This window comes from Camelus dromedarius, chromosome 9, assembly GCF_036321535.1.
Source record: "Camelus dromedarius isolate mCamDro1 chromosome 9, mCamDro1.pat, whole genome shotgun sequence".
In the NCBI taxonomy this organism is placed as follows: domain Eukaryota; kingdom Metazoa; phylum Chordata; class Mammalia; order Artiodactyla; family Camelidae; genus Camelus; species Camelus dromedarius.
Window position 1 is genome coordinate 22,555,322 of NC_087444.1, and position 121,896 is coordinate 22,677,217.

General features: G+C 42.8%; 1 protein-coding gene across 3 annotated transcripts; it reads right to left on the reverse strand.

Moving 5' to 3' along the window:
• Window positions 1-19,218: 19,218 nt before the first annotated feature.
• Window positions 19,219-121,356, reverse strand: TBX15 (T-box transcription factor 15). 3 transcript variants are annotated; one of them, XM_010980681.3, is made up of 8 exons: window positions 120,690-121,356; window positions 60,919-61,132; window positions 56,482-56,583; window positions 54,582-54,753; window positions 53,216-53,383; window positions 42,724-42,788; window positions 29,273-29,370; window positions 19,219-20,090 (listed from the first exon to the last, which is right to left on the reverse strand). In XM_010980681.3, the coding sequence occupies exons 1-8, from the start codon at window positions 120,892-120,894 to the stop codon at window positions 19,306-19,308; spliced, it is 1,809 nt and encodes a 602-aa protein (XP_010978983.1). In that variant the 5' UTR covers window positions 120,895-121,356; the 3' UTR covers window positions 19,219-19,305. The 3 variants fall into 3 exon arrangements, with proteins under 3 accessions (XP_010978983.1, XP_010978985.1, XP_064344953.1); XM_010980683.3 differs by lacking the exon at window positions 120,690-121,356 and adding an exon at window positions 72,788-73,005; XM_064488883.1 differs by lacking the exon at window positions 120,690-121,356 and adding an exon at window positions 72,680-72,733.
• Window positions 121,357-121,896: the final 540 nt, after the last annotated feature.

The following is a 121,896-nucleotide window of genomic DNA, read 5'->3' on the forward strand; positions in this document are numbered from 1 at the left end:
TCCCTTCACGCCCATCTCTCTCCTGACCCACATCGGTGTGTAACATAAACAAGAATGAAATTTTATGAATTAAGCCATTGAGATTTTAGAGTTGTTTTAGCCATTAGCCTAACACTGCTATACATATCAGACTAATTCATTTACGTACAAACACAGTGCCAGGTGCTCAAGATGCATTAGCTACTATTACCACTAACCACATCTTTATTGCTACTACTACTGCAGACATGGTCTGAATGGAATCTAATCAACGTATCACTCCACTTGGTCTGGTCACTTCAGCCTGAAATTGAGTCTGTCTAAGGAGTCACAGCATACTCTGACTTACATTGAAATTTCAGTCAACGACTCTGAGAACAAAGATACAGATCTTTTTTCACATGTACTTCTTTCAACACAGTTCTCTCCCTTTCTGTACTTTCAAGAACTGCAAATTTTCAAGTTTTAAAGTAAAAATAAATATGCACCTCTGATAGTCTTGCTGATTGTCATTATTGGTCCATTTTTGAAGATAAGCAATATATTATTGAATCTTGATTATTTCACTCAATGTATTATTTCCCTCTTTCAGTTTTTATGTGAGCTATGAGTTTTTCTGACATGTAATCTATTTTCATCCAAACTGATGACAAAGATGTCAATGAGGATAAGGCCAAGTAGAGAACCCTGGGGCATGGCCCTAAGGCTCCTTCTAGATAATTCACAAGAGTGTCTTCTCACCCACAGTACTTGAGTTTTATAGGCTTGGACTGAATTATCATTCAAGTCCACCATCTTGTCCACAAAATATCTTGAAATTCTTGTCAAACGTCACATCCATAGTGTGATTAGCTAATCCACAGCATTCACCTAATCAATTAATTTGGTGACTTGAGACAAAAGTTAGAAGAGGATTTGCTTAGAATAACTTTTTTCTTAACAATCTTGGGTGGACTTCTAGTAATCCTTGCTGTCTTTTCTAAGGACCCTCAAACCAACCGCTGATTAATATATTCTGGAATTTTGCCTGCGTTTGACACCAAATCTATAGTATTTAAACTCTCTTCCAACCCCTCTGTCAAAATAATGACATTTGCCCGTCTCCAGTTTTTCGAGGACCTCTCTCAGTATTTGTGATTTCTTAACCATTACCAAGAACAGCTTCCTCATCTTGTCTGTAAATTATTCTGCTATCTGGGGGATGATTCATCTTGATCTAAAGAAGTGAACTTTCTGGCGTCTGAAATCCCACTCCCCGAGTCACAGAAAGCACTTGCAGCTACCAAATACTGTCACCATGACTACAAATAATCCCAGTGATAGGTCAGGAAACTTTATCCCACTTATGGAGTCCCTCCAGGCTGAGAAACCTGCGTGCCCACTCAGCTCTGTGCTCAGAGCCTGCTGTGTGCCAGGCATTTCACACACATGCCTCACATAATCCCCACCATGAAAACTGAGGTTCAGAGAAGAAGGCTGACCAAGGTTACACAACCAGAGTCAGGCTGAGTCAGGAGGCAAACCCAGGTCTGTCCCAACTCCAAAAGCTCCGTTCGGCCCGCCCAGCCATGCCTGCCTTCTCACTAGGATGCTAATTCTCTCCTCCCACCTATCTTGGCCTTCAAGCCCCTTTTCATTATGCCTGTTCTGCGCTGTACAGTTAAGACACTTCTCCTTGGTGAAGAAAATGAGAACTTGTCAGAAATTGAGGAGTTCTGCTCCCCCTCACGTCTGCCATGCCTTCTACGCATTCTCCAAATGATCGTGTGTGTTCTAGCGAAGAAAGCTTTATCATTTTTTTTTCACGAGCTGCTGCTTCTTCTGCATGTTGATGCAAACCCAACCTCACCCCCATCTTTCACCTAAAATCCCTTTGATCAGGTTGGTGAGATGTGGTTCCGCCTTCTGCTCTTTATCAGCAAGTTAATATTTCTCGTATCCGCCCTGTTCTTTGAATCCCACACTCCCCTGCCTTTCTTCCTGTGTAGTCCTGATCTTTCACTGGAAGATTCATCTCAGCTTCTTCCCACCCTCCTTCAGGTCCACTCTACACCCTCATGGACTTACAAGCGAAGACATAGCTGTCAACTAATTATCCTTTGGCATCAGCTGATGGGCACTCCAAGTCTCCCTTTACCTGGAGGCGTTTTCATCTTTGGAAGGGACTGATGAAGCAAGGTGTAGTGATTCCAGGCACAGCTTCTGGAGAGACACTGCCTGTGTCCAAACACTGACTTTACCAGCTAGTACCTCCGTGACCCTGGCGATTTACTTAACTTTTCTGAGCCTCAGTTTATTGATCTGGGGGATGGAGACAATAATTCTGCTAGAATAGGCTATTACTGATCAAGGGAATCTTAATGTTGGCATTTTTTGCCCTCTCGGTAAATGAAACAACTATTTGAGAGCTGGGAGCCCTGAAGTTTGCCACTAAATTCATACTGTGTGAGTGGTTAGTTCTTCTGCTTAGCACTAAGTAGCAACAGAATTTCTGAGTTGTAAATGTCATCACATCCAAGCCAGAGGCCCAAATTCATAGACTCCAAAGCCAGTGAGACAGAACCAGATGTGGATTCTGTCAAACTGAAGAGCTCACAACCCTTCCACAGAAGGCAGCCTTATTTGGTACCCATGAGAAACTGTGTCCTCAATGGTACCAAATCTTTGCTTTTTTCTGAAGAGATAACAGAAGTACAGATTTTTACATGAAATATCCCAATTTTTAAACATCGGCAAATTATTTTTTTTACATATTTAGAATTTTACATGTTTACTGACAACAGGCCACCAGTTTGCAACCTCTGGCCTAGAGCCTGAAGTGCGAAGCCCCACTCCCCTAGTTACAGAAGGCACTTGCAGCTATCACATGCTGTAACCATGGCTACAGATAATCCCAGAGATACGTCAGGAAACCTTATCTTATTTGTGGAGCACCTCCAGACTGGGAAACCTGCGTGTCCACTTAGCTATGTGCTGGAGTCACCCTTTTTTTGCCACAGATATTAATTTACCACAAGACTGCTCTTGTCGGATCCCTCAGAATCTCCAGGTCAAATTCCTGGCCCATCCCAAGATTCCAGGCACTCACCGGTGATCTTATTTATGGTGTCAATTACTAATGGCACTGAGATTAAGAACCTGGTGAAACAGAAGCCAGGCAAGCTGCTGCTAAAATTGTCTATGTATGGTTAGAGGCAGGGAGCACCCACCCCAGTCCCGCGCATCTGTGGAAGAGGGGGCGGCTATTGGAGCCAGCACCTCATGTGTTCATGGTCAGGTCTGCCGCAGCCCATGAGATGACCCATTTGGGGAAACCAGGGCTGGTGGCAGCTGTTGAGTAAGCTTTGCTCATTTGAGGATTAGGCGAGAGCTGGAGAAGCCTTGATAAGTCACTAAGAGCCAAGTCTATCTTTGGAATCTACAGCACATTTTCCAGCAGAATCAACCTATAATGGCTAGAGTCAAAGATTCTCTTAAGATTTAATGCATGTAAGTGACCAAAATATATTTTTTTTTTCATTTTATCAAAGCCTTGTTTGAATTTGCAAGATGAATAAAAAAATAAAATAGAAGCAACCTAAATGTTTATCTGCAAAGAACTGGATAAAAATTATAGTACATCATATTATGAAGTATTATAGAGCCAACTATGGAATTAATGAAATTAATTTTTAAAAGCTATCCATAAAATAGTACATGTGATACTATCACTTTGGGGTTAAAAACAAAGAAAAGAAAGGCAGGATATAAAAAACCTATGAGAATATGTGTAAGTGTGAGTAGATATGTGAGTATGTGGGCTGAATAGACTTAGGGGAAGAATCTGGAAAGACAAATGCTAAAGAACTGACAATAGTATGCCCGGGGGGGAAAATCATTTTTACTGAGTATGTGCTGGCATTTCATTTTGTTAAAACAAGCAAGAGTAATTTTGTAAATTAAAAAAGTGAACAGGTACAGAAAATCTGTAATCCTTATCAGATCAAGTCAACTCATAATTCATTTAGCACCTGTTGTGATTGCAGTCTGTGCTACGTACCACCAAGAATTTAAAGAAAAACTATCCTTGAGTATTACAATCCACAAGGGGAACAGACACACACACACACACACACACTAAATACTCAAACCCTAGCAATTGAGTTCTTCTCCTTTCATAAGTAAAAGAAAGTTATCATTATTTCTATTTTATAGATGAAGGAAACTGAGGTTCAGAGAAGCTGAAGGTAAAGGAACTTGGGTTCTGGTTCTAAATCCAGGCATCTTCACTATCAAATGCTTAAAGGTAAACACCTTTGGGGTTTTATATTTCTTGGAGGGTTGTGAAGAAGAAGGGACATTTCAACAAAAACTCACTCAAAAACATTTAGAAGGGTTTGGGCAGAGATAAGATAGCCAAGTTTTCCTTTCTACACAAGTGAGATTTTTCAGCTTACTCTTGCTCTTTCTTTTTACTTATTTCTTTAAGCAGACTCTATTCCAAAGACTGACCCCAAAAATCATGGATGAGATCCAGCTGTCTTTCATGGAGCCTCAAAGATGACAGACACCTCAGAAATCACCTCATGGGACGTCTCTATTTTAAAGTCAGGAAAACGAGGCCCAAAAAGGCCAGAAGACTGCAGTACAGCTGACTAGAGGCAGGGCTGGAACAGGAACCCTCTACCATTTTACCATTTCAGCCCAATGTCGCACTCATTCTCGTGAATGACCCGGCTAGTGAGACACCAAAGCAGCACTCCTAGGTACCCAGTGTACCGGGAGGGTACTCCTCCCAGTTGCAACCTTATGAGGGCAAGATTCTCACTGCTTCAAAGTTCCCCAGATCAGCTTTAATGGAGCCGACAGCCATGCCATTCTAATCACGTCTTTTTCGAAACAGTTGTCACTAACATGTTATTTTCTATCAGGAAGACCAGTGGACAAACACCAGCACAACTAGCATTTATCAACTGTCTATTACACAACCCTCACTGAGAGTAAGGCTTTGGATTATGTTATCTTTCAATAATCTAGGTGGTGGGCTATCATCTCCATTTTGCAGAACTAAAGGGTCAAATCCAGGCCTTTTTAAAATATGTCCAAGCTGTGTTCCCTGTGTGCTGCCTTCCCTGGTGTAGCAGGAAAAGCACTGGATATGGCCCAGAGACTAGCTTCTCCAGAAGCAAAACATGCTAATAAAAATCTCTGCTTCCCAGGGAGAGTCAATTGAAATCAAATAAGAGTACATTTCGTTCTGTCATCTCCTGACCTATAAAAGTGAGTTAGAAGACCCAGTCTCCTGGAGGGTTGCTTCCTCCGTGCTCTACAAGAAATCTCTGCTCATTTCTCATTGTTCCAGATTTCTGGATCGTGTCTTCAGGCCGGCTCCCGGCTCTCCTGTAATCACAGGGGCACTCCGCTCTGTGCTTAGACGGCCTGTGAAATCTGTACTCCCTTGGACTAGATAATGGGTCTCAGGCTTAAAAATCCAATAAATCTCGTCCTGTGAGTTTCCTGAAGTGGGCATTTGGGGGAGCCAAAAAGAAATGCTTTTCACTTAAGTCTAAGGGTTACTCCAGAATGTCTCCTAGTTCAGATCAGGTCTACTGCTTCATGCAGTGCGAGAAAAAAGATGGCTTTTGTGGGGAACAACGTGTCCCGCGGGAGCTCGTGCTCCTCTACTACCACTCTTTACAAAGAAGCATTTTCCCTGAGATAATGAGCTGGAATGAATTTACCTCCTCCTACTGGTTCTTCTTTCACTGTGTCTCTGAACAGAAAGGACTATGTCATTCAAAGTATAAAATGCACCTAAAACAATATTCTTCAGTAAAGCCCAATAGAATTAAGGTGCGACATCCCCAAGAACGGCCAAGTCACAAAAGAGCTAGTCATGCTAAAGGCCAAGTTAAATAACTCATAATTTGGGATTGCTGGGTCTTGCTAGCACTCTGGAGTGTGGGCTTATGAAATGCCTGAACTGAACAGGCAAGACGGCCCCTGTGGAATCCTGCTTGCCTTGGCCCTGGCGTGGGTAACTCTTCTACGATTTGGCTTTCTCTGCACAACTCACACCTCCCCACAAGTGACCTTTTCACTCATTGCTTGGCTTTTCTGTGGTGGGTTAAGTGTCTGCACACATTTGCGTCATCGGGTTCCCGGTGTGAAGATGACATGGCCATACATGGTCTCGCTCTCCAGATATAGGCAAGAGGGGCTGAAGTTCTGCTCGGGTTCCTGCAATCCTTTCTGGGATAAATGTGGATGAAAAGGATCTGACATGATGATGTATGCCTTCCGTGTCTCCATGACGATGCCTCCTGTAGCTCCTGCGCCGGCTGGCACTTTTTTATTTTTTGTATCAAACTGAGCTTCCATATGTCTAATGGTACCTGCTTCCTTGGGCTCTAAATCTTATACCAAGTCTTGTTCTTTCCTAATATTCCAGATTCATATCTGCTGATCTGAAATTTCCCAGAATTCCACAAGCATACTGAATCGGGGAGCAGTGGACTGCTGCATTTCCTTAGAGCATCATTACAGCCACCCTGATTTCAATCACTGGTCCTCAGCTTATCCTACGTCTGTGTGAAGCATTCTTGCTTTTAACCATCTAGCATCGCCCCCAGGAGGTCTTCCCTGACCTCTGGACTGAGCCAAATACTTCTCTTCTCTGCTCCTGGAGAATCCGTGTTTGTCTCTACTGTGGCATTTCTGCAACACGCCACACTAATTATTTCTGTTTCTGCTCCTTCTCCACACGTGGCTGTGAACTCCTAAGTTGTATGGACTATATCACTGACATCCAGGACTATGTCCTGCACAGGACAGATTTTCAGTACATGTTGATGAGCCATTGTTGAAGGTTTAGTTGAATGAGTTTGGGTAAATAGTATCCCCAGGCCTGTGAACCAATACTATTTCAGAAACTCTTTTTTTGGCCAGTATTACTTTGTCATGAAGTATTAAGTTTGGTTTGTGCTGACACTCCAATAGAAGGACCCACATCCAACTAAAATTGTTACCACAGAAAGACTCATTAGTTTTAACACTCAAAGGGTAAAACTTTACTTAGCAGGTCTTGTGGAGGCCATGTTGAGGGTGAAGACTGACTTCCCCCATGCTTTCACCCAGTAAGAGATGAGGAATTTAGCAGCCACTTTGGGTCAGCCTTTAGTTTGGTCTATCCTCAATATCCTTTGGCACTCTCTTCCTTAAATCCTCCCAAAATGCTTTGCTGGGCTTCGTACATATTATCAACTCCAACTATCTGATATGACCTATGGACCCCTCACCCTCGGGATCAGCTTTCCAGCCATACCTCCACCGCACAAGTGTGTCCAACATCTTCCTGACTGAGACACAGGCTGGGAGCCCCAGAGATAATCCTTCCCAATCTCAATGCCTTCAGTTTGTTTGAGGATCACTCTGTTCAGCTCCAGAATAGAGAATGTCCTCAAGTGATTAAACCCTGGTGGTTTGAGTTTAAAAAATAAAGTCTTTCCAACTCTGGATCCTCTGGCTTTTGCCCTCATTATTTTTACTAGGGCTTCAATCTTCTCTCATTCTGAATAGTTAAGGAAGCCATTCCCAGGCCATGTTTCAGAAGAATGAACCCATGTGAGGGCGAGGCTTGGAGAGCTTTATGGAAAAGATGTATGTAAGCCCATATTGCAAAGAAATGAAACCAGCACTTAGGAAAAAGGCTCTATTGATGATGCATGAAACCCACCCCAGACCAACAGACTCTGCAAATGGGAAATGGAACCTGTGGCAGTTTGCCTGCATGTTTCTGGGAACCATTTCTGGATGAAGGGATTGCTGAACTAGTCCTCCTTGGAAAAGAAGACGGATGGGTGAGGGGACCAGCATGGCTGTTGGCCTGTCATCCTGGGTGCCTCACTCTGTGAGATTCCTCTCTGGGGATCTTCATCAGCAATGCTGAGATCAAAAGTCTGGGTGTTGTCACAGGGTTAGACAAAGCCTGGTTCCAGAAACCCAAGTTGGAAGCCATGGAGAAAGATTTTACTGGGTCTTTGGTGACTGCACAGAACGTGACATGACAAGACTTTCTGTGCTCCTACTTAGGGCCAGAAGTGTCACCCGAAGGCCTGCAAAACTACAGGCTGCTTAGAATGAGGTCTTGATACCCTAGAGATGGCCTCTATATCCCCGTATCTGTGTCTGTTTGGTATCCATCCAGCCTGTGAACAGTGATGTTATCAGCTAGGAATGCCTGGGTGCACTCACCAGGGACCCCCTATGTGACAAGCCCCCCCCCCATAGACTTCTCCCCAGCCAGAACCTATGTTGTGGCCGGATCAGCCTTTGTGGTTCTTATTATGATTGCAAGACGCACCTCAGCAACAGGCATCAGGGAACTTTGAAAAAAAAAAAAAGCAAGGTTTTCCCCACAGGTCCTGAAACATACACAGCATACCCAGGGCCACACAGCCAGGTCCTGGATAGAAAGAGAGAGTACGGACCTGGGGTTCTGCTTTTGCTGACGTTGGAAGTGGGGTGCCTGGTGTTTCACAGATTCACTAGTTACTGGTGAATTTAAAACATTAAGAGTAGGAATTAAGGTGCTGGAAGGGAGAAGCAGCATCACTCAAGCCCTCAGTTCTGGAGGTTACTGAGGCCTTTCTAAAAGGGGAACTTCATGGGTGGGGTGGCCTTTTTCTAGTTGCCTAGGTGGCAGCAGTTTATTGGAGATGGAGGTCTTTGAAGTGGATGACTTGGCAATCAAAAGCTTTAACATCAGGCACTTATATTACAATCAAAAAAGCTAATCCTTATGTACTTACATTACAACGTCATACATGGCATCTTGCTGGATAAAACCAAGTAAGAGGCTATTCCTAGATACTTCATGCTCTTGGATTGGAAGAATTAACATTGTTAAAACTGGCCATACTACCCAAGGCAATCTACAGATTTAATGCACTCCTTTATCAAATTACCCATGACATTTTTCACAAAACTAGAACAAACAATCCTAAAATTTACATGGAACCATAAAAGGCCCAGAATTGCCAAAGCAATCCTCAGGAAAAAGAACAAAGCTGGTGGCATAACCCTCCATACAGAGTGACAGTAATCACAACAGCCTGGTACTGGCACAAAAACAGACACATGGATCAATGGAACAGAACAGAGTGCCCAGAAATAAATCCACACAAATACAGTCAATTCATCTTTGACAAAGGAGGCAAGAATATGTAATGGAGAAAAGACAGTCTCTTCAACCAGTGGTGCTGGGAAAATTAGCCGCACGTAAATCAATGAAGTTAGGACACTCCCTCACACCATACACAAAAGTAAACTCAAAATGGCTTAAAGACTTAAATATAAGACATGACACCATTAAACTCCTAGAAAAGAATATAGGCAAAATATTCTCTGACATAAATCTTAGCAATGTTTTTTTAGGTCAGTCTCCCTAAGCAAAAGAAATACAGCAAAAATAAACAAACAGGACCTAATCTAACCTATAACCTTTTGCACAGGAAAGGAAACCATAAAGTAAAGAGACATCCTACAGAATGGGGGAAAATATTTGCTAATGATGTTTATAATAAGATAAGAGCTTAATTTCCAGAATACATAAAAAGGTCATACAACTTAAAAAAAAAAAAACCAACCCAATCCAAAAATAGGCAAAAGAATTAAATAGACACTACTCCAATAAAGACATACACATGGCCAATAGGCACATGAAAAAAATGCTCAATATCTTTAATTATCAGAGAAATGCAAATCAAAACTACAACAAGGTATCACCTCACACCAGTCACAATGGCCCTCATTCAAAAGTCCACACAAACAATAAATAATGGAGAGGATGTGTAGAAAAGGGAATCCTCCTACACTGTTGGTGGGAATGTAGTCTGGTGCAGCCATTATGGAAAATAGTATGAAGATCCCCTGAAAAACTAAAAATAGACTTACCATATGATCCAGCAATCCCACTCCTGGGCATATATCCAGAGGGAACTCTAATTCAAAAAGATACATGCACCCCAGTGTTCATAGAAGCACTATTTACAATAGCCAAGACATGGAAACAACCCAAGTGTCCATCGACAGATGACTGGATAAAGAAGTTGTGATGTATTTACACAATGGAATACTACTCAGCCATAAAAAAAGAATAAAATAATGCCATTTTCAGCAACATGAATGGATCTGGATATTGTCAATCTAAGTGAAGTAAACCAGAAAGAGAAAAAAAAAACCATATAATATCACTCATATATGGAATCTAAAGCAAGAAAAAAAAAAGACACAAATGAGCTTATCTACAAAACAGAAACAGACTCACAGATGTAGAAAACAAACTTATGGTTATGCAGGGAAAGAGGGTGGGAAGGGATAAACTGGGAGTTCAAGATTTGCAAATACTAACTAGTATATATAAAATAGATAAACAAGTTTCTTTTGCATTGCACAAGGAACTATATTCGGTATCTTATAGTAACCTATGACAAAAATTATGAAAACGAATATATGTATGTATATGCATGACTGAAACATGCTGTATACCAGAAACTGATACACTGTAAACTGACTACTTTTCAATAAAAAATAAATTAATACAAAAAGACAAGACACATGCAACCCAATATTCATAGCAGCACTATTCACAATAACCAAGACATGGAAACAACCTAAATGTCCACCAACAGATGACAAGATAAAGAAGTTGTGGTATATATACACAATGGAATACTACTCAGCCATAAAAAAGAATGAACAATGCCATTTGCAGCAACATGGATGGACCTAGATATTATCATAGCAAGTGAAGTAAGGCAGAAAAGGACAAATATACGAAATCACTTACACGTGGAATCTAAAAAAAAATAGTAGTAATACAAATGAACTTATTCACAAAATAGAAACAGATTCACAGACACAGAAAACAAACTTAACAGTTACCAAAGGGGAAAAGGGTGGAGAGATAAATTACAAGTTTGAGATTAGCAGATACAAACTACTCTATAAAAAACTGAAAACAACAAGGTCCTATTGTATAGCATAGGGAATTATATTCAATAACTTGTAATAAACCATAATGGAAAATAATCTGAAAAAGAATATACGAATATATACACATAAATATAACTAAATCACTTTGCTGTATACCAGAAATTGACTACAACGTTGTAAACTAATTTCAACTTAAAAGCTTCCAGCAAAAAAAAAAAAAAAATATATATATATATATATATATAAAACAGAATCACTTTGCTGTACACAACAAACACAGAAACTAACACAACATTGTAAATCAACTATACTTGTGTAAATTTACACAACATTGTAAATCAACTATACTTCAATTTTAAAAAATTAAAATTAAAAAGAAAAAAAAGAGGCTATTCCTTCTATACAATAAGCTTTCTGGGGCACAGAAGATGACTTATGTAGAGCATTCTTAGCATTTTGCCCAAGTAAATATGAAAAAAAACAAACAAAAAACCTGCTTTAATTAATAGCTTATATTAATTAAAAGTGTAGGCTCTGAATGAGACTGCTTGAGTGTGACCTTGGGCAAGATTTTTAGCCTCTCTGTAATTTTTCTCTTAGCTATTATATGGGCATAATAATAGTATCCATCTCAAAAGACTGTTGTTGAGGATTAAGTAAGATGATATATGTAAAGCACTTGGCTGGCATGTAATAAGCACTTGATAAAATTGTCCTTGTTTTAGAGTTATTACCACTTGAGAAAAGCTCACTCTGCATTTTAGAAATTCTCAAGATGTTTTAGGAGAATGGGAAGGAACTCCTACTGAAAGATATATCTTACTGATGAGCTGACCTTTAGTGGGGTAAAGTTAACTGCTTTGGGTTGTTTTTCTAAACATTCAGGAAGCTGGGACCAGAAGTTAGCCTCACCCTTGCCTGCTGGGTTTATAGGAAAAGCAGATCTCAGAAAACAAGTCTAGATCAGCTCGGGGACCTGCAGAGACTCCCTAGTTCATACCTAGCAAATCTGTTTCCTTTTCTTCCTAGATACTCAACTAGAGTATATTTTCCAGCTTCTCCTACAGTTAGGTGTGGCCATTATAGTTCTAACCAAAAAGTGGGGAGGAAGTCATATAACCAACTCCAAGCCTGGCTTATAAATATCTCCCAAGTTCCAGTCTCCATTACTCCTTCATCTGCTACCTGGATGGAGAGGTACCAAGCCATAAGTTGAAGACAGCAGAGTCTGGAAGGAGCCTGGTTCTCAGAATCACTGCTTCAAGAGCCACATAACCAGGAAGCCCATGTCAGATTGTGAGTTGAGTGAGGAATAAACATCAATGTGTTAATATTTGGGGGTTTATCTGTTACATAACCCAGAGACAGCTTAGGAGGGACTTTACCTGCCCATGGGTAGAAGCAGCATGTGCAGTGTGCCAATAAGCGGAGAACGCCAAGACTCCTCTTCACGGAATCCAGGAACTTCTCCTAGAATGAGAGCTGCAGGAGGTGGACTTGGCCATTCTTTAGCAGCCCCTTTTGTCTGTTTTGGCTTCATTGAGTAAAAGTACTAACAAGGATTCAAAAATCTCTTTGGTTTTCTGTGACTCTGCGGGGCCTGCAAGAAAGTTTCATAAAAGTAAAAAGTATGAGTAGGAAGCATCTGAAGCAGGAAATGCTGTTAGGTTGACCCATAAAAGATAAATGCCATGAGCAGTTACAGGGGCGGAAAATTTTCTCTTCTTACCTCTGAGGTTCTTTGACTGATTCAATAATTAAATTGACATAAGACAGATTAACAGAAGAGAAACAAATTTAACTCCATATATGCAGAAGCCCCCCAAAATATGAGACTAACGAGCAAGTGAGTCAGTTGAGGCTTATATGCCTTCCTGAGCTAGGAGGAAGCCTGTACTAGGAGCCTGGGGTTTCCAAGGGGACACGGCTAATTTACCGAAAGTAAGAACAGCTGATGTTTGGTAGTTAGAAGTTTGACCTGCCATGCAGAGAAGTCTTTCAGATTAAAACAAACAAACAAACAAAAGCGTCTCTGGTAATAGATTTTTTTCTACTACAGGCCCCCTATCTAGATTCATTTAGGTAATTGAAGGAAAGGTAAAAGTTTTTCCAAAATCTGCTGAGTCTCAATCACCTTCAGCTGCAAATCATCCCCATGCCAAAGTGGCATATTTGGGGTGGCATATTCTGCTCCCCTTCACAGTAAAATGAGCTAAGAAGGAAAACACGATGAATGTTTTCTCAGCTTTAAGCAGCAAGTTTCACCTTTCACCATCCCACCCGGCACTGGGTGGGGAAAGCAAAGGGCTCTGTGCGGAGCACAGATACAAGGATCCCGGCAGCTGAACCTACCCTGGGGCCCTGGCTGGGGGAGAGGGGTGGGGTGGGAGTGTTGGGGGGATGTCGCCTGACTCCTCCATCACCTCCTAGTCCCCACTGGTCCTTCCCAGGGTGAAGGCTCCCACTGAAACACTGGAGGGAATCCCAAATTGCCCAAGGGACAGCGTGTTGGGCTACACCCCGCAGGCCTACAAGCCCTGTGCTTGCCCAGCTTCAAGACCGAATTCAAGACCGAAGAAAGAGCCCAGAGACAACAATGCTTAAATGGATGGTGGAGCTTACATTTCTGAAGGTTCTGGAGCAACTCCCCAACATGTGCAGCGGACGGCGGGTAGAACACGGCCGCAACGGGCAGAAAATGGCGGCCGCCTTCGCTTCCGGGTGGGAGGGGGAGGTTACGCGTTACGCGGGAAATTGACTTCAAGTGGGCTCATCAGTTACCAGGGAAACCAGCAGAGGGGCACGCCCCTCACCGCCCCTTTGCGTAGAATTCGGATGGAAAGTTAAAACAATTGCTAGCAGCTGGGGCCTGGGGCAAGTATGTAATAAAGTCGGTCATGTGAGTGGGGTGTCAGTGAAGCAGGCACAGGTCGAGCTGGGGTGTGCAGAGAGCAAGAGAACAGCCACTTTGGGTGGCCTGACCATACACAGAGCTAGGACATCTTAAGAAAAGGGAGTCCATCAGGGATTAGCAGATACAAACTACTATATATAAAATAGACGAACAACAAGGTCCTACTGTGTAGCACAGGGAACTATATTTAATTATATTTATATTTATATTTAATACCTTGTAATAGCCTATAATAAAAAAAACTCTGAAAAGAAATATATGTATGTACAGCTGAATCACTATGTTGTACACCAGAAATCAACACAACATTGTAAACCAACTGCTTCAATTTTAAAAAAAAGAAAAGAAAAGAAAAGAAAGAAAAGGAACTCCAGAGTCATGGGACAAGGAGCAGCAGGGAGAACATACTTGAGATTTTCGAGATTTGCCATAAGTGTGAACATCCTCGCCCCCAATCCCACCACCATCACACATTGTCTCATATGGGGAATACTTGTCTCGACTGTGTTGCTTCCCACCCTCACATTGGCGGGACACTCTCCCTTCTCTGCAGTTTCCATGAATTCTCCATGAGCACTTCTCTTTATTATTGACCCAATAAATCTCATTTTTGGAAAAACACAGTAGTGGCAAAGCCTAGGTTGGAGCCCTGTCTTTGCTGCATGCAAGCTCTTGATTTTTGTGAACATTACTAAACCTCCTTGAATTTCAGTTTCCTCATCTATAAAATAGAGATTGAAACACAAATCCTATAGGGTGGTTGCAAGGATCATAGGATAGCCTTGCATAATGTGTAACATGTAATAAACACTCAGTAAAAATTTGCTTCATTCTAAAATTCTGCCCTTTATTGTCTTTACCACCAATTTAATGCTTCTATTGCTCACTGTTGCATATGCATATATCTTGACTCCTCAGCCAGGCTGAAGTCTTCTTGAAGGTAGAAGTTTTTGGTGTTTCTGTGTTACATAGAATAGTTCTGAGAAAATTGTAGAATGCAAAGGCATATTTAGTATTTTTCTCATTAGTTATTGTTCATTATTAATCTGATTAATTGGTTGTTTGATCATTCATTTTAACTTTTTAATAAAGTCAGATGGAAGGGATGACTCTCATCCTCTGCCAAGGAAGTCATGAAAATAGGATTTTATTGGGACCATGTAAAAGATACATTCAGATTCAAAGAGTGTCTAAATGGTCCCAGTCCCAGAAGGCCAGCGGCATTTACTTGCTGATATTTCAGTAAGTAAATATCAGTGCTACAAAGCCCTTGGGAAGACAAACTGATGCGAAGCTAGTATTACCCTAAAAGGTAGAGGCCCCGGTTCTTATCATACCTGAAAGCCAAGTTTGCAGTTGGAAGACGGTGTGTTGTGTAGCGAAAGACTTTAAAGATTTATTTGAAAGGAAAGGAAAAGTACACCCCCAAGACTGGGAAGAGGGCTGATCCAAGGTAGGGAAAAGTGGCAGTTTTTGTCTCCTCTTTCTCTTATACCCTTGCTTAGAGGTGGTGTTTTGATTGACTGACGGCTCTTGCCCCTGGAATGCTTAGTCATGTTTGGGCCCTCTGCGCATGTCCTTGCCCATGGTGTAAACAGAAAAACACGTGGAGGTAGGGGAGGCTAATCGCAATGTTAATTATAATGCAATGAACATTGGACATGTCTGGTTAAGTCCTTTCTGCTACCGCACAGTCGTGGCTGTCGGGTTATAACCAGCTGTTTTTTTGTTTTTTGGGGTTTTTTTGCTGGCACTCATTTAGAAGAATTCAAGTCCCTTTATGCTGGAGGCAGGCATAATACCACCTTGTGGACCATCCTCCCTCTCCTCCACCTATCTGCCTGGTGCCCCCACTTATCTACCTACCTAACACTAGCAGAGCACATCTTCCAGTGAGGATACGGATGCCCTTGGCATAAAATGGAGGAAGCAGGTTCTAAGATAAATGTCTACATTTGTACTTACTCAAATGTCATCTGCTTAGAGTAGCCTTTAGAAAGCATGGTCTAAATGAGCCGTTATCCTCATTCCCCAATCACTCTTTCTATCATCTTGTTATTTTTCATTTCCTCAAAATGATTTTTTGCAATCTGAAATCATAGTATTCATTTGTTTGGTAGTATATTCCACATCACTCTCACATCTGACCACGAGCTCCTGGAAGGCAGGGTCAAGTTTAATTGTTCATGTCTATGTCCTCACATCGAGTGGGGACAGTGCTTGATGTAGAATAGGCATTAAATATGTATTTATGTTTCAATAAAAATATTAAAACATACATATTTACTGGACTGAATGAATGAAGCTGGTCCCAGGCATGGCCCTTTTTGGAAATCAGAACTCCAGTTGACAATCATAAGCAGAAAAGCCTTGTGAAAATGTATCTTTGTGGCTGGGTTTCCTTGGGAGGACAACTCTCCTTTGGTTTGTTGAATATAAATTGGTACAGCAGAGTCTCTCTGAAATCCTAAGCACTAAGCAATAAGTCAAATATTTGTCATCAGCCAAACAGCTCTGTGCTTCCATCTCAGCCCTCAACACTCCCACTAATGATAAAATATTTCATAGAAGAGTATATTAGTCTATAAACTGCAGGAAGCTTCTCTATATCTCTGGTTTTATTAAATTGCTAGGTTTGAATTGAGATGTTACTAATTTTCCTCCAAAACTTATATACTGTATTGACTTTTTAAATGTTATTTCATTCTTAACCCATCATTCCTTACTTCTATAAAAATTTTGAACATCCTTCAAATCTCGTTTAAATTCTACCTCCCCAGTGAAAACCATCCCGACTTCGCCTTCTTATACTGAGCATCTTCTCTGAATTTTCAGAGCCTCTTGTATCTATTTGCTTCACATGTGCATGACTGCCTGAAAAGTGAACCTTTTCAAGGACAAGGCTATGACGTATATTTTTAAAACTCTCTATTATGTGTAATGGATGCTGCCAAGCTAGTATCTAAAGTAAATTTGCATTAGTCTGTCACAGAACATGATGTGAAGAACAATAAATCTTTGGTAATTTGTGTCCCATTAATTTGGAGCAAATTCACCCAAGTAACCATTTTGCAGTATCCTTGAAAAATGAGTTTGACCAACAAATTCAACAATAAGAATGAAAATGCATTGAGATTCTTATTGGGGTGTTGAGGATCAAAGAGGAATAAGATAGGCTTTCCTCAAAAGCATGAGCAAGGGTGGAGCATCTTAACTCACAGAAGAATACTCTTTTTATAGCCCTTTGTATGCAGTCATTGTGCCAATTAAAATGCATTTTCACTATTTCATGAAAGATAATTGGGTAGAGTATATTCTTGACAATTCTTTATCCAGTTTATGTTTTCAAATGATAATAAAAATGACACCTGTCACGGTATTGTGGGAGGATTTGATAAGATACTCATGTACAACACACAGTATAACACCTGGCACTTGGATTGCTACTGGACTCAGTTTTCTGCAGCTAATACGCAAGTGGGCATCCCACTGGAGTCAGCCCTGGTTTCAAGTCCTCGTTCCCTCTCTGACAGGCGGTGTGATCCCGGATATCCAGTCTCTCAGCAGCGTAGTTACTCATCATAAAATGAGGATGATAGTATAGACTTCACATGGTCTGAATAAAGATCCTGTTATGTAGTACAGATGAGAGTGCTGTGCTCACTGTAAAGCACGAAGCAAATGCACAGGCTGCTATCTGCGTATTCCACATGAACAGATACACAGAAGACAATTGCAAAGATTTTATTTAGCGGCTTTCTGTGCTTGGCACTTAGAAACAGAGTTCCGTGCATAAGGGCAAACTTTTATACACCTTTTCTTCATACATATTTTACATACCCTTTTGATTGCCCCCCTTTTTTTTTAATATTCATAATATTGGATTCCCCACTAGGCACATAAATACATTTATCTACAACACCTCAAAACCAAAAATCTTCATAATATCTGTATTATTTTACTGGGTATTTGCATTTCCACACCACTGAAAAACTTTCGCTTGCACCAAACTTCACTTGTTTTCTTATCATTAAAGGGTTTGAAGGGGAAGGGAAAATGAAGGAAAAAAACCCCAAAACGTCAAAATGCAATGAACTATTTGATAAAAATGGAGCCCTAAGGGCAGCTGGAAGGCTGTAGAAGGCCCGTCTGCAATTCCCTGGAACAGGGGCAATTCCTCCTGCCACAGTGGCAATGCGGCCCGAGACCCAGGTCAGGCATCTGGAGCTGGCATCAGGAAGGCCAGGGCTCCGTGTGTCACCTCTGTTCCTGGGATCCTCGGTCGGGATTACAGAAGTCTTCCTTCCTCATACTCCTTCTATGTCCTTCCCCTGCCAGACTGCTGGCTCTGGCGTTGGCACTTCCCACGTGGCGCTCCTCTCTCCTGGGTCACGATGGTCAGCACTGTGGGATGGAGATGCCTTCCTTGCCCCGGTCCTACTCACCAGTGCCCTGACCGTGCACAGTGTCCCAGAGAGGTTGACACCCCAAAACTCCAAGACTCTTTCCATAACCTGTAGGGGGGGCAGGGGAGGAGGGGAAAACCCCCAAAACACATCCTTGGTGAATTCAAACTCTCATCACTGCTCACACTTCCTCGTTCAGCCTTGCTCTCCACCTCTCTCTCGCTCTCTATTCCTTCTCCTTCTCATTCTCTCTCTTTCTCTCTCTCTCGCTCTCACGCAGCTGCTCTTAATCCCTCTTTTCACGGGCACCACTGGGATGACAGCGCACCAAATGAAGAGAGCCAAAGTTCAAAAGCAATCTTCTTCGGGAAGCCAAGTCCAGGCGTAGTACTGATGTCTTTCCACCCTCATTGATGGGAAGGGGTTCCAGGGGTTCATTCCAGGAATAGTGGAAGCTGCAGGGGAGAAATGCTGGCAGCTACTGCTGGCCCAGTTCATAGAGTGTTGTACACAGACAAATGCTTGGTGAAAGCACCCATTCCGGGCTTCCCTCCGCAGAGTTCACCCAGTTCCGCGTCAGTGTGCACATGTGTTTGTGTGTGGATGAGTTTGTGTATGGATATAGATGTACGTGTGTATGCATGTAGGTATAGGTAGGTCTGTATTTGTGTGCGGGTAACTTCTCGTGGCTGCTACATGCTAGCATCTCCCTTAACATTATTACAAAATGAGTATTCAGTTTCTTCAAAGGCCACTCTGGAGTAGGCGATGCTTTATAAAACTAACGTTTGGGAAGGCAGGGAATGGCCACTGAGTTGGAGACGATTCCACCGCAAGTAGCCTTCAGCGGCTTAAATGTCTCTTGTTGTTCTTGGGATGTGCTTTCCTCCTCCAGAAAAAAAAATTATATATATATATATATTAATAATAATACACAGTTCCTGTTTTTCAAAGGCTCCCAAAGAGGAGGATCTGCCCATGGAGACTCTGGGGCCTTGGCTGCGGTTGGCTCCGTGCTGCTTGGACTGGCCACTAAACCATGTGAACGGACATCTGAGAGGAGGAGCCGGGGACCGCCCCGTACTGCCGGCCGTCACAGGTGTTAGTCGCCTGCTGATTACCGGGCGAAGGGCTAATCATGTGCATGCTGTGCTCCATCCCCGTGGGCAGGTACTGCCTCTCTCCGAAGGCCCCGTTGGAAGGAGAAGAACAGAGTAAAGTGCTTTGAGAGGCACTCAGTTTTTCTGGGCTTGCGGCTAGCCTAGGGGAAGTGGGGAAATTGTATCCATACAGATTGTAAGGGTTGTGGAGAGAGAAGGCATTGTAGGAGCTCTGCTGCATGTGGCTGCCCCCAAACATGTGTGGTGAGGACGAGCTGGAGGCGGCGTTGCCCGCCTGCATGACGTACTGAAACTGGGAGGTGGGGAAGGACCCCAGCTGGCCACCGTAGGCTTCCATCTTGCCGTTGCTAGGCAACGAGGGAGGAGTTGGTATTCCTGAGATCAGGGATGGAGTCCGCTGAGGCATGAAGGTTTCGGAGGGCTGAGTGGCCGAAGCAGTGCCACTCTGAAGCCTGTTGTAGCCACTGTCACTCAGCCCCGGGTAGCTCTGCAAGGCAGCCATGTTGCTCCGGGCACATGGTGGGTAATCGGAGAGGTTTAGATTGCACAGCTGGCTCTCTCGACAGCCCACGTTGAAAGTGTTGGGGGCCAGGTGAAATGTTGGAGGAGAACAGGATGGAGATAAAAGATGAGAAGAAGCTGAAGGCGATGGTGTCCCAGTGCTGGAGGTGGTTGGGGAAGTGCCTGTGCTGCCCCCTGCAAGAGAAAACATAAATACCACTGATGCAGAGGCCTTTTCAGATGAGTCATCTTGGCCAGATGCAAGCCGTGAACGAGGTCCTTCCAATATCCAAGATAAGCTGATTTTTACAAAACCAATGCTTTCCCTTAACTCAGCAGACTTAGGCTAAGAGATTCCACCTGTGCACACATACATAGGTGTGTGCATGCACGCACAAGCACACACACACATACACTCACTCACTCCAAAAGAGAGGACAAAGAGGGTGACCAAAAAAGAAAACTAAACTTTTTTGCTTCTCTGTGGAAGAGCTTTAGTAAGTCTTATTTTTCAAAAAAAATAAAATCTTCCAGTAGTCACTTTGCCATTTCTTGCCATCACATTCACTTTCCAGTAAGACCTCTGGTATTCAGCATTAAAACCCACTCACTCAGCTTTTCCCATTCTCAGTGGAAATGCATTAAAGATGGATTTTAACTTGAGATGGTTGCTTGCTTCACCATATTTAATCTTCCATCCAAAAATACAGCATGCCAAATTTCAGGACCTTAATCTCAGAGGAAATGGGGCCCTGGAGCAGGGTGCCATGCCAAGGTTGAGGCCTGGGAGGGCTGAGCAGAGAGGCCCAGGTAGTAGCAACTAGGATATGGGGTTGAAGTTGTATCATATGAAAGACATGAGCACAATTGAAAGAGCTGGGTCAGCACAAAGCAAGGCTAACTTGAAACTGACTCACTGAGATCCAGAGGCTCTGCTAATCTCCCTAATTATAATAACCTGCCCTGGCCCAGAGATTGAAACATAGATAGTAAGTACAGTCTTTGCATCTGGGATATTCATGAGGACAAACAGGTCATCAAGGCAAGAGAACTGCATTCCACTCACAGCTCTGCCACACTAACCTTCCTTGTGACCTTGGGCACATCACATCCCCTCTCTGGGTTTCAGTTTATCAGGAAGATGAGAAATTGAGTTAGGTCAGTGATTCCAAAGCTAGGAGAGGCTTCGAGCTTTAAAAACTACTGAAATTGCAGGATCCCACCTCAGACCAATGACATGAGAATTTCTGAGCAACACGGAAGCTCCATATCCGTGTTGTTTTCAAAACTCCCCAAATGATTCTAATGTGCAAACCAGGATTGAGAACCAAACATACAATCCAAATTCCTTATTCTGAGGTACCCAGAGTAGTGATTCTTAAACTTTAAGGTGCATGAGAATCACCTGCAGGGCTTGTTAAAGCATAGATCGCTGATTCCACACCAGAGTTTCTAATTCTGTAGGTTTGGAGCAGGGCCTGAGAATTTGCATTTTCAATAAGTTCTCAGGTGATACTGGTCCAGGGGCCACTATTTAGTTAGAGGACCTCCTTCATCTCCTAAAATCCCTGAATTTGTATTTGAGAGGGTCACTCTTAGAACGTGCAGATATCAGAACTGGGTTGGTGGCTGATGCACCAACAGAAAGGGCCAGTTCAACCCACCCTACTTCAAATGTGTTCTCGGGTAATTTAATAAAGAAGTTCTTGAAGGGAAGGCTGAGGGAGAACACACCTCTTGTTTCTGTCTCACTGAGTGGCCCAGCTCAGGGATTCATTTTCAGCAAGCATGTGGTTCCTCTTTGAGGCGTCCTACACGTTTTCGCCCTCTTCTACCCTAAATGCCATGTGTCAGTGTAATAAGTGCCATGGCACAAATGGAGAAACTTGACTCCAGCTGTAAAGAGATTTGTGTTTTATGGGATGTGTATCTGGTCCCCTCTCTTTGAAAGTCCATCCTTGCTCTCCCAGGTCTGGTGTTTATGTGGTCTTCAAGGAGGCCCCCTGTTCAGCACACTGTTCCATCCTGTTACAGGTACGCTCCATCAGGCACTGGCCCAAGCCCTACAGCAGGAAGTGCACGATGGAGCAGATGACTTTTTACAACTCTAAATGGTTTTCTCGGATGGGCCAAGATGGAACGAATGGTACTGATTTAAGGCCTCAATTGGTTTCACTAGAAAAAAAAAAATAAGAAGGGAACTATTAACAAGTTACAGGGATTTCTGCTGAGCAGATGAGAGGCACATGGTAAAAAGTTTGTAGTCAGCTTGCTTTGGCTTTTATATGACACTCACTGGAAATGAGACTTGGTGGCCTGCTGAGCTTCAGGGGGCGGGAGCCCCTATCCAAACCAGTGTTTTGAGGGGGAGAGCAAGCTTGTCCAAGAGAAGGTCACGTTGCTTGCGTTTGCTTTGAAGAAATGCTCGCATGCACTTAAAGTACTCTCTACAGGTAATAGCCATTTTTCAAAGTCCACCCAGAGAGAGAAGACTATGGCGTTCATTTTGCCGAGATGCAGACGGAGATAACTGAGAAGTCTTTATTCTCTTGTGATCTAACAGCTGGTCAGCTGCTTTCCAAGGTTGGAAGAGCCAGCCCAGCGCTAAATAAGCCTAAGGAGGCAGGCTGCCTTCATGGTACATTTCCACACTTGGCTGCCTAGAGGCCTCTTGCCGCAGAAGCACTCGGGCGAGCAGGAGGCCAGGCCACACTGATGCAAAAGGGTCAGAGCTGCTCTCAGAGGAAGGCATGTCTCCCTTTCCTGTGTGGCCTCTTCTTCCTTTGCCTTTATCCCCTCTGTACCCACCAGGTCCAGAATGCTCTAAGAGTCCTGATTTAAAGTTTACTTAATGGGTAAGCATGGACTGTAGGGTCAGACACACCCCGTTCCAACCCCAGCTGTCTTACTGATTATGGGACCTTAGCAAGTTAGCTTTGTCCATATAAATAGAATCTTGACGATCTACCTTGTAAGCAGGTTTTGAGAAATGGAGGAAATAATATACGTTACCAAGTGCAGATAGGAATAAAAATCTGTTTTTCTCCTCTCTCCAATGAGGGAAGAAGGAGTGAAGGAAGGAGGAAGGACTCTTAGAGCATTTGGGGTCTAATGGGGATGGCTGTCAGGTGCTGGCCTCTGTCTATGCAGCTGAGCATCTTGGCCTCTCCACACTCTGGCGAGCGTTATGTCACAGCCAACTGCCCGGATGTAACAGGCTAGAGGCACTGCCACGGCTGTGAATGATGGAGCACTGGCCACCCCTCAGGCCCATATTCCCTAAGGCTAAACCAATTCTGCTTTCTTCCTGAACTATCTGTCCCTTTCCGCTCACTCTCCACCATGTCTCCATCTCTTCTCAGATCAGATCAAGCAAAGCAGAACTGAACACAAATAGGCTGGCTGGTGTCTTTCCCATTATCCTCAGAGGTCTTAACCCACATCTGGGAGGTGATTAAAATGTAATGCTCTAAGTAGCTGAAAACTCTCCAGCATTTCAGGACGAATCCCCCACCGCCCCACTTCCCTGCATCGTATTTTGCCCGTGGACTAAAGTGAAGAGTTCCTCATTATAATTCATATTCAACACTAACTGCTCCAATATTCAAGGCTCACAGCCAAACGAACCAAAAAGAATACATTTTTAGCAGTGATTCCGTACGAGGACAATAATCTAGAATACACTGGTGTACCATGAAGACAAGTTAAATGTGACCGTGAAAATCCTGAATACCAAACCTGCTGACTTTTGCATCTTTAAATTGATCACTTCCAGACTGTAATATGGAGGCTTTCACATACAGCTTCCTTTTGGGTTTGTTTTCTTGTGCTTTCCCCTCCCCCAATTTTCAATTTTTCCCCAAAATTGAAAACCAGTAAAACAAAATCCCATCTGGGCTAGTCGAGAATAAATTTCCATGTAATTACTTGGTTCCACGAGCCAGACTCTTCTCTCATATAACTGAATGGCATCTGGCCCTGAGGAGTGCTGATTCACTGCGTGTCCTTGAGTAGCCTTCTTGGAGGCTTTCGAACAGGTAAGAGGTAAGATGTCAGCAGCCTACGGACGGATCCCAGGGAATAAACCCAGAGGCCATAAAGTTTAATGATCACAGCCCTTTTCCTCCCAACTAAGAAATTACCCTTAATTGAAATGAGTACCCTTCTCAAGATGCAAATATGAAACATTGTAGTGCTAATGGGAATTGGGTGGTTTCAATCTTAGACTCCTAGGGCATCCTTCTTCATTAAGTTTAAAGATATGCATAGATCCAAACCTCTTCCCTTTAAAATAGCTTTTAACATAGTCACCCAATTCTCATGTTTCACATGGGCCTCTGTGTTTTAAGTCTCTCTGCTTCTGAAATGGCCCTGTTTTACACCTACCACAGGCCCCAGGTGGAATCCCCCATTTTTTTCATTTTCCATTAACTTGCTTGTTCTCTCTGCTACTTGTTTTACTGCCTTCCTTGCTGTGGTCCCTATCTGTTGTTATTGTCATTTAGAACTAACCTGCTTCTCTCCTGGCAACAGTACCTTTTTTCCCACTGAGAAACACCCCCTCTCCCACACTCACCCCTTCATCCGCACCTCCAGAGCAGGGACACGACTCATGCATGGAGCATCATATTCCCCACCCGTCCCCGCCATGGTAATTATTTCAGGGATGGCCTAATTAGAGTCAACGAGACTCAGTGAGATTTTGCTAGAACTCTTTAGAGGGAGGCATATGACCTTCCCCATCCCATTTAAACCTGAAAAAGATGTAGGTCCAGGGATGCTGGCAGCTGTGTTACATCCGTGGGGAGCCTGAGAAGGAATTCAGGTGAGAGATGATAACAGTTTGGAGTAGGGTGGTAGCAAGGGAGACTGGAGATGTGGCCAGAGCCAAGAGCTCGATAATGGTTGGATATGGTAGGTAAGGAGGGAGGGAAACATCTAGGATGATTAATGGAGAGTGGTGTCCTTCCCCCAGGAGAGGGCGCCAAGTCTGTGAGGTGAATCATGGACTCAGTTTTGGATGCATCGCACATAAGGGACTTCAAGACAAAATAGAATATGTAACCAATAACCATTTGTTTGAGTGGATTAAATTGAGATGCTCTCCAGTCCTTGTAGAACTCCTTGTGGGCATTACTCCTTATCTCAGGGATAAATGAGATCAGCATAAGATGACTCTCTTTGAAACATTATAATGATCCCACATTAGTTCAAAGACTGCGGTCCACTGAAAGAGCCTCATTTCCCAATCTTTTTACTGGTATAAATTTGCTCAGTATTTGATCCTTTTTACTGACCAACTTCTAATCAACACAAATCAAACAGATGAAAACCCCAACAGCAACAGAGACCTTCATAATCCTAACTTAACTGCCTGACAAACCTCAAAAGACACGACGGTGTTGAAATCTGTCTAGTGATGTCGACTACCAGTTGAGAAGGGAGGGCTTCTGTAAATGGCAGGTCTCCTTGCATCCACAGAGGGAGATGTATTAACAGCTCTGGTATCATGGGTCCAGGGTGGATCCTTTTTTGTATGACAGTTGTCAGATCACTTGGAGACGCCACTCACAAAAGCTCTCTCGGGTTTGGCCATACAAGTAGTTCCATTGTATGTATCATCAGAACAACAGGTCTAAACTTGGTCATAACTGACCTGGACTATTCTTTTTACTTCTGCATCGGTATCACCTCACTCGACTTCCCCAAGCATCACTTACTTGGTTAATTCATTTTGTCCCTGCCACAAGCAGTGTTCAGGCAGAAGCAATTCCTGAAATATGATTCCTGTCTCCAGACTCTCCAAAAGTATTAACTCCCTTTTTGATTCTAAAGGAAGACGTCTGAAAATAAAACCATACACTTGACTTCACAGAAATGAAATATAGACCTACTACTTAGATTGAATGCTCAAACTGTTGACAATAAACCATCAGTTGGAAGTGTAAACTAACTTTTTTGGAGTGTTAATGAATAAGAATGAAGAAGGTCTAGTGGGAAGGAAAGTGCCTGGGAAGGCAGAAGATCTGCTTTGGAGTTCTCAGCTCAGTTCTGCCACCACTTAACTGCAGATATGTTGCCAGGCTGCTCTGGTCCTCAGTTGATTTTTGTGCTAAAGGCAGAGGAAAATGAATTCCATGCATTCTTCTCCACAAGTGAAACAACTCTATAGGGCATCCATTCAACGTGGTTTTGAAAATAAAAGGACTTGGATTTTTGTAAAACTGTAACTAATTCACCTAAGCACTTTCCTTGAAATTTTATTAACAGATGGATGTTAATGAAACCCCCAACAATTTAATGGGTCTTAATGGAGCTTCATGGAATCATATACTGAGCAAATGAAAGAGAAATTAAAATGACAGCAAGGGCAAGATGGAAAAAGTACCCTTAACTTCATCCAAGCAGAATGGTTGCTCCAGTCTCCAGTGGCAGCAACAGTGCAAACTGTCCCAGGGCCGCGTATCTGACATCCAGATATTCATGTGTTGGAAGCAATGAGGTAATACGGACACCCAGGTGGGTCAGTCACTATCTGGATCTTCGGTTTGGTGCTAACACTGCCAACACGCTCCTCACCAGAAGGGAGTTACTACAAAATCAGTCTGCCACTGAAGTTTCCACTAGAAGCTCACCACTCTTTACTTCTTCTAAGATACAAAACTTCAGCACAGACAGCCATGTCTCATCTTCACTTGATGACTGATACTGTTCAGAGTTACTGGAAGTCTTGGTTTTTAAAGGAAGAAGGAACGGGTGTTGTTACTTTTACATCCTTTGTTAACATCAAGAAACCAAGCCACATATTTTTTAATAATGAGACTCTGGATCAAGTTCATTGTATAGTTCAAAAATGTATTCCAGTTAAATTGTTTAATAGAGTCTTGGCTTTTCCTCTAGCCCCATCCCACCACCATACGTGTCCAATAATTCCAGGCTCATTTCCCTCCATCAGTGCAAAAAAAAAAAGGAGGGGGGACTCAATGAATATGAGCCATTTTGTTTTAAAATTCAGTTTCTCTTAAACCATTGTTTCCCAAGTGTCAGTAAGTCATCTTAATATTGATATATCTTCAATAGAAGCCCCGTGAAACCTGCTATGCCGCACGCCTAAGCAATGCAGGTTCCCTTGCCTGCACCTGCCCGGTGGATCCACGTGCTGGTGAAGCACAGATTACCATCCCCAGTCATCACCCACACCTATAGCCACACACATGTTGGGTGGTTGCGCTCCAAGATTTAATCAGACATCGACCCTGTCCAGCTGAGCCACGGTGCCACCAAGGGACCTCATTCACTGTTCATTAGGTATTTCCTGGGTGCCAGGCCCTGTGATAGATTTGGGGACACAGCAATGAACACAGTGTCACCACCAATACCTGCTCTTGGGGACTGGCAGTATTCCTGCCAACCTTCTCATACCAGGCTCCGTGATAGAAACTCCTGCTTGGCTAGAAACTGAAAAGTTAATGAGTAAAGCAAAGGCAGAGAAGCAAGAAGCCACCTGAGAAATAAATAGGATCAAGTGTCTTTATGTGAGACATTTTCATTTATAAAGCATGTTTATATAAATGGCCTCACAAAAAAAAAAAAAATTATCCCTCTTTGAGGGTGAGGAAATGGACTCAGAGTAGCAGTAATTTGCCCAAGTTATATGAGAGTTAGTGGCCATCAAAGACAAAGGCCCGGATTTCCCAACTTCCATAGACCTCTGCCTCTTAAGGGCCACAAAGGCATCAGAGCAGCAGTAACACCCTGAATATACACTGACCCTGCTTCAGTCACAGCATTATGAGGAGCAAGTCACCTCCTACCAAGGGCATCCGTTTCTCCTCCACTTATTAAAAAAAAAAAAAGGGTTGGAAATTCTGAATCACTTGTCTCACCAGATCCCTGTGAAGTTAAATCACGCTTTGAATAATTAATCAGCAGAACGGCAGTATTTCCTGTCCCTGGTGCATTTTTTTCTTAGGTTTCGATATATAGGGACATAAGGGTATGAAGGCAACGATGATGATGGTGATGATGGTGGTGACAATGATGACAATGACACCCAGCACACACTGAGTTCTTACTGTGTTTTTAAATGCATTATCTCATTTAATCCTCACAAGAATTCTATTACATTCTCCCATCATGCAGATGAGAAAACTCAATGTCAGAAAGGATGAGGGGCTTGGCCAAGGTCACCAAGCTAGGAAAGAACAATGATACGAGCCTAACCCAAGCTGTCTGACTCCAGCTTTAAAAGATTATGCTTTTAATCACTATTTCCAGCTTAAAACCAGAGAAAGTTCAGTAATTTAGGTTACAAAACCTAACAGTGTGCAAACTGCTAGAGCCTCGCTGAGAACGGAATGTGTTATCAAGTCCAAGAATGGGCTCCTATATCACAGAGCCTCCAATTCAAAAAGTAGGACTCTATTAATGGCAACCATTTGGCAGAACAGAATAAGCTCAGTCAGTAAGTTTGACCACTGTCATTGTGGGGCCAGAGGAGGCTGGAGAGGTACTCACACAGCGTCTGACATTTGGGGAAGTTTTCACGTGGGTACCCAGGTGACTGGGTGCTGCGCCTGGGAAAGCCAGTGGCTGGACTGAGAAAAGGAGCTGAAAGCAGCCCAGAAGCCAGCTGTACACATGGCCACAGACTTCCCAACCTGAGCTCCAAGAGAAGGGAGGTTAGAGAGTGTATGAAAAGCATGGAGCAGTGGGAGGAAGAAGTCCACCTGGCACTTCAACTTGACATGGGTGTGTCTCCACATAAGCAAAAGAGGAGACAGCTTGTGGCAGCCCCCTCCTCACTGTCAGACCTGAACAACGTATTGTCATTGTCTGGAGCTAAGTTGTTTCTCATCTACAAAATTAGAAGAGGAAAGGGTCAGGGTGGGTATAGCTCAGTGGTAGAATGCATGGTAAACATGCACAGGGTCCTAGGTTCAATCCCCAGTACCTCCACTTAAAAAAATAAAAATAAACAAACATAAAAATACCCCAAAACATAAAAAAAAAAACTAGAATAAGAAAACTGATAAGGCTGCCATGAGTAATGAAATTGTGATGAAGATCTGTTCAAATTCCAAGGGTTATGTGAATGCTTAGCAACAGAAATAATAATTTCACCACCATTGCAATCAACCTTGCTGTTGGGAAGGGAGAGAGAGTTTGGGTGTGCCAGGTGAAATGCTGCCTCTGGAACCGGCTGATTCGCACGAGTGATGACGCTCTGGTTATTTTCAGAGCTACCCGGTACTCTTCCTTCCAGTAGAGTCGGTGTAACCCGTGGCGTGGCTGGGGACCAGATGCGCTACACGCAGTCCGGCTCCCGCTCCCTCCCCAGCGCAGCCGCGAGGCAGAGGCTTGCCCCAGGCCTTTACCTTGTTGCTTTTGCATGGTGGTGAAATCTTCAAAGGTGAGCGTGCGCACAGGGGGTCTCCAGAACGCATACGTCTCCATGATGGCTTCCAGTCCAGTTCTACAGAGAGAAAAGCCAGCAGAGGAAGTTGTAAATAACTGCAAGAAATGCACTGATTTTAAAAAAAAAATCCAAAGGTGGTTGGTGTGACCAGGTGTAGGCGCTGAGAGAGATGAGCACTAGGGTAGATCAGTCTGGAAGAGCACAAGGTACAGAAGAGGCTGGATTTAAAAAAAAAAAAGAAGAAGAGGCTGGATTGCAGGAGAAAGAAGAAATTAACCCAGTTTAGAAGATGTGTAACTAGGTCATAAGTCTGTTGCACTCTGACCTTTCTTCAAAGCTTTGGTCTGCATGAAAAAAAACATGTTGAGTGTTAAAGGTCAAGGTCACTGCTATCACGAATAGAGTTGAGCAGAGAGTAGTGTTATTTATCTAGTACAGGATGGTGTCCTCGTCATTACCTCAGCACATTGACACAGCCTGTCCCACAGTCAACTCCACCACCACGGTTGTGGAGTCAATGAAACTGTCATATTGCTGTGACTTTAAAAGCTTCTTAAATCAACAGATAGAGGCTGGGCAATAGAAATCAAAGGAGAGGTAAGCAGTCAAACACACTTGAGTTTCTGTTGCAGTAAGAAATACCTACCTGAAGGCACAAAGAGGGTTTGGTCCCAGAAATTTTACTTCAAACAAAAAGACCAATACATTTCTGCAAATATTTACCTATATTTTGTATAATAATCAAGCTGGTCTTTGAGAGTCATAGACTTGGGACTTCAGGAAACAGCCAACATTTTACAAATACATTAGTTTAAGACCTCTGTTTTGTTGATACTGGAAATTTCATTACTTGAACTATGTGCACAGTGTCTAATTTACCCTTCAGTAAATCCCCTCTATCATATATAGATGAGGTGTTGATGGGCATTCTTCCAACACAATTATCCAGGTTATCCAGATCACCTTAGACATATTCTTGCTGATATTCCATATCCTCAAAACAGAATATTGGTTTGTGCCTTGTTTAAAGCTTTGAAGGCACCTTCTGATTCTTGATTTTTCTTTAAAATTAACTGCTTCACTTCTGGCTAAGTGGAGGGAGGGCAAGTTCAGGGACTACGAGAAGGGAGGGGAAAGAGGTTAGAGAAGAGTAGGTGGCGTAAGTCCTTTCACTGCAAAGTCACTGGAAGGTAACATGGTGTCCCTTCCTGGAAATGAGAGACTTTTCCTCTTAGGATGAAATTTAGCTGCCTGTCCTTTTCCCTACGTAATACGTTTCTAGTCTTCTCTTCAGCTGGCATACCAAGAATAAAGTGAGAAGCTTTAAGTGAAAACAAATAACCTTTCCTTATAAATGACTATAAGATCCCCCGAGGTTCTCCTCTGATGAGCTGATGATACTCCGATTGGCTCTTTGTGTTGGAAAATTTCCTCTCTGAATGGGCCTTACTTGCACAGTTAACTTTCTAAAGTCTTCCCTGGCATCTTGGAGGCTTTAAATACACCAATGTTGGCAAATCAAACTCTGTATTTTTAGAAGAGGTTGAGAGCAGAGGGTGTTGCATGGTGTTTATTAGCTGTTAATCTGTTAAAAGTAGGAATAGAAGACATCTCCAGATAGTCACCCTACATTAATGCTGAATACAGTACATGAAACTATTTGTGGAGAGAAAGAGTCCAGGCAATTAGAGAGTTCAGAATAATAAGGGGATAGGCAGATAAAGCCACGCTGAGCCTTGATGAACATAAAAAATAGACAGGCCAGGCTTAGATCTGACTGCCTGGCTTTGGAATGTTGTGGGCTCACCAGAACATCTTTAGGATTCCCTTTAATGGCACAGGAGGCTCACTGCAAATGGCAAGGCCTTTATTGTTCCACCTCCTAGTCTGCTCTTCTCAGGAACATGTACCAAGGATGGGGACAAAAATATTAGCTCAGGTACAAATGAATATTATCCATTTCATAATAGAGCAATAGAAGATTGAGGTGGCAATAATGCACTGACATACTGCGAGGGTTATATTTATTCAAGGAATAGAAAATGAACTCTGACTTCATTTTCATAAAAGGCAAAAAGACTATGGCAAAGGTATTAATAATTTCACTTAAGTGGTCAACTCTATGCAGGATAGCGATAATTTATCCACTTATCCAATGGAAAGACTGAGTTACAGAATCAGAGGTTTAAAAATTGGGAAGGTTCTTGGGTGTCACCTACTTCTACTTCCTTTGATACCACCTTGGATGGTTATCCAGCCTCTGTTTGAGTATTTCCCAAGGAAGATATTTCATCTTTAGACAGATCTGTTAGAAAGTTCTTTCTGACCTTGGGCTGACATCTCTGCTGTAACTTACACCCTCTGGCTCCATCACCAATGGGCAAACGGTGAGAGTGTCAGACATTTTCCACATCCTCATCAGGAAGATCTCTGTGAGCTGTTAAGAATGTACTGTAGGACATACCACATACGGACACGCCCACGGTTCATCAAGTCCAGGGGTCTGTCACAAGGGTCTTTTTGGTGGTGAAGCTGGTGGTGGAGGTTATGACTACTGAAAACTAATGGCTAAGACCATACATTCCTAACCACATTACTAATCTGCTGTTGATCCATTTTTCATAGATTCAACCTAGACTTTAATGAGTCTATTTATATATTCAGAGTGTATCTCTTTTTAGAGAAATTCACCCTATTTGTTTACTATATGCCACATCTTACTTATCCTCAAACTCCATTAAGCATCACTGTTATTCAAAAGGGCTAGTTCCACTTTCCAGGACTTGGGAAGGGACGTGGCAAGGTAAGTATTAGCTAATTCACTCTCCACCTCCAGCATGTCTACCATGGACCCAAATTTTTCTACATCCCAGTACTTAGCACAATGCCTATAACATGGCAAGACTTCAATTGATATGGACTAAATTAATAGCTAAAGGAATAAATTTTTACCCTGTGTTTTATTACGGAGTCATTATTTCCTGAAATGTAACCAGCATTCACTTCTCTAAGCCTAAACCTTAGGAAAACAACTTGACATCAAATCAAGACTCTGAAGACAGAGAGAATCCTCAAGTATTGGGAACTTGGGAATTGCTTCTATGTATAGCTGTTTGTGCATTTCTTGATTCAGGTCTCAGAAAGGTTTCAGTTTTCCTTTGGTTTCTTCTATTCTGGTCATGGAATTTCTGACCTTCAACAGAGTCTGAGTCCCTGAGCAGAGGCCCGTCATTTCTACCCTCAGCTTCTCTTACAAGAATCCTGGCCAACTTTCCATTAACATCTTCAGCCACTTGGATATCTATTCAAAATTTATACTGAGCAATACATTGTTTACTGATTCATCATCATTATATCCCAGTTTTATAAAACTTTATCTCAAGGTTCTTAAAAGTGAATTCATTGTCTAACAGATTAAAAAAAAAAAGCAGTCTTAGGTAACCACATGTCATTAACATGTTCCACATGGTGGGCCTCTCTGGGTCTGCTGAACACCAGAGACCTGATGTCATCTCTGAAGTTTCCAATCAGAGATGATCAAATTGGCAAGTGTCCCCCTCTTGCTTACTTTGTGACAACAGAGACCCTTTCCAAACCCGCTTTGTTCAGTACTTTGGCTGTAATCACCTCTCTGATTTCCAGGCCTCTTCTCTTTAGACTTTTCAGTCTGCTTACTGGCCAAACCAACAGAATGTGCTGAAGAGGAGGGAGGCAAGGAAGGAGAGGAAATAAGCCAAAGAGCTCTTTTTGCAAACTGATGCTGCCTTGAGATCAACCAATTTGGAAAAATAGCCAGAGTGAAAAGAAATATTCTTCCAACCTTCTTATTTAAAAAAAAAAAAAAGGTGGGACCATTCCTTTGAAGTTCAGCAACTATTTGATAATTACAACAATTACAACTACATTCATGAATCCGTTAGGTAACACACCAATGCACAGTTTCTGCCTTTTATTTGTCTTGAGCATTGATTTTTATGTTTCTTTCATTTGTTTTCTTTGTAGTTCCGACACCTGACCCTTCCCCATACTCTTTGCTGGTGATACTGGTAACAAAGGGAACCTATGCTAGCGACTGGGGAGGCCACTGGGCATCTCTCAATAGAAGACAGTCAAGGGCTAAGGGAAATGCTTCTGAGATAGAATCTTGAAATCATAAAGGAATTACCCAACCAGGAAAACAATTTACGTGCTAGGTTCAGGAGATGTAAAGGCAAAAAAAATACAGGATCTTTACCCTTTAGGAGAGTCCTGCTCAACAAAAGGAGAACAATATGTAACTGACTAATTTCTGAACTGTGTGATAAATGCTACACTGGAGATGTGCAAACAATGCCAAGGAGCACTGAGCGAGACATGAATACACCTGGAAGACGCACGGAGGATTCCATCAAAGGCCAGTTATTTAAGTGTAATGTTACAGGGGACTCAGTAGCTTTCCACACAGACAAGGGGCAGAAGGAGCTTTCTTAGTAGAGTTAACAGCATATGCAAAGACTTGGGAATATGGAAGAGAAGATGTGTTTTGAGAACTGGAAACAGTTCAGGGTGACTAGAGCTCCGGGTGCAAGATGAGGGGCAGAGGGTGAATACCATGGAGTATCCTGTGGGTGATACTGTGCCTCTGAACTCCTCTTCTTTCTCTTCCTGTTCCAGCATTTAAAAGGACACAAAACCTGGATGTACTGTTCTTTCAAATCTAATCCCCATAGGCCAACTTTCTAATCCTTTTTCTTAGACTGTCCTTGGTCTACTGAGGTGAGGTCAAACCTTCTACCCATCCTTCTCCTTCACTGGATCTGGAATCGGCTACTACCTTCAGATTCCTCAGGTATTTGTTGTCTAGGGATAGCCTTAAAGACCTCCCAAAGAAGGTCTTGCAAATTGGAAAAAAAAAAATCTATCATTCAAGATTTGGCTTTAGGTAGTACAATAATTACATCTACATGATGAATTGTCTGTCATTGATGTGCTTTACAATGGTTTAGAGGAACAGGTGTCCAATGGACAGATAACTGGAGCTGAGTTCAAATTGTTCCTCACCCAGTGATTCCCAACTTGGGAACCCTGTCCGCACTTGGAGTTTGAGTAGGTAGCAATGGTGGTCCCTAAGGAGTTTTCACTGCCTCAAGAAGGACAATAAAAATCCTTGATAACATGCAGCAGACTGATTAAAATACTAAGTTTCTTTGTATTTGACTGGCGTGGTCTAAGTTTAACTTAGTAATACAAAATCACCCGAGGGGCAGACTAGCAGAGTGGTTAAGAACACTCGCTCTGGGGCCAGACCGCCTGGGTTCCAGCTGCAACCTTGCTGCTCATTGGTGCCACCTTGCCAAGTTCTCCCACCATTTCATGCCTAGGTCCCCCTGTCTGAAAACAGAGAAAATGATATTACCCCCTCCTAATTGTTACTTAGATTGATTAAACACAAAACATTTCAAAATGAGAGAGAAAATACAATGACAGTGTGAGGACCACTGGTCTAGCTCAAGTAAAAGAAATCCACCCCCCTATCTGCTCAGGTTGGGATCTGTAATCCAAGAGAAAACATTCTTACTTCACTGGAATTTCAAAGCTCTGTCATCCCTCTGGCTCTGAATTGAATGTGGAAGGACCTGTACGTTACCTAATTCCATTTCTCATTCTCTCCTCCAAGAACCAAAAACGTGTCCCTCAAGCCTCTGTAGGCCTCATTATCTTGCAGATATTTCAGACTCCAACATGTTAGCCATTAAACAGACGTCACTCTGTTAGATGACACCATCTCTGGGCAAGAGCCATAGATAATAAAACAACTGCCAACTTTCTCTGGCAAACCCACATGGCCAAGAGGACAATGGTGGAAAAGATTCATGACAGAGGAGGGAGAACAAATAATAAGGCAGAGAAAAAAATGTTAAATACTGGCTGAAAGACCGTAAGCCAGGGGACGTGAAAAACAGCTCTGGCCTGGATGAATAGGTGGATTCTGGCAGGATGCTGCTGCTCCAGTCCAGCGCGGGGCCAGCTACCCCGAACTGTAGATGCAGCAATGCCTGCAAAGGAGTCCAGCGCTGATGACTTCCACAGAGCTGCTAAATGGCACCCATGCCAGGGACAACGAAAGAGTATGCAAAATCTACAGGGGCTGGTGAGACTTCCGGGAAAGAGCAGGAGGAGACTGGCTGGAGAAATACAGCCAATGGCTCTAGGGAGAATGAATGAAAATACACACATTGAAAGTGAGGGAGACACTTGGGAAATCATGCTGGTTGGAAGAAGGCGAGTAGTCAGCTCACTGGCTCTAAGCGTGCCTTCAGGAGCCACAGGGACCAGGAGGTGGACGAGGGCAAGGTTGTCTGCCAACTGACAAGCTATGCCCATCAGAGGAGAGTGACAGCATTCTCTGGATGCTGTCATCGGCTGGATTTGCAAATTCTGAAAGCTAGTATCTCGCAGTACTCGGTTTTACCATCAGTAAAATGGGAAGCACTGCACCAAAATCAATCAACTCAGAGGTAACAACAGAAAATGTGGATCACAGATACTATACAAAGTGATTATTGCTATTATTTGTATACTTACGATTCAAATGCCTTGAAATAAATATAAGAGGTTGAACTATATGAAATTGCGATAGCCTACCATTTTGACCTACAACTAAGGTAATTTTGCATGTTCAGCTTAATAGCTAGATAAGGGGGTAGACAAGATTTGAGATAATTGGTTATACTGGAGAACTCTACTAACAGATTTTAACTGCGATCCACCCTGACCCTTGACTCCCAAAGAAAAGTTGTTTCTTCCAGATGTAAGCAAAGAGGAGCTGGCCCTGGGGCTAATCTCTTTCCCTTCGCCCTCCTTTGTGCTTCTTTAACTTTCAGCACCCTCAGCTCCTCATCTCACAGTCCTCGTTCTGGCTGCACACTTGTCTTCACTGGGTGTTGTTAGGAGGGGTGGGAACCTAACGGGGTTCCCTTCTGTGCCAAGGAGGTGATTCTGCACTTTATGAACATGGCCTTGGGACAGGAGCTGCTTAAGAGGGGGAGCTGCAAAACAATTCTTTATTCTCAAATGTTTTCCCCACCACCAGTAGAGATTCCTTCCTTTGGGTTAAGTATTAGCTTCGCTAAGCATCCTCTTCCAGCAAGTAAATACATCCATTTCCATAACACAGTGAATGGGATGTATTGGCTCCATTTTTAGATCACCATCCCCCGAAACATGTAAAGGGACACCAGGCACCAAGAAGGACTGCCAGTAGCCACATTCCCAGCAAACAGCAGTGCTTGCTGGAAAACACTCTGAAAATGAGCTCAGACTTTGAGTGCCTCCCACACCTCATCCTGCAGCCCTCTTGCTTTTTGCAGTGAGGGGCAACCTATTAAAACTACTTATCCATATAAACCAACCTCCCCATAATACACGGCCTGCCACTGGCCCTTTGTGACAGTCTCTGTCTTGTGGAATTTAGAGTGTTCTGGGCCAAGCCTCCAAGAGCGAACTCCATAGAGACAATGACACCCTCCCCGAAAGCTGCAGCAACACCCTGGACTACAGAAGGGTTATTCCAACAGGAACCTATCATGGGACCAACAGCAGTGGCTCCTGGGGTGCCATGCCAGCAAGGAACATCTGGAGGGAACCGTGTCACCTGGGACAGTCCCCCTTGCAGTTGGCTAAGATGCACTGGAAGCTGGGAGTACAGGTAAAGCCCAAGGTCAAAGACAGGAAGCAGGTTGCTGACAGAGGAGAACCCGGAGTCACACACACCACGGCACTTCTAAAACAAGTTCATAGAACCTTCACTTTACAGACACATCATAATTTTAATCCTCTCCTCTTTATGTATGTGTTTGCTTTGGAAGGGGTCCCTGGGAATTATACAAAATTTCCCAAGCATACTTGGGCTTTCTGTAAAATCTTGGCTGCCACTCCTAACAGGGACAAGGTTTTCACTTGAGATGTGGGCTGAGAGACCCACAGAGTCCTCTTACCTTCTGTGCCTCTGCCTCTTCCCTTTAAAGCACAAGATCCCTGCAGGGGTGGTGCTCCCTCTAGCCCAGCACAGGGGGCTCTCCAGGCATGCGGACAGACAGACCTCCAGTGCCTGCTTCTCGACCATGAGACTCAGTGCAAAGACTCCTGCTTCTCTTTCACTTCATGCCCTTTGTCTTCTCTTTGGAAGAGCTGCCCACTGGGGTGGCCCCCCCAAAGATGCCATTTTACCTCTCAGTTTGCTACTAAGTGACCTTTCCCAACTAAACCTCCCTCTGCTCGGGCTCAGCCTCTGGGACTCCTTTCCTAAGGCTCACAGACTCTGGAACCTGCAGGGTGTCCTCCTTTCCCCAGGTTCAGGCAGCACAGACATGCCCCACTATGCAGAGCCAGCTCAGATGGCCCAAAGGGTGTGTGTGTCTAATCTACTATTAAGATATTCACTGTCTTACAGCCGCAGTCCATCTCAGATCTGAATCAAAATTGCCCCTAGTCTTTCAAATGAAGACTGTTCATAGATTCATTCTTTCTTCCCTTCTTAGTTGGTGTCCCAAACTAGCTCCCCACTATCACTCTCCCTGACTCACCCTAGGTTGGGGTCAGGCTTTCTCACTCCAGAGTTCCTGGTTTTTAATTTCTCTGCCACTCATCAACTTTGTTTAATGTTTTGTAACTAAATGAACAATTATTATTTTACTCTATATATCTGGCATTACCAGAAAAAAAAAATCTAAGAATAGGAACCTGAAAAAGGTACAGTCCTAGTCTTCAAGGAGCTTCATTCTAGCAGGGGGAAGACAGCGCCCAGGAACACAGACCACAAGACAGAAAAATAATCTCAAGCTGAGGGAATTTATTTTCCCCTGGGAATAAGAAGGTATTACTGTCTCCTCCTGATAAGAGGAATCTCCCAGAGGCAATGCTGGATATTGTGCCCTGGGGCTAGGTCTGATTAAAGCTAAATACATATATTGACCCTTCCACTCAAAGCCATATTTGGGCCACATAATTTGTAAGAAATCTAGAAGGAAGAAATAAACCAATTAGAAATAAACAAGTTCCCTCCTATTGCAGACACAATGCCTGGAAGCAAAATCTGCCAGAGTTTCCACTCCAAAAGGACCAGATGTCTACTCTTCTCCATAATGTGGACACACACACACACACACACACACACACACACACACACTTTGGTGGAGACTTCTAATCAGGGACATAATGAATGGGAATGAAAAGTAGCAGCTCCATAAGTAAAGGTTGAAGCTCACACTGAATCTTGTGAATGACACTCTTCCTGAAGAAGCAGGAGGAATTAGAATGGACCGTGATGATGGTGAAACCATGGGCTAACTCTGTGAACTCACCAGGACTCCTGCTGGGATTCTGGAAGGCCCAATGAATATCGCGCCTTGTCCTCATTTGAGCTCAGAATAAATTCCGAGACAGACCTAGGAGCCTGATGCAATGGAAACCAAAACCCCAGTTTTGCTACTGATGAAGGTGCCTGGAGACTACGGCGTAGGTGTGAAGGCTGAAACAGTGAGCTAGAGCTCCCCTGAAATAAGACGACTTCCTTCTGGGAAGGGAGTTCTGGGAACTGCAGGCAAAGGGGAAGAGCAAGAGCCCAGGTGGTCCAGTCTCTGCAGGCAAGCGGGTCCCGAAGACTTCCTTTCCCAGACTCAGCAATCATATCCATCATTCTGGTTCCCACTGAGGGGAAGGAGAAAGGCACGGGGCTGGAAGCCAGGAATACTGCTCACAGATAACTCTTTTCATTCAAATGAAGAGTGGGAAATAAGCATCCTCACCACAGCTCCCTCAAGTTCTCCTGGACACTCAGAGGACACTGCTGTCAGCCCAGCCACCCTCTGATGGCACCGCAGTGAGAGGCTCATGGGCCCAGAGAGTCTCCCGAAAGGCATTCAAGGAGCATACACTGGGTGGCTGTGTCCTCCCCATCTTTCCTCTCACACTCCCTTCCTGAGCCTCCGGATCACACTGGGATGGATTGAGATTGACAAACGTGAACGTGTTTTGGTTTGAGGTTTGGCAAATTCCAAAACTCCAAAGTATTCCACAGATGTTTTGTGTGCTACAAAACCAAAAAACATTGGCCAAGCACTTTCCCCCCTAATTTTAAGCCCATGTGTTTTTTTTAAAGGAAATGTAATCTGTATGGTTTGGGTACATTTATATGCAACTCATCAAACCGTACTCGACTGTAGGAGTCATTTGATGTCTAAAACGCAATGGGAAAATCATAGATTTATAAGAACTCTCAGCATAAGAAGGGCAATAGAGGAGGTGCTGGTTGGAAGGTGAGGCACTAGCTGGACTCTGGGGTTGGCACAGACCACCAGTTCCCGAAGATTTATAAATAATCCTCTATGTTCTCATCCATCAATCTTTCCCATCTGCAAAATGGCATTAATAATTCTTGCTCTCATCCCTCAGGCAGCTAGTGAGAATTCAGCTGTGATTATCAGGTAGTGTTGAGCTTTTTAAAGAGGAAATAAATACAAGGTCTTCTGTACTTGCCTCCAACAAGTTGATTTGAATCTCGCCTCCCAGAACGCTGGAGGATGAACGTGGCTTCTACATTTCACAACTCATCCTTGCCCTGTCGTGACCCAGGTGACTTCAGTCTCATCAGGTCACAGTTTCACTGACTAGGGAGGTTCAGCCTGACTTCCTGTCCTCTACAGGGGAACCCCTCCTTTACAGGGATATAGAAAGTACATGACAAAGTCATGAGGAAGAGTCTACAAAGACAGGCAGGGGATATAAGTTGATTGATTTGGAGAAGAGAAAGTTCTGGGTACTTTGGAAGCAGTATCTTTAAGTAGATGAAGGGTTTTTAAGAGGAATAGTTCTCTTTTCCATTTCTGCTGAAGATGAATGAAGCCAAGTTTAAACTGTTAGCCTGGTAAAGCACAAAGTGCACAAACTTTGAAGTCAGGTGAACTTTGGTTTTAATCCCTTCTCCGGCTTTACAGTGTGTACTTAAGCTCTCTGAGCCTGTTTCCTCATTTGTAAAATCGAGGTTGCTTAAAAGATTAGAAAGAATGTAAGTAAAGCATTCAATCACAGATAACTTCTATAATTACCGGTATTACTTAAAATAGCCTGCAGGTTTTACTAGGATATAATGGAGAATTTCCATGCTGTCAGAAATAAACAAATAGATAAATAATTAAAGTACTGAATTGGGCAAATGAGGACCCACAGTTCTGCTTTCCTGGAGTCCTTATGAAGAAGAACAGCCCTCCAGGCAGGACAGACAAGTAACTGTCCTGAGCAGTAAGACATTCACCAGCTCTAAGGCAGACACAGGCCACGGTCAAATGATGTGTCCAGGTTCCTTCTAGCCCAGTGAGGAGACAGGAGAACCTCAGGACTTGAATTGAGCTGCCATCACAACTTTCTAACCAGAGACAAAAGCTTCAAGACACATGGTTTTAGTCTCAGGATTAAAGTGTGGCTCCAATTCCCAGGTGGTCAATACAGCCTCCCTATTCCAATTTTCTGTCCTAAGTCATGCCTCTGAAAAGCTGTAGACCTCTCCTTGGAAAAAAAAAAAAAAAAAAAAGCTGCTCACCCACACCCACACACCATTTTCCTTTCAGTATCTGGAATCTCCTGAAATCCACCCATGGACTCCAAGCTAAAGATCTGAAACACCCTCGAGGCTTCTTTATGGAAGGCGAGCTTCTATTCTGAGTTCCTTCTCTCTAACAAGGTCCTCAGTAAGCCCCGGAGGCAGAGCCCTGGAAAGGAGGCAGCAGGAAACAGCTAGAGGCATGTCCTGTGACCTGGACAGGGAATAGCAACTGATTGGGAGGAAGAAATAATCATTCTTCGTTGGCTAAATTTTGAAAACAAAGGCCTTTTATTTTAAACAAAGAACCATTAACAGGAGAGCAACGGGCGAGGAGTCCACACACCTGCGTTCTAGGGTTCCAGTGTGGCTCTACCGCTAACGAGTTGCTTGACCTAGAACACGTCATTCAACGTTGTCATCTTCCAATTAGCAGTTTAAGTGAACTTTTCTCAATGGATGTGGCCTTAAAAAGTTCTGAGGTAAATAAAATGTTAAATTTTGTATTGTAAATGTATTTTATATATATGATAAAAATATCTAAATGTATTTTAAATATATGGTAAAAATTTCATGGACAGTGCTTTCATAAATTGTTTTATAAAGAAAAAATCACTACATACAGCTGATTTTTAGCAAAAATCTAGGTTCTAATATGATGTGCTACATAGTTCACGAAGTGATCCTAAATGTAATACTAGACAATTTATCTGAAAACTCTGGCAGAGAAAATGGCAAAGATAACCCCTGACAAACTGTCATTCAGAAGTAAAAAAAAAAAGCCCCTAAATTAGGAAAATGTCTGAACATTAAAGTAAATAATAATTAATGCAAAGTCTATGTACTTATAGGAGACGGGTCATATTTGTTATCTCAGTATGGTTTTATAAAATGAAACTTTCTCATTGAAAAACCTTAGCTATATCTGCTTTCCCTAGCCATTTTAAGCTCTCCTAACTCTCTGTGAATAATAGATTTTAATTTTATATAGGAAGGATGAGATAGGAAGGATTTAGAGAGAAGGAGAATTAACCAGAAAAACACCACAATCTCTAAGCCCATTTGCGATAAGAGCAAACAGCCCTACAAACATCGGCCACTCCTAAGAGCTCCACTAAGTAACAAGCTAATCGTAATGATGATGTTGGGTCGTCAAGAAAGGTGGTGTTGAATAACTCTCTTTACTAAAGCAGGGACCATCTAATATAGTTCAGAAATATTTGAGGAAAAACAATGCTCAATTTTTAAACAAAGTTTTAGCTCTTAAAAGTAATAATTTTCTGAAAAAAGTATTTGTCCACAATTCCTTGTTTTCTGATGATGAAAGATAAGTGAGATATCACTATAGGTGCTGCAGCCACCTCTAATCACACCGGAATAAGCTGCAATCTTTTTTTTTTTTTTTTTACAATTTGATGAATTCTGATTGATGTACACACCAATGAAACCACCACCACAATCAAGATAGCTAACATTTCCATCATTCCTCAAGAGGTGCTAATTTCGAACTCTCAGTTTATCCCTTCCCACCTCCTTTGCCCCCTGGTGACCAGAAGTTTAATGATAATAAATCACTGTAAAATTTGCTTTAAGAGACTAAATTACCAAGTATGAGGCAGGGAGAAAAACACCACGAGGGATGTGATCTGGTGATTAGCACTGCATTAACAAAGAATTTGGATAATTCAGCCTTTGGGGGACTCCCAAGTCAGCACAGTGGCATAACACACAAGTGTTCCCCAAAAAGCAGAAGCCAGAAGCCACCAGTGGGCAGTGGGGGGAATAATGTCACATGGAAAAGGAATGTCAGTGAGTCTCCTTCCCAATTTTCTTACCTGTTTCTTCCAGAATCTCTGAATCCTTTAGCAAAAGGGTTTCGGTCAATTTTTAATCTGGTGATCTGGAAACAGACAAAAAAGTATGAATTGTATTGATGTTAACTGACTTTTTTGTTGTTGTTGTTGTTGTTGTTCCTAGAAAGTTAACAAGAATCACAACCTCTATTGTTTTAATTTAGTTTCCTTTTAGTTTGAGATTTAGATTGAAGTTGACCTAGAACTTGGGCCTGACATACAGATGTCTGACCCATCTGAGCCGCTTCTCCCTAAAAATCAGGGTTTTCCCAGTATGTGACTCTGTAAACTCTCTTCTGCTCACCTGCATTGTCCCCAAATGGTGATAAGTCACTTGCCCAGACAAACGAAGGTATCAAAATGGAAAACTGGGCAGTGGTCAGGTACTTGGTACATGACACACAGGAGGCAGCTGACAAGTGCTTGTTGAATGAGTGAGGAAATGAATAAGTGAGCAAGTGAGTGAATAATGAATGAATGGATTTAATCAATCCAATCAGGTGGAATCAGACGACAACCTGCCTCAGCTTGAAAGAACCAAATAGTTGACGACATTTCCCATTTCAGTTAAGTTGTGCCTCTTTTTGCCACTAGAGATCATTCATTTGATGACCCAAAGTGGTCTTGGAAAAGACACAAAAAAGTAGCTTGACCTCTGTCAAGGCTGCACTCAAAGAAAAATCTCCAAATTTGGGACGGGATGGGGAAAGACGAAGCGCATCTCACCCAGTCTTCAAGTCTCACAAGCAGATCAGAAGAAACAAAGAAGCAGCTTTGTAAGACTGAGCAAACCTGATGCACACAATTGTGTGACCCAGGTTGGGTGGGTCCTTGGGAGCCACGTGGGTCAACCTCCACTCAGTGCATGAGTCCCTGTTGGTTGCATCGTGAGTCCCCTCACACTCGGCAATGGTATATACTACCCTCATGCCTCCAGACTAGAACAAGCCGGACCGACAAATTCCACCGGCGGTCTGGTGTTTCCGCCTTCAGCCTTTGTCATGGGAGGTATTTTGAGACCTTGTGTCTGAACCAAATGTTAAGGACTCACTATGCTCAAGCAGTTGAGACTTAGGGGTGGAGGCTAGGGAGCGCAGAAAAGAAGGGAAGTCACTCTCAAGGGAAGGTCATTCAAAAAATAAAGGGGTCTCATTTTTTAAGACCATCTTCCCATTTCTGACATGGCAGAACTTAATCACTGGGGTGACTAAAGTTGCTTCCTACGTGGCAAATCCTTCCAAGGCCCTCTTCAGTCTCCCCTTGTCAGACTGGAACTTCCCAAAGCCACAGTCTAAAGGTCTTTAAAATGCAATGTGCAACTCTGACAAACAGACTCTGACTTGAAAGTACCAAAGGATTTTTTTTCCCCTCCCTAAACATTCCTTGCCTCTAGAGTGCCACACTAATAATGTAGCACTAATAGCAAAGCAAAAGCCATTTTACGTCTGTTTTATAGACCAGAGCAGGAGCCTGAAGCTTTGGCTTTCCAAAGTCTAGTGTCTGCCCTGTGAATACTGTATTGAGTTTAAGACTGTCACTGCTTTTCTGTTTTTGACTTAAAATCAGTTTTCTTCCTCCATAATCCACGGCAATAAACCACACACCGTATTTTCTTTTCAAGTTGGGGTTATAATATTTTATTTTCTCTTTCAAGTTGGCTTATCCTGTCCAACTCATTTATGACAGGGGTTTCTGATAGACGGTTGTACTGCCATGTTTTGGGGGCACAGACCCCTGTAAATATAATGACACTTTATTTCACGGGTCTGGGAGAAATGGTTGAAAAGCTGTTTCCCACAGCTCCCTGTGTGTCAGGCCCAGGGGTCTGCATGGGGATTTAATAGACAAATGCCACAAATATTAGGAAACACAACACCTCCCTACTTGTTTCAAAGCATTTAACGTGGGGTTTAGGGAGCTTTATGGAGAGCCTGATTGTGCTCCTCATGATTTATTCATGATCAAGTGCCAACCATGTGCAAAGCAGTGTGACAGGTAGCAGGTGACAGAGTGGTGTACAGTCAGTGTAGAGCTGTGAATCGTCTGTCCCCACTCCCCCTACCCAAGAAGCTTACAACCTAGGAGAAAAAAGCAGACATATACGTTAATCACTGCGATGTAAAGCAGAAAGCGATAAGGTTTGAAATAAAGGCAAAGTTCCCCGAGAGCTTAGAGGAGGCAGTGATGGTTCTGAGCTGACGGGCTCCGAGGTATCACCTTAGAGGGAGCAAGTGAGCCGAGCCCTGAAGGATGCTCAGGAGTTTAATGAAAAATGCAAAATGGGGAGAAAGGAACAAGGGACGCGTTTCACAAGAAAGGTCCCATGTTGAGTCGTAGAATGGAAGCGGGAGAGAATGAAGCCTTTTCAAGATACACTGAGGAGTCCAAGTTGACCAGAGCACAGGGTACACAGGAAGAGAAGCAGTGACAGGAAAAGCTGAGAGGCTAGCCTGGGGCCCCGTCAGGGACAGTCTTGACTACCCCGCAGGCATCCAGGTAGAGGAGAGCACCTTTAGCCATACAACTGCAGGTAGGATCCCAGTTACTGACTGTGCTGATAGCTTCAGCTCTTTCTCCAAATACCAAGGTAACGACGACAGTATTTTGGAGGAATAAATCAGTGTGTTCACAACCTCAGTAATCCTTAGTCTCTAGTAGTCCCTTGGCTCCTGATCAAGTGCCACCTGGTAGACCCAGATCTCATCCTCTACAGTACAGAAAGGGATGCCAAGGACAGCCTGCTATCCTAAGGATGTGGCATAAGGTGAATTCTCATCAGGTAGAAAAAAGAAGTGAAAATCCTCCCCTTCCACTCCAGTGGAGCATGAGAAAAGAGGAGACAGACAAAAGAGAAGCAAGCAGTTAGACTTCCATGCACCTTAGCACCCCGACTCAAACCAAAATCCCGGGGTGGGGGTGGGGAGGCTCAGAGGAACACCGGCAGGGTGACCTCCATGCACACACGGGGCTAGCTGCATCGGTATAAATGCCGCAGGAAGAGGACTGAATTAGGATCCCCAAGCCTTCCATGGCCCTTCCATGGGTCAGGGACTCAGAGGTCCTCACGTACCATGACAGAGAAGGCTGGGTGACCCCCAACAGAGGTGCCGCAGCCTAGGCAGGAACCAACCAGAGGACCTGGATGAGACCTGAGGTGAGGCTGCGTCAGCCCGGGAGGCCCAGGAGGCCCAACCGAGGCAAGGACAGAAAAGCCCAAGTTCAGCAGTCTTCTGTCAGTAGCACATATCGACACAAGGGACCCAAGGAGCAGACCAGACCTGACCCCCCCCCCTCCACAACACACAGCAGAGGACAGCGGGGCCAAAGGACAGCACAGGGACCCACAGCAACCAGTGAGGATGCAGGAACCCCTCTGCCTCTGCCCCTGCTCATGCACCAGACATCTGGAGGCCATCTGGAGTAGCAGGCGGGGCTTATTTGAATAGTCAGTTTTCAACCCTACCCTACAATTGTTTTTATCGAGACCCCCATATGGTTGTTGATCTCCACCTCCCCATGTTAGACAAGGTCACTGTCATCTTTTGACTAAACCACTCTAAACCTTCCAACTGATCTCCCATCTTCCACTCTTGTCCCTGTCCAATCTCTTCTCCACCCAGCAACCAAAGTGATCTCTGTGAACATGGAGATCATGTCATTCTCTTCCGTGCCTACCACTATGCTCAGCACGCGATCCAAACTCCTTGCCTGGCCTTGTAGGGCCACCATGCTCTGACTCCAGCCGACCTCTCCCTCCCCACCCGCACTCCTCTGACTCTGGTCCACAGGCTCCAGGCCAACTGAACTGCTCTTAGTGCTGCCATGTGCCAAGCTCTTTTCCTGCTGTGTCCCCTCACTCTCCCTCCCAGACCAAAATGATCTTTCTCTGCTCTTCAGAGAGCTGACTCCTCGTTCTAAGTCTTGGTCTAAATGTTATCTCCTGAGAGAGGTCTTCCTTGGTCATCCCTCCAAAATAGGACATTTCTGCCACTCTCTGTAACTACACCTTCTTTAATTCCAACTTTAATCTTAACCCAGTTGGTAATTATACATTTATTTTGCTGTTTACATATTTACTATCCGTCTCTCCCCCCTAGACTGCAAGTAGGAACCTTGTCTATTTTACATACCATTTTATTAAGCAGAACCTAGTATGACACACTATTTATGCTCTGTGAATATTCGTTCAATGAATGCATGAATGAATGAATGAGGATGTGGGAACCAGGAATCACCAGTCCCAGCACCATAACAAGCCTTAGAGAATACAGACCAAACAATTCCTTCAGTCCTATTTGCTTTCACTGTAGGCATTACAGACAAAAGTCTGAAACGTCCTTCCAGTCAGAACAAGGTCTATTAGTAACTTCCTGTGCAGCTAAAGCTATTTTACAGCAGCCATGTTCAAACCTGGTCCAATGTAGAGGCGACATGGAAAATGCAGAGGTTGTGGAGGCATTTTTCTTCACTGATTTTATTTCCATACCCTTATCCTGATTTGTGTCATCTGAGTTATTGAAGACTGTGGCACGTAAGGGGGTGGTTACTGGCTTGCCACGATTAATTTTAATCATTTCCCCTCACTATTTGGCTGAGTAACATGGAGGCACTTAATAAATGAGGTCTACCTTACAATGCACAGTGCAGACATCAACAGCACAACCTACAAAGAAAATGAAACTTGAATATCCAGAGTACAATTTCATAGGACCTAGGCCCCATGAGATTTCCCTTATTAGCATTCTATTCATTATCCTTTTTTTTTTTTTTTACCATATTGCTTTAAAAGTATTCCATCAGGATAAAAAAAAAATTTAAGCCCACATGAAAAAAAAAATTCAGCACTGATTTAATTGGAACAAAACTGGCTGAATAGTTCAAGATACAATGAGTGGCTCAGAAATCCTATTGGATTTACTTACACAAACCTGCCTGTGGTTTCAGACTTCCTATCTAGTTCATGCAGCCAATTCTCATCAAGAAATAAGACTGTGTTACCTAAGGAGAGCGGGGCCGTGTCATTTTGAAAATCTAGTTTCCTTTTTGTGGAAAAAAAAAAAATCAAGGTTCAACAGTCTTTTTCCCTTAGAAAGGACAAGGACTCTGCAATGGAAATTTCCTGCTAATTCCATGAGGACATGTTGGCGTCAGCTTCTTCCAAGAAAAAGCAGAAAGTGTAGTAGGATCACCTTTATTCCCGCTTCTACCACCTTCTTCTCCGTGAAGAGAGTCCGAGCATGGCGTACTTTCCTCTCTGCCACAGGCCTGCCAAGTTGGCACCCCGAGAGCAAATAATAGTAAGAATAACTTCAGTATGCTAGCAGCCCTGGGGGCCTCTGGGTCAGCAAGGGTGAGAAGGAGGACTGGGAAAGGGGGAAAGCAAAGCACAAACTATTGCATGAAAATAGAAACCTCTTTCTTCACACTTCACTATTGCTTATAGCCAAAGAAGCAGAACCACAAATACATAAGGAAACTGGTAGTAGAGGTACGCTGGCTAATTATTCTTTCAGTCATTTTCCAAGTATATAGTCAGTACCAGACACGATGGCATAGACACAGGTATCTTAGAATGATGGAGATGGAGGTGTTCTTCCTCCTAATTAGTGGCTTCTGGGCTTCAAAATGTCATCGGGCAATTCTAACCCCCTCCCCTTCCGACATTTGAGGGATCGACACTGATCTTCCAATGTTTTATTCTACCAAATAAAGAGAATTAATAGCTGTCTACTATTTCCTGCCATCATTATTTCGTAAAATAAATGACATTTTAGTAACAAAAAAAAAAGTCAAGGGGACAAAACAAAATAATACACAGTCTCTTAAAATGAATGTTCACATGTATAAAAGTTCCTACGCTGTCTTTATTTTGCTCATCTTTCAGTGGACCATAAAAAACTTCTCCATAGACTGGCGACTGAGAAGCACTGATTCAGACAAACCATCAGTTTGCAAACGAGAAAACTGAGGTGGAGTGATTTGTCAAAGGAAGTACAGTCTGTCAGCACAATGTTGGGTCTAGAGTCAAGTCTCTTAACTCCTGACCTGGTGTTTTCCACCATATCACATTGGTTTTTGTACAGCTTTTGTGCTCAAAAAGATCAAAATGTTGAGAGGAAGATTAGAAACACACACACACACAGGTGCGAATGTGACAAGGGTCACGAGAGAGAGAGAGAGAGAGTGGGGGAAAGTTCATTTGCAGCTGAAAAAAATATAAGGTAAGTTGTAAGGGATAGCATTTGCACGCAACTTGAAGAATAGAAGGAATCTAGACAGTAAAATGCAGGGAAAGGGCATTCCTGGTAAACAACACCACAAGCAAAGGCAAGACAACTACCAAGTACAGACAACAGGAAGACTAACTAGATTGCTGAGCTCTTGAGGTTAATGGAAAAAGAGCCTAATTTAAATGGTGTTGATAATTAGCCATGAGGCCCTTAATTGAAACACTTGGGATCCTGGACTTTACTCCCTAGGCACTGAGGAGTCAAGACAATGTTTTCACAGAGAAATAAGGCCGTCAGAGCTGTTCTTTAGTTAGGTCCATCTGGCAATGAATATACGTGATGGGCCATGGGACATTAACCTGTGGTCCAGGTGACTCAGCTGGAAGCTCTCGTAACAGCCCAAGGCGGAAGGCGGGCAGGTCCAGAACAAGGGCGGGAGCCATGAGGTTAGAAAGAAGAAAATATTCCATCAGTAGAAGCAACAACCCGGTGGCAGATTGGATGTGGGGAGAGGCAGGTGTCCAGCCTGGGTGACAAGATGGAAACCAACAGCAAACAGAGGCTTTAACCATGGAGAGGACTGGAAAGAGTCACAAATGAATAGTAGAGTTTGGAATATTTTGTTTACCAGCAACAAAACACCATGTTCCCACCTCTCATGTGTGGACTTGCTAAAACTATGTTGGTCTAAAATATTGTGGGGGTTAAACAAAGTTTACAGACATGAATACTCTAATAATTTTTCAACACTTGAAAATCATGAGTCAATTGCCTATTTGATAACAATAAACTGCTCCTTACTACTCTCATGTAAAAGCATGCAGAGAAAAGGGATGGAGAAATTATAAATTTAAAGCTAGCAGAGACCTTAGGAAGCAGATGCCAACAGCAAATTTTCTTGAAGAAGAAATTGAGGTCCAGAGAGACAAAATAATTTGCTCAAAGTGACATAGCTAGCTGGTGGAGAATTTAGGACTAAAACCCAAATGTCCAGCCGTTGCTGTCTGTGGACCAGGACACTGCCTTTCTTTTGGAAGGCCGGGTAACAGTTCATTTCAATTTCACTCCATCTATTGTCTTGCCTGCATTGTGTTCCTCCAAACAAGTTCCTGGAAATGATGAGGATTTCTCACTGACTCTTTCCTCTTTCCTTTCTCCTAGTCCTCCTAACCCTTCCCTTAAAAAAAAAATGTATGAAGTAAACAACTTTGCCATAAAATATTATTTGTTCTTAATCTAGAAGTTTAAGGGAAGGAAAAAGGCAGTAATCGCTGAATACAGCTCGCAAAAGAGAACAGCCGATACTACTTGGCATCTTCATGACAAGCCTGAGAATCACTGTTAGGTAACAGCTCGGACTTACAGAACACAGGCCTCCAGATTCCTGGGGGAAAGACCTGGGGTTAGTTTGCTTTATTAGAAGGCACTGGGTTCTATTAAATCATATCTACACAGCCAAAGGGAATGTTAAACAATCATGCTTATTGATTTATCCAGGGACTGGAGGCTTGTTAAACAGGCAAAAGCTGTTATCTTGATTTTAAAATGGGCAGAGTTGAGTATGACTCATCTATTTTGAATGTCAGCACATCATGAATTCACCAACATGACATGAGAACAGAGAGATGAAAGTAGTTACCTGTTGAATATAATACCTTTGTGACCCAAAGTAACTCTTCCAATTCCCAGCAACTCACATGCTCCTTAATAAGCAACTTATTCTTTAAAAGTGCCTCCACTCCCCACTGTCCTTCAGGCCTGTGCCTACACAGCCATTTAGGAATGTAGGCTGACTACCTAACTGGATGCCAGGTTTGTGTCAGTGACTTAATGCAAGTTTCCCTTATCTAGTCCAGTCCTGTGAGGCCAGGATGTTTTCAGATCAGGAAACACAAGCTGAAAGGAGTTAAGAAACTTGCTCAAGTACACTGTAAAGCACAGGGAAATATATACAAGATCTTGTGGTAGCTCAAAGCGAGAAAGAAAGTGACAATGAATATATGTATGTTCATGTATAACTGAAAAATTGTGCTCTACACTGGAAATTGAAACAACATTGTAAACTGACTATAATTCAATAAAAAAAAGTTATAATAAAAAAAAGGAAACTTGCTCAAGGTCACCCAATTCATCAGTAAAAAGGTTGGAAATCAAACCAGATATGTTTACTACCAAATCCCACGACCTTAGTCATGGTGCCCCACCCCACTGAACCACCACTGCCCCCACTCAGGTCCAGATGCAGACAGAATATTTATATAAGAAGAATCTCCTCAGATGCAGGAACACTGTCTATGGGGTAAAGCAGAGGAAGTGAAAGGGATTTCTGGTACCCATGTTTGGTCTTCTTTCATTGCCACAGTGAGTTGCAGCCTTCACGTTCCAGCTTGGGCTACAAAATTGACCCTCTTGGCTTCTAGAACTGATGATCTCAGCGAGGCAGTAGAATGGCCACACATCAGTGTTCCCGTTTCTAATGTGGTATTTACAGCCACATCTCTCTGCCTTCATGAGAAAGTTACGATTAAAATGGTGGCTGGGGTAGTCTTGGAAAATGTCCAAGCAATTATTCAAAGAACTTAGACTCACACCCTCCTTCTTCTGTAAAACAGTTAATCCCAAGATTCCAGTTACTCCAAAGGCCATGTCTATACTACTGTTCCATCTTGTATCAGAGCTTGAAAAATCTCAATCATTAAAGTTTTATGTAAGGACCCTCCATGACCTCTGCAATTTTACTCTCTGAGGAGCTTGAGAGCACTTAGTAATTTTTAAATAGTGCTCATAGCAAACTAAAGGTCTTCTACTTTAGATCAAATGTGGCATCTAAAAGAAAAATCTGAAGTTGGGAACACTTTTACAGCTGCTGAGAAAGCCCCACAATGATACAGTACTTAACGTTGATCAAACTAAGGGTTGTTGTAGATCAAATTTCTCTGAAGGTAGAAAGCATCCAAGGAATTTTATCCAGATGGTGCTATGAAAGATTGACTCTTTCTATATGAACTAAAGATTATATAACTCACCCTCACCTGCCTGGCACACTGTAAGCACCCGATAAATATTTAATAAATGAATATTTTTCCTCTATTGTTTTCTTTGTCAGAGCACTAAGCATAGTACCTAATACAAAAGGCATTGAGTACTATAAGTTCCTTTTTGCTCCAAGCAGGCCCAAAATAAAATTATGTAGACTTTCAAGCAAAATAAACAAGCAAAAACGCTGTTTCTGAAAGGGATTCACTGCAGGATCCTATTAATTAGACAATTTACTGAAAAAGGAAATACAATCTAACTTATAAAAGTGAGACTCACATGCCACTTTTAGAGAGCTGCATAAAGTGAGATGACTTGTAAATCCATCTAGTCACTCTTCTCACAAAAGAGGAACATTGTTTAAAATACCCATAGTAATTCCAGACTGGCCTCTCTCTTCTCCTCCCCTCCCCACGTACCTCCTCCATTTGTCTGGCTAATTCCTTTGTGTGTCCAATGTCAGAAAAAGCATCACTTCCTCCAGGAAAACTTCTCTCACTCCCCAAAGCAAAGGAAACACCCTGTCCACATCTCCATCATAAAGTTATTCCATTGTATTATCATTATGTATTTCTGTGTCTCTCACTCAACTAAAACTCTTCTTTGCTTAGGGAGAAATCAGTCTCAATCTGCTCAGTTTCTCTACTAAGCTTAGAATATTGTAAGTTCTCAATAAGTGTTTATAGAGCCAGTGAATATATTACTGACATCAAAACACACGCATCTTAGGGTGTGGCTGGTGAACCTCTGCAGGCAAATTTAGTCTGAAAGTGTAAATGGAAGCAGTGGGTCTGATGTAGAATTTTAGAGGCTTGATGGCTTTGATGTAGTCTGATGGGGGGGATACACGGAGAAGATAAGAGGGAAGGAATGAATCAAACCTCAGGAATTTCAAGTGATGAGGAACATTTGCCAGGATGCAGCAGAGATCACGAACACGGGTACAAGTATAGAGAGACATGAATATGACTTAGGACGTTTGGTCCTCTTGGTCAGAGATCTTGTCTGTGATCTAAATCGAGCCTATGACAGCTGCTATTAGGCATTACCGCCTTGTCATCACCCATGCCGCGTGTGCGCTGCCGGCCCGGTGTCTCTCGTTCCAGCATGTCAGTGCCACGTAGGAGGACTCAGCACTGCTTACAAAAGCATGAATAAGCTCCCTCAGAAGCAGCTGCTGCAGGAGACTCTCAGAGGCAGCCTCTCACCTGCTGGTTCTGATAGGCCGTGACTGTGGTGAACACGGTCTCAGGAAAGTTGAATGTTTTCACTCCATCCCCAACCGGGACAGGTTTGGTGGGCGAAAGGTCGCTGCTGAAATCCTTGCGAATCACGTGAACTCGAGGCTGGTATTTGTGCATAGAGTGGAGAATGATCTGAAAGGAGAAGGGGAAACATTATTCCAGGGTTGCCTCTATGGCCCCTATATCTTTTCAAGCTCCCATACCAATAAAATTATGGGATAAAAGCATTATAGGAGGAGCACAGATTGGGGGTTGGACGTGTAGGAAACTGGAAATCAGTGAGCGTGCCCGTGGCTGGAAGGACTAAGTGACTGGAGAGCATCACATCACATGGGACCACATGGCAGAGCGGCCCAAGCGCAGGTAGTGGATGTGATATGTTTGCTTTAATTGGATAAATACTGAATGAATTGTTTCTGGTACCAGTAGACGACACTCGAACCAAGATGTCTCAGAACCTCCTGCTTCAAATTTTCTGTCTTTAAATGGACTCCTGTGTCTTTAAATTCTACAAGCTATTATTTGCACTTTATTCTTGAATTTATGGGCATTCTCTTATGTCATGTGAGAGTGAATGGTATATGTGCATTCTCCCGTCCTCAGAAAATAGTCATTTCCTTAAAGATGGGAGCCATAGTTTTAGCTTCTTCAATCTTCCCTGAGTATCCAGGACAGATCCTGGCATTCAGTGAGAATTCAGTACACATTTCACTGCCAAATACAAATTAGTCACATCAGGTGCTCCAATTATCCGCAAGCCTTAAGACCCTATTCTTCTCTTATAAATCCATCAATTTCTTTTTTTTTTTATTTGACTGCTTTTTATTTTTTATTGGAGTGTAGTCGATTTGCAATGTTAGTTTCAGGTGTACAGCAAAGCAATTCAGTTACACATATACACACAGATTTTTTTTTTCAGATTGTTTACCATTGTAAATTCATACATTTCTTGACAGCCAGCGCTGTCCCTACAACAGTCTCCCTGAGTTTATTGCCCTGTGAGTTATTCTACTAAACGTGATTTCTTTCACCATTTTCAAATGTGTCCTATGTTTCTGTCTCTGGATTCTCCTGACTTGACTGTGAGTCCCTGGAGCACAAGAACTCTGATAAACACAACCTGATGCATAGCAGACGTCTGCTAAATGTGAGATTTACAATACATGTAATTTTACAGGACGAAAGAAAACCTTTTATGCTCACTTACTTAAAATGATGCAAAGTGGCACAGAGATCCTTATTTTACCTGTTTGAAAAAGCCTGGGGCTAGTCAGCTCTAGAGCAAAAAGGGGAAGAGGGAGGAAGAGGAAGATAGGTTTATTTGACTCACATGTCCTTGATCATCCAATTCATTGTTGGTCAGCTTGAGTTTGTCGAAACTGACCACCTGTCTCATCCAAGTATCTCCAGAAGCTAGAGAGTCAGGGTGTATATAAACTCTTGGGGGCACAGGGGAATCAGCGTTGCCAGCCACCATCCACTTGGAGCTATGATACACGTATCTGAGACAGAGAGAGGAGAATTCAGACATAGATGCAGGGAGCAAATAGAGGCCCAGGAAACAAGTAGGGACAGAAAGGAGGAGACACAAAGAGATGACAAGAATGGAGTAGTTCGGATTAAACAGAGAATACAAAGGATAAAAAGAGAAGGGTGGATAAGCAGGGAAAATGAAATAGAGATGGGAATGGAGAACACGATGGGTGGGGGAGGGCAGAGAAGTGTTGTGGTTAATGATCAAAGCTGCAGCTCTCACAAGGAAAACATTCTCACAGTCCTTTTTCTTTCTTCTTCCTCTCCTTGCCTTGCACCCCTGTGTGCATACAGGCATCCTGAAACCACGTGTTTAGCTATGGAAAAGGTATTTTACTGCAACCTTTCACCTTTCAAATGCAAACCATATAATCTGTTGGCCACTTGTTCAGGATTTAGTCCCTTATTAAAAACATCTTCCATATTGTCCTATAAAGCACAGCCATGTGCAGAAACCCTCTAAGCCTCTTACTTGTTAACCGTTTCCTGGCTAACAAGCTGAATTCTGCAGCATTTCTATGAAAACGGAGGTCTCTGCCTTAGTGTAACCATTCCCAGAAACATCATCAAGTCTTCCCAGTTAGAGTTTTCTTTGATGAACCTAGTTTTGAACATCATCATCAACATCATCATCTTTCACATCATTTTCCCACAAAGCCACTGGAAATGAGATGCTGTTGGTAGCAAAGGAGGTCAATTTTCCAGACTCTGCTGATTGCCCTGTGGTTCTGAAGAGTATTCTCTATGGATCTGACACTTCCTTGTTACTCATACTCTGTTCTAGTGGACCACATGGGTCCCGGCCCCTGGCAAACAGAGGCACACAGTCCAAACCACAACTCCTAAGATCTTCTAAAGCAGATTTGAAGCATCTCTCCTCCTACATCTTGCATCAGGACCACTTCTCTCTTAGCCAGCTCTCCCCACAACATACTAGTCTTGGTCTCCTCCGTTCATACCCCGCCTCCAAATTCATGGGTTTAGGGCCAAGTTCTGAAATAGTTCAAAAATGAGCCCTGAATCACTGATTTGATTGAAAGCTCAAGAGACCAATGAAGCCACAACTTGTTTCAGACAAAGAACTCTGGGTAAGCCATCCAAGAGACATGGAGATTATGTTGGCGTCTAATGGCTTTGAGGGAAAGTTGTTTAAGCAAACTTGTTCACAACCCATATTAATGACGAATAATTCTCCATAACTTGACGTTCTTCTTGAGGTCTTACCCAGTTCTCCTCTTCTTCCCCTCCACCATCCACAGGGCAACCCATCAGATATATGATTGAATATACTGTACTAATCCACTTCTCCTTCCACTTTCCAAAATAAATCATCTCAACTCACTTAGTATTTCACAAATCAAATCATGCAATATGTTAATCACTTTCAGTGTTAACTGAATTAGTTTTAGACAAGATCTATCTGATTTTTGCTACCCTGGCAGACACTATACAGTCCTACTCTTTCAAGAGATATGAGGAGGATTCCAGACCAAATCATTAGTGAGTCCTGGCTTCCTACCTCTAGTGACTGCTTTCTGACTGTTGTTCTGCCACAGGCCATTGGCATATCCCTCATCCTTGTTCCCTGTACAGTACATTGCACAGTGTGCTATTCAAATGGTTCATCTACTGAGTTTACAGAACCTTCCTAGGATGCTGGTGATGCCCACAATTCCACTTCCCAGAGTCACCATTACCTGTATCTTTTATTGTCCACAGGTACGATGTCCATTGCTATGTAGTACTGCTGGTGTGGATCCAGGCCAGTGATTTTCACTCTCATGGCAGGAAACATCCTCCTACGAAAAATAAGGAACAAGGTAGGAAGCTCAGCAATCAGAGGGAGAGAAGCAGCAAAAGCTTGAAGAGTCTCTTCTTATTACTGACGCTAAGTGCAGCAAAGTCCAATGTCCTCTAATTCTCAAAGTTGACTAGGTTTTTTTCACTTTGGAAATTATCCCTGTCAACTATGTTGAGAATTTATATTGCTAAAATAGCACCTCTTCTTAACTTAAATTGGACCTTTTGATTATTTATACCCTCAAAGACCTCATACCATACCTTGCTTTATATTATTAGTTAATTTTTAATATGAGCTAGATAGACAGATAAAATGTGTATATATACATTTCCTATTAGACTACAACATTGGTAAATATACTTATACTTTTATACTTAATAGATTTGAGTAACTTATAGTCTTTTTATTCCCCAAGTAGCTTATCACAGTTGATTGTAGTGATCATGAAATATTTTTGATTGAGTCTACTTGAAAATGACCACTCTAAAAACAACATCCCAAGAAAAGAAGGGGGAAAAAAAAAAAGGAAGGTGCTACCAGTTCCCAAACAAAGGACCACCAAAGCTTTTTTTTCATGCATAAAACTGTAGAAAAATTTCTGCAAGTTCTCAGGCTGTCAACGTGTGTGTCAGAGGAAGGACCCTGTGGAATAGGGAGCAAATACCAAATGAAGTGGCCTCTGGGCAATACCTTGTTTCTACTACAATGGCTTGTTAAACTTGCCAAAGCAAGCAAGGTCAGGATATGGCACTTTACAACTACTCTCATAATTGAAGAGGAGGAGAGTGAGCAGCCTAAAAGAGGTATTGAGTTTCAAGGAGACTAAAATAAAATTCACCATTCTTCTTTAACCAGAAGAAAAAAGAAAAACATCAAGCTCTTTTGCATGTCATTCATTTAGGAGCCAGACATAAAAAAGTGCTTGGTTCAAAAATTTGGATTGCCCTGAATGTGCTCTAGGGTGCTTGTACACAAAATGCTGCATTAAGCTTAACCATCTGGGGCCAGTTAGTCGAGCTGGGCAGAGCACGGTGCTAATGAGGTCAAGGTCACAGGCTTGATCCACATATGGCCTAATTGGCTTTGCTCCATTTCACAGCCATAGACCATTCTCTGACCTCAGACAGCCATCTTGCAAATGTGCACTGGTTGTTTACATGAGGGGTTTTCTGTGCTAGTCACACACTCCACTGCTTATCAAAAACAACTCAAAAAGCAACTGTCCTCTGGTAGTAGGTTGGTGACATCATAACCATATTTGGGGGAAAGCATAAGAGGGACCATAGACCTTTAATAGGGATGATGACTAATTCTTAAATATTTGCAAAAAATAATATATTACCAATTCTTCTTTCCCACTTTGTAACTTTTCAGAAGCTTCTATTGGTATATCATTTTAGATTTCCTTCCTCTACCCTCACAAGTTTAATTAGAAAGTCTTATATTTTAGTCTTACGGTGGGCTAATGAAACTTGATGGTGGACTGTTCATAATGACTAAAGCTAATGTTCACTATAAGTGAGGCACTTTAATGCACATTTTCTCATTCCAAAAATTTGGGAACCTTGGTCTATATATGTAAATATAGATCATTAGTTCCCTTCTTAATAATTAGTGACTTCTGATTGCCCTGTATATTTATGTTTGGAGAGCATTTTGCCAGGGGTGGAGAGAAAGTCCTCTCCCTTGCTAGTCAAGATAAGAAAATATGGTTCCTCTAGAGAGGCTGCGTTACACTGAAAGAGGTGAATTTATTTTCTTGATGACTTCAAGAAAAGAGGTTAGATGTTTTTAAATTCAATACCTGTTTTGTCTGGAACTTTTATAACCTTGATTAGAGAAGCTACCTGTCTCTCTCCAGTACTCAAGTTCTAAAATGAATGAGCTATGTGGCTCAGGAAAAGTCATTTAACCTCCTTGTATACAAAACAAACCAAAGAAATGAAATAATCCTTAAGAGGACCTCCTGCTTTAAAATTCTACGACGATATTTGAATTCTCTTCTTAAAATCTTACCAAAGCTGCTTTTTTCTTTTTGTCAGTATTTTAGCACAGAATATCAAGCAACATAATAACACCCTAGAGAAAAATCAATCTTTCATATTCACAAAATGAAATGTATTTGGCTTTAATTTTATGCCTAAATTTAGACTAATTCTTTTGTCTTCCAAACCCATTAATCTCTATAAGCACCTCTGTCCATGGTGCTGATCATGCATGTTATGTTGGTACATTCGAAGACTGAAGGCTATGTAAACTATAGCAGTTCTGCATCAACAGGATTACAGTTTGGAATGTGAGAAGAAGTAGATGGTGGCTAGGATCTTCTGAGAGGGAAAATGAACAGAGAATCACATGTGACTAATGCAACTAAGAAAATGTAAACTGGAATTAAAATTGAAAAGGACACTACACAGGAAGAAAAATGAAGTAAAAGGGAAGGCGTCAACTTGGGGAATGGGGAGGGGATGAAGAAAATACATAGAAGAGAAAGTTTTCTTTGCATGGTTCTGAGTTGTTCCGAAATTACTTGAGCAGAGTTTCAGGTAGCCAACAGCTGAAGCAACCTGACACAGAAACAATGAGTGTAGCTTCTAAACCTAAAAAAAGAGATATGATTAAAGAACAAACTGTATGTCTGTGCTGGAAATATCTGGATATATTCAGGTACCAAAGTGAATTTGTGAAGGCAGAGATATGGAAAAGAAATTACTGCAGAGGAAATCATGAAATGAGACCACAGGAGAGCTGTCCAGAAGGTGCTCAGATAAACTGAATTCTCTGAAGTGCAGGGAACGAGGGAATGATATCAAGAACAAAAGTGACCCAAATACATAGACCCAATAGTAGTAAGTTAAAACCCAAAATAGAAATGGTAAAATCTTACAGACAAAAAAAAAAAAACTTGCAGACAAAAAAAAAAAATAATAATAATGAATTGTTGTTTCCCCCTAAGCCACAGTATCTCAAAATGTAGAATGGGAGTAAACTGAAACTCACGCAGCAAAAAAGAGATGGTTTTTGAAAGTAATTCTGAAAAGTAATTTTGAAAGTAATTCTCCTTCAAAGTTGTTCATCCTAGGAAGCCTTTTAATGGCTTTATTCTCTACTAAAACTTAGAGAAGGAAGAGGGTTACAGAAGAGGATAAAAATGAACAAGACTTCAGGTTCATTTTAAGCTCATCTTTTTGTGATACATTATTGTATTGGGAGGTTTCTCTATATGCATTCAGGTGAACTGGACCCAATCAAAATATGCTTTTACTTTAAATGTCCATGTTCATGAGGACAGTTCAAGATCAATGAGGTGAGTCTTTTTGGTCTCCATGATGTGAGTCTATGAGGAGTGGCTTTGTAAATACGAAAGCAGTATAATTGTTTCAATTTCGATTAACTATTTGTATATACTCAAAAACTGACTCCAAGTTTATTTTTATTTAAATCATTTTCATTTTAAACCCAAGGGGCAAAAACTATAATCATTTCTTAACAGTGCAGAGTTATAAATAGTTAAGACAATGGTTTTGGAGCCAGATAGATATGTGTAGAATTCTGGAGCTACTCTTTACTACCTGTGTGGCCTTAGTCAAGTTAATTACCCTCTTCCAGCTTTTGCATCCTCATCTCTACATGGGATTATCCTATCCTATCTCTTACAACCCCAGGGAAATTTAAATAATATATGTTGAATAGCTAGCACAAAACAGAAAACCATGTAAAATTGAAAGATACCAATAAAGGAGTAGCTTAATTCACAGTGTTTATTTCAAGAGAAGCCATGTTTTAAAAACCTTTATCATCCTATATAAATTATTTTGCATGAGTTTCCACCAGGTCCCATTAAAGTCATAATTTCAAGCCAACAATAAACCACAATGGATCAATAAGCAGGGCTTCAAAAATGCACCAAGCCCAATTTTTACCAAAAACAAAATTCTTACAAAAATGCCCAGCTGCTTTAAATGCCTTAGACAATGCATGCTTTTTCTCTTAAAAACATTGGCTGGTGAAGTAACACTTGCTTTGGAAATCTATTGTTTGGCTGTTATGTACCATGGATCTCCGATATTAGCTGAACTACATTTGCAGGCAGAAAATGTTTGTGAGGGTAGAGGTGATTTAGGTTTGAGTGGTCCTTGGAGGAAAATAGCAAAATCACAGTAAACACAAGAAAAATCACTTTATCAAGACATCCATATGCTGAAAAGTGAGTGCAGGTTGCCTGAGCTTCACCCATGCTACCGACCACAAAGACGTGAAAAGGAAACTGTAACACCTCCTACGTCCATTCTCTGTTCTTTGAATCTGCCCATTCAAAGGAACTTGTCCTTACCTGCCTGCTTTGGTGATGATCATCTCGGTTCCAATGTCATGGAACCTCTTCCAGAGGTCAGCACACTGCAGCTCCACCTGAATCTCCTCCATGGAAGACATGGCAGCAGGCACGGGGCCTGCAGCACCAGAGCCCAGGTCAGTGTGAGTGTCAAAGGAGCAGGAAGTCCGCTCGGTGAGCACCTCAGAGTCTGAACCAGTGCTCTGCTCAGAATCTGCAAAATAAACAATCAAGCCTTAAGTAAGAAACTGAGCTGCACCCCACAACACACCCTTGGCCCTAAAGGATGGAGGCAGAGTTGGGGGCACGATGGAGTGGGGAGAGGGGTGAACAAAAGGAGACTTCAAGCTGGGAAGCTCCAAAGCACAGCACTCAGGGTATTTTATTATTTTTTTTTTTTATGGTTTGTTTTTGTGATTTACGACCTTCTTTCAGGTTTCGTGTTTCCAACATGACATCTGGCATTTTAGTAAGTTTTAGCAACAGCTGAAGAAAATTGGTCCACAATAGGCAATATAAAGAGAACTAACGTCACCATGTTGAAGGGAAGGAAGCCAAATCGGGGCAACAAAAACAAATGCCAAATTTAAAAATAATAATAATAATCACAGACTACAGCTGAAAACCTAGATTCAACTATTTCACTTGAGGGGCCAAGATTCAATGTGAACAGCAGTGTGTTCTTTAATTCCATACCACTCAGCATCACTACCCACCAGTCAGTTATCTTTAAACACAGCAAGTTTTCCTCCGTTTATAGATCCTGGTCATCAAAAGGAATGAAAAATTGTTTGGAATCTTTAGAAACATTTTGTTATACATTTGGGGAAATGTTTTTTCCTAGGTCCAATCAGGCCATTTTCGATGGGAAAAAAAAAAAGCCAGTTGTGAGGCAAGAATGTAAGCATATGGAAAAAGTTACCCCAGAAGGCGGTAGACACAAAGGGAATAAATGAGTTTAAGAGACACCTTGATTGGTTTCTGAAGTATGGGCAGAGGGGAGGGCTGATCCAAACAGGAAGGTAGGATTGAGAGCAACCAAATAAAAAGCTGGCATGCTGGGCCAGACGGTCCTCTCCTCCTGTGTCCTCTGTTCTCATGAAGAAGGGGCAAGGGGGAGGGCGGTGCAGACCGATGCAGAGGCTGGAGTCAGATTTACTACAGAATTTTCTATACTTCACATTTTTTACTTTTGGAGGCCCTATGCCAAGAATTACATCTCTTAATATTTTCCAAGCTTGGATTAGCTATATAATTTTCTGATGTCACATGATACTGCAAGCCAGGCCTAAGAACCCATTTCTCTAATCCACCCTTAACATCTAGGATTCTGATTGCGTCCCGCAGAAATAAATGCATATATGAATAACAGATAAAAACAGCAATATCCTACTCTGACAACTGACTTTTCAGTGCTGTCAAAGGTCAGGGCCTCTTGGGCACCTGTCCTTGACACTAGCAGGATGGAAGAGGGCGGGGACAGAATGCCAGACAATCTTGCTGCCATCCTCACTACCTGGAGCTGGTTTCTAGGTCTGTGAACACCCCATCCCATGACACCTTTAATTGTCTTTTCTTCTAGCCTTGATGTGTTCCTCTCTCAAACCCAGGCAGCATTTCTGGCAAGAATCCCCCACAGCTTTGCAGAAGCCCACCGGAAGCCAAGTGCTGTTTCTCCCCATTGTCCCCGGTTCCGCACCCTTCACTGCTAAAGACATTCAGTGGGCCACAAAACTGAACCAATCTCCTAAATAACAGGGAAGTTTCACCCCAAATCTTTAGTTAATCACAATAACTAGTCTGGTCACCATCTTCACCACCCCCCAAAATTGTGTAACTAGGTTTTACGTGTCAAAGCATATAATGTTATACCTTGGATTGAACAGGAGCTAATGTTGGTTTCCTTCAAGCACAGAAATGTGGTGCTACTTATCTGAGATGAGAGCTGATGTTGAGTGACAAGTCTCCATCCTAGCCTCATTCCAAATGCCTTTCAGTAGCAAAGCCATTATGTCATCACACACTCGGCCAGACAGTAATTTCGATCCCTTATGAGACGTGTATTCCCAAATCCCATTTTGTTTCTGTGATATGCCAAGAGCTCCTCACTTATCATTAATATTGTGAGTTTTTCAAAAACTCCTCAAAGCAAGATTTTTGAAAAATAGTCTTATCCTACATTTGGGAGCAAAGTGTTAATGAAATCTCCTTACCATAGGGTGCTATGGTTATGAAAAAGCTGGAAACAGACGTCCTAAGTAGGGGCCAGAGAAAATTTTGGACATGTGATTTCTCCAATGTGTGTTTGGGAAGGGGGAAAGGAAGGGCAAGATATTCCTGCACGAAGTGACAAGTTTTTAAACGTAGCCAAACTGAGGCTGGGATTGTAATAGGGACTATGGCTAGAGATTAAGGAAATAAGACTCTACTCTTAAATCACTATGTCATCTGGAATAAAGTGGGTACCCAAAATGTAACATTAAATGGATTCATGAATGACCTTGGACAAGTCACTTAGCCACAATGGACCTATTTCTTCATAGCACAATTAGAAGGACTGAACTGAAAACTTTTCCAGTCTCTTCCACCTCTAATGGCTTGAAAAATATAAGAATCCTTTCCAATGCAACTTTCAGTGATAACCCAGGCAACTCCAATTAGAAGCATCAAATTTAAAACTCTTTGGGTGAGAGAAGTTAAATGAGGAAAAATACTGGGGGCCCAACTTCACATAATCATAGGAGTTAAAGAATTGAGTGGATATTCTGTTTATGGTTTCCATCAAATCCATCAATAAGCACCTATTGGCATGTGGCCCTATATGAGGTACCATGTGGATAATTTGAAACAGAATCCAGACCTTGAGAAATTTCCCAGTTAGTGTTGATTAATTATGTGTTTATTGAGTGCTTACTATGTGCCTGGCACTGTGCTAGATTCTGGAAAATACTAACGCACACAATGGGGCTCCTTTTAAAGGTATTTAATAGTACAAGTGGAAACTGGGAGCATTCATAAATAATCAGAGACCAAGACAAATACTACCACACAGTTTTCCACACCATTACATGTTTTCCTGTATGTCTCAGAGGAACCCAGAAAAGGGAGTGATCTGAGAGGGCTGGAACATTCCTGGGGAACCCATGGTAACTATAAAAGAAATAGACAAGATGTGGTGGCCTAGGCAGTGTTTTCCCATGAAGAGGATATTCACAGACAGTTATTTGTTTCCCTGGAAATAGTCTACTCCTAAACGTTCAGTCCCTCACAAAATAGAGCCCAAGTGATTTTCGTGTACAAAACGCAGGCACCAGCCCATGTTTTCAACAACATGAATACACCATGTAATTTTCCATTCTTGGTTGTTTCTTAGCCAACATAGGTTAGAAATTAAATTAATATTATGTTTTATATAGTGTTTTTTTAAGGACTACTTGTGACATAAGCTACCCTACAAAACCCTTAAAATAGTAATCTCAGAGTCAAGATCAACAGCCTCGGTAAAAATAAAGTTTAATCCTTTGTAAAATATATTTCTAAATCATAGCTATATAAATATTTAGGCTAACCAGATCAATTATTTTAGCTATTAATCAGAACAGATAATCAAGTTACCCAAGTCATGAATGGAAGAAATGCATAGTTGGTTATTTCAATCAAATCAGGTCATCCATTCAGAAATGCAATCAGTCCTTTGAAGATTAGAAAACACCTCTGTGTTTTCAAGGTTCTTTTTATCCTTGGCAATTTGTGACTTCCTCCCTTCAAAATATAACCATTAGGAACTCATTTGAATGACCTGGAAAGACTTCTTGGATATCATACATCTCCTGTGAATAGTATGTTAATAAGAGAAGTTTTAGTATATCAGGGAAGGAAACAATAAAGTTACATGTAATAAGGAAGTTAAAGAAGAAAAATTTGGGAAACTGTACTAAGCCAGTTACAAGACTGGAGAACATCACATGACTCAAGGTCAAGCCAACACATCTATTACTATCCAGAAAAATCTCTAAAAAAAGACAATCTAACCATCAGTTCATAGTTTCACTCATTTTCTATCTCTGCCCTATTTCATATTGATAAAATAGATACTGTAATGCTAAGTTCCCAAAGTTGAGTTTAGCTTAGGGAGAATTCCAATTCTCAATTCATGCAAAATAGTAGCAATAATAAAATAGTTTCTTAATTTGTATTTTACATATTATCTAATATATCCTTCCATTTGATGAGGTAGATATGGCATATATTTTTATGTCCGTTTCTTGAGACTAAGAAAAAATGAAAACAATGAGGCCTAAAAGTTAGGTATTCTGCCTCCTGATTCACTGACCAGGTCTCCCCAAGACTACACTAGGTTCATCCAGGTCTCCCCAAGACGGTACTAGGTTCATCCCTGGCCAAAGCAGTCAGCAGTTCTGTGACTCCTCAACTACTTCAGCCATCCTTACTCCTGAAATGACTTAACATGTTTGATCTTGGTCAAGTCGCTTAACTATTCCGGCCCCCATTTTCGTTAACCTTTATAGCACAGCCCATGCACATTTAATTAGGGGTGCTGTAAAGTCCCTTTTCAGTTTAATGTTTAATGAATGTATTAGTCGCACAGCTTAAAGACCACCAAGTCTAACAGCAGCAACCCCACCATGACAAGTTGCTTTGGTTAACATGTAAAGAAAATGTCTGAGTTATGTGTACTTTGACTTTATTTCAAAATTAGACATTACTAAAATAGATTTCACAATCTGCCAGGTGATCTTCATTTCCACTTAACCAATGATTTTGAGGAATCATTCGTTACTACAGTTAACAAAGCATATTTACTCCCAGGGTTCTGCTATGCACCAAGAGTGGGGTCCTGGGAGGTCGTCACCCCATTTTATGGAGCCTCAGTTTCCTTATCTTCACTATTTACTTATTTTTATGTGTTATTATTTCCTTAGCTTTACTATTGGAGTGACGGGAAGATATCTTCCTGCTCAAAATTTATATTTATATCTTTACGATAAAAACAGAATCTAATGACACTACTGATAACAATTTTAGTGACTTTGGACAGTGAGATGAATATAAGCTCACAAGAACCATCCCATTCATGATCAGCATCTATTGAGCACTTACGATACATCCGGCACTCTGCTAAGACTTTACATACACAACGTTATTTAATAGAACAAATCTAAGAGTTATTATTATTATCTCCATTTCAAATATTATTGGCAGCCAAATCCAAATTACATCAGTTCTGCCTCCTAAGGATTGCAGGCACATGAAACTATATTTAGTTCCATTTTTATTCCACTGAACATTTCTACTTTGTGTAGATCAGGTTGTATATTAATGTACCAAGACAGATAAAACAGGCTCTTGTTCTGAAGAAGTTCACCATCTGGTAAGAAGGACACAGAAACTGTTAAAGAAGACAGACTGTGATAGTTGCTCTGACAGATGCAGGAGCAAAGCACTAACAGGAGCTTTGGGAAGCCAACAAGTCAATGACAAGAGGGTGACGGAGACTTCATGAGGTGACATTTGAGAGTGGACTTGAAATTTATATGAGCTTTATATGACTTCAATATAAGCAGGCAAAGAAATTATGGGGATGGAATTTCAGGTAGTGGGAATCATGTAAGCAAGGACTTGTCACTTTTTACAGAATCACAAGCAAACTGATAAGGCAAGAGCTTAAAATATATAAGGGAAGAGAGGAGGGGAGATAAGAGATGAGTTGGAAAATCAGGTCCAACTCAACTAAACAACTACTGGTTTAACATTAGGATGTGCCAGCCACTCTTCTAGATTCTTGAGACGTCATCGGGGAAAAAACAAAAATCCCTGGCCACATGAAGTTTGTATTTTATTTTATCTTTTAACACCTTTATTATGGTATGATTCCTGTAGAGTAAACGACACGTATTTTGGAGTTTGTATTTTAGGAGGAATGTGTTTGTCATAATATGGAGTTTAGACTTTCTTTATACCAAAGTTTTTTTTTTAAATGAAGGTGATGATAGTTCCGTCTTCCCGTCTAGGCTATGAATCCCATCAACTGAGTCTAATGCTATGCCACATCTCCTTAATAAATGATGGTTTGGTGTGGAAGATGAGGGGTAGGGGTAGAAGATTCCTGCAGAGTCAGATAAGAGATGTAGAATTTCCTGAGATTAGATGCACAGTGCCACTTCCATAAGACTGAACCTCAGCTGTCATATTTTACCCCAAGGAAGAAAACAGTTTGATACAATTATAGGAGAAAAACCCAACTCGGATGATAATCAAACAATCACTTTTGGTTCTGTTTTTATTTCTGCCAGTGACTGGGAGGCGACTACACTGAGCAGTATTTCCTACTGGATAGTGGTAGAGCAGCCACTCCTTGGTCCCCTGCCTCAGTCCCAAAGTCTAAAATCAAGACTCGCACAGTCATCCCAGGGCTCCCATTCACATCATGGCAGACATCAGAAGCTTACAGCCCAGGCAGCACTTTCTGTACCAGGCTCAAGTAAATTCCTGTTTCCCAAGGACCTCTGCAGTGGACATTGATTCTGAGATGTCGGCTTTTATCAGGTAGCTTAGAAAATCTGGTAATGGAAATTTTCATAGAGTAATTCTAAATATGGCAGAAGCAAGAACATTTGGCATTGACCTGAGTACGGACTGAGCCCAAATTTGATACCCAGGCCAGAGCTTCAAGGGAATGAACTATAACTCAAGTTGGATTAAACTAAAATTATGATGAGACCAAACACTCAAATGAGCCTGTTAGATGACTTTAGCAATGGAATGAAGTCTCTGAGCTTTCCATGCCCTCCAAGTTCTATTTGGGAAAAAGGGGTCGGTAACCTGAAGCCTGCAATTCCCATGCCAATAATCCAATTAAGGAGGCTAAAAGCACATCTCCCTCAGCTGCCTAAAACATTCTCCACCTGACAATCAGCACCTCTCTCAATGACACACAGGCCAGAGGCAAGGACCCAATGTCATCCCTGAGATCTCAGCCTTTTAAAGAGACTTCGCAAAGAAGTGGTGGCAGTCATCTCTGTATCTATTTCTTGTTGATCAAAGACTCAATGTCATTAAAGGTTCAGCCTCCAGCATGCTTTGAACATGGAAACAAACAAGGGATGAGAAATAATAGGCATTACACTAGATAGTTTATATACATTTTTATATAAGCCTCATGCAATTTGCACAGAAAAACCATATGAAACAGGCATTATTGCTGCCATTTTATAAAGGAAGAAACTGAAGCTGGGCGAGATTAAGAAGTTTTTTTCACAGTATGTAACTAGGAGGTGTCAGGGTGGGATGTGAGTTAATCTGACACTAGCAGGTGATGCTCTTTCCACTATAAACTGTTGCCCAGTTTTCATAACTAGACCCGCAGGGTTGTGTGCGTACCACTGTGAACTCAGAAACAGAGCTAAAGTTCAGGCTGCCCGGTCAGAGACAGCTCTATGGAAACTGAAACATTCTCAGTCCTTTTGGGAGAAGAGAAAATGCAAACCAAGGTCAGATGGGAATTTTCCTTTCTTAGGAGAGGTGGCTTTACGTTCAGGAATATTTTAGGCCTCTTCACCAACTTAATATTATGCCACAAGTTCTTACCAGCGTAAAAGGCCCTCTTTTGTTGTATTTCACTTCCTGTTCCCAGTCACCACCAGGAGTAAAACATCCAAATGTGACAGACAGATGACTTAATTTCACTGTCAGTGTCAAATCACTCTTCTGCTTTAGCCCAGAATATCAGCAAAATAACATTAGAAGGTACTTGGAAGATGTTTGGACTTTGAGAAATGTATAATGACAGCATTGAAAGACAAGAAAAGGCAGCTGAGGTAGTTCCTACTTGCGCATAATCTGGCTTATTTAGGCTTAATTTAAGTCAGAGTTTACGGCACAAAAGTTTTTGATGGTGTTAAATGTATATCTATACTTGAGGAGAAATCATCTGATAATTATATAGGGAAGGCACTTTATAAACAGTAAACTATTAAATTAACATATAAGATTATGTGTCAATGATCGAGTTAATCAGGAAGACAAAGAAAAAGTAAGAATAAATATGGGTCTTGGATTTTCTAAAACAGTCCTAATTTCACATATTTTATTCCATTCTCTTAAAATTAAAAGTCTTGAGACCAACTTTTGGTTCAGAAAATATTCTTGATGAAAAACACAGAAAATGGAGAAATGGAATAATCAAAAATTGGTCACAAGCCACATGGCAATATTCAAATCTAAATACCCTTTGGACCAGAGGTCCTCCAAAATTTGACCCTGATTAACTGAGTGGTCTTCAAGATTCACTGGTCAATTTGAGGCCAGCAGCTGTCAACATAGGGCCCTCCCTGAGGCTCTTGGCATTTTCTTCTGGGTGAATGGACACAGCTTATCTCTAAGCCAGTGCTTGTTTGCTCTTTGCAAACACAATTACTTTCAACCTCCCACAACCACCTTGGCCACTACCACAACACCATCAGACATCTGCAATAGTGGTCTTTTAACTTCCATGATGTGAAAAGGAGGCCTTCCCCCAAAGGTCCTCGAAGAACTTGCCTTATACCTTGTTAGGACATTTTCAGTGAGCACCAATAAATCAATCAATCCATGCGAATATGCAAACAGAGAAGAATGAAGCAGCCAACGTCCAAGCCACAAGTGTAATTTAACTATGACTTCTGGGGATGGTGCCCTTGGAAGTGGCAATATCAAACATGTAAGTAGGCTAGACAGTCAGATATAGCCAGGAACATGCAAGACCCTTCAAACGATACTCAGGAGACTACCAGCTACACTGAGTTTAGAATCCACCCAACCTATCAAGCCAAACATAAAGATCCATCCTGTTGAATGAACAGAAGAGCTATGTGGCTGGCAACTATATGACCACCTCTCCAGTAACGTTCTGAATTCATCCACTCAGTAAATCCTTTATTTAGTCAACAAATACTTGTTGATCATCTAGCCTGGGACTGGCAATATGTTAGGTATTGTGATAGTCATAAAATTAAATAAGATGTGTTCCTATGTCCTCAGAAACTTACAAAATCACTTAGGAGACAGGATAGGATACTCAGTAATCTAACAAAAGTAGAATAGTCAAGATCCAGCATGGCAAACAGCATGCTAAGGGGCTGCTATTCAAATGACTGAGTTTGAAAGTTCATCTCTTCTTTTTCCAACTGTCTAATCTTGAACAAGTCTCAACCTCTTTAAGTCCTAGTTTTGTCATTTGCAAAATGAGAATGTCATTAGTACATACTTGGTGAAATTTTTTATGAATGACTAACAAAGTGTGTATCTGTGTGTTTATGTAAATACTTTATCAACAGTAAAAGGAAGACACAAATGCTAATTTTCATGTATTACCTAAGAGGAATATCAACAAAATGCTGTGGGAGTTTCAGGTGAGAAGAACCTCTTCCAGCCCAGGGGTCTTTTCTGGGCCTAATGAAGAGATGTCTGCAAATGAAAAGAAGGAGATGGGGAAAGGAAGAGAAGGATCTCCCAGGAAAAGGGAATTTTAGGCAGAGGCACAGCCATCAAGTCTGAGAGACAGGTTAAGAGAATAGCAAGTAATTGAGACTGTATCTGTGATATTCCTCTTGTATCCTCAGCACCTGGGACAGTGTCTGGCATCTATTATGCACTCAACAAAATGCTGTTTTTGTTGCATCTCAAATGCTTTTCTTCTTCTGATCTTCTTCTTCAGGAGACCAACGTATCCCTAGTAATGAGGTATCTTAATTGAATGCCATGTTCCCAATGAAATCCCAACAGGATCACCTCCACACATAATCTTAAACTATTGGAAGTCCACTAGCTTTTCTTCCACGACTGTGAGTTGTGTTACAACTGATTGGCAAGGTCTGCCCTGGAATCTTTCAGGGACATCAAGTGAATTCAGTGAATGCAATCACTTCCATGAATAGCAGTCACAGCCAATCATCTAGAAAATTCTTCTCAGATACTAACTTTCTTCCACATGAGCCCAAGAAGAAAAGGTGCCTGGGATTATGAGGATAAAATGAGGAAAGGAGCAAGCCCTTCTACCATTACAGGAACTGATGATGATGATGATGATGATGATGATGATGATGATGATGATGATGATGGTGGTGGTGGTGATGATGATGGTGATGATAGTGATGATGGTGATGATGGTGATGATGTGTGTGTGTTTGGGGAGGGGGGCAGATGCAGAGCTGACCTCTCCTTCAGAAACAGAATGGCTCCTGCACATACAGCTGCTGCAGCCTCCAGACTCCTACACACTCTCTAGACCCCCAACACAGCTAGCGTCCCTGCTGCCTGCAGTGAAGTAGGGTTTCCAGAGAAGCTTCCAAGAAAGGGCAAGAGGATGGTCCTTTAGAATCATGCAGAGCCAGCTGTATGACTTTGGGCAAGTGATTTCACCTGCCTAAGCCAATTTCCTCATCTAAAACAGATATGCCAAAGGTGCTCAGTAAAGCCCCTGGCACAGAGTAGGAGTATACTAAACATAAGTTCCTTCCATAATTTGGAAAGGGAGGTGGTCATGGTTGGAGCTTTTCCCAATCACTTCCCTGTCCATACCTGAGAGAGAGAAAGAAGGTTTGTTTTTTTTCAAAAGGAGAAAGGCAAATCCTAACGAAAAAAATTTTTAATGGAGGATGGGAAAAGATCACATAGAGAAGATAATTTGGGGTTAGGAGCAAAAGCTCTCAGAGTTGAATGTGTTAGAAGGAGAAATGATGGAAAGGCAGAAGGAGGGAAAGCAGAGAAATAGTGAAAATGCTAGCAAAGAAAGCCTGTTTTTGTCAAGGTCTACTTAAGTGATGCTCTCCAAGTTCACAGTGGCTTCTGCATTAGTTAAGAAGGAAAATGACTAGAATCTGCAATCAGAGAAAACGCGGCAGACCAATGAGAAAAGATGTATGTCGTATCTTCAGTAAGGAGATGGGACCAGGGAGGCAAATTCTAGCCTGGAACAGAGAAGCAGAGAGATCAACTTTGGCTGAAGAAGCAGCCCAAGGACACTGCTCCAAGAGGGAGGAAGGACAGAAAAGATCTGGGAGGCTGCAGCGTCCCCTGACACCAAATGGACAGCCTTGTCAAGAACACTCACCCTCTGACTGAGGCTAAGAAAAATACACACTAGGAGGCAGAAAAGATCTAGTGCCTAGGGGGGTCTCCCACACAGCATGAAGGTGGGACCTGAGGGTTGTGCATTAGAACCTATCTGACAGGCCAGATAACTGAGATTTAGTCAAGGGAGTGTGTCCAGGGCCACTCACCCAGAAGCATCGGAGAGAAGGAAAGGACCCGAGTCTCTCTTACCCCAAAGCTTCGACTAGTCCATCATTCCACACCTCCATCAGAAACCCTAAAATCAAACACTTTAACAACAGAAACAATTCCACTTAAGGGGCAAGGGGTAAATATTAAGAGTGAAACAAACACCGTGGGTTAACTGTGTTCATAGCAATGTCTTTATATTATCAACTCACCAACCCCTGCTTGAGTTGCTTGCAAAACTTAGAATCCCACTCTCACATCCCAAGTCCCCAGACTCCTCCAGGAAAAGCCCACCTCCCAAATCTCTCCTGCCTTCTTTTTTTTCCTCTAAAGCCCTCCACAGAGGCGACTGAGTTGTCAAAGGAATCTGATCTGGTGGATTTTTGGTGATAGCCAAGAAGAGCAAGGGAAAGTGTAGCCTAATACCGTCTTCTATGTAAAGGCTGATTCGGGAACCCCAAAGTCAACATGTTATTCCTACCTCCATTCTTGATTCCTTGAGTCGTCATGACAACATCACTTCATTCAATTCATCCCTCAACCAACACCTTGACTATCGCATGCCTCTGTTTTCCCCAGGCCTACCTACCTTGATGGGTCAGAATGACCTTTGAAGAAACAGTGTCCTCCAAGTGTGTGAGCAATTCAGAAAGTGACAGCTTCTAAAATAGATGGTGCGTTGTTGGGTGTCTGTCGCCTTCTGAAGGAGTGGTGGTGTCGCCGAGGCAGCAGGATTTCCTGGCCAAAGTTGCTCCTACCCTCCTCCCCATAAGGCTCTGCACTGCCTCTCCCTGTCCCAGCACAGGAAGACTTGGAGCCCAGGGGCCGTGGCATTTAAGCACTGTCAGAGTTCCCACTTCAATCCCCACAGCGGTGCCAGTTCGGCATCTGTCATGATGACCCAGCCTGAACTGTATTTAGAAGCTTTGGACACGGCACCATGTCCTGACCCATCTCAGAGTGACAGGAGATTTCCTGAGCACCTGGGCTTGTGATTAAAGTGCTCCTCCTCCCAGGGAATGGGGGTCACTGTGACTTTCCTAATGGTCCGTTTCCTTCTCATGAGGGTACCCATCTGTTGGAGACCTCTCTTAGAGAGTCGATTGCCATCAATACTGTTATAGAATGCTAGTTTTTAATCCATACTGTTTGTAAAGCTTACAAGACATGACACAGGAAAAAAGAGAAATTAATCAGAAAATGGGCTTGGAGCTGTCTTTGTAGACTACTCTTACAAAGGTAAATTTCCCTGGAATTACATTCTGGGAGTGCTCAGAATCTACCAGATATTGCCAGTGAATAGAGAGAGCCTGCCTATGGTTCGGCTTCTCGGGACAGTGCATAATAATTCACTTCATCTTCTTGGTAGGCTCTATGCTTGTCCAGAAAGTAGCCTACTGAAGTTCAAAAAATTTGTGTAAGTGATTCCTGGTTAGTGGTTAAAAAAAAACTAGTTTATTTACACTTTAATATAATCTCCACCAGGCAGGCAGACTGATAAATCATATAACATTAATCGAGTGGGCGGTCAGTTTTGAAGGTTATGGCACACAGAGTGGGTCTAGGTCCTCAACCCTGCTAGAACATGGGAGAAAGAAAAGCTTTTTCCTAGTTGACCCTCAACTCTCTGCCCCAGTGTCCCTGACCAGAGTCCCGTGGAGATACTCTGTCATTTAAAAGGCATCAGTGTTTGGCCTCTCCCCATTTCTGGGCAAGGACCCAAAACTCAGAGAATGTGGTTTTAGGATCATGGCATCTAATCCATTCAAGGATTATTTTTCCCCCCTACTGCTCAGATGGGTGTGTTAATCATCACCTCCCTTTGTTCTGTAATAAATTCAGCCCTGGCTAATTCCAAGTCTCTATGCATCACTGCAGTTTAAAGATGGCGTTTTGACAGGTCAGATATTTAGAATCAATAGACCACCAACCAGTCAAAAATCTTAAGTAGTTTTAGGAACATGTGGAAGTCATTTTTTCCAAGAATTCACAAGTCTGGAGGATGAGATCTCATTGATGGCGTATGGGCTGTTGTATATATTAAAGCATTGCTTTGTAAACCTGATTCTACATGTAATCAAAATTGATTTACAGTGAAGGCAGACTTTCCTTATTATTCCCAATATTACACATGATCAGATATAAACTACAATGGAATGCACACTCCAAAGCATCTTTAAAAGAACGAATAAAAGCCTAAGTTAAATTATAAATGAATGTGCAATGACTACATATGCAAAACACAAATGTCACAGGCTAGGGAATTTCATAGAAGTCAGAATATTTTATGTGACCCTGGCTATACGTACATTTTAATTACAATCATCTCAATTGCATGCAGTGAATCTTTTTGCAAAGGAAAATTTATTCCATTAAATGTTAATTTCTAACTTTTCAAATGAAGAGGATTAACCTAAAATCAATGGATGGGCTTTGGGGGTTTATAAGTGATCTAAAGTTGTAAGTTATATTTGTAGGAGCTTGCATCTTTCTGGGAAGAGGATGTACAGTATTCGTGGAATTCTCAAAGGAGTCTATGACTTTAAAAGGACAAGGACCACGGGTTTGATAGAATTTCTTCAAGTGGCAAAACTGTCCATTTTCCGAGCTCTCTTCTGCTATAAAATAAAGCACTTTACCTGAGCTGCGTATTTCCAATGGGAGAAATATTCAAAAGAATACGAAGCAGAACATGAGCAGTGCATCCTAATAAAAATATATTGTCTCCCTTATGAAGCCAAAGTGGTTGTGTTTTCTATGAGCGTTAAATGGTCATATGGGACCACCCCCACTGTCTTTGTATGGTTCCTTATTTCCCATTTCTCTTTATTTTAACCACCTATACATGCATGTTTGATTTTTTTTCTTTTTACCGTAATCCATATCAAATCACTTTGGGAAGTAGGGAGATTATAAATGATCTTTATGTGAATAATGAGGCTTTTCCTCTGGCTGTGCTGTTTGTACTCTTTCACACCCTCTCACCTTCCCTCCCCTTGCTTCTCAGAAAAGCCTCAGTGGTGCATGAACCTGGGCTCAAAAGGCTGTTTCTCCTCGTGTGTGCCAAAACCAAGCAGGCTTGCTCTCATGGGACACACAGTCCTGTCCCTGCACCAGGGATGTGCTCTCAGTCCCTGGTCCCCACACCTCAGAAGAAATCCTCCTCCTACTCCCCGTCGCCCACCCTGGCCCTGTGTCCTCTAGGGCAGCGCCTGTGTCTGGCGCTGGAGCCAAGAGGCAGCTCCTCAGGGAAAGCTGGACACGGGGAGTCGGTGACGCTGCCCACGGCAGGACTGCCAAGGCTTTCCTAAAGGCCACTGCAACCGAGCCTGCCCGCGAGAACATTTTGGTGAGCTCAGTTTGTTTGCTACCGAGAACCTCCCTGCCCTCGCGGTCTATTTTTACCACATTGTGACGCTGAAGACTCTGCTGTCATTAAAGCGAATGATAAATAGAGTAAGCTCGCCATGATCTATCATCCTATGGTGAAAGGAACCCTGGATTTGGAATTAGGAGGCAGGAGTTTGAGCCCTGGTTCTGACTTTGATGTGACCTCGAGGAAGCCATTTAACCCTGCTGTGGAAAGTTGATAAGGAATCCTACTGCTTACCCAACTCAGGGAGTCTCAGCAGGGTAAGAGAATGCAGATGAAAGCACAGTGTCAACTATAACGTGACTTGGAAGTGTCAGTGATCAGCGCTACATTTAATCATTTAATTAATCATTTAAATCACTCAGCACTGTGCGAAATCTGCACTTATTTTTAGAGCCCATTAACGGTAGGAAACTGAGAGTCAGAAGCAAAGTGGTGACGTAAGAAGACCTGCTTGCAGGGAGCCTTGATCCTCTCCTTTCACTCATCTACACCTTCCCCGTGTTGCATACCCTTAATTTTCTCTTACTGAGCAATTACTACCTCGTCTTCGAAGTGGAAATGATGATCCCGGGTTCCTGTGAGGCAAAGATCTAGACACGATGACCTTCCTGGCATCTTGCTCCATGACCCATGATTCCACTAGATGTGACCAAAGTCACAGGGTACCTTGTGATGGAGTGGGAACTAGCACCCAGGTCTGCTGACTAATAAACCCCATCACATCCCTGCTGCCATGACCTCTGAATCACAGCACCTGCCATCTCCCCAGTGACCACCCTGTGGTAGGACAAGATCCTGAATTATCAATGAGTCACAATACAAGTCGGGTCCCTCCCATGCTAAGTACATTTTACTATATTCTGATTCTCTGTTAACCAAAGTATGTAGCATCTTTTCACTGATCAAGCGAAACAGCACAGTCCAGAGGCTGCCCAAAGGCGGGCAGAGTCCTTTAAATAATCATATTGTAGTTGATTCAGGAGATCTGATTTATCACAACCCCTTCATATGGAGGTCACTGGGCTGTAGGACCATTATCACAGCCAAGCTGCTTTAATCATTACCAGAGACAGGAGATTTTGTTCAATCCAATGGCAAAATGTTTTGTGCAAAGGCCCATGAACTTCCCAGACCTGCAGCAGAGCTGGCTTTCTGCTCCCTTCATATGAATAAAGGCCAGTCCCAGTGAAACCTCAGGTTTTCGGTAGTCACTCAGCTTCTCCAGGGTCCAACATTCCTGTATCTTTTTTTCCTCACTTCTTTGCCCTCACAGAGTCACTGTTGTGGCAGGACTCAACAACGGCAAGGAAATCCATAATGAAGGATGCTTCCTTGATTCTCATTTCTTTAAAGGACCTTCTGAAGCATGCTGCCTGTCGTTCAGAAGAACTGCCATCCCTTCCCTCCTGAAAGACCCTACCATGGTTTGGGTTGGGATTACACCCATCTGGATTCCATTCTCATGAATCTGTTTATTCCTGCAGGTTGATGTTCTGCTAACTCAGTCTTTCAAAGAATGAATGTGACACGTTTCTTGTCAGCTCCTAAACTAAACTACCTGTGACAGACTTTCCTCTTTTCATTATTTACAATTTAATGATGAGCCAGTGTGGTCTATGATAAAATACCTCCTCACAGGCAAAGAGGACAAATGAAATTTGACAAATGTGGCAACTCCGATCATTTGATGGAGGCAGTTGAGATCACAGAATTGAGAAGTATGAGCCCCAATCCAAGCTTGGAGAGTAGAGTGCCAGATCGATTAGTGATGTCTGCCATGGGCACAGGAGTAGCAGGTAGCAGCCTACATGTTACATATTCTTTCCGAAGTTTCTCCTGAAATGGTGCTGTGCTTGAATTGCAATCTGCCCCTCTTTCCTGCTTTGAGGGAATAAAGGCTATTGTATCACTGTTCATACTTTGTGTCATTCTTTCCAAGTAGCCTAGGTTTTCCAGACGCAGCAGCTAGGCCACTAATCTATCTCCTCTAGCAATACAGTCATCACGTTAGCAAACTTCCTCTGCTCTGACACAGTTGTGGTTTTAATGGAGAACTAATGTCTTCATCAGAATCTGTGCTATTTCACACTTCATTTCCTTCCCCAACTCTTGGACGAAAACCATCCAGTCCTGGTGATTTACTTTGTGGGAGTTTCTTTCAAGTTAGTTTCCTTCTCTAGGGATGCCACGCAAGCATTTTCAGGGCTCCAGCTGGGGAGCACCCAGCCTTGCTTGAGACACCAGTGTGTGATCAAGTCATTCCAGAAAGCCAAAGGCCTTGGCAGGGAGCTGACAGAGAGGCCCTTAGCTGAGGCCTTTGAGTCCGAGGGCAACAGAAGCAGCTGCTCCTTTTTCTGCCCCTCGGTCAGCACGGTGGTTCAAGGTGGCCCAGATCACCAGGACTCAGAGAACTGTGAGCAGACGGGAAGAAAACAACAGATGCTTTGAAATCGTGATCCACCATTCAAGCTGTCTCCAGGTCACTCAGTGAATTTCACAAAATCTCTCAACGATCTCAAGTTAAGAATGTCCTTAAATTCCTTTTATATGTCCTATAGTTGTAGCAAACAAAAACCTAGATTCTCTAAAACAGTCCTCATTTCAAATATTCCATTCTGTGGTCCTTGAAATACATTTGCATTTAAAATATAAAAATAGTAGAGCATATCCTTAATATCTTGCTGGAAAACCCACCCCTAAGTCTAAGCACACAATAAATACTTTACTTTTGATTTGATACATTCTGGACCCAAGGCACAACTGGGAGGAGTGACTAGGGAGGGTGAAAAAAGAAGAGTCATGATTTCAAAAAATGTGTAAAGGATGGACTGCTCTTAGGGACAGAAACAGAAAGTACCCCTCCATGGGAACCATCCCACAGCCCTGGGGGTTGGGGCACACATGGCTTGTGGAGGAGGGATTCCTCTGCTGATCTGAGGTCTGAGGCTTCATCAGGGAAGGACCATGTCTGACTCGTTCTCCGCTGGGAGGGAACACATGGGGATTAAGGAAGAAGAACCCAAAATAAAGCTGGTTAATGCAGAACCAAGCTCTAGTGGCATAAACAGGACCTCTCTCTTCATGCATCCTTGGGGCAGAAGCTCCCCAAATGTGGTCTCATTTTTGGCCATAAGGAGAGTTTAAATGAGGACCACCTTGGGCCACGGATATAACTGTTAATAGCAGTAGAAGAAAATATGTAAGTAACTTCCCTTAGAGCAAACTTCAAATTTAGGGCCGAGATGAGGCCCTTCCAGAGAAGCCTGTTTAAGTGGCACCGGCCTGAGCTGTGTGACTTGTGATGTGGTTTTGCTGTTACTGTTTTCATTTCTTCAAATGAATATCTGACATTTATGCCTTGATAACCAGGGGGCTAGCCCTCACCATTCTACAGTAGGTAAGCTTTCAACAGAATACCAGACAAAGCTCAAACACCATTACCAAGAAAAATAAGAAAAAGACAGCTTCAGCTACTCAAAGCTTGCTGGTACAAAAGCACAATGTGTTTCGTGGTTCTCACTGGAGGAGCAGGTGGGTTGGTCTCAACATCGGCACGTGACCTTGGTTCTTTGCTCAATGAGACAGTGAAAACAGGACGGCCCAGCACGTCACTGTGGCGCTCTGAATAGGCACTGTCGTTTATGCCCCTCAAAAGCAGCACACGTGAGCAATTCTCATACTGCAACAAATTGAAACTCTTAAGAACAGACAGAATCATTACACAACTCAGATACCACCCAGCTATATGCAGGAAGAGCAGAATTCCCCAGAAAACAAGTAACTAGACATAAACTTCATTGGTAATGTCATAAAACACCTAGTTTGGAATAATTTCCTTGACAGCAAAGGTTCTCCTTATTCAAAGGCTAGAAGAGTCCAAATTCCGGCTGTCAGAAGGATAACAAAACAAGGAGAAAGACATTTGTCTCCCAAAAGGAAGAGACACTGCTCCCAACTGGCTTGGTAGTCCAGGTTCTTAGCAGAGTCCTACCCTGGGTTCTGCGGAATCACACACACAGGCAACTGCTAACGTGAAATTCACCAGAATAAGAAGCAGGATGTCTCTCAGCTAAGGAATAGGAAACCCTGAGCCCCTGCCGCTTCTCCCAGCTGGAGAAGGGCCACTGGTGGGGGGGAGGGCAGGTTGGGTAACAATAACAACAGTCATTGGCCGAGAGCCTGGGGCAGGAGGTCTGTGGAATCCCAAGCCCTGGTCCTCCCCTTCTGGCTGGCAGGGTCTCCAGATGGCTCCAGCGCTCTCCTTGGCTGTCATCAAAGCTCCCCTCCTGCAGCACAGGTGCCATTTTCTGCTCTGCCTCGCAGCCTTGGTTGCAACATCTCATTGTTCCCGATCCCCTGTGCTGAACCCTGAAGGTCACCAACAACCTGAGCCAAAATTGCTTCCTGCTCCCATCCCTGCCAACCTGTACCACACACTCCGAAGGTCACCATCCCGACATCTGTGCCCCTTTCCCTGCACGGGCCGTGCTCTTTCTCCAGACCTAGAGCCCCCGCAAGGTTGTCTCCCTTCCCTGTACCATCCCTGCTGCTGCAAATGTGAGAGGTCCCTGTCCCCATCGGTGATAGAAGTCTGAATGTGACTCTAGCAGTGCCTCCAGCTGGCAGGAATGTCGGGCTGGGGTGGAAGATACAACTCTAAACAAGAAGTGTGAGTTTTTTAAATGATTTTCTGTGCTTAAAATCAACTATGCCTTCAGACTGAATCTAAGACTTTCAATTCTCAATTATCTGAAGTGTGAGTTTTCTCCTCACACAGGACCCTCACTGTGAGGCAACAGGCTTGGGTCCACTCTTTTCATAAGACTTTTTACAACCCTGGAGCCAACCATTGTTCCAGGTGTTTAATCCCTCTGTCTCTGGGGAGGTCTGTCCTAACACAGCCTTGAACACCCACAGATGCCCAGAATGGACACCCACAGGAAGTATGTCTGAACTTGCTAAGGAGCCTAGCCCTCAAGGCAGCAAACAGAATCAGAGCTACTCTTGGGCTCCAGGAAAGCTGACAAGGACCTTTTCACTGCCTAAGAACCTGCACCAGACCCCACAAAAGACAGACATCAAGGACTTCTTTTACTTGAAATTCTGCTGTCTCAACACCCAAGAGCAGGAAACCACCAGGAAAAGGCTCTTAGCACTTGAAGCAACAGTATATGCCATATTTAGATCTATGCTCAGCGCAGCCCTCTTAGAGCAGTGTGAAACAGAGAAAGCAGCCACAAAAGAAAGCTGGAGGAAAGGGGGGCATTTCATTAAAAATATATAGAGAGAGCTACTATATATAAAAAAGATAAACAACAAGTTTCTATTGTATAGCACAGGGAACTATATTCAATATCTTGTAGTAATATATAATGAAAAAGAATATGAAAACGAATTTATGTATGTATATGTATGACTGAAGCATCATGCTGTACACCAGAAACTGATGCAACATTGTAAACTGACTATACTTCAATAAAAAATATGTGTGTGTGTATATATATATGTGTGTGTGTATATATATGTGTATATATATGTGTGTGTGTGTATATATATGTGTGTGTACACATATATATATACACACACATACAGAGAGAGAGAGAGAGAGAGACCCAATGCTAACATTTTCCCCATATTACCAGGGACGGGTTTCTGGCCTATGGACAGCTGAGATTATTCTCTTTAAAAGTGGATTTTCTAACAAAATTCATCAAAGCCACTGATTCTAATTATAAAAACACATTTTAAAATTCAGTTTCATTATTTCACAGTTCACAGAAGATTTCATATGGGAATGGATGATACATGAGAAAGGCCGTGTTACACGTATGGGAATTACCTGAAACCAACGTCTTCCTAACCCAGCACCATCGTTTAACACACAGGGTTGTTTCAGTTTTCTTTCTTCTCTTTCTCTCTCTCTCTCTTTCTTTCTTTCTCCCTTCTTTTTCCTTCCTTCCTTTCCTTTCGTTCCTTCCTTCCTTCTTTCCTTCCAGGCTTACTGACCTTCACACCCAAGAAAGTCAACAATTCTCTCCCCTACTTGAAAATTTTAATGAATTTTGGTGAATATTTTCCTTTCCCCTACAAAGGTAGACATTATTTCAGCAGATATGGATTCATTCTAAATAAACACTCTAAAATTAACTGGGGCCATCATTAAAAAGTCCACAAATGATAAATGCTGGAGAGGGTGTGGGAAAAAAGGGAACCCTCCTACGCTGTTGGTGGGAATGTAATTAGATGCAGCCACTATGAAAAATAGTATAGAGATTCCTTAAAAAACTGAAAACAGACTTACCATTTGATGCAGCAATCCCACTCCTGGGCATATATCCAGAGAAAACTCTAGTTCAAAAATATACATGCACCCCAATGTTCATAGCAGCACTATTTACAACAGCCAAAACATAGAAGCAACCTAAATGTTCATCAACAGATGACTGGATAAAGAAGTTGTGATATATACATATAATGCAATACTACTCAGCCATAAAAAATAATGAAATTATGCCATTTGTAGCAAGATGGATGGACCTAGAGATAATCATGCTAAGTGAAGTTAGTCAGACAGTGAAAGGTAAATATCATATGATATCACTTATATGTGGAATCTTAAAAAAATGATACAAATGAATTCATTTACAAAGCACAGAGAGACTCACTGGCATAGAAAACAAACTTACTCTTACCCAAGGGAAAGTGGAGGAGGAGGGATAAATTAGGAGTTTGGAATTAGCACCTGCAAAGTACTATATATAAAACAGATAAACAACAAGGTTCTGCTGTGTAGCACAAGGAACTATATTCAATATTTTGTAATAACCTATAATGAAAAAGAATATATATCTATGTATAACTGAATCACTATGCTATACACCAGAAACTAACACAACATTGTAAATAAACTATACTTCAATAAAAAATAAATAAATACATATAAATAAATAAATAAATAAATAAATAAATAAATAAATAAATAAATAAAAATTAACTGGGCCAAGCAGTTGTCTTTATTTGGAGTGAGAGTGAACTTAACATGAATATTTTAAGCAGTCCATAATGGCCCTTGCCTACTTTTCTAATTTCTCACAACCAAGAAGACCAAATAAAGCTCAATGTCCTATTCCTCAAGAATTGTCACGTGACAGCCAGGGGATAACTGGAAGTACTACTAATCTTCACATGGACATTTGGAAAGGCATCAGTCTGATCAGCTACTTTGCAGTAGACTGTCAAAGTCTTCATTTTCTCCAACTAGCAATCAAGTCAATCTGTAATTTGAAGACTAAATGTCACAAACTGACAAAGTCAGATGGAAACTTTGGGGACTAAGGAAAGCTAAGGAGTTCCTCTACTTGGCTTGCCAAAGCAAGGATCAAAGGACGCTTGGAGTGGGTGCAATATCACAGCTCTGGAACGGAGGTCAGGTATTTGGCCTTTCTCCGGCTTCCAATGATATTGAATACAACAGATAAATTAAGATCAAGGCACACGGCAGTTTTAAAAGCATCAGCCTGTCCCTGAGAGATCCCCAGGGAGAGCCATCATCGACCACAGGCCAGATCCTTGCCCCCACGTGGAGGAATGCCTGTTAACAGGAGGATGGATTATATACTATAATGTGTAATCAAAAGCCCAAAATATGATCATAGAAGGGGGCACACTCATCGAGAGCATTCCCTTGGCCAAGGCAGAGGTCCTTATGCAGCACAGGACAGAGTTGACAAAACCCTCTATGCTCCGACCCTGATGAAGCATCTGTGCGTGGAGAGGCGATTACCCAAAATAGCAAGAGAGCTCAAGTGCTTACGGGAAAATCTGACCCTTTAACTTAAGGCAAGCATGGCCTACCAGCAAATCTCAAAGACAGGAAATATTTCTGGGCTTAATAACTCAAGCCGATATTCATTTCAAGCTGGGGAATTTCCTTAATCCAACTGTTGGTTTCCACAATTGATGCTCACAGGCATCCCAACTAGGAGCTCTGCCTGATTTGAAAGGTCCTTATTCAGTACCTCCTTCAAGTTCCACCAGCACCTACCCTTACCGTTAAGAGAGCAGAATCCCAAGCACCAACTTGGCTAAGAGAATTACAAGATATCAAGCTTCAGGCTTAAGAGTAAGGCCAAAGAAGGGATTATGAGGAATGGAAGCCATCTTTCCAGAAGCCTTCTCTGTGGGCAACATAGAAGTCACCTACACGGTGTCATTGTAGGGTTACCAGGAAGGTCTCCCTGGCCCTAAGTTTGCCTACAGCTCAACACTGGAGATCATCAAGGCCATGGTTTTATTTTTTATTTAAAAAAGACTTTTCAGTATATAGAAACCTCCCTTCTTTTAGGCCATCTGCTTTTTAAATAAGGAACACTGTGGTAAAAAATATATATGTGTGTGTGTGTATATATATGTTTTTAGGAAAAGTGAGGTCTGGAACTGCTATAGTGATTGTGCTTCTGCAAGGTAAAGTTTAGAGCCACTCCAGAGCCACGAGATTAAACTAACACAGCAAAAGCTTTATATTTATACAAGCCAACAAATTTCATCACACCGTCTCCCATCATACACATCCGAAAGCAGTCAGGGTTTTTAAGATAACCAATTAATCAATGAATAATTCAGACTTAACTCGTGCAATGAGGAATGCCAAAAAGTATAACACAGGGCCTGGCCCCCAAGGCATTTACAGCCAGAGTGTAGACAGTATGGAAATAAAAAATTGTTGGACCAGAAAGAAAAACCCTGTCATGCTTTTCTGTTAGGTAATATTCTTTCTACAAGGATCTGGAAACACAGCTCACATAACAACTTTACAAAAAGGAAGCACTTCCTGATCCAGGACAATCAGGAAGTGAAAAAAGGCAGAGAATCACATAAGGTTATGCTCTTCTGCCTCAATTCTATGACCCTGTTCTAGGTTCCAATGAATGGTCTTGTATAGAAATTTAGTGATGCCCAAGGCTTATTTACAGCAGCCCACTCTTCCCTATGTATGTCCCATTGAGATGTAGAACCCCTGTGTAAAAGGTCATCAATAAAACTGTTTATCTTCCCAGGCAAGGTAAATGTGCAGACTCCATCCTAGGTCTGTAAAGACCACCTTCCTGATGGCCGTGAGCTGTAGGGTCATGTCTGCCTTGTCCATCTTCATCCATAACCTCCTCCTTAGAATTGGTACAGACTTACTGTTGGAACTTGTATAACACTGTGATGATTGATACACTTTCAGGTGGTACTGGCCATAGCTTGGTGTATGCTCTTCTTGTCTTCCCTACTAGAATATAAACTTCTTGGGAGCAGGGACCGTTTTATGCTCTACAGAGTCTACAAGGACTAAGCACAAAACCAACCATCACTAGATAAAAACATATTAAGTTAACCGTGGGGTTTATCGCAGTTCTTAACAAACATTCCCAAATAAATCAATTACTTAAATCAAAATGATATATCTATGCACCTGTGTGAATCACACCCAGGCTTGAAATGCTAAACCCAAGCAGATTCAAAGGAGACTAACTGATGACACCTTTTCTCAGGAAATATTAACAACGTCACATAGAGGTTATGCTGCATAGCACAGTGGACACAACAAAGAACATTCAGTTGACTTTCCACATGAGATCCAAACTCCATCTTCAGTTAGAAAAACCTCCTCAAAAAAGGAAATAGTTAATGAACTAAAATTAAATCGTACTATTATAGGACTTGGGCAGGAAACATACAAGACAAGCCTCGAGCATCTTGTTTCATCAGAAAGTAAGAAAGTGCTTAAAGAATAATGGGAACATGTCAAAGCATACAGGAGCTGTATTAGAAAGGACTTCCTCTGGCCGGTCAGGAGTGATTTGAGTATCAAAATAAATAACAATTACAGATTATAAGCCATTAATAAAATAGGAACTAAAGTGTCCAGAAGTTCATTTAAATAAACAAATAAGTTAATTAATTAACTAACTAATATAAAAGAAAAGCTATTCCTTAGAGTAAAAGGTCAACTAATAATATAAAAGGAACGATGGAGATAAAAATATCATTATCAATAGACTTCCAGTTCCCGTGCCAGTAGGAAAGGAGCTTAGAAGTCATCACTCCACTCTAACAACAATTAAAAACCTAAACTGAAAAATCAACAACTCTTTTCAGATACATCAGAGAAATGACATTACAAGGCAAACCACTCCCCAAAACTGAAGCAACAGAGATGTTGATACTGAGAATTACAACTTATCATAGCAGAAACCCATGAGCACAAACCTCTGCAGGAACTGGTGCCAGGGTAGGGAAACCTAAGCTGCAAATGACCAATTGCTGGAGGCTACTCCAGGGAGACCCAGCTATAGGGGGAACTCCACACTTTTGTGAGTTTTACCTCCAGGAGCTCTTTTTAATGAGTATCAGAGAAAAATCTTTTCATGCTTCCAGCATGGAGACAAAAAGAAGGAACCACTTTTAAATAAACCAGAGCATTCTCTTTTCAACAAGGCCTTCCCTCAGAAGAAACTATATGCCACAGCTTAACCTACCTGGGGGAAGGGAATTACCCAACTTCAGGCCCCCTCTCTGGCTGTCCTGTCCCACTCAAGGGGAAGGGAGGAGGAAACTGACAATCGCTGGTGAAGTTAACAGTCCAGGACACAGGCTAACCTGTTACAGGACACTTTCTCTCCCCTCAACACCTGACCACCACACACTAAAAGCCTGCAGTTACTTTCACATAATACATCATGTCCAGATTTCAACCAAAAATTACAAGGCATACTAAAAAGGAAAAAAATACAGTTTGAAGAGATTGAACAGTGTCAAAACCAGGGTCAGATATGGCAGGGATGTTGGAATTATTGAACTAGAAATTTAAAACAACTATGATTACTATGCTAAGGGCTCTAATGAAAAACATAGACAACATGCAGTAATAGATGGATAATGTAAGCAGAGGGGTGGAAATTCTAAGAAAAAGTCAAAAAGAAATGCTAAAGGTGAAAAATCCTGTAACAAAAATGGAGGATGGTTTTAAAGGGCTCATTAGTAGACTGGAGAAGGCTGAGGAAAGAATTGCTGAGTTTGAGGATATAACAATAGTAACCTCCAAAACTAAAAATCAAAGCAAAAAGACTAGAAAAAAATTCCCCCAAAAAACCAGAACAGAATATCCAAGAACTGTGGGGTAACTATAAAAGGTATAACATACACATAATGGGAATATCAGAAAAAGAAGAGAGGTGGGAATAGAAGCAATAATAACTGAGAACTTCCCCCAAATTAATGTCAGGTACCGAACTATAGATTCAGGAAGCTGAGAGAATACCAAGGAAGATAACAGAAACAAACAAACAAACAAACAAACAAACAAACAAACAAACAAAAACTATGCCTGGGAACATGATATTCCAGAAAATCAAAGATAAAGAAAAAAAAGTCAGAGGGGGAAAAAAAGCATCATCTATAGAAGAACAAACGTAAGAATTACTTCTGAATTTTCCTCAGAAACCATGCAAGCAAGAAGAGAGTGAAATGAAATATTAAAAGAGTTGAGAGAAGAAAACAACCAACCTAGAATTTTGAACTCTGCAAAATTATCCTTCAAAAGTAAAGGAAAGATAAAGAATTTCTCAGATAAAAGTTGAGGGAACTTGCTGCCAATAGACCTGCCTTGTAAAAAATACCGAAAGAAGTTCTTCAGAGAAAAGAAAAATTATACAAATCAGAAACTTGGCTCTACATAAAGAAAAGAAGAGCACCAGAGAATAAACAAGTGAAAGTAAAATAAAAACTTTAATTTTTCATGTTAATTGATCTAACAGATAATAGCTTGCTCAAAATTATAATAGCAACAATGTATTTTATTATTATATGCTTATATATTTCTTAATGCTTATGTTTATATATATTTATGTCTATATGCTTATTTATGTACACTTATGTTTATATACATACACACAAAGGCATATATACATACACACAAAGGCATATATATGACATATATATATATGACATATATATAAAAATACTTATGTATAAGTGAAATGAATGACAGCAACAATACAAGAATGGGCAGGAAGAATTAGGAATATTTGGTTATTATAACAAATGATCACTCATACTACTTGTAAAGTGGTAAAATATTATTTGAAGGCACATTTGGAATGGTTGTGAATGTATATTACAAACTAGGGCAACCACTAAAAATAGTAAAAAAAATTACAACTGATATACTAAGAAAAGAGAGAAAATAGAATCATATAAAGTGCTCTATTAAAACTACAAAAGGCAGAAAAATTGTGGAAGACAATACAGGAACATACTTCAATAATAATAAAAAGTAATCTCATAAAAGAAGTGAGAACAACAAAAGCCTGGTTGAACACACACATACACACACAAACACACACACACAAACACACACACACACAAAACAGGAACAAAGAACAGGGTAAGAGTTTTAGAAGAATAACAAATATGGTAGGTATTAATCCAACTATATCAATAAATACTTTAAACATCAATGGTCTAAATACATCAATTACCAGTTAAAAGAGAGAGACTGTTAGAGTGAATAAAAAAACAAACCCAACTCTATGTTGTTTACAGGAAACCCACTTTAAATATAGATACATATAGATTAAAAGCAAATGGGTAGGGAAGAGCATACATACCATGCTAACACTAATCAAAAGACAGCAGAAGTAGCTATATTAATTTCAAACACAGCAGATCTCAGAGCAAGGAAAGTTATCAAGGGTAAAGAGGGTAATTACATAATAATAAAGGAGTCAATACTCCAAGAAGACATAACAACTCTTAATGTGTATGTGCCTAACAACAGAGCACCAAACTACATGAGGCAAAAAACAAGGAGAAATAGATGAATCTACTATTATAGTTGGAGACTTCAGTACTGATCTATCAGAAACAGACAAATCCAGCAGGTAGAAAATCAATACGGACATAGCTGAACTCAACAACACCATCAATCAACTGGATATAATTGACATCTATAGACTACTTCATTCAACAACAGCAGAATACACCTTTTCCTCAAGTTCACATGGAACATTCACCAAGATAGTCCACATTCTTGGCCATAAACCATATCTTAATGAATTTTAAAAAACAGAAACAATACAATGTTTGCTCTCAGATCACAGTGGAGTTAAACTGGAAATCAATAACAGAATGATAGCTGGAAAATCCCAAAATACTTGGAGATTAAGCAACATACTTCTAAGTAACACATAAGTCAAAAAGAAGAAATATCAAGAAAAAATTTCAAATATTTTGGAAGAAATAAAAATGGAACAAAATCACCAATGGGTGCTAAGACAAGAAGGTGAAAGTCTGATTAGGAACAATATACATAATCTCAAAATATCTCTCCATAAATTACTTATTGATTTCAAAGCAGAACAAACAAACTGTACAGCAGAGATAACTGGTGACACTTCCTTAACCAAGTGATCAAAATTAACATCACCAAGATGGATGTGTTAACTAACCTTATTGTGGTAATCATTTCATGATAAACACATGTATCAAATCATCAGACTGTATACCTTAAATTTACACAATGTCATATGTCAATTATATCTTAATAATATTGGACACAAAAAGACTGAGGTGGAAAGCAGCTAGGTGCTGTCTTCTCAAAGAAAAAAAAAGTTAACATCACCAAAATTGAGATAAATCAATATCATGCAGCCTTGATATGGTGTAATGATGACACAACCCTACTGTGGCATTCCTGCCAAAACTGTATAATCTGAATCTAAACATGAGAAAACATCAGACAAACCCAAATCTGGGGCAGCCTACGAAATAACTGGCCTGTGCATTTCAAAAAATAACAAGGTCAAGAAAAACAGAGGAGATTAAAGGAATTTGATGACCGAATGCAATGCATCATCTTGAATTAGATCTTGAATCAGGAAAAAAGAATATCTGTAATGAATATTAGGACAAATAATAAAAATTACATGTAGACTTGATTATATAACAGATTGTATCAATGAATTAGGTCTACAATTTACTAACAAATGGTTCAGGAAACAATTATGTAAGAGTGTGTGTGTGTGTGTATGTGTATGTATATACACACAGACAGCAAGCAAATAAAACACAATATAGATGTAATTCTTGGTCTATCTGTGGGAGAGGAAGAGCTTTGAGTCTCTCTACTCCACCATCTTGGCACTTCCCCCATGAAACAAAATAAAAACAATTAGTGAAACTCAGTAAAAAGTATATAGTGCAGGGACATAAGGGTGGTTCAACATATGCAAATCAATCAGTGTAGTACATCACATCAACAAGAGAAAGGAAAAAAATCACATGATCATCTCAATAGATGCAGAAAAAGCATTTGATAAAATTCAAAACCCATTTATGATAAAAACTCTCACCAAAGTGGGTATAGAGGGAATATATCTCTCAAAGTGGGTACAGAGGGAACATAATAAAAGCTATATATGAGAAACCTACAGCCAGCATAGTAATCAATGGTGAAAAACTCAAAAGCTTCCCACTAAAATCTGGGACAAGACAAGGATGCCCACTATCACCACTCCTATTCAAGTCCTTTGAAGTCCTAACCACAGCAATCAGGCAAGAGAGAGAAATAAAAGGGATCCAAGTTGGAAAAGAAGAGGTAAAAGTGTCACTATATGCAGATGACATGATACTATATATAGAAAAACCTAAAAGGTCCACACAAAAACTACTAGAACTAATTGAAGAATTCAGCAAGGTAGTAGGTTACAAGATTAGTGTACAAAGATCAGTTGCATTTCTTTACACTAATGATGAATCAACAGTAAAAGACAGTAAAGAAACAATCCCCTTTAAAATAGCACCCAAAGTAATAAAATGCCTAGGAATAAATCTAACCAAGGAGGTGAAAGACTTATACATGGAAAACTATAAAACACTGATGAAGGAAATTAAAGAAGACTTAAAAAATGGAAAGACATCCTATGCTCCTGGATTGGAAGAATCAATATAGTTAAAATAGTCACACTGCCCAAGGCAATCTACAGATTTAATGCAATCCCTATCAAATTACCCAGGACATACTTCACAGAACTAGAACAAATCATAATAAAATTTATATGGAACTACAAAAGACCTAGAATTGCCAAAGCATTACTGAAGAAAAAGAAAGAGGCTGGAGGAATAACTCTCCCAGACTTCAGACAATACTACAGAGCTACAGTAATCAAAACAGCATGGTATTGGTACAAAAACAGACATATGGACCCATGGAACAGAATAGAGAGCCCAGAAATGAACCCACAAACTTTTGGTCAACTAATCTTCGACAAAGGAGGCAAGAATATACAATGGAATAAAGACAGTCTCTTCAGCAAATGGCGTTGGGAAAACTGGACAGCAGAACATAAATCATTGAATCTAGAACACTCCTTTACACCATACACGAAAATCAACTCAAATAGGATCAAAGACTTAAACATAAGACAAGATGCAATAAACCTCCTAGAAGAAAATATAGGCAAAACATTATCTCACATACATCTCAAAAATGTTCTCCTAGGGCAGTCTACCCAAGCAATAGAAATAAAAGCAAGAATAAACAAGTGGGACCTAATGAAACTTACAAGCTTCTGCACAGTAAAGGAAACCATAAATAAAACAAAACAACAACCTACAGAATGGGAGAAAATTTTTGCAAACGATGAAACTGACAAAGGCTTGATCTCCAGAATATATAAGCAGCTAACATGACTTAATAAGAAAAAAAAAAACCCACCCAGTCCAAAAATGGGCAGAAGACCTAAACAAGCAATTCTCCAAGGAAAACATACAAATGATCAATAGACACATGAAAAAATGCTCAATATCACTAATTATCAGAGAAATGCAGATCAAAACTACAATGAGGTATCACCTCACACCAGTTAGAATGGCCATCATTCAAAAGTCCATAAATGACAAATGCTGGAGAGGCTGTGGAGAAAAGGGAACCCTCCTACACTGCTGGTGGGAATGCAGTTTGGTGCAGCCACTGTGGAAAACAGTATGGAGATTCCTCAAAAGACTAGGAATAGACTTACCATATGACCCAGTAATCCCACTCCTGGGCATATATCCAGAAGGAACCCTACTTCAAAAAGACACCTGCACTCCAATGTTCATAGCAGCTCTATTTACAATAGCCAAGACATGGAAACAGCCTAAATGTCCATCAACAGCTGACTGGATAAAGAAGTTGTGGTGTATTTATACAATGGAATACCATTCAGCCATAAAAATGACAACATAACGCCATTTGCAGCAACATGGATGCTCCTGGAGAATGTCATTCCAAGTGAAGTAAGCCAGAAAGAGAAAGAAAAATACCATATGAGATCACTCATATGTGGAATCTAAAAAAAAAAGAAAGAAAGAAAGAACATAAATACAAAACAGAAACAGACGCCTCATAGATATAGAATACAAACTTGTGGTTGCCAAGGGGGCGGGGGGTGGGAAGGGACAGACTGGGAGTTCAAAATTTGTAGATACTGACAGGCATATGCAGAATAGATAAACAAGATTATACTGTATAGCACAGGGAAATATATACAAGATCTTGTGGTAGCTCACAGCAAAAAAAAAAATGTGACAATGAATATATGTATGTTCATGTATAACTGAAAAATTGTGCTCTACAATGGAATTTGACACAACATTGTAAAATGACTATAACTCAATTTTAAAAATGTAAAAAAAAGTGTACAGAGAATTTCCTTGCACAGTTCCTATAACTTCTCTGTAAGTTTGATACTATAGCAAAATCAAAAGTTAAAAAATATTTAATTTTCGGAGAATACCAAAGTGGTTTTGAAAAAAAATCACCACAACATCAGAGTTGAAGAGACACTTAAAGTCTTTAAAATGAGATCAAATCTGCTGACACATCAAAATTACAGATTACAACACCACAAAAGTTTGCCTAACAAAGCTGAAGGTTGAGAATGGGTTCTCTGGTTCCTGCCTACCTCCATTCATAGCAGAAATTTAGGAAACTCAACTTGATTATGGAATATTATATTTAACTAATTATTGCAGTGTTGGATGAAATATAAAGTTTTGTGGAACAAAGAAAATAATTGTGTGGAAAATTCAACCATACACTTGACAATAATGAAGAAAGAAAAAGGAAATGAAGAATTTGGTCTTCATTGGATAGTTCAATGAGTGGTCAGACCTTGACCATTTAGCTCAGAGTGATGCCTTGGCCAAATGCTCCCACCCCAGATCCAGGAGTAGGGGTTTCCCTGAGGCAGGGCTGGGATGAAAACTTTAAGGAGGCACCAAAAAATTCAGTAATCAAAATAAGTGATATATTAACTTAATGCAATAATTTTTAAAATCAAAATTAATACAAAAATCAGTGATGAATGGAATATCAAAATATTAAACAAAGACAGAGGTAGGAACTGAATGTGTCCCATCAAAATTCATGTTAAAGTGCTAACCCCAAGGCGAGGGTATTTGGAATGAGGTCTTTGGGAGGTAACTAGGGTCAGATGAGGTCATGAGGATGGGGCCCTCATAGTGGGATTAGTGCCTTAGATGAAGAGACACCAGACAGCTAGCCCACCCCCACCTGTCAGGCTCTCTCTCTTCTATGTGAAAACACAAGGAGAAGGCAGCCATTGTAAGCCAGGAAAAGAGCTCTCACCAGAAACCAACTCTGCTGGGCCTTGATCTGGTACTACTCAGCCTCCAGAACTGTAGAAATAAATTTCTGTTGTTTTAAGCCAGCCAGTCTGTGACGTTTTGTTAGGGCAGCCCAAGCAGAGTAACTCAGACAGGATTAGCGCTACCAACTTTTCCTTTCGCCTCAGGCTCCAATAATTACTGCAATATTTTGATATTTAGTTCACTATGGATTTTTTTCTCACTTTAACTTTGATTTTTTAAATATTGCAGTAAAATATTATATATCTTCATTAGTGTAGGAAACTTTTTCTCTCCCCAGTCCTGTCCCTGCCCTAGGAAACAGTCTAAGGCTTAACTCTGCTCCCACCTGAATATCCTCACATATCACCACCAGCCTACCCTCCCACAGCAAAGAAGCCAAGTCCTCACGGTTCCAGCCTGATTTTACCAATATCTGGCCTAATTAGGCAATGTTGAGGTGGTGCTCATACACTCCCTACCAACTCCACCTGGCCAACGCTGCCTCTTATGCTTCCTGATGACCTGGTTCCACACAAGGAAAATATTAAACAGATGTCTCACCCTAGGAGAGGCAAAGATAGCAACTGGGACAGTAAGTGAGATGGCAAATTGATTAAAGAATGGGTAGAAGACCGTGATTAGTGTCCTCGTAATGTAAATTAATAGAGAGCCAAACTCAGAGAAAAGAAGCCTTGCCAATCATCAGAGAGTCTGACACCTTTTATTAGATGTACATATGCAACGGGAAGTTAAACGCACGTTCTGGTAATCTTCCGTGAGAGAGAAGGTAGGAAGACGGCAGAGAAGGGAGGTGGAAGAGAGAAAGGAAGGTCAACAATGAAGGGCCTGATCTGCACCAGGATCTGGGCTGGCAGGCGCTTCCCACATTACCTCACTGAACTCTCCCAACTCTGAATGCTGGGCGCTGGGGGATACACTCTGACCTTATGCCAGAAAGCTCTCAGGCAAGTAAGAGTATGTATTTATAGACATCTGTGAGAGAGACCATCACCTCTCCCTTTGGAAGGCAGAAAGCTGTGGTCTGCCAGGTGTGCAAGACTTCTGCATCCGAGTGTGAAACGAATGAGGTGTCTCGGGCTGGTGCCTGAGAGATGATGGTCCTTGATATTCCCAGTACCTGACCTCTGTCAGCACTGCAGGGGCTCCCGTCTCTGCAGCTGGGAGAAAAACACACCATCCCTGCCAAGCTGAGCTGAGCCCTCCCTGGAGTTACTGCTGCTACAGCACCTGTTTCATTACTATTGTATTTTACCCATCTCCTAAAATCACCTCAACACTCTGAGCACTAGCAAAATAAAGAGATTTGTGCTGCAGACAGTGTCAGCCCTACTTCAGTCTCCTAATTCATTATTATTAAGCAGAGAATGAACTCAGTGCAGTGTGCAGTGAGAGCCACCTATAAGAGCAAAGGAGAAAGAGGTGAAATCTGACTTCAAAACCAGGATAAACACAAATGTCTGCAATAAATTCAACACATCCAAAAACACTCTGATTAAAACTCGAGTTAAGAGCCAGTTCCTCCTCCTTGTTCAGACACCTGGAATACATTGCCTTGGGGTGGAGCAGGGAGCCACGTTTCCTGAGAAGCCCTGAGGGGAGACTGGCTTCTCTGCATCTCTCCTGCACTCCAAGAAAGACTCAGCAACTCTGAGATTGGTAAGACAATGGCAGCCCTTTAGGCTAGCTCAAGAGTCCCTGGAACACAACGAAACTTGAACAGAGAAAGAAAAACAAAGAAGAGAAAGAGAGAAGGCAGAGCAAGAAGGAGGAATGCCTGGCCGGAGCTGATGGGTCTGAATGAGGCAAGATGGGGACCCCTGAGCTATTTCTGCCTCTGCTTTTGGCGGCCTCTCTACCTTGCTGTGTTTATGGGCCTGACGTGACTTTTCGCCCAAGTACACCCGCTAGGCTTGCCCTGGAAAACTTGCCACCTTCCACATGGTTCAGGTTTCATCTGATTCACACCCTGAAGCTCTAGTTTCAAGAGCCCAATGCATTTTTGCAACTGAATGGAAACAGTGATGAGAATCAGCCTCAGAGAACACTTCACTGCACTTGTACGTTCATCCTTGCCACCAGCTCCCCCATCTTTGAGGTTAACCAGCTTAGAGACCAGATTCAAAGACTGAGTTTCTCCAGGCTTTGGTATCCACAGTTGTCAGCTTCCCAGTACCCCAGAAAAAGGAGCCAGTCCCCCAAAGCACCCAAGTTTGCAGAACAAGGTAGGGTGACCAGGAGGCCAAACTGGAGAATAGAAGGAAGGGCTGCAGGGAGGCAGGCCAGGACAGGAGGCACAGGGTTGTAATTTATAGGACATGACACAGCCTCCCGAGCAGGCTGGCGTGTGAGCCGGCAGAGCTTCCCTGCAGAATCAGGCTTTCGTGTTCCGAAGCTGAGAGGCTGTGAGGAAACAGGGACAAGTGGCCACTCTGACTCAGTCAGACCACATTTTTGCTACTCCTTGCTTTGCAGGGAGGAGGGAGGAGAGAAACCAGGATCTGGTCAACACAGAAGCCTCTGGAAGTGCAATTCAATCATCCTGGACTTGGCCCAAGACATCCTCTTGGTGTGAGGCAGGAACAACTTGTTACAGCTGCTGTCATGGACTCTGGGCAGCCACAGCCAGAGACCTGCAGGAGAGACTGGGAACAGAAGGGGGTGGCCGTGGCACTGGGCTGTGGGACAGCAGGAGAGGGGTGGCCCCACAGAGACTGGAATTCACCTGCTTCTGGGAAACCTGGTGGAAATCAGGAGACTAAAAATTACTTCCCCGCTCCTTCCCAAGCCAGGCAGGGTCAGGCATCCCTGCTCTGTGCTCTGAGCACACACTCTGCCGGAGCACGCATCACCTTGTATGACATTTATCTGTTTGCATATCTGCCTTTTTGAGAGCAGGGACCGTATGTATTCATCTTTCTGCCTCCCGGCACCTAGTAGTCTATCTGCCTAGGTGAATGCTTGTTGAATGAGTCAGTGAACTACTGCTATGATTAAACTATGAGTCGTTCCCTCCACTGAAACTGAGAAGGTGCTGCTGTGTTGGAGAGCATGCTCTATGCGTACACAGCGCTAGCTGGGATAAAGTCCGTCTCTGCTAGGGCAAAGGAGCATCGCTCAGGGTCTATGCGTCATTGCCATGGGACAGAACCTATCCTGACTAAATTCTGATCTCCCCATTCCTATCTTTCCCCATTCTACACTTTATCATCTTACTGCTGTCACATGGCACTTCCTACAGCGTAGCCCTGATGACAAAACATAGGCTAACGTTAACTGATCACTAACTACGAATGACTATGTAATTCTTATAACAGACCTTAATAGTTAAGAAAGTTTAAGTCAAGAGGAATTAAGCAACCCACCCGTTTCCAGAGCCAGTAAGGGACAAAACCACAATTCAAACCGATTTAAAGCTTATAACTACTATCCTCAAATCTTGCAGGGGCTCTAAATAGCTACTCATTTATCCTTTGTGTCTAGATTTGAAAGTCCTCAGGGCAGAGACTACTCCTACACATTGTAAGTGTTCAATAAATAGCTGTGGAATTGAACTGAATGGACCATTTGTCTTAGGCGTCTTATAAAAACAACCTGAAGAGCTTGTGCATGGGTCAAAGAAGGCAGAAGCACTGGGATCGAGCAAGCAGCATGGAAAAGACCTGCTCATAGCCATTCTTGGGAGAAAGGTGGGAACGGCCATGAAGGAATCATACTCTGGGTCCCCCTCCAGGCTATTCCAGTGGTTCCAACGCTTTCTACTACAGGAAGGGATAAACACCCTCCATATATTTCCTCTCACCCCCAACTGCAAGGAAAACAGTAACACTAATTAGTTGTAACAGGGTGTTCATTTCACACAGGTCTCAGCAGGTTGCCCTGCTGTTCTTTGAAATGGTCTGGAAACAGCCTTGATTTTAAACATCTGAAGATAATTGAACCAAAGTTGCACCCAGAAACCCTGAGTGACATGCCTTTTATTCTCTCCCTCACTAACAAGAAATGTTTGCTGCCATTTCTTATTGACTCGACACCTTAAAAGCCTCCGGCACTGACGACTTACACCCCAGGATCCTAAAAGAATAAGTTAAAGTAATGATTGGTAATAAATGGAGGAGCAGGGAAGCCTGAGAGATTAAACAAAGCCCTATGCCTGTTTAAAGGGAAGAAGGAATTGCCCTACAGACCTATAAACTTAAGTCCTCTACCTTGAAAAACTAGGGAAGTTGCAGGCAGAGCCGAAAAGAATTCATGAGAAGATCAATTTGAAACATTTTTTTTTCAAAGACAAGGATATTAGCAAAGATGGAAACATTTTCTAATATATTGTTGGCAAGTGGGTGGGAAAATACACCATCATGCCCCATGGGTGGAAATGTAAATTGCACAACAATTTTTGGAAGGCAATTTGGGTTGACATCCATCAAAATTTTAAATGACTTAATTTCAACTGTACAACTCAACTTCTAGAAGTTATTCTAGAAGTGATATCACCAGAGTGCCCCAAAATAATCAAGGAGCTTCATTTATAGAAGCAAGTAACTGAAAACAACCTCAAGGTCCATTAAAACAGTTTGGCTAAAAATCATGATCAACCCACACAGTGGAATACTGTGGGGCTTTTAAAACAGCAGGAAGTGGGGAACCTGTAAGTATGTCTATTTAACAATCTCCAGTATAACAGTTTGAAACTAACATCATAAAGTGCTGTGTGTATTATGCCACAATTTGTGTTTTAATTTTAAAGGTTTACACATACACACATGTATTAAGTGTAAATAATGATTCATACACATCATTCATATAATGACTCATATGCGTCATACCTGTATCTGGAATGATGCAAAACAGAGTGGTAACAGTGATTGATTCTGGGATGATAAACGTGGAAGCTAGGGGATGGGAGATTAATTTTCACTTTATGTTTTTTGGCATAGGTGATTACTTTTTATGCTGTTTGAATGGTTTAATACGTGTAAAAGTTATTTGAGGTTTTTTCATCTGTAAGCAAAAGAGAATGAGTAACAGCCATCACAGCCTATTAAGGAATGGAATCTTGCAGGAAACACATCATCAAAAACCCAGAGGTGGGCCGGGTGCTTTAAGAGGGAGGGAATAGAACCTATCTTGTGATTTTTGAGGCTTTGATTCAGCCTGTCAGGGAAAATGTGTAAGCACACTTGCCAAGCAGACAGGTATAGCGGTAACCAGAGACCCATCCCCAGCAGGAAGTACCTAACGGTCATATCACTCAGAAGAAATTGACAAATAGCACAGAGCAGGTGCTCCTGGGCTGACTGGGCAGCAGCTGAGGAAACATACAGGTAGACAGTCTGGGCCCAGAAACCCTGGCTCCCCCAAAAGAGTGAAGGAAACCCTCCCCATCATGCCTGCAGGCCAGGCCCAGCCCTCAGCCAGACCCCAGCAGAACCAGGGGAAATCCCACTGCACCTTCAAAGGCCCTCAGAGTGTAAGACAGTATTCTGCGTGCCTCCAGCTCATCTTCGACCTCCCAGCCCATTGCCCAGGGTAAGGGGACACTGAGGCTGGGGGGAGAATGCTCATGGAAAATCGACAGCTCCACCCCAGAACTCGGCTCAGACCCGGCTGAGATCTTGGGCAGCTGGTCTTTATCTGTTTCTCCACCACTAAAACCAGATGACTAGTCATGCTGCTGAGTATGACATGGTTGGATTTCTGACAGTTTATTTTTGTTGACCATGATGATGATTGACATTAGCACAGAAGAATTAAAGGAAATGATTGTAGACTGATTCAAAATAAAATAAAATAAAATAAGATGACTAGTGGCTCCATTTTGGGTGTTTCCGAGAGACTTAAATGAGATTGTCATGATTTTCCATTCTAGGACAGACAATGCTCTGAGAAAATAAACTGCTAGACAAATGAAAAATACTAGCAGTATTACACTGATGATATATTTTTTTGTGAAAAGTCAGCAGTTTGGCTGAATTGTCTGGTCAGTTGGTTTGGTCAAGAAAGTAAAGCAAACAAAACGCAAGGTTATGATTAATTCCATGATTAACGAATTAATTGCCAATTGCCATGCAAACATATTAAGCACTTACTGCGAGGCAGGGGTGGTGCGAGGACTGGTGATACAAAGGTAAAGAGAGATTCCACTAGACCTGTGGGAAATGCCAGGTCTAGTCAAGGGGGTATGCGAAGAAATGATTGTACTCTAATATCATCACTACCGTACGCGATTAGAGGTATAAGAGAAGCAGCCCTGGACAACAACGGAAAGGTTGACCCTGTGATACAGCATCGACCTTCAGAAACAGACTCACCAAATACCAAGGCAGACAGACTGATGACAACTGCCCACTAAACGGCACATTTATTTGTTACGGAATCTGCAAGGGACTCGTAGTAATTTTGTTTGGTAACAGAAGGTTAATAGACGTATTTGTTTACTGTTCTTTGGACTTAATCAAACCTCTCACTGAATAATTTCAAAAACTAAAGAACCAAAAATGGCCCCACAATTTGTACTCATTTCAGATTTCACAGTGGTAGGAACACTGGGTAAAAAGGAAAGAGATGACCTGTAAGTAGCAGCATTATTAGGCAATATTTCAATCGAGATAACTTCAGATAATATGTTTACCACCATCGAGCTCTGGGTTTATGTTCTCCATGTGCCTGACAGACTAAGCTGCATTCCATCAAAACAGCAGCTCATCTGCCAATTCAGTGGAGGATCCTAGCCATCAGTCAAGTGAAGGAGACAAATAAATGGAAGACAAAGCAGTTGTTTAAAGCCATGTGGACAAAGGAAAACGTTAACCAAATGTTTCACTTTTAAACTTGTGTTAAATTCAACTTGGTGTTTCATTCAGGTCTCAGTATCATTCTAAGAGTTGCAAATGTTGGGCAGAGCTCCCCGAGTTAACCTGCATAAAATTAAATTTAATTCTAATTTAATTCACTTCCAGAATGGTATTCTGTTGCCAGTGTTTAAACCCTGAAGGAGTTTCATTTTCCATGACCTCTATAAAATAACAAGTTGTATTTGCCACAACCAGAAAAACATCCTGAGCCTCATTTGCCTAGGGAGCTTGTAATCAGATCTTACTTACTGCCCCACGTTATTTCAACAGCCACAAGTCATTCCTGTTAAAACAAAAAGTAATTTTCTGTCCTTGCTACAATAACGAATGTTCTCAGTTATGACATTTATTTGGGTGCTGGCAGAATTGTTAAAATAATTTTTAAGATACAGGTTCCAGAGCACTCATTTCATAGGCCAAATGAGCACTAACCAATCCCAGGCATCTCTAAGGAAAAAAGAGTGGTTTCCATACCTGTTGCCCATCAAAGTCATCTGGGGACTTTTCTAAAACACAGACTTCACCTCCTCCTCCTCCTCCCCATCCTGATCTCCTGAAAGGGATCTATGGATTGGGGTCCCAGAATCTATCCTGGAAACTTACAGACAGCCTAATCTAGAACCTTGTCTGATGTGTGGTGTCATTAAAAGAACCAAGGAGGCAAATCAGAGGAGGAAGGTTGATGGCCATGGGGGCTTAACAGTTTCTGGACAAATCAAGGAAAGCTGATTATAGACTGACTCAGATGATCAAGAAATTGGTTTTAATCATGCTACATATGGTGATGACATTGTATTTAGGTCAGAAAAATGACCCTTCTTTGAGGTCTACCCAAGTACTAAATTACTTTGTGGTGAAATGACTTAAAGTCTAAAATTTGCTTTAAAATGCACCAGCAAGAAAGTAAAAAGAGAAATGGGGACAATCAAAGATATTGATGGCATTGAAGGCGGAGGATGAGTTCATCAAGGTTCATGGTACTGTCCTGCTGAGAAATGTTCATAATAAAATGTTTTTTAAATTATCTGAAAGGGAACAATAATAAAAGCAGAGCCCATCTCTAATATACAAGGCTATTTTTCACTAGTTCTGAAAGGAGCTGGCTGGCACGCTACGTTCTCCCCCACGTCCATGGAGGAACAAGGATGCAGAGAGGGTAAATGAGGGACCTGGACTGCCAGGTGTCTGTTACTCATAGTAGGTACCTGATATTTGTCCCTTAAAGGAGCCTCTCCATTCACTATTCTATTCCGAGAATGGAAATAGGGCCTTTACCCAGTCGTAACTTAATATTGAAAAGTTGACTTCTGTAAAGAATTTTGAATTTTTCTTAAAATAGACACTGAAAATAGACACTTTTATTTTCACTTAGAAATACACTGGATCTGTGAATTTGGCAATGCAGGAGATAAAATCCAAGTCATCAAGTATACAAAAGGAGCCCATTTTCAAGCCCCAGCAAAAAATACAGAACCTATTAAAGGAAGATATGACTGACTTTGAGCAAATTTGGTTTATGAAAATTTGGCATTACCAAAGTGATAGGAATTTGGCTTCATTTCCTCAATGGATTTTTCTTTGCCCTTATAGCATTTTACTCAATAACACCTAAAAACAACAAACATCTTTCATATATTGAAAAGTAAGCTTATCAGCCAAAGAGTCTGTGTACACATTTGGTGAAAATTCATATATTTCAAAAAGTGAAGTATAGCAACATGTAGCTATGAGTCCCACTGGTTAAAATTAAGTATAAATTTATTTACAGAGACTACTCAGATATCAGAAGAATTGGTGCTGATAATATTTTGCACTCGTATGTAAACTGGCTATTTCGTTAATGCTGCCAGATTAAGAAGGAAAGACCCAGAAGCTTTAAGCATGGAAACTAGTTAGAGGACTGGTGGTTCTGGTTGGGCAGGTGGAAAAGGGCCACACTTGCCATCTCTAGAGAAGCATGTGATGTGGATGTTGGGTTACAGTCTGTAAAGAACACAGTCCCTGAGTCAAGCACAGGGAGCTTCCCTATTTGCCCAGGCCCCCTTCCAGATAAAGGCACCAAGCTGCACATTCAATCTTGAGTTACCAGGTGCTTCGAGCTTTTTTGAAAAGAATAAATGTGCGTGGGATTAAAAAGTCAGTTTGGGGATTTCTCTAAGACAGAATGGCCCCAAATGTCATTATCACTACATCACCTGATAGGGATGGTTAATAAGATCTGGGTTAGGCTGTCTTGTAAGTCACGAAAGGCACTGGCACAGTGATCAAAACACCACTTTCCCCAGAGTATTTGCACCAAGTTCCTTAGCATCCTGGACAACTGTACTCACTCCCTGTACCTAGTGCAGCTCAAAGGCGAGGCCTCTCCCAGTACCCTGCAGCTCAAGACCATCCCACCTCCTTCTTCACCCAATAGGGCTCGCACCTTTGTGAAACAGAAGTGATTATCATAGGGACCACACAGTGGTGACCTTCCGGGCTGACTCTCTGTGTTATGGATCCTGACTTTCTGACTGTGAGAGATCTTAAGGGAAGCTTATCATTTAGTTAATTATCAGGATGTCTGTGAATGAATAATGAACTTCAAGCCTCATATGGGCAACATAGACTCATGAGGATGCACTTCCGTGTTTGAAGAGCCCAGTTGTTCTTCAGAGATATGCAAATAGGATACTGCATGACCTAGGACTAGATTTTGGTAAGTTGTCATGTGCACCCCTCCTGAGTCTGAGCTCCCAGGTCATATTGCCTTTCTAAAGAGGATTCAGAATAAGCACTAAGTTGGAATGGTGGGTTCCCCAAAGACACCAGGACATTCAGCAATTCCTAGAATCTGTTGGCTATTCACGTTTAGGGTCCCACAAACTTACAGGAGTATCCTCATGATTCAGGATCAAAGATATTCAACTAGAGAAAGACAGACTCGGAGTCATCCTGTTGTTTACACCTCAACTGTGGAGAAGCTCTCTTTTCCCCCAACTTGGAGCTCCAGGCATCAACCCACCCCAGGTCCATCAGCCTTCATGTAAGTTTGTCTCCACTCCACTTTGTTTAGAATTTAATGATGGCTTGAAAGCCACCAGCCCTGCAGAACCCACAGTGATCCAGGGTCAGTCCCAGCAGTCAGCCACCATGGTGGGCATGGTAACCAAGAGCCCAAACAAAGCCAGGTTTGGGGAGCCTTTTCCTCTAAAGTAAGTTCCAGCTCCCCACAGCAGTAAGGCAGGTTATAAGACACAAAGAGTGAAAGGGAATAACAAAGTGAGGCTGTTTTTCTCCTTGATGATCTGAGTCAGACCCAGGACAGCACTAAGGATTTTATATGTAATTTGACAGGTACCAGGAAGTCCCTGGCCCCTTGTCCCTCTGAGCCCCTGACTCTTTATGACTGTGCCGGTTCTGAGTAGTGCAATCACAGAACTGCCTCACATTTCTCAGCCCTCCACCTTACCCAAATGTTGCCTTGTGTGTCAGAGGGTTCTCTCCATTTTTCCCCGACGAGTCACCCTCTTTCCCACCGTGGGGCTGAGCTCCGAGCTGGGAGACCTCCCGTCAGTTCGCTCACATCTCCCCATGGCTGGTGGGAAGAATTGCGATCGTTCTGCTTCAGTTTACCCCAAATCTACTGTCTCAGGCAAACTCGGGCGATCTGTCTTCCATTTAGAGATGTTTTTGCACTTCTCTTTAACACTGGGGATTTTCAGATTTTCAGGTTGCCTTTTACTCTATTTCTTTTTCTCCCTTGTTGGGGCAGAAAACAGGCCGCCGTGGACGTAAGGCCTGAAACAAGTCGGGTAGGATGAGGCAGGGTCACACCCCCAAACGACTTGTGCTTCTCGTTGCTGATGGCTCGTCAGGGGACAGCTCCAAAACAGAGTCCATGCAGGGGGCGTTCTGCAAATCCCAGCCACAACAATGTCTTGTTAATAGCACAGTCAGCTATTCTTTCCTTTCTTACTAAAATCCAGAGGTCTTATCTCCATTAGCAATAGAGACTTGAGAGCACAGAGATATCAACTGACACATCCAAGGTCACACCTAGAGGCAACTGGTAAACCCCTCATGCTGGGCCTCCTGTACCATCTTGAAGCCAAATCATCTGTAAAGTGGCTGGAGTGGTTACCACACCCACCACTACAGTTTGACAACTACCAATTCAGTCTAGCAAATGTTCGTGGAGGGCTGACAGGGGTTCAAGGCTGACAAAGACACAGTGCTCTCCAGGGTTTTCCAGTCTAGTCAGCTTACAAAACAGTTAGGCCTTCCAAAAAGCTACCGTTCAAGGCAAAATGTATTAAGTGTCACAAGAAAGGTACAAAGTATTGATTTCTACAGGCTTATGCTTTACCCCTTTTTCAGTGACTGATTTTAAAATGTAGAAGAGATCATCAAGAGCTCTGTGATGCTTTTTTGAGAGTGTTATGTGTGTATTCGTGCACAGAGATGGCCCAGAACACAGAGAGACAGCCAGTCACTGTCTCCTGGGCTACAGGCAGCCATTGCCCAAGAGTCTAAAGGTTAATGCCAATCTCACAGGACATGAAGAAGACAACAGGTGTATATCCTGCCATGGAAAGAAAGGACTAAATTCAAATTACTGCCCTGCTGGCAATGTGAAGACTGCAGGGATTCAGTGGAGCCAAAGGCAGGACAAGAGCCTTGCTCACAAATGGGAATAATCAGATTACTCAGTGAAGACCACTCCCCCATCAGTAGGAGCTTTCTGATGATGATGGCCAGTGAGGGATCCCTGTATTTTTACCATCTTGGCTACACCTTTGAGAGTTGCAGGTTACGTAGGTGAGACTCCCTTGGGACTATAAAATCGCAGAAGCACACTGGCACCATTTTGAAAGGAAATGATAGAGAGACCCCTAAAAGAGCAGTTTCCCACGGCAGACTCCAAGGGAAGATAAAGTTGGTGACCTCTGAGAATGTCCTTCCCTTCTGGCAATACCCAAACTGTATGTGAGCTCTGCAGGGAAATGTGTAGATTTTTTTTTCCTCTGAAGTCATCATATGTTTGAATCTGTGCATCATGTCAATTAACATTTGTATCAAATTGTTCTTTTTCATCTTGGACAATTTCTGTTATATTAGGTGCTTAAGATGGGTCTTGAAAGTAGGATAAGCTTTCTTCAGAAGAATTTTTAGGGAAGGAGAAAGAGGAAAGTACTCCAGAGAGAAGGAGGAGAGGGAGCCACTGCATGGAGGATGATGCAAAGTTAGTCCAAGGAAATGCACTATCCCAAAAAGATATCTGCATGCCCATGTTTAGTGCAGTATTATGCACAATAGCTAAGATATGGAACAAAGTGTCCATCAACAGATGAATGGATAAAGAAATGAATATCTAAATATACATGTATGTGTGTGTATGTATATATATATATGAATATTATTCAGCCAGGAGAAAGAAGGAAATCCTACCATTTGCCACGTGAATGACACTTGAGGGTATTATGCTAAGTGAAATAAGTCAGAGAAAGACAAATACTGTATGATCTCACCTCTATGTTGTATTTTTTAAAAGCTGAACTCATAGAAACAGTAGAATGGTGATTACCAGGGTGGTGAGGGGGTAATTAAGGAGATATTAGTTAAAGGGTACAAACTTGCAGTTAGAAGATGAATTAGTTCTGGAGAGCTAATATGCACAGCACTGTGATTATAGTCAACAATGCTGAGTTACATACCTTAAAGTGCCTGAGACTAGATTTTAAATGTTCTCACCACAATAGGTGGTAATTGGATTTCAATATATAAATGTATCAAATCAACATGTCAATTAAAAAAAAAAAAGTCAGCCAGTGTGAAGGGAATAGGGCAGCAGTGGAGGCAAGCTAAGAAGGATCGTTTGGGACCATCCTGTGTCTGACACTCACCAAAAGGTTTCTCTTAAGAACACCAAAGAGTTTCTTGTTCTCAATTTATCCAAAGTATGATTGTGGGCACAGTAACACTGAGCACAGTCTATGGGCCTGGCACTGTGCCAAGCACTTTGCATCTGTTACCTCCACGCTCACAGCGGCCCTGCCGCGGGTACTGTCACCTTCACTTTACATGCACACACCTGAAGCGCAAGGGTAAGCCACTCGCCCGAGGGCACACAGCCAGAACTCTGTGCACAAGTCATGTCTCCTCGACCCGGATCCCACACTCTTCTCTGCTGTGCAATCCGGCCTCTCTGGCCTCCATCTGCTGTCTTAGTTGTCCACACCAGCCGGTTTCTTCTGCGTCTAGAATATGAAGCACAGTCTGCTTTCTATAGCATTTCGTACTCATTCCCCAACAGAGGCCATCCAGTGCAATACAGGGTTGGTGCCCAGCTGGCAAGATGATGGACAAAAAAAACCAAACAAACAAACAAACAAACAAAAAAACCCTAAAATTTCAGAAAAGATGCTGGATGAAAACACCTCAAAAGTCTACCTATACACATGCCCCCAAGTTGCCCTTGCATTAAAGCCAGATCTGTCATTCTCAACACTCACCAGCAATGAGCCACACAGCTGTGGAGGCCTAACAATTTGGGCAGGAAAACAGACAAGCAAAGAAAAAGAAGAATGCAGTCAAGCCCCAAGGAAAAAATGTTAACATCCGGAACCAATTCACCCACGCAGGCTGGGGAACAGTTACACCCAGCTCTCCATAACACCCCACCAGCCGCCCCCCAGCCCTCCCCACCACACACACACACACACTCACCAGGGCTTGGTTTACTCTCTGCTTACGCCTACAGCAGTAAAATTGCCCTGTGTCTGTAGGAAGTGCCTCCTGCAGTACCTACCACCCAGTCAGAATATCACAGAGATGCCTTAAATCTCTGTGATGTCACAGTTTAATCTGGGTAATGCACATTTGCACCAGATGGCATCTAACATTCCCAGGATGAAGGCTGGTCAGGCAACCAGTGCTCCAAACACTGAAGGAAAATTGAAATGGCCAAGGCCTGGCTGGTTTCATACCTTGCAGCATCTACCTTTCTCAATGGACAGATCTCATGGATGAGACCCAGTAGGTCCCCCAAGACTGCAGCATTCCTCTTCTCTCTGTTTCAAGAGTTTGGGTCCACGTGGGTTGCTTGGGGAAGAAAAGGGGCCCAGAGATTCATAAGCTCCTGTTGCTGCAAGAGCATATCAAATCTCATCAATCACCGCAGCACAGAGTGAGGTGAGCACCAGGAGAAAGTCAAGCTTTAAAACAGAGACTGACCTGACATTTTTCTCTTTTTAGCTTCTAAAGGCCACTCTTCTATCACTGTGCAAGACAGACAGGGAGATGATCGACTTTACAGTTAAATAGCCAAGAAACAGATTAATGCTGAAGTTCACACACCAAAATCGGTTTGGAGGGGTGGGGAGCATTGTAGTTTTTCTCCAAATCCCTGTTGAAGGCATCAGACCTCCTAAGAGAGGAAGGTTACTCGGGGACGGGGAGGTGGGGTATAGGGAGTAAAGGATGACAGAAGGACAGTGAGCAGGTCGATCACAAAACCTCGAAACACATTGTTAAGTCTCCTGAAACTCACTGCTGGGGTCACATCCACTTAAATTGTGTCAGAAGAGTGAAGGAGTTGAGGGTGTACGAGTTTATCGGGATGCGAGATTTCTGCAAATAACTGATCGCATACTGAACTAGGCTGCTCTAAATAGAGCTGTTCCAAAATAAATGAATCAGAGCATTCACTCAGAGGTTAAAGTTAAAGCCGCGACTCTGAGAGCGAGTGTATTGCTGTGGGTCCTCAAGGCAGTTTCCTAATCCTTGGGCATTAGAAGGAAGCCACTGTGGAAATCAGAATCTCCTCCTTTGTAAATTCAATCCATGGCAAAGGGATTTCATCTGTGATTGCTGAGTTTGAAAAAAAAAAATCAACAGTACTTAGAAATGCACGAATTGCTCGTCACTGCAACTGATATGTTTCTAAGCTGTTCCATTTTGAATCAATTACCAATAAGATTCCATCCATCCCGTCGTGAATGGAGAAGGGAATGGGTAAAACAGAGCAGTTAACGTTTCCCCTGAATTTCACTGTATGAGGGGATTTAGGATGAGAAGGTTTTAGATCAAATTCAATACGTATCCACCACATTGCAGACACTGAGATTTCCGTGCATTAAAGTCAAAGAAAAGCCAGTCACGTTGGGAAGCCTGCATTTGCCCCCCTCCCACAAAAACTATGGCTTAAGAACTCAACCCTGTCTCAGAGGCTTCTACCAGCAGGTATGAAGAAGGCACCTTTGGACCAGAGGGACTGTAACAAAAGGAAAGGAAGAGACACCCAGACACTATAAATGAGCTCTCGCTCGTGGGTGATTTACCAGTCTCTTTAGGGAGACAGCATAGACAGCAAGCATCAATTTCCATCTACAAAAGTTCAGAGTTCTCCCCAGAGCACTGAAGAATCATTGCAGTGGGGAGCAATACAGTCTAGTGGTTAAGACCTTGACTCTGGAGCCACATGGAGCTGGGTTGAAAATTTCTGGCCAGGCCACCTAAAGTGAACTGGAGCTGTGTGTGTGGACAAGTTATTTAATCTGTTGGAGCCTCAGTATCCTCATCTGTCAGTGGGGAAACAACGACCTCCCCTTGGAGGACTGTTGGGTGCCTGCAGTGGGAGAACGTGAAGGAAACCATCAGCACAGTGCCTGGTACAGGGCATCCCCTCCGGCCATGAAAGCTCTACGGTCAGCACTGCAGGCACGCTGAGATAAGATGATGCTTGTAAGATTGGAAGCATGCTGACATCGGTCTTGAAGACAAAATATGGAGCAGAGAGTCTACATTGAAGACTGAGAACGGAATCCCAGCCAGGGCAAAGCAGCTCCCGCCTCTGGATGGTCGGGCAGGACCCCAGCACTGCTGGTGAAGGGCCCCGGGCTCCTTGAAGGAGGAAGGCCTGGGGAGGCATCCATCTCCGTTCCCCTTCCCCTAGGAATGCACCTTCTCCCTCTGCCGCCAGGAATCAACAGAAACAGTCTAGGGTAAAACTATTTTCTTAAAAAAAAAAAAAAAGAAAGTAAATGATCAAACCCAGGCTTCTGCTTTCTGGAAGGAAGAAAATTGGGCAAAACTGTGCAGGTAGATGTGAGTTCTAACATCTGCTGGTTCCCTGAAAAAAGACTTCCCAGTCTCTTCTTCCCCAACAGTTTGCTTAGTTACAGGTTTTCCCTTCATTTCATCCCTTTACTCACTCTCTCTTTCCTTTTAACTCGACCAAGCAACACTTACAAATCCTTCAGTGCTGCCTCAAGCTAATTGGTGCAACTGGCTCATTTTGCCCAGAATCCTGGGGGTCCATCAGAATACAGGCTTCACAAACAAAGCCTTATGAAAATGAACGTTTTCTATTTCCTATATGATAAAACCTGAACTTTGGGGGATTTCTGGGCTCCAGAAACTAACCAAAGAGAAACATGTTCGTGTTATTCCACTTTCCTGCATCCAGAAAGGCCCCTCTGTCCTCGGCCAGAGCTGAGTTCCTGAGGAGCTGGGAACGCTGCGGTTCCCTGCCCCACCCTCTGCCCACCCCCTCTTCCTACCTTATGCCAGCTGGCTGATCCCCAGCCCTGAAGCCGGCTCTCCCTCCCTCAGATGCCCATTCAGGTGCTGGCTCTTTGCTTCAGGGGAACTCCGAATAACAATGGCTCTCAGAGTTCAATGGGACTTGATCAAACCACACATACTCAAAATACTCTGTTTCTAACTGTAAGTTTATACACCAAAGGCAGATCCCACTCGAAGTTCCAAACATCCCATTTCAAGCAAAAGACTGGGTGAGAGGTGCGCTGGCTGCCAGAGGTGACAATTGGCCACAATCTCTTATTTACACTGGTCACCAAGGTGAGTAATCACTATCAGATAATTCAATTGACAGGAATAACAGGCACTGTGCTAAATCCATCGTTCCTAGATGTGCACGATCTCATTTAATCCTCGTGACCACCTCTTTTTTTTTTATTTTTCTTTACCTCTATTTTTTTCTGCCAACAAAAGTACTCTGTACCTCCATTTAAAGAGGTCAGCCTTGCAGAGATGTCTCAAAACCACCTTTCGATGAATATATTTCTTCTTGCAATTTCACAGATGCCAAAACTAGGGTTGAGAGAGATTAAGGAACTCACCCAAGGCCGTGCAACTACCAAGTGTTGGAACTACTGCTCAGATGCATGCAGCCTGACTCCAGGAACTTGAGCTTTTAAACCTTATGTAATCCATTCATTGTAACAAATAGAAATGATAAGCAGAGGAACTATCTCATTAGTGTTTTGGAAAATCACACACATACACACACACATATATATAATTGTTATATATTATTTGTGATGTATATATAATTGTTATAGATCATATTTGGAATATGTGTCTATATATATATACAACTTAGCACAATGGCTGGCACATAGTGTTCAATAAATGTTATCTTTGTTCTCATCATGTTATCATCATCATTACATTTTTATTATTCACTAGTGTTTGCTCTATGTCGGGCCCTCATGCTAGGCTCTGGGGACAATGTCCATGCCCCACAGCAGTTTATAGGGTAGCAGTGAGGGCGATGACCAGTAAATCTACAAGCCCCGTGATGACAGAAGTCTGTGCCGGGGCTGGGGCTGCAGAGAATGGGGCATCAACTGAGGGTGGGTGGCTGTCACTGGAGTTTGGAGCCCAGCTGTAGACGTCTGTAAGGAAATAAAGTCCCACAAGATAGAAACATGAGAAACCCTCCTAGGTGCGTCCTGGGCCCAGTTTTTTTGTCTGACCCTGCCCTCAAGTTCAGCAGCTATGAATAGAGGTCTTGAATGCTAAGCTGTCTTCTGATCTATCTTGTTGACAAGCGTTTTGCCTGTTACTAAGTCATCCTTTTAGCATTCTCACATCTCTGCCAGATCAAGATCTCGGCTTAGCAGACGAGACATGGAAAATAGTTACCAGTGCTTTCCATTAGGCTCAAATAGAAATGAGGGGCAACTGATTTTTCCCGGGGTGGAAGGGGGTGGTCCACCAATTCAATTTACCAGTGATGACATTGCTTTTCCTCAATCTTCATTTTTTAAATCCATAGAGTTTTTACAGCTAATTCTGGATATGGCACCAAAAAAAATGTTCAAAGTGTAAATAACTTATATTTCCTGTAAATTCTCTAATGCCATAGAATTCTTTTGGCAAGAGGGTCCTGGGCGTTCACACAAGCAGCAATAGATTACATCAAACACAAAGGAGTAGAAATCACTGATCCAGGACTTCTGAACATGTGATATTAATCTAAAAACTTTTCAAGAGCTTTATGGAAGCCCTTAATTCTAGCTGTAAAAATGTTTTTTTTCCCCCTTTTTTTTTTTGTGTTTCCCAACACATCCCCCATCATGTGTTGCTATTACTGTTACTTTCTACAACTGCAGCAAAACTTCCCTCGTTCCAACAAAGTCAGGGATGAGTCAAGTGATGGTCAAGGTGCATTAGGAGAAAAAAATTTTTTAACAGTATCACAGAATTTTATAGCTAAAGGGGCCTCAGGTGTCATTTAAGCCTCTCTCACATTTCACAAATCAGGCCTCATCAGTGACGTTGAGACAACTTTAAAACTTTTTTTTTCAACATTTATATGTCTGCCTTTGAAACGAATATCCGTGGTTCCAGCATTAATGACAAAGTTAGCACTAGAATCAAGGTTTAATTTAAGCTAGTCTAGCCTTCCCCCTACCTTAATACATGGGTATAATCTAGAATATGAGGGCCTGTACTGAAAGCTTTGCATTGTAGTGAAACTCACAGATAGCCATGTAAGTAATTAAGGTTTCTGAAGTGCTTTACAATTCAGTATTTCTCTGCAAGCTTGCATACACGATTAATTTTCTAACCAAAACTTTCCCCTCCTATACTATGCATAGCCCCTCCCCAGCTTTGCTGTAAAAAAAAATAATAATAAAGAAATCAAATTATTAGGAAATAAAAACCCAAGGAAACTCGAGGAAAGCAAGGCTGTACTCACAATCACTTACTGGCCCAAATGCTTGCCACCCCCACTGTGAAAAGGAATTATTTTTCAGAAGCAAGAACGGAATCTGCGAACCACCCAAGTCAGCTAACCCCTAGGTTACCACTCTGGGCCCTGGGGCTTGGTGTGAGGGACGCTTTGGAACAAGGATGCCTCCAGCGAGGCAGGGCTTCCCACTCCACTGATGCTGAGCTCTTGAAGGGTAGCCTGGCAGGCTTCTTACAGAATGTAGTCATTTCTCAAACTACTTTGTAGAGTTGGGCAGTTTCTTTTCTTTCCTTTTTTAAAGAAAAGAATTACTCCCCATTGTTTTTAGTCTCAAAGAACAGCGTGAAGAACAATTGTCTGTTGTCCCTTTGTCTCGGTGGGCAGTGCCGGGTTTCTGGGAGGGGGGCATCTCTGCGGTTTGGAATTCTATGCACCCGGGGATCATCTGCATCTGGAACCGGCAAAATGACTTTCCTTTTTAACGGACTGGCCATGATATTTACTGACCCAAGAATCACCCGCTTGAAAATGGTTAGGGATTAAAAATTCTTCAGGCCAAGGGATTCTTGCTTTCTAACGGCTAATGTTTGAACTGAGTTTGATTTCTCCAAAACGTGTTCAGCCTGATGAAAGCAAAAGCTCTAACTCCCCTCAGGGCGAGAGGTGTAAGATCCTAGGGTCCTGCTTGGTTTTGGGGGTTTTTTCTCTTGATTTTTTGGGGAGGAGGGAAGGAGGACCTTACATCAAGGCCTCCCCGGTTACCCCGTAGTCCCCGCACTTCTCCAGGATGCTCGTAGAGCGGAGAAAGTCACGCACCATCCCTCGGGGTTCCGTCCCCAGCGTCAAAGACTCCGCGGCAACCCCGGGCCCGAGCGGCCCGGCAGATCGGCGGGCCCGGGCGGAGCCCCGAGCGCGGGAGCAGCAACGGGGGCCGCGCGCATCGAGGCCCGGGCGCCGCTGCCGCCCCGCGAGGCCGCCCAGACCCGGGCGAGGCCGGAGGGCGGGCAGAAGCGGCCGCGGCCCACTTCGCCGACTCCTGAAAGTCGCCCGAGCGGCCCTGTTTTCCCAGGGATGGTTTCACGTAAGAGATGCGATCCCAGTTCCTTCCTCGGTGAAACGTCATCTGAAATGTTTTGGGGGTGGTGGGGGAGGGATTTGAGTTTTCAACGTGTGTGTAGGAGGTTGGAGGAGAACAGGATGTCGGGGTGAGGGGAAGTGAGGGGGAGGGGAAAGAAAGGGGGTCCAACTGCTTACCGAGCCCCTGTCTGGGGCTTTGACATCGCATTCTGTGCTGTGGGACGGTAAAGGGAAGGCGAGGGGTGGGCGGCTGGGGGTGGTGGTGCTGGGAATCAGAATTTCGGTTTATCCCGTCGACAACTAGGCGCTAAAACTAAGGATCCCGGCTACGTATGCAATAACGACGTTCAGTGATCCTTATCAAGGGAACTCTACTGTTACTGTAACACTGGTTTTTAAAAGAAGGCTACATTAGTATATTACTTGTGTAATCCAAAATTATGGGTTGGTGTTTTATTGTTGTTTTAGTCCTCTAAAGTGTGTGGCAATTTGGAAATAGCTCATTTGAGCCTTGGCAACTATATTGTAGAAAATACAAGAGGACAAACAGGGAGAAGATGTTGAATATATTCCCTGTATTTTTAGATTATTTTCCCCAAATCACATTTCTCTCATTATTTCTATCATCATCATCATCATCATCATCATCATCATCATCATCATCATCATCATCATCATCATCATCATCATCCAGATTTCTCTTAATGGTTCTGTTAAACTCTCTGCATGGAAGGACATGAAATCACTCTTCAGAATACAAGGTGGCATTCTATCCATCCAAAATGAAGATGGCATTATTCACAAAAGTAAAAGCCAAATTTAGTTAGAAAAATTTCCACTCTCCCTGGTCTTTTAAATTACAGCTGCACAATCTCATTTTCTGGTGTTTTCTCAAAGGCTTTAGTCAAAACCATCAATTAAGAGTTAAGTAAAAACGCCAATAACTAGAAGTCTCAAGTCTGGGATTCTCTTGAATTGTCAAAAGATACCTAGAGATGACAAAATTTCTGCCGCCCCCTGAAATTTTAGGTGTCCCCAAATTGTTAAACTGTCCCCCTCCCAATAGCAGCTTCTTTTCTCTGAATTTTATCTGTGTCCCATTCAGAACTTGGTGTTCACACATAAATTTGTGTATAAACATATACACTTGTGTATATACTAATACCCTGTATAATACTTATTTTGTATAAAGGTCAAAACTAGACATTAGCAGATAAAAATACAAGTAAGTAGCGATTTAAAGGCCTGTTTTCACTTCTGGTATCAAATGTTCATCATCAGTTTGTAGTCAGCAAAATGTCCTGCCCTGCCTCAAAGTGAAGCCATTAATGGCATGGAATAAATGTTGATTTGTCGTCACCAGTTGCTTTAATTCCCCACCTCTTCCCACTTCACCTCCGGTCCTCCCTACTGAGTCTCATTTTCCACCCTGACACTTAGAGCAAGGGCCTCACTTAAATTAACTAATGATTATCCTTGCCCAAAGAAGTGTAAACAGACCCTAATTTAAAAATTTGCTAATTGCTCTTCCCATTGCAGACCCCTGAGTATCTCAGTCATGCACATATAAAATTCAAAGTGCACTAGAAACCAAAGGCAAAGCAAAAATAAACCACATGGATGGGAGAAAGGAGGGGGACAAATTCCACATTTTACCAGCTCCCTGCTATTCTCTGTGGAAAAATATCCCAAAAGGTTAAAACTAGAAAACCACTTAAATATTCTTCCCTTGCTTGACTACTTTGTCTTTTGGGAGTAAGAAAGCAATTATCCAGCTACACCCCCAAGAATAATCACTGGATAGCTTTCTGCATTTCCAGAAAGGAAAGTGAAATGCCAATCTGCTCTTTATCCCCGTGGAATTTGCACAGTTCAGACTTGCTTTTTTTTTTTTTTTTTAATCTACAGTCACCTACAGAACAAGCTTCCAGGTTTAAGAAGTAATCATTTTTCTCCTGGGTGTGACAAATAAACTTTCAGTAGAGTCCATAATCAGAATCTCAAAAAAGTGCTCTCATCCTATTAATATTATATTTTTGGCAATAGAGAGAATGTGACAGATCTGGAATATTTCACTCTTTAATACTAGTGTTGCCCTTGGAGAGGCTCGGATGAACAAAATGTTTAGGTCTGCTGAACCAAAGTGTATTTATACCTCCCTCCTTGTGGCTCAATATGAAGGATTAATGATGAGGGACTTGCTTCCATTACACTCTTGTCCACACAAAGGAAAGCATACAAATAAATGGGGGCACACAGACCACCAATACCCAATCATTTCCGTTTTGGCTCCCAGGTTCATGCCATTTTTTGCTCCCTCCTCACGTGCCGGTATATTCATTAAATATTTTAAACTGATTTTCTTTAATAATTAAAAGATGCTCAGGATATCATTTGAAGTAATTGGAGGAGGGTGGGGGAAGAGTACACAGGAATCAGGCAACCGGTATGTGTCAAAAGAATTTTAGTCCGAGCGCCACAGTAAGAAACTTAATTCCCACTTCCCCCTGCATGAGCGTCACCTCGTGAACTTTTCTTTCTGGGAGTTTTACCTATAAAATCAGGAAACCTAAAGTGGCTAGCTCTGAACCCAAATAAAGTGTTCAGTGAGAAAGAGCGTCGGGTGGGGCGTGCAAGATGTGAATTCAGAATCTCTGCGCCCCTAGGCTGTGAGCTGATCTGTCCAGGAAAGCCTTCACCGCCCGTTAGGTTTGTGTTCTTCCTACCAGTCTCTGAGGGGCAGAAGTGGCCGAGGCGCAGGGCAAGGGACTGTCCTGCATGGCGTAACCAAGAAGCCAGAGGCCATCCATCCTCCTCCTGCCTCCACACGCTTGCCTGTTACCCCTTCGCCTTCCACTCGCTTCACATGGGTTTCTGAACCGCATCCCGGGGGACGGGGATGTGGGGCGAAAAGCGGGGGGGGGGGGCAGCCAAATGCGGAGGTGCAAACCACAGCCCACTCCACCTCCCTTCCATCACAGTCCAAACTCAGCATCAGGGTTTTCCCCGTTCCCTGTCCTCCCCACTGCCCTCGAGCAGTTTGCTCCATCTTTGGGATGGAATGGGTTCGAATTATTTCTTTCTTTGAGTGCCTTCTATCCTGCCACCACGCCAGGACCGGAGTTATATACACAGAACTTCTCTATAACCTTCCCCACTGCGCGGGGGACAAGGGGTGCGCTCTCCCAGTGCAGTCCATCCAGGGGCCGTCTAATTTTGCTACCGTCCGGGGGGTGGTGCGTGAAAAAGGCATTTGGCAGCCCTGCCCCAGCAAGCCACCATCCTCACTGGCCTACAGCGAATTCAGATCTTGCCTACCGCTTCACTCCCTTTCAGAATAGTGACACAAGGTCACTTATCAAAGAGATAGCCACCGCGTAAGGCCATTTTGACCTGGCAGCAGGGAGCTTTGGGCACGTTCAGTAGGCCCCACACTTGGCCCGTTCGCCAGGCGCAGTCCCGGCACCTAGAAGCCTGCACCAGTCTGGGACGCACACACCACCGAGGAACCGGAGTTCTCGGCACCGGATCCTACCCCAGGCAGACCCTTGGGCGTCTCGCCCAGCGCGCCACATACCCTTGTACTGCGGTCCAAGCCCCGACCTGCACCGTGGCTGGTCCTTGCCTCGCAGAAGCACATTCTCCTCACTGGCTTCAAACTCATCGCTTTTTTTCCATTACTTAAAAATCAGTGGAGTCACTTCCTTCGTTTTAACCCCCTGTTTCCCTATGGGGGCGGTGGTTGAGGGGGTGATGTCAGGATTAAACTTCTGGAGTTCTATTCTGAGCAAACAAGCCATAAACTGGCAGATTAATTCGAGTGATTAGTTGATCTCGATAATTCGAAGGAAGAAAAGTGCCCTGGAGCACTGACTGAGAGGGCTTTCCTCGTCTCGTTTCATTAAGGGTTGCGCAGACGGGTGCCTGGAGACTGCGAGAGCCTGACATGTGTGCACCTGTGTGCGGGGCGCAGATCTATTCTCGGGGCATCGGTGTGCCTGCTTCGTGTGCCCACCTGCGTGCGTCGCCACCTCCTTAGGCCTCCGGAGCGCCTGGGCTGCAAGGCTCAGGTCCGCGAGCTCCGGAGGGGGAAATCCCTTCGCAGAAGGTTTAGATTACTTTTCTCCGCAGGAGATCGGGCCTCAGCCGCACTGGCTGCGGATTTGGGCGGGAAAGGCCCAAACACGACCTGGCGAAGGCGGGTGGAGCCGGGGCTGCGGTCCCAGCGCAGATGGCGCCGCCGCGTGCCTGAAATATACTTCCAATGCTGCAGCCAGAGCAGCTGTTCCCGGCGATCCTGGCTCAAAAGTTTCCTCCGTTGTTGCTGTGTGAGAGGCGGGGACGAGCCGACCCGAGAGCCAGGCTTTTCAGAGACAGGTTTTGAGATCCTCCCCAGCCTGCAGAGGCTGAGTCCCTGCGGCTTCTCCAAAAGACAAGGAGCGCGGGCCTGGGTGTAAAAATGAGGGTACTTCACAGGCCCTTCTCCAAGGCCCAGAGGGCCTCGGGGGTTTTCAGGGACCACCTGGGTCGGTGGGAAATTTTGAAATACATACTGTGTGTCTTCTGACGTGTGAGGGCCTACAGCGCGCAGGCCGAGCTGGTCCCCCGCTGCTGCAGGTTGGCGCCCCAGGCTGCGGGCGCTCAGCGCCCACTAAAGCCTGCTCTGTCCGACGGACGCCGAAAGAAAAACGGGCTGTGAAAAAGCAAAAGGCCACGTCTTTGAATAAAAGTGAAACATTAAAATCTGTCCCTTGGGTTGTCCCAGGATCCTGGGATTTTGAGGGAGGCCTGAAAATGATAGTACCGGTCTGAGAGAGGGGATGGTGAAGATGATAAATGCAGCCGCTCTAAGGCGAGTGCCGTGTGTGTGTGTGTGTGTGTGTGTGTGTGTGTGTGTTTAATCCTTCCGCAGCCCCGTAAAAATATTTTTTTTGTTATGGGTTTTTTTTCTCCTGTTCTTAAATTCTTATCGGCCTGGGGGGGGGGGGGGGGGGAGCCAGCAGCAGTCCAGCCCCTTCTTCTCCCATCAGGAGAAGAAAATTTAAAGATAAATGTGAGGCTCAGCAGGGCAGAGACACGGCCCTGGGCACAATGGAGTCGCCTTCACCCCTCTTTCCCACCTCCACTACCATACACACAACTTTGAATGTCGCCCTGCCTTTGTGTTTGCTAGGGCGCTGTATTAGAGACGGAAAGAAAGGCCTACAGGGAACCCCAAGCCCTAGCGTGCCTTCCACTACCCTCCCGGCTCACAGCCCGAAGCTCTGCCTCCTCTACTCCCCACACACGGCGGAGTCTCCACACCCGCGCGCTCTGCGGTCTTTTTCTGAAAGATCTTTTTTCATCCTACATCCGGTTCATCCAGTTCGTAAGAAAGTCGTGGCTACTGCGGGGACTCCAACTGGGAGATCCCGTCGGCCTAAGACGGGGCGGGCCCAGCGGCAAGCAGCCCCGCTCCGCAGAAGGCCTACGAGTGCTCTCGGCTTCCAGCTTCTTCCTCCTCCCAGACCTTTGCCCCACAAACATATTTCGTTTTCTCTAATCCAAACGCCCATCTTTTTTCTTTAAAAAAAAGTGATAAAGGCATTGGGAACTGGTCAACTGAACCCTCTGTTATACAAAGTTCTATGTTAGGTCCTCACCTCCTACACCCTCCCGCGGGAGCGAGCAAACAGCATTCTAGACACCTGGTCCTCGTGTTCAAGTCCCTGGACTTGTCTCTCCTTGTCGCAAAACCTCATTTTTCAAATCTCCTAATTTTTGACTGAGAAGGACGGCGGAAATAAATAAAAACCTGCCAGCTGAGTTTCTGATTATGATTCCGTCTGTCGGTCCTTCTGAACACCCGTCCCTAGACAGGCTCACTATGACCTGTCGCCCCCCTCGATAGAGAAAGGTAGCTGGGGACAGGACAGGGCGTCTGCAATGCGCAGTTAAAAAAACTTTTGCCTTTTCCAGCGTCGGAAAAATAAACTAACCTCCCCAATCGTGAGTTGTCATAAGGCCTGAAAGAACTTCACTAAACTGTGGAAAGCCCAAACGAGATTTTAACAGGAAATAAGTGCGGTGAGGAAACAGTCTGGCCAGAGATGGGAAACACACATTAGCCACACGTTCCTTTCTGGATTGCCCACACAGGGGTCCGCGTGGACAGGCACCCGCATCCAAATACAGGGAAAGGCTTGAGCGGACGAAATAAATCTCCTTTTAATTTTCTTTTCACCGACTAATAAAAATAATTCCCCAGCACTAAACCCAAATACCGTAACCGGCCGCAAGAACACGGAGAATTCATAAAACTCTGTCTCTGCAGGTCACCCGCTAATCGCGTTATTATTAGCCTCAGGAGCATGGAAATTGAACTGTCACTGCCGAAAGAGAAAATGTAAGCGACAGCTGTCTCTCCTTGGGTCGGCCAGCTTTCCAGCCCCCAAGCTCCTGAGCCTGCGGCCGCCCCCAACCCTTTGCGGGCCGCCGCCCCCTCTGGCTTGCGGGCGCGCGGACTCAGATCTACTCCCCAGCCCCAGCTGGTCAGCAGGAGCCCCTCCAGAATAGTTTTAGAAGTGCTGGAAAGTTTCTGACGCGCTAAGCCAAGCGGAGTGTGTGTGTGTGTGTGTGTGTGTGTGTAGCGTGTGTAGTGCGCGCGCGGGCAAATTTCTTCCGACAACAGCTGTTCCCCTGGGCTGTTTTGCACAGTTGAAATCTTGGCACTTAATACAAAACATTAAGTTGTTTCCCCCCTGGTCCGAGAGTTCTGTTAAAATACTGACATCGACATCCGCCCGGTGTTTCATGCATTGTGTGCGTAAAATGAGCAGAGATCCAAGACGCACGTTCCTGCACCGCTCCCCCAAATACGCAGAGATGTGGGCCCTAAAGAGTGGCCCAGGAAGCAGGGTAACGGGGGCCAACATCCATTTCTCTTTCCACAAACGCCAACGAAGTATAAATATAATTATGCTCCCTCGTCACCGGGAGTAGGAGAAGCACAACAATCTTGAGTCCCAGAAAAGTTCGTGGGGTAAGGGACAGGACCGAGATTGAAGGCTAAATGTGACAAATAGGGCAATTCCCACAGGGGTGTCGGACCGAGAACTCCGAGCCAGTCCTCGGGGCTCTCAGAAGCCTCTCTCCCAGCTCCTCTCCGCTCCCGCCGCGTCGCCTTAGATCCGCGCCGCTCGTAACCCCAGGGGCCTGCAGCCCCCTCAACGGCACCGTAAACACAGCACTCTGCTCCCAGAAAGAGAAGGGGATGCGAGCACGTAGGCCTCCTTGCTTAAGGTTGGCGACGAAAATGCAAGGCTCGGGCCAATTCCCCCAAATTGGTTCCGGCGAATGTGCGGAAGGCTCAAGGCATTTGCGCGAAGAAAAAGAAACCCCGGTTGGAGCAAGACAGCGTCACGGCTGGGGCCTCCCTCCTCGCCACTCTCCCTGCCGGCGCCGGCTAGCCGCCCGGCGAACCTCTCCGCCCGTCTCGCGCCGTCTGGCCCTACGCACTCACCCGGGTGAGGCTCCAGGCCGTGTGCGGCCGCGTCCTCCGTGTCTCCGAGTGGGCCCGCGGGGCTCAGCGCCTCCATGGACAGGTCCAGCCCCTTCTCCTCCCAGTCTCGCAGTTTCCGCTTTTTATTTGAGCCGATCAGGGCTTCAACAGAGAAGGCATGTGCTCGCGAGCTCAGGGCGACTGCAGATCTTCTCCTTTCACTCATCTTAGCCGCCCGCACCCCGGCCTCCGCTCGCCCCCGCGACAGAGGGAGCAGCCCGAGCCCTCACGCTCCGAGAGCCCGCCGGGCAGGGCCCGGGAGAGGCGGCGGCTAGGAGGCCGAGACTGAGGCGTTGGCTCCGCGGGTCCTCGGCACCCTCCCCCTGCGCCCTCCCCCGCCCTCTGCTCGGACCGACGCCCCTAGCTGTCCCAACCGCTAGGAACGAGCGCCCCGAGCGCCACCCGCTCGCTGCATGAGCGCCCGAGTCCTGCTTCCCACCCACCAGGGCAGGCGCTCACAGGCTGTGCAGACTGGACTTCATCTTTTTTTTAATTCTCTCTCTCTCCTCCCTCTCCCTTTCTCTCCTCCCTCTCTCCCTCTTCCTCTCTAGGTCTTCCCGTCCTTCCTCTGATCCAAACTTCTGGGAAACTTTTTTTCTAAATTCCTCCCTTCCCGAGGAGCTGGGGGCAGGCCGTGCGCTCCAGTCCGAGGGGCGAGGGAGAGGGAGGGGGGAGGAAGAGAAAGACTGAGGGGGGGAAAAAAAGCCAGCCCCCGACCAATGGCGAAGAGGGAACAGGAGAAACCCTAAGAGCGCGGGCCAATGAGAGGAGGGGAGAGACTGAGTCTCGGGCCAAGGCTCCTAGCCGGTCGTCCCCGGGATGCTCCTGGGCCGACTTTAACCCCTGGATTCCCGGTCCTCCACGGTTCCTTGAGGGGGATGGGGAAGAGAGTGGAAAGTCGAGGTCGGATCTGTGCCGTTACAAACTCCTGCAAGTCCCAAATCCATACCGTTTCCTCACAAATCTCCTGGATCTCATGGACGCTGGAAGCTCAGAGTCATTTTAATTACGGATCTGGAATTTGGGGGCTCTTGACAGAATGTCAACCCGTCCCAATATGCCAGGAAGCGACTCTGATAATTTCGCGCTTGCCGGATGCTTTTAGATCTGTTGGTGCCGCCTGGATTTCAATACATAGGTTCCTATTTTCCTACTTAAAGATTTCTAC

Coding starts and splice junctions, on each gene's coding strand:
- TBX15 (XM_010980681.3), bottom strand. CDS start 120,894: ATGAGTGAAAGGAGAAGATCTGCAGTCGCCCTGAGCTCGCGAGCACAT. Junction 61,133..120,689: donor CGGCCTGGAGCCTCACCCGG/GTGAGTGCGTAG, acceptor TTTATTTTGCAG/ATTCTGAGCAGAGCACTGGT. Junction 20,091..29,272: donor CACCATGCAAAAGCAACAAG/GTAAAGGCCTGG, acceptor TTTCTCTTGCAG/GGGGCAGCACAGGCACTTCC.